The sequence below is a fragment of the Saccopteryx leptura genome, chromosome 11, assembly GCF_036850995.1.
Source record: "Saccopteryx leptura isolate mSacLep1 chromosome 11, mSacLep1_pri_phased_curated, whole genome shotgun sequence".
NCBI classification, from domain to species: domain Eukaryota; kingdom Metazoa; phylum Chordata; class Mammalia; order Chiroptera; family Emballonuridae; genus Saccopteryx; species Saccopteryx leptura.
In genome coordinates this window covers 66,588,683-66,692,427 of record NC_089513.1, presented here as the reverse complement: position 1 = coordinate 66,692,427, position 103,745 = coordinate 66,588,683, and the positions used below count along the sequence as shown (strand labels likewise).

General features: G+C 52.5%; 1 protein-coding gene across 1 annotated transcript; it reads right to left on the bottom strand.

The window, feature by feature from the left end:
* Positions 1-24,538: 24,538 nt before the first annotated feature.
* Positions 24,539-81,426, bottom strand: SYT6 (synaptotagmin 6). The gene is made up of 7 exons (XM_066352806.1): positions 81,201-81,426; positions 69,637-69,985; positions 67,646-68,204; positions 38,060-38,180; positions 33,208-33,379; positions 31,923-32,073; positions 24,539-26,085 (listed from the first exon to the last, which is right to left on the bottom strand). The coding sequence occupies exons 1-7, from the start codon at positions 81,361-81,363 to the stop codon at positions 26,014-26,016; spliced, it is 1,587 nt and encodes a 528-aa protein (XP_066208903.1). The 5' UTR covers positions 81,364-81,426; the 3' UTR covers positions 24,539-26,013.
* Between the last annotated feature and the right edge of the window lie 22,319 nt (positions 81,427-103,745).

Genomic DNA, 103,745 nt, shown 5'->3' with positions numbered 1-103,745 from the left:
ACCTCATTTTAAATGTCAATAGAAGAATATTAATTCTTTATTTCTTTTTGCATTCTTTTGTAACAATTTAATCTCTGCCCAGGTGATGGATGCCTGGCGCTAACCAAGGGGAAGGTCACGCCCTCCGCAAAGCAAAAGAGAAGAGCACATTAATAACCTTTCAAAATATTGCCTTTTTATAATAAGAAAAATGATAACAATAATAATGATATAGAAGCATAAAAATAGGAATGTAACAGGTACATGGTGCCCACGGAAGCACTGTTTTGGGAAAGAAGTTTATGACCAAGCAGATTTACCGCTAAGATGTTGACGAGGCTACTTGTCCAGAAGATGCCTGGAGAGGTCCTCAAGCACTTGGCTGAGAGCAGTAGCCCAGTGATGAGATTTTCTGGAACTGCCAGTAGAGTCACTGCTCACCGAGGAGCTTTCTGGCCATGTGGCCTCTCAAGTTTCCCACACGCAAGGAGGAGATGCCTGGTTAGGCGCACTCACGTCTCCAGCTTGTCAGTTATACATATTTTGGGTGGTAGCTAAATGGATGAGTATCTTATCCTGGGGTGCTCAGGCCACATAAGCTGCCCCGGGAAGAGATTTTCTGTTTGGTTCCCCAAAAGAAATCAAACTCCTGAACCAACAAGGCTAAGGATCAGACGTGGAGAATGATGAATTAACCAAGACCAATGCCCTCTCCTGAGACCCACCTGGGCAGCCAGGAATTCCTAGGGGGTCACCCTCTCTGTCTCTGTCTCAGTCTGGAGTCGCCAAAAAGAAGAACCCGAGACCAAGGCTTAGACCAAGAAGAACCCGAGATCAAGGTTTGAGATTTTGTTGGAGTGGGAACCAGAGCGCCTGAGGGAGAGTCAGAGGAGTGAGGCAGGGACGGAGCGAGCTCATTCGAAGATGCTTTATCTGTTGGGCTTCTTCCCGGTTGCCCGACTGTGTGGGACTGTCTGAGAAGCCATTTGATAGACATCTCAGAACCGCCTCTCTGGAGGAAAGAGGGAGAGAGCATTTATCCATCAATTCCCGTCCCTCTCTGGTCAGAGGTTTGTCCCTCTACCAACTGGCCAATGGCTAACTGCTCAGCACCTTTAAGTTCCCTTCCATGTGGTAGAGAAGTCCTGGCTCACAGTGGTCCATAGGGAATACTCAAGCATCTCTCATCCCAGCTGGCTCTGAAAGTTCAGGCTAAATCCAATACTGCACCCTCTATTCTGTTTCCCCAAGCTAACCCTTCAGTTTTCTCAGGTGAGAGTCAGCGCAAGTCCAACACCCAACCCCCCTCAGCCCCTCTAGGCAACCTGAGAGAACACAGTAAGCTCTCTAAGTGGTCCTCTAAACCCTCTCTCCCCAAGCTTCCTCTTGGGTGGGAGGAGGTGGCTTTGAGTGGCAGGAACAATGCCTTCCAGAGAAATCTTCTATAAATCCCTCCTTCTTCATTTTCTTACCTCTTTTTTTATATACTTGATCTGGCTGAGGGGATTAACAATGGTGGCAAGGTTCCTGACCATTTCCTTTATAGATTTCATATCTTTGAGATTTCACATCTATCGTGTCTTGGTGTTTTGGTGGGAACTTCTGTTTCATGCTGGTACACAGGTAAAGAAACAAATGACAGAGAAGATGATTTCAGATGGTAACAAGCTGCACAAAGAAATGAAAATGGGGTGATGATGTGACAAAGAGTGGCCTGGGAGAAGAAGAGCTAACTTAGCCCAACTGGCCCAGGAAGGCATCTCTCTCTGAGGAGGTGGCATTTTGAGCTGTGGCCTGAAGGACAAGGAGCCAGTTTTGCCAAGACCTAGGTATGTGTGTGCTGAGGGAGGATAATGCATTTCAGGCGGTGGGAACAGCAGAGCAGGATCCCAGCTGGTAACGAGTTTGATCAATTGAATTGAGCAAGTGATGAGGGACCAATGGGGAGGGGACGGGGCCTGCAACACCAGGGCCCTGGGCATGGTTAGGGCGTGGGATTTTGTTCCAACTGCAAGGGGAAGCTGTTGGAGGGTTTTGAGCAGGAAATGACCTGATCCGGTTTATAGTAAAAGCCTTAAAGGAAATAACAAAACACAATGTCTAGAACTAGTGTGTATCCTTATTCAGACTGGGAAGAGATATTTGAGGCAACTTACAAAATTTAAATGCAGGCTAGGTATCAGATAATATTAAATAATGTTAATTATGTTAAGTGTGACAATAGCATAATTCTTAGGTTGAAGGAAAGTCTGCTAGTTTGCTATACATAATGCACAGGTGTTTGTGGATAATATGCTATGATATCCAAGCTTTGCTTTGACATATTACACACATACACACACACACACATACACACGCATGCACACATGCATGCCAGGACTTCTTTATACTGTGCTCTCTATTGAGGTGTGTTTTTTAAAAGGCATAATAAAAGTTACAAAGAAAAGCATTTGGCTGTTGTGTGGGAAATGGATCACAGTGGGCAGGGTGGAGTGGAAGCAAAGAGACCAGTCAGGAGGGCTTTGCAGAAATCCGGAGAGAAGAGAGGCGGGTTTAGAGTTGAGTAGCAGGGCTGAGGTGGGGCGAGAAATAAAGACAGATTTCAGAGACAGAGCCAACAGAACTTGCAGATCAGATGTGAGGGGTATAGTGTAGGCTGGATCAGACTAATATGAAACTAACTTTGGGGACAGTGAGGGACAATTTTCCCACACAAGAGTTTACATTCTGAAATGAATCCCCATGAGATTGGGAATGGGGAAATGGAAAACTAAGGCTCTTCAAATTATTTATGTCAGGTCAAATTTCTGTTGTTAGATTTGGGGCGAGTCCAAGTTAACAGTGCAACTGTGGGGAGTGAGCAAAGAGGCAGGGGGTTCTGGATTACTGGCTAAAATAAGTGGAATCTGAAACAGCTGGAAATTCTGTAATTCCGCAAGGCGGGCAACCGGAAGGACTCTCCTCCCATCGGGAGGGATAGTTCTCAACCTTCAGGTAAAACCCTTGGTTTATACACTCCTGGAATAAATTGCTTTTTCCTCGCTAGGCCATACTCTAGTGCATTTCAGCAGTGGAGCCCAGAATGAGAGATGGCAAATTTGCTCTTGGTTAGATCAATTATGCAAATACCTGTGTAGCTGCTCCAACCTTTACTTCGGCATTTAGGGAGCTTTAATTCAGCCTTAAGAGCCCATCCCTCCATCCTGGCAGAGGGGCTCCTGAGTGCCTGTGAACTGTCCAGATGCAGTTGTTTGTTTTTGGTGTCACTCTTTCCGTTTCCACACGGAGCTGTGCACCTGTCATTGTGGATCTATCCATGGCTTGGGTTTTCCAGATAGAATCCTGTGTAATGGAACCAGGTCTTTTTTTTTTTTTTCTGCCTGAGTTCCCCGCCCCCCCCCATGCATGAAGCACTTTTTTATTGTTGCAAAAGTGCTCTGATGTCCTATTACTAAAATACAAAAAAAAAAGTGCTCTTATTGAGAATTAAGAGTGGAGGCTCTGAGACTCTGAATGGTGCTTGAAATACAATTGGGAAAAAGCAAGTCAGATGGGCCCGCCTCATCTCATAGGCAACAGCTGTTAGACTGTTCTGTATGCTACCATCCTCCCAGGTCCTTGATCCCTCCCTTTGCTTGGCCTACCTTGTCATGTTGTTCTTTAGAAAATCAGGTCACCTTGTCCCTAAGTTTCCCCTGGCCAATGATTTTAAGCTGTTTATTGAGCTGGTTGTGTAGTCGCTAATCCTTGCTCAGCCTGGCCATGTGCACTGACATTAGCACCATAAATCAGCATTTATGGGCCATAATATCTAATTCTAATGGTTAGAACACAAAGTCGCTCTCTCCCTGTGACCCAGTGGCAGTTGTCAGCTCCTGGAGTGGGTCCCCTATTGTTATCTTCACAACTTCAGTATCTCCTGAGTTAGGGTCTCACATCTCATGACTTATAGTAGATTTATTTTTTAGAACGTGCTCATTCAAGTGCTTTCTCTGCTACCAGAGACTGGCACTTGCTTCCCAGGTGTCCTGTCAATTTCTCCAGTAGGAACCAACCCTAACCACTTGCCATAAGGCAAGTCACTTAATCTATTTGAATTATATGTCCTTCTTAAGTAAATTACTTCCTTCTTCTTATCACTGTGCCAGGGCTGGAATGGGGGAGGTTTCTGGGTTGATTCAATGAAACACAACTTGTAAATATCCTTTACAGAGTATAAGATCCTGCACAAGAGCTAGCAATCATTGTAGTGACAAAGAACTGTTTTCGGGGGTGGGAGATATAGATACAGCCATAGGCAAGCGTGTCTGCTTTATTCAATAAATCTTATCAAGAACGTGCCCAGCACAATGATCAATAAGACACAGTCCCTGCCTTTTCAGTCCCTGGAAGCCAATGGGGACTGTTTGGGAAGGAGGGCAGGCTGACTGAGGAAGCTCAGTTAGAAGGCTACTAGGAGAAGCTTGTTAAAAGATGATGATAACAGGGTTTAAGATAACGGTGACGGGTTAGAGAGAAGTGGGAGGTAAAATCAATAGAGTCTGATGTCTGATTGGATAGGGGGGTTGGGTAGAAGAGACATGGAAGAGTAACACCCTCATTTCTCACTTGGAGAACTATATGGATGGTGGTGTCATTCATTCAGATCAGGGTAAGAGAGGGGGGAGAAAGATTCCTGTGTATAAAAATGATCATTTCAGTTTGGGCTGTGACTCATTTCCGGGCCTATGTATTCCATGTAGAGCTAGCTATACAGAGTCCTTAGATACTCTGATGCGTGTTTCACGATGCTTGGCTGCTCATAACTCCCGGAAGGGACAGAATTACAGCCTACCTGGTTCTGACCGCCAATGCTGACGAGGCGTGGAATAGACATCAGGCACAAAGTCAGTGCATATGTTGGCTGACCGCTGACTTCTCATGTGTGGTCTGGCTCAAGCCATTGGGGTATACTAATGAGAATTTGTTTCAGGAGAGTTTCACCCAAGCTGCCGAATGCTGCCAGTCATTAATGGACATGGGGTTAGAAGGGCTTATAGCAGGGGTCCCCAAACTTTTTACACAGGGGGCCAGTTCACTGTCCCTCAGACCATTGGAGGGCCGGACTAAAAAAAAAACTATGAACAAATCACTATGCACACTGCACATATCTTATTTTAAAGTAAAAAACAAAATGGGAACGAATACAATATTTAAAATAAAGAACAAGTAAATTTAAATCAACAAACTGACCAGTATTTCAATGGGAACTATGCTCCTCTCACTGACCACCAATGAAAGAGGTGCCCTTTCTGGAAGTGTGGTGGGGGGCCAGATAAATGGCCTCAGGGGGCCGCATGTGGCCCGTGGGCCGTAGTTTGGGGACCCTTGGCTTATAGAGTCAGGGGATGTGGTAGCAACCATTGAGCCATAGGTGAGTTCTTGAGAGTGTAGTGAATTGGTCCCCCATGGTCTTCCTGGAAGGTCTGAAAAGCGAGGAGGCTAGAACAGACCCAGACTGACGGAGAACCGGTGACCACATCACCACCCCTGAGACAGAAAGACAAAATATCTGCTTTATTCTAATTGTCAGCTCGTTTCCCTGAGCCTGGCTGCCCTTGTTTATTCTCTCTCAATAGAGATAGATGGATAGATAGATATTTAAATGTTATATATACTTACACTTAAATTTTTTTTCCTTTAGTTCGTTTAAGTGTGTAACCAGAAAAGTTGTACTGTAATTAGAATAGAATTGATACCAGGAATGGTGTTTCAAGCGATATGAGCCCTGAAACGTGAGACTGGCTTTAGTATCATCAGGATGAGCTATAATCAAAACTTTCTCATTACAGGGTAGGAAGTTTGCAGTCTGTGATTTCTGGTGAGAAAACAAATCATTAAGTCGTCACCTGCTGTCCCCTGAGACCCGGACCATATGCATATGGTGAAGTTCTGGGAGGCTTGCCGCTTGAATGGCGAATGAAGATTATAACCTGAGGGAAAGGCTGGCAGCAGAGAGACAGGTTTCTGTTCAGAACTCCCGTCGACGAGCAAAGAGGAAAAGCAGGGTGATGATGGGACCCGGGTGCAGGAAGCCGATTTTGCCTGTAGCCGGAGCTCTCTGATGACTTAGCACCGAGTCCGGAAACCAATGGGCTTTGCCAAACTGTGCTCTGGTCCTAATTTTCTGTCTCATTAAGTGTCTAGTGATGAAGTTAAAGCTCTGATTGACAAAGATGGATGTTTGGGCCGTCGGAAAAGAATTAATTGGGAAGAAAATGAACTGTGGGGAACATGACAGCCCCACAAGCTTCTGCCAGGCACTGCTTACTCTGCCTTGTCCACAGAGCAAGGAAAGCCTCCCTGCTGAGGGGCATGTGTCACAACCAGGTCAGGAATGTGGCTAAGGAAAGACATCCCGGTGCTTTGCATTTCATCTCTTTTATCTCCTGGATCAGCCATGAGGAGGACAGATAGTCAGGTTGAAGAAGCTAATCCTGGGTTAGAAACTACAGGAGGCGTATGGGCCTGGTCTTTAGGGTTCATTTGGGCTGTTGAGACAGGCAACCTTCCAAAGACATTGGCCTTCTGTGCCAGACAGGCCCCTCCCATCCCCGCGTCACGGTGGAGATGTGCTTGGACCAGGAGTCACCATGGTTCTTGTCCTAGAGATCACTTTCTCTTCCCTCTGTTTTTCTAAGTAAATAATTTTCCCCCTACTATCACCCCAGTTTCGCTCCATTGTCTGATATTGGGAGAATGGCAGAGGTTAAATTTATCATTTGTTTTATAGGTTGTCAGAAAGTGGGCAGTCATCGTATTTGGACAGGATCTCACAGAACTAGGAGAGGAATGGGCAGAACCTGAATGCTGTGAGGCGACAAGAAACCCTGAAATGGCCACCTGACGCTCACTGACTCTGCATGAGAGGCAGAGTGCGACTTCACGTTGCTTCTGGTCTGCAGATGTATGAATTGTGGCTGTTAATGAGATCAAGTCAGATAGAGCGTCTTTGGAAATGTCTGAATAGGGAAAAGGTTATGTGTGCCAGGCAGGCCAGCGGAAGAATGAAATAGACAGGCTTTCATTATTTGTCCTGTCCAGTGATGCTGGAAGGGACAGCTGTATTCTCTGCACGATCCCTCCTTTCTGTAGTGCCACGGCTCTCAGAACTGATGGACACCTAACCCCGGGCAGCCAGCCCTGTGACTTCTGCTGTCTGGGTTGAATAGACACGCTCATCCAATAGACTCTCTCCTGACACTTGAACAAAGAGACACGGAGTCTATTACCGCTTGGAGAGGGCTCTGGAGTTGGGGCTGGTGCTCTCGTGGGACAATGAGCAGGCAGAGGAAGGTGGTGGATTAAGACGGCAGGACATAGTGGGCCCTGGAGAGGAAGAGACAGAGCTTAACAGGTTGATCCTGATTTCAAGTCTGCCCCTCTCAGATGGAGCTGTGTTTTATTTTCTGTCCTTGGAGTTCATTAGATTTCTGCTTTCTCCCAATAAATCCCAAATTGTAGCAGAAATCTATAGTTCAAGAGAGAGAGATGTGAGTGGGGTTGTTTTTAGGCCTATCTACATTTTCATGGACTCAAGATGTTGGGGAGGAACAGAGGGAAACAGGACATGTTGCTGTTCTGATCACTCTAAATACTTTACATTATATGCCTTAAGGCCCTGGCCAATTGGCTCATTTGTGGAGTGTCGGCCCAATATGTGGATGTCCTGGGTTCGATTCCTAGTCAGGGCATAGAGGAGAAGCACCCATTTGCTTCTCCACCCCTCCCCCTCTTGCTTCTCTCTCTCTCTTTCTTCCCCTCCCACAGCTATGGCTTGATTCCCTTTCCCTAAGGATGGCTTCATGGACTCGGTGGCTTCCACCTCAGGTGCTAAGAAGAGCTCAGTTGCTAAGCAGCAGAGCAATGCCCCAGATGGACAGAGCATCACCCCTTAATGGGCTTGCCGATTGGATCCCAGTCAGGCGCATGTGGGAGTCTGTCTCTCTGCCTCCCCTTATCTCACTGAATAAAGAAAAAAAGAAAAGAAAAACAAATAGAAGATGCTAAGTGCTTATGTGCATTATTTTACTTACCCTTCTAAACAACTCCATGAGGTAGTTATTATTATTATTATTATTCCAATTTTACAAGTAAAGAAAGATGATACAAGGGGCTAAGTAAGTCACTTTGCTCAGATCACACAGCCTGTGGCAACAGCAGTAATGGGCCCAGTCTTGTGACTGAGCTCCCATTAGGAACCGACAGGGATTCACAAGATTGAGCTATCTGATCCAGACTGAAATCTGGGGAAATGGTTCTCCTGTTGAGGTGGGCACCACTTTGCAACGCTAAGAACCGGCATTGCCCGATATTTGCAGAGAAGGTGGCAGGAGAGTGACTGAAATGCGGGAGGCTTGTGGTGGAGCCCCTCTGTTTCCTTTGTGAGTTTCCTCCTCCCTGGCCCCCACGACCAACTGCTACCCTGGGGTGCCTCTGGGGGCCCACTGTGCTCCAAAGTTCCTGCTCCCCCAAGGTCAATTCCTAGCCCCCCAGGGCTGTGCTTATGCCCCCAAGTTTTACTAGTTGGGGTGGGTGGTGGGGACAGATGGTAAGTGGTACTTTGCTTTTAAAAAAAAAAGGGGGTTTTATGGTCAGATAGTTTGAGAAATGCTGAGTTAAATAAACACAAAGAGATTTTTTTTCTCCCATTGACTTGGTGAGGGAGGGGAGGGAAAGAGAGAGAGAGAGAGAAGCTTTAGTTCATTGTTCCACCTAGTTGTGCATTCATTGGTTGCTTCTGGTATGTGCCCTGACCGGGGAGTGAACCCATGACCTTGGCACGTCAGGATGATGCCCTAGCCCAGTGGTTCTCAACCTTTCTAATGCCGTGACCCCGCAATACAGTTCCTCATGCTGCGGTGACCCCAAACCAAAAAATAATTTTGGTGGCTACTTCATAACTGTAATTTTGCTACAGTTATGATTCGGAATGTAAATACCTGATATGCATTATGTATTTTCTGATGGCTTTAGGTGACCCCACCGGGGTCGCGACCCATAGGTTGAGAACCGCTGCTCTAGCCACTGAACAGTCCAGCCAGGGCCCACAAAAAGATTTCTTTACCGCGATTGTTCTCAGCATGTTCAGTGGTTAATGTGCATCTTCTGGAGGGCATGTTATGGGAAGGATTCCCCAAACTTGCTTGAACACAGAATGGCTTCCGAATGTGGTTGGGTTTAAAGCAGAAATGGGGAAGGGGAGAAAGGCACTGTGGATGTGGGAGGCTGGGGGCTTACAAGAACATCTCAGGTGCACCCCAGGGGGTAGCAACCACCTCCTCTATATGTGAGCAACTGGCCTTGACTGAAAATCTTGACTGGTGCATGCATGTACGCACGTGTGCACTCGCGTGCGTGCGTGCGTGCGTGTGTGTGTGTGTGTGTGTGTGTATCCATGTATCCATGATGCACATAGACACAGCTCCTGGCTATCAGCACAAAGGCAGGAACCAGATTGATTCTGATCACTTAGCCCTTAAGAACTTTCATCCCCTAATATTTGCTCAGGTGTCTGGGGGGACTTCCCGTTAAACAAGGCATAGCCCGCCTTCCGCGCTCTGGTGAGCTGGGCTGAGGCTGGGTGGGGGAGCTCATTATCATTATGAAAAACTGAGGAAGGAGAAAAGGCACGTTAGGAGGACACCTCTGCGTCTCCTACAGGCCCTGACCCCTTGGGGGCGTTCTCTCTGGCCTGCCCTACCTACTGACCACATGTTCGAGGAGCCTTTCCCTGGACTTCTTGGAAACTGACACCCTCTGTTTATTTCTGCACCCCTAATTACCCTTTCAACTTGCCTGGTTTATTTTTAGAGGTTTCCCATCCACCTCATTAACATCTGTAAAAGCTCCTGTCTCATATTTTTTTTTTACCATTTATACCCTTAATTACACACAGTGGCCTTTGTTATCTCCAAATACAGGGCCTTGTTAGAATTTAAATGGGGTGACAGCTCAGCTATTGCCTAACTGATTTTTAAGCATTCCTCTCCCTTCCCCCCGCCCCTTTGTGCCCGGGCGCTGCCTGCAGCCCTGTTTCCGCAGGACTGTTCCCTTTCGGTTATTCTTTCCATAACCAAGGGCTGAGCACGTGGAAGAGGCAGGCTTGGGACGCTGGCCGCTCTCTAACAGCTTTTTCTTCGGCACCCTTGGTCCCCTTCCTCGACCCCCCTCCCAGAGTCACGAGGGAGGAGGTTGGTTGGGATCGTGTGAAGCGTCGCTATCCAATGTGTGAACGGAACAGCGCTACTTTAATTAAATGCACGCTGAGACTCAGGCCCCTGATCCTACACCCGCTGATCCGCCCACCTCATCAGGAAAGCTTGGCCTAATTACCCTGTCCTGCTGGCCCCGTTTATTTTCAAACTTTCTTAGCAGGACTGGCCAAAATATTGAAAGCATCCATCACCACAGGCAGCGGTCCCAGCCACCACCTTGCAGAGGGAGGAAAGCTGGCGTGGGTCAGAAAAAGCACTTTCAGTCTGGAGATGGTGGCATGGGCCCAGGCTTCTAGGGCAGAAAGGAAGATGTTTTCTGGGCAGAGTTCCGGGGCCTGGGGAGGAACCTGCGCTTGAGGCAGGAGAGAGCAGTGGTCTGTCCTCTGTGGCCTGAGTCCAACCTCCTGTGTGGCGCTCACAGGCTCCCTGGCAAGAGATAAACCAATTGTCTGATGGCTCAGGAAGAGCCAGGGGGGTGCAGGCTGAGGTGGCACCCAAGCCCTCCAGGGGTCGGATAGAGTAGTTAAGGTCAGACTCACTGAGGTTGGCACCTCGATTCATCCCCTTGCCCTTAAGGGACAAGTGACTGTAGTTCTCCTGCTTGTTTCCGCATCTATATAATGAGACAATGCTAATGGTACCTGCTTCACATGACAGAGGTCAGGACTAATCAGGTGACACGTGTAAAGAAGCTAGATAGTGACTGCATATCATAATCATTGAACAGACGGTGGCTGCTGTTATTAATATTAGTATTACAGGAAGAAGGTGGCCACATCGTCCAAAGTGTCCACTCCGGACCATAGCCGCAGTGAGAGCACATAAAGAGCCTTCCCAAGATGGATTCTCTTTAGCTTGTTTCTCCCAGAAATGACCCTGTGTTCTGTGGTTGGTGTAGGATCCTTCTGGGTCATTATGATGATGTTGGTTCTGTAGGAGAAGTCATCTACTCCTTCATTCACATCCCAATTTACCTAACAAACATTTATTAAGCACCTACTATGTGTCTGCCAGGTGCTATGTCAAGTACAGTGGAAACATCAGCCCTTGAGCAACCTCTATTCTGATGAGGAAGACCCTAATTATAATGTACCTCCGAATGAAATGTGTTCCAGATGGGAGATACAAGCAGTGGGTCGGAGAGGGGTAGGTGGGTGGGGCTCTGGAAGAGGTGCCCAGGCCAGGACGGCATTTGCCATAGCCTCCTGTCTCTGCCCGTGCCCAGACTGTGGTCAGTCTGGTTAGAGCAGATGTTCTCAGTTGTAAGGGCAGAAGAAATTTTCCTCTAGCCTTTTTAGGTTGTTCCAGCTGGTATAATAATTAAATTGACAAGAGAAAATGGCCAGATTTATTTCCATACATACATACATACATATAGGAACCCCCCCCCACACACACACACACGAGAGGGTCAGAGACCCCACATGCGTGAGAGGTTCTGAAACAGAAAGGGGACATGAGGTATATATGACATTCTGAGCCAAGGAGTACAGTAAGGCACCCTGGGGCTTCAGAGGGGAGGGGGACAATTCACGGGGAAGTGAGGAAAGGTTTGTTCAATGATTAGATGTCTGCCCTCCCCTAATAATAGGCCATGAAAGGGTATCTCTGGTATTAATTCTTATTATGGTCAAGGCTCCCAAATTTAGACTCTTCTAGGGAGAGGTAAAATTTCTCTTGAGCACCCAGGGTCTTGATTGCCTTCAACTCAAGATAATCCACATGCCAAACTGGCATGTCTTGGGGAGGAACCCCATCGCAGTCATGATCGACCTCCTGCCTCTGCTTTTGCCCTGTGGTGATGGGAGCGAGGGAATAGGAATGGGACGCAGATGGCTTGTTCTGCTGTGTAGGGACTGAACCGCATTATCATTGGCTGGGTGACCTTCCAGTGGGCACCGGGCAGACCTTCCGGAGTAGGTGCCTTAGATGCTTACAACCACTTCCTGTTCAGGCTGACTGTGTGCGGCCCATGGGGCTGCCAGACCACCACCCAGGGGGGGCAATCCCACCCCGAGACCCTCCGTGAATACAGCCCTCCGTAAGCGCCTCCCAGTGGGATTCGGAACACAGTCACCCTGTGCGCTGACTCTGGGGTCAGGCTCTTCTTGATGAGAAACAGCTGTCTCACTCCAGGTGAAGCCAAATCTGTAATTCAGGGACCAGATGTTCCTCAGTGCGTGAGCCGGAACTTGACTGGCACCACAGTCATCTGCCAGCTTGATGACATACAGGTTCCTAGGCTCCAACCCAGCTCTAGTGCATCAGAACCTCTGTGGTAGCAATTTACATTTTTAACAAGCTTCCCAGGTGGTTTAAATGCACAGGATTATCTGAGAGCCACTGCTGCAGACCGCCCTTGGTTCCATGATGCTGGGCTTTCTAGACACTGTTTTCTGAGCTTGGTGTTCCGATTCTGGATACTTGACTCTGATCTCAGCTCGTGGGCCTTCCTGCTCCTGACAGTCTGAGCTTCCTCTCCTGCAGGCTCACCACGTGGGTACCTGGACATGCAGGGCAGCGGGAGGGAGCCAGACAAGGAAAAGGCTCTGATGCTGGTCGCTGGTGGAGGACAAGAGTGTGTGCAGGGAAAAAAATAATAAGACAAGGCAATTTACACTGCCATCTGATAAGGCAGTGTGGGCCAGCAACTGCTTTGGGAGCATGGGAGGGGGTCACTCTCCCTGCAGTGGTCTAGGAAGGCGTTTCCAGGAGAGGCTTGAGGTAGGCCTTCAAGAATGAATGGGTCTAGATTTCCCAGGAGAGGGGAGGGCGTAGGACGATGCTCATGAAGAGAGGAGGGGGTGCATTTGCCTCAGAGAGCGTGATGGACCCAGGAAGGGTCCTGAATGCCAATTAATCTGTTGCCAGCTTCATGTAAGCAAAATCCTTGGTAATTTTTAAAACTTTATGCAGACATTAATCATTCCTTTTCCCCTGTGGGAGTCAGTGAAGCTTTTTGAGTACAGTAACATGGAAGGCATTCTAAACATATTAGAGTGCTAAGACTACCAGGGAGGTGGAGACTGGCTCGTTAGGGGTGAAGAAAGTCACTGTCCAGGGACCAAATGTGATTAGTTTGCCTAGAGCAGTGGTAGTCAACCTGGCCCCTACCGCCCACTAGTGGGCATTCCAGCTTTCATGGTGGTTGGTAGCGGAGCAACCAAAGTATAAATAAAAAGATAGATTTAACTATAGAAAGTTGTTTTATAAAGATTTATTCTGCCAAACTTAGCAAAAATCAGACATAAAGTACTTGGTAAGTAATTATGATTATATGCTTTAACTTGCTGTAACTCTGCTTTATAAATTTTATAAAGTAAAGTTACTTCCCTACTTTATAAATCACCATTACTATGGAACTGGTGGGTGGTTAGAAAATTTTACTACTAACAGAGATACAAAAGTGGGCGGTAGATATAAAAAGGTTGACTACCCCTGGTCTAGAGGGTTTAAAATTTTTTTTCTTTTTAATTTGAATGTCTTTAGACAGAGCTTGTACTGTCTGGTTCCCACAACCTGCCGCTCACGCATTTATGTTTCCTATTTAACCTCGGAATTCTCGTCCCTGGAGGGCAATCCCGGAGGGAAACGACAAGGGTGTAGAGAAAGAGTGGAGCAGGAAGACAACACAGAAGAGGAAGAAGAAATAAATATGACTTAAGGAAGAGGAAGGAGTGGAGGATTAAACCAACGACACGGTGCTTCTGAAGTTCACAGACTGCCGAGGAAGGACCTGGGAGAGACATGCGCTTTGGGAAACAGTGGTTTTAGGCTACCTTAGGATGTCCAAGGGCCTGTCTATGGCAAGTGGCCATTTAGGCCTGGTGCTCTGGAGAGTCGAGGCAGCTGGGATGTGGATCACCGTCAGTATAGAGGCAGGAGGTGAGGTGGAGGCGGGGTTGGGTAAAATTGTCCAGGGAGAGTTGGGAGAGTTAGGGAGAGGCCAAGGACTGGGTCCAGGGGCCTTCTCACTTCTAGGAGTGAGTGTCTGAGAGTTCGGGTGGTTGCCAAACTGGATCCCATGAAGGAATCCAGGGTCCTGCAAGGAGAGAACCTCAAGGAAGGACGGCTGATCATGCGGGAGGTATGGTGGGGGTCACGAAGAGATGGACTGGGAATGCCGTAATAAGCCACTGGCTTTGCGTACTGGGGAGAAGGCAGTGGGGGTGAGTGTCCACGTGGTTTGGCTCTCCTCTAAATGACGGTGACTCAAGTGGTGGATCTCTTGTGTATTTGGTTTCAGCTGTGGGGTTGGCATGGATTCCCAGGCTATGAACTGGACAGTTGGAATGTGGCCTGTCCTGTGCACCTTGGCTTGGCCAAGGCTGGGCTGTTACCCTTCGTCCTGAGCTGGCTCACCCTGCCCTGCTCCCTGGGCAGCCTGGAACACCATGGCCCCTGGCCGCTCCTCCAGCCGGAAGCCACACTCTGCTGCGCAAGCTGGACAGGCTGGAACTCTGAACTGGGCCTTGGCCTCTTAAACTTGCAGGTTACTTGAACACTGGCCAGTTTTCCATTCGGGTTTTAGTTGCTCCTCCTCGCACCCTGGTGCCCGAGATGGTTGAAGGCTGGCCACTCAGCTCTGGCTGAAAGTGGGGACACTACTTTTAGGGGTAGGGGTGGGTTGGAGTGAAAACCATGCAGTGTCACTTGGCTATACATCTTTCTCCAAAGTGAAAACTCAGCTGGTGGCTCCCGTTTGTCTCTGGTGTGTTATCTGGTATTTATAGAGGACGGGACCAAGGGCCAACAGCTCAGAATGGAAATTCCTGAGCCCGGAGCGACTGGCTCCTGGCTTTCTCTCTCCCTGGAGTTCAGCTAAGGTTTCTTCTTGAAAACTTTCAAGTGTTGAGAAGTTTGCAGAGGCACAATTGGGGGCCATGAAGACACACAGTGGCTCTTTCTCTAGGTGTGGACACCTCGTGTGGTTTTTTTTTATAGTCGATGGTTAGGTCAAGGAGAACGGGTCAGTGGTGGGAGCTGAGACGCAGCTGCCGTGCCCGGCTCTCTGGGGGTGATGGTCATTGTCTCCGCTTCCCGCAGCCTCTAGGACTTCCTGCTCCTGAAATGAGTGCCCATGCTAGCCTACCGGGCAGAAACCCTAACCGGTGCTTGTCATTAGCACAAACCCTCCAGCTGCAAGGAGAAGGAATGGTGAGATAGTTGACATTTAAAAAGAGCTGGAATGAGCGAGATATCGACTGACACATTCATTAAATGTCACCACTTTTGTTTCTCGTCAACGCTTGGTGCTTACATTATTCTAAATTAATTACACAGCCACTCAATTTATTCGTGACACCCCCTGCCTGCTCCTTCCCACTCTCTCCGGGTTGAAGAGCAGCACAGTGGCTCATCCCCTTTGTCCTCCAGTGACCTGGCTGTGAAAGGCAAACAAGCCTTCAAGGAAAGAGGACACTGTCCAGGCAGGTGTGCTGTCATATGTACTCGGGGCTCAGATCAGGAGCTGAGCCTGGGCACTGCCATCAAAGGCCTGCACCTGTCTCACAGAGGAGAGGACTAAGACACAGAGACCTTATCTGGTCTGCCCAGGGCAGACTGGGGAAGCTTGGGGGACCAGGACTTGGCTCTAGGCTCTTGAGCTTTCCAGATGTCCAAGAGAGGAACCCATCCTCACGCAGAATGTCTGGTAGGACACAGCAGGCCAGGTCAGGGAGCCCCTGGATGAAAAGACTGGAGAATACCGTTCAACCCCCAGCTCCAACCAGGGAGACAGCGAGCTGGGGGCATCGAGGCAGCTACAGGTTCGAAACCAGAAGGCAGAGTAAGTCGAGAATATTTTGAACCATTTGAGAAACAAAGTTGCCGGTCATTTAAGGAAGATGGTGTCTGGAGCTTGTCTGGTTCTTTGATTTCACAATCCATTTTAACTGCGGCGTGTCATTGCCAGTAATTTCTCCGAGAGGAAAGATTGTGGAACAAAGGGCCAGAGCCCTTTCAACTGTGATTAGCCAGCCGTCTGTCATCACAGGGACTCACATTCCCCAAAACACTTAGAATTTCTAGCCACGGGTGTTCATTCCTGATTGCCCCAGCCCAAAGGGTCCCGCAAACCAGGCAAAGCCGCAGAGAAGAAATGCTACATACATGTCCCAGGATGCCTGGGGCACCTGCCCACGGCCGTGCTCTGTGTCTCTTTGAATAATCCCTGCTGTCTCACCAAACTTCCTCAGTCTGTGTGGGAAAAAAAGAATCACCTCGGGGAAAAGAGTCACATATCTACCCACTCCAACCGCCAGTACTGATTTATTGTGAGTTAGTTGTCCTCGGCGGAGACCTCTGCAAGAGGGAAGATGCAAGAAGGCAGGAGAACTGAGCTAACCAGGTGGATGTCTGGGTTCCCAGACACTCGGAAGTCCTCTGTCTGCCCTCTGCCATGGCGGCTTGTCATTGGATTTCCCTTTTCATCCAGTCTAACGGCCCGGCTTTGTTTGGAGCTGGGGATTGTAGAGCGATGAGCCCTCCTGCCCTGACCGAACCCAACACTGCTTTCCAGTTTACAGCCCGGCTTCGCTCTTCACTGCATTTCCCAACACGCGACATGTTTATGGGGTGACCGGCCGGGGTGGGTGTGAGGCGCAGACTCCGCAACTCTAGCTGTTTCTGCAGGAATAACTGGTGCAGGAGGTCAAATCGGTCTGCACGGCCGATGGTTCACGAAGAGGTCATTGCAGGCTCTCCAGGAAGGGACGAGGCTGCACTCTCAGAGGGTGCATGTAGGAGGTGCATACATTTAGGGGCATATGTATAAGATGGCTGGGTTAGATGAGTCTTTTCTGCAATATCTTAAACCTCTGGCATATCTCTGGCACTGCCCTTACCACAGTACAGAGAGAGTCATTGAAAGTTTTGTGCCCGTCTCCTCCTCTGAATTCTGAGCCCCTTGAAGAGCTGTTTTGTGAGAAGGCAACTTAGCTTCATACTTAAGCATGTGAGCTATGGGATTTATACATATTTATCTAGGCGCAGTTGTGTGACTTTGGGCAAGTTTCATAATCTCTTAGGGGCGGAGAATTAAATGACTTTCTGGATATATAAAGCACTTAGGACAGTGCCTGGTGTATAGGAAGTGCTTAGTGTATGTTGTTATTATATTATTAACTTGTGTGCCCTCAACCCTAGCATGTTGCCTGATATACGCAACATGCTGAAACGTGTTTGTTGCGTGGATATCTGTGTGCATGCAGAGGAAGAGAGGAGCCTGCATTCAGGGCAGCAAGTCCAGCTGAAGTTTTGTGCTCTGGGCTCAGGAGGCAGGAGGGAGAAGTTGGGCTATAGGGTGGAGTTTGGTCAGTAGGTTGGGAGTTGTGTCAGGACATTTGCTGTTGTGAGAGATGACGTCTACAGGACATTGGCAAGAGTTGAGTTCATGCCCTGGATGGTTGGCTCAGTGGTAGAGCATCGGTCTGGTGTGTGGATGTCCTGGGTTTGGTTTCTGGTCAGGGCACACAGGAGAAGCACCCATCTGCTTCTCCACCCCTCCCCCTTCTCTTTCCTCTCCTCCCCTCCTGCAACTATAGCTCCATTGGAGTGCGTTGGCCTCAGGTGTTGAGGATGGCTCCATGGTCTCCACCTCAGACACTAAAAAATGGCTCTGGTTGCAATGGAGCAAGGTCCCCAAAGGGCAGATGGAGAATGGCCCCCTAGTGGGCTTGCCGAGTAGATCTCTGTCAGGGTGCATGCAGGAGTCTGTCTCTCTGCCTTCCCTCCTCCCACTAAAAAAAAAAAAAAAAAAGAGTTGAGTTCAATGTAAAAGGTCTGGTGAACTGGTTTGGCTTCCATGACTTGTCTGCTCCTGCACCGAGGATCACAACACATTGTTCAGTAGGAACCCTGGAGGTAAGGATGGGTCTGTGGACAGAATGTCAGCAAATGGCACCTTGTGAGTGATTATCTTGTCCTCAAGAGTTGGCCCCTATCAATGTCATCCAAAGCAGGGGTCCCCAAACTCTTTACACAGGGGGCCAGTTCACTGTCCCTCAGACCATTGGAGGGCCGGACTATAAAAAAAACTATGAACAAATCCCTATGCACACTGCACATATCTTATTTTATTATTATTTTTTTCTCATTTTTCTGAAGCTGGAAACAGGGAGAGACAGTCAGACAGACTCCCACATGTGCCCGACCGGGATCCACCCGGCACGCCCACCATGGGGCGACGCTCTGCCCACCAGGGGGTGATGCTCTGCCCATCCTGGGTGTCGCCATGTTGCGACCAGAGCCACTCTAGTGCCTGAGGCAGAGGCCACAGAGCCATCCCCAGCGCCCGGGCCATCTTTGCTCCAATGGAGCCTTGGCTGCGGGAGGGGAAGAGAGAGACAGAGAGGAAAGTGCGGCGGAGGGGTGGAGAAGCAAATGGGCACTTCTCCTGTGTGCCCTGGCCGGGAATCGAACCCGGGTCCTCTGCACGCTAGGCCGACGCTCTACCGCTGAGCCAACCGGCCAGGGCTTGCACATATCTTATTTTAAAGTAAAAAACAAAACAAAACGAAAGTAGTACTGTACGTGAGCGATGCCACACTTTGCGGCATCGCCACATACAGTACTCCAGGAGCATGTGCATCCTGTGCTCCTCTCACTGACCACCAATGAAAGAGGTGCCCCTTCCGGAAGTGCAGCGGGGGCCAGATAAATAGCCTCAGGGGGCCGCATGCGGCCCGCGGGCCGTAGTTTGGGGACCCCTGATCCAAAGTAATCTATAAATTTAGTGCAATCCCTGTCAAAATTCCAATGATTTTTTTTTTTTTTCAGAAATAGACATATCCTAAAATTCATACAGAAGCTCAAGGGACCCTGAATAGCCAAAACAATTTTGAAAAGAACTAAGGTAGAGGATTCACACTTCCTCATTTCAAACCTAACTACAAAGCTGTCGTAATCAAAACAGTGTGGTACTGATATAAAGACAGACATATAGAACAATGAAACAGAATAAAGAGCCCAGAAATAAAGCTTCACACACATGGTCAAACTTTTTTCAACAGGGTGCCAAGATTGTTCAATGGGGAAAAGATAGACTTTGCAGCAAATTATGTAGGAACAACTGAATATGTATGTGCAAAAGAATGAAGTTAGACCCTTACCTTACACCATATACAAAAATTGACTCAAAAAGGATCGTAGTCCTTCCTGGCCCTGGCCAGTTGGCTCAACAGTAGAGTGTCGGCCTGGCGTGTGGAAGTCCCAGGTTTGATTCCCAGCCAGGGCACACAGGAAAAGTGCCCATCTGCTTCTCCATCCTTCCCCCCTTTCCTTTCTCTCTATCTCTCTCTTCCCCTCCCGCAGCCAACGCTCCATGGGAGCATTGCTGGGGCACTGAGGATGGCTCCATGGCCTCCGCCTCAGACACTAGAATGGCTCTGATTACAGCGGAGCAAGGGCCCAGATGGGCAGAGCATCGCTGCCTGGTGGGCATGCCCGGTGGAGCCTGATTGGGTGCATGCAGGAGTCTGTCTGCTGCCCCTAACTTCTCACTTCAGAAAAATACAAAAAAAAAAAAAAAAAAAAAAAAAAAAAAAGGATCGTAGTACTAATTGTAAGAGCTAAAACTGTAAAACTCTTAGAGGAACACAGAGAAAAGCATGTGGCTTTGGATTTGACAATCATTTCCGGGATATGACACCAAATAGACAAATTGTACATTATTAAAATGGAAAACTTTGGTGCATTAACGGACATGACCAACAGAGTAAAAAGGCCACCCACAGACTGGGAGACATTTGCAAATCATAAATCTGATAAAGGATTAATATCTAGAACATATAGAGAACTCCTGAAACTCAACAACAACAACAACCCAATTCAAAGATGAGCAAGGAACTTGAATAGACATTTTCCAAAGAAGATATACAAATGTCCAGTAAACACATAAAAACATAGTCAACATCACTAATCATTAGGAAGATGCAAACCAAACCCTCAATGAGATATTACTTCACACTCATTAGGATGCCTACCACCAAAACAAAAGCCAAAACAACAACAACAAAACCCCAGGAAATAAGTATTGGTGAAGATATGGAAAAACTGGAAACTTTGTGCATTGCTTGTAGGAATGCAAAGGGTTGCAGCCGCACAGTATGGTGGTTCTTACAATATTAAACGTAAAGTTACTAAATGAGCTGCAATTCTACTTCTGGTTATACACCGAAAATTGAAAGCAGGGACTTGAAGAGATACGTAATTGTTCATCCATGTTTGTAGCAACATTATCAATAGTCAAATGTTCAATTCAGTGTGCACTGATAGATGAATGGAAATCAAAACGTAGCACGTACACAGAGTGGAATGTAACTAAGCCTTAAAAAGGAAGAAAATGCTGACACATATTATAACACGGATGAATCTTGAGGACATTATGCTAAGTGAAATACTTCAGATACAGAAGGACAAATTTCATATGACTCTACTCATATGTGGAAGGCAGAATAGTCAAATTCATAGAGACGTTTCTGTCTCTATGGTGGGAGGATGGCGGCTGCCAGGGGCCGGAGGGAGGAGGGAACGGGAGCTGCTGTTTAATGGGTATAGTGTTCCCGTTTTGCAAGGTGAGAAACTTCTGTGGATGGGTTGTGGTACTGGTTGCACTACAACATGAATATATTTAAAGCCACTGAACTGTACTGTACCCTCAAAAATGGTTCAAGTGGTAAATTTTACGATATGTATACTTTACCACAGTTTTTTTTTTCAAAGGCAAGAATATAGCCGAGGGGGAAGAAAACGAGTCGGGCCCCTGCAAATGTGGGTGAAAATAGACTTGGGAATCAGGTTCTGTTTAAGCACTTTGGACTCGCTCCTTACGGAGCATCGTTTCACGCAGCCCTCGGTGGTTGTCCCTGTGTCGCTCGTCAGCATTTCCACCCCTCAGCTTTGCCCGGGCACACCTTCATTATTGTGCACATCGCTTGCTTTCTCCTTGACCTCTAAATGTTGACGGTTCCTGGAGAACCTCTCCTTGTCGACTAGTACCCACGTGGCGGAGTCGGCCTCCTGTCTCCCTGTCGCATTCTGGTGCGTAGGCTTTCTAAAACACGAACGTCTGGTGCCTGACCTCTCTGCTGTGCTGCCCCTGCGACCGCAGCTGTATGCGAGGCAGCCCTCCAGCACCTCAAACTCAGTTTGGGCCCGAACTGGACTCATCAGTCTTCCCCTTGTTCTGCTGAGTTTCTGGTTTCTATGGAAGTCACTATCATTTTCTTTTCTTTCTGGTGCTTCAAGTGTAAAAACGTACAATGCTGTTGAATCTCCCTTCCCTCTCCCTGTCTTCCGGATCTGCCCAGGTGCCCTCTGATCGCCAGTCTGCCCAGGTGCCCTCGTTCCCCGGGACACTGCCTGTGCCTAGCTCAGCCCTTCGTCCCTCCTGAGTCTCCAGTCCCTCCCTGTGAGCTTACTACAGCCAGCCAGGGACAGGCCAGTCCTGTTCCCCCTAAAGGGGGACATCTGGATAGGGCTCACCTCAAAGAAGAGCAGGACACAGCACAGATCACGAAGTCCCAAGTGGCTTGTGGCTGAGCAATAGCCCAAGGAAGTGAGGCTGGGGGCGTGGGGGGATGGGACGCTTGGGCAGTGCTCAGAGTCAGACAGGTGTGGCCATTGCTGGTGATCGGCTCAGTCGGGAGCAGGAGGAAGGGCAGCAGAGGGTGGGGGAGGGGCAGCAGGTCCATTTCCCGTGGTGGCAGTGGGCAAGAACTAGGCAGGGGCCATGTCTATGGCCTGGTGGGGTGGGGTTCAGGGTAAGAGAAAGGAGGGCGCCTCGGGCAGAAGTCCAGAATTCTGCTGGGCTGACCAGTGCAAGCAAGGTGGCAGTTGTGCTCATGGGGTTCATCGTTCCCTTGGATTCGGGGTACGTGGCAGCCCTGGGAATTCCACAGCTCTGGGCCTTCACCTGTATGGATCTGCCAGCCTGGACTGTGTGCCTCCCCCCAACCCAGAAGGCTTTATCAGACGCCTCTTCTTTCTCAAACCTGTCACTCGTTCTGCCCAGCCGCGATAGCCTCCTCGGACTTCCGGAGCCTTCTGTTTCACCCCTCACCTCACAGCACTTACCACTTTCTACCTTGGGCTTCAGTTTATGTTGCCAACTCACTAGACTAAAAGCTATTTGTGGGCAAGACTCCAGCCTGAGGCTCGCTCAGTAGTTCTGGGCAATGACAGTCAGAGAAAAGGGGTGTGTTGCTTCCGGGCCAGAGCACTGACTGAGGCCACTATGAGACCCTCTGAGCTGTTTTTCCTCGGGCGTGGCACCTCGTGGTGTTTGAGATGCTGGCTGCTGTGTCGTTCTGAGACCACACCGCACCCCCCAACCCCGCTGACCTGCGATGGACACCTAGCATGAATGACAAACAAGCCTTTGTTGTTTTCAGCCACTGAAAGCCGACGGCTGGCATCGCTGCATGACCCAGCCCCGCCAGACGGGCACATGTGCCCCGTTGATGGATCAGCTCTGGACACCGCTAGCACACCACTGGCCCGTGCTGGCTGATGGGGACACGAGGAGGTGGAAGCAAGGGGACGTGGCACCTTCGGGCAGCGGAGTGAGTGCTTCTCCCAGCAGTTCAGCTCCCTGGACGGCATCTTTGCTGTGGAATGTGTCACCAAGACACAAGGTGCACGACAGGTGCACCTTCCACTCTCCTCTCTGTGGGCTGCCTTCTAAATTAATTAAGAGCTGGGGCTGAGCTGGGATGATTTTCTATGAAGTTAGGATGCTCTTTTTAAATTCTCCAGTCTGCAGTCTGATCTCATCACGCGGCCATGCTGTGTTTTATGAAAATTAGCAGGGTTCCTCCGCTGGTGGGCAAAGCCTCGCCCTTTCCAGATAGGAGTATGCGACTCACGTGCCCAAGGAGGCTTCGGCTCAGGCGACAGCCCAGCCCGGGCACCATGTGTGCTGTGAGCCACAAGCCCGACAAACACAGGTGGCTCCAGCCGTATGGCATGTGCAGGTATTCCTCAGAATAAAACACAAACCAGCCCTCTTGCTGTACCTCTGATCGAAGGGATGTGGTTACCTGTGTGGAGCCAAGATTAAACAGAAAAGCCTCGCAGTGTCCTGTGTGTGTGCTGACTGATAAACCTCGGGAACGCAGTGGCGAGAAATGGGCAAGAGACAGAGATGTAATTGAATCAAAAACTCCAGGCCATGACAGGTAGGAAGATGGGAAGCAGTAATTAACAACGTAATTTTTAAAAATGACGATGCAATTAATTAACATCCCGAGTATGCGGGGGGAGGGGTGAAGGGAGGCATGCTTCAGCCCAGAAACCCTGCTCAGTAAAGCTGAAGGGAACTCTGCATTTTTAAAAGAAAACATGTTTGTGCAAAAGGCCCTGATGGCTGCAGACTCAGCAAAGCTCACAGGAGCAACCCAGGAGGTTTCCTCTGGCGGAGGAAACTAACAAATCAACCTTGTGTTTCCTTTTATTCGGAAACTTGTAATTCATTTTGTTCTCATCTGCGGGAGATACTGGACTAGATAATGAAGCTGGCAGACATTCAGTTCCATTCAGGCTTCTGCTTGAGGATCAGTCTCCCCTGAGGACCCCGAAAGCCTCCCGGGGTGGGCTCCCAGCCTGCGGAAATGTCCCGACGTATGGAGACTGCACTTGGTCAGGGTGGTGTGAGGGCTGACCGTCACCTGCTCGGGAGAGGACTTTCCAAAACGATCTGTGAGCGGGCTGCTTGGACAGAAATGTCTGAGAGCAGTCGTCCAAGTTCCGAGCCAATCACACTCCCTTCTCCAAAAGGTTAGTGTGAACATCCTCACCTGCCCACAGGTTTTAGATGACAGCTAGACATGCATGTGTTTTGAGCTTATTTCTGGAAGGACCTCTTTACTACACTAATTACTGGGCTCTCTGTGACCCAGGAAACTCAGTTGTCCCCTTCAGAGTTGCAGGACCCACAGCCTCTGCCAGTGCAATATTGAGACGGCCCCTCTTAATGGGGTCAGTCAAGAAAAGTGAAGTTTATACTTTGATGTGAATCTTGTCATCACCTTGGGTTTTTTTTCTCCTACTCTCAGGAGCACATCCAGCTATAGGGCTCCTGAGAGGAAGGCCTACTCATCACAAGACGTCTGGGCAGAAAACTTGTCTTTATTACCAATAACTCAGTTGCCCATAGCCTAAGGCTCAGTACAATGGGGAATTGGAGTTTATCTACATTTACTTTTCTAAGCTTAAAGCTTTTCCTGCCACAATATCCTGTTACCTCATGCCCACTCTGGTCATTTTTAGGACTAGAAGACAGTACCCAAAGGTATATCAGCAGAGAAATCGGAAAACTTGGCTTAAAATGAGGGTTACTTTATTGAGTCGCGGCTCCTAAAGCATGTGACATACAGAAAGAGTAGGACACAGCGTGTGTGAAGAGCTTGTATGTTCTTGACCTTCCAGTGTTGAAAGGAGGGGGTCCTTCAGCAGACCTGCCTCCTGGACATCACGCACACAGCTCTGGAAATTGGCAATGTCTAAGCACAAGTTGAAGTGGAAACTCGCCTCCACGCACTTACCGAGGCTACATAAAACTAGTTATAGGAGGCTGGTAGGAAGGCCAACTCAACGGAAATGTACTATGACAATACAGAATAGTTTAAATATTACTGAATCTGGCCTAAGGTTGAAATCTAAAGAAAAAAACAAACAAACAAAACTTTTATTACCACTGAAACAAACACAGAAGTACTTAGTAGTTTATAGAACTAAAGTTCGAGATGAATATTGTCCCAGAGTCAAGGAGGCTGAAATAGGCCAAAGCTGACTTGGCTTCAGTCAAGAAGATACTCTTCACAGAAAGATGGGCTCCAACTATTACATGGATTTCAAAACTCCGCATTCAGAAAAAGACATTTTACCTAGCCTTTCCTTAGATCTGTGGAGGCCTTTTAAACAGCTGCTTGATACTTCCTGGGATTACAAAGCCAGGTGTAGCGCAGAAATCACTCCGGAACACACGTACCTCCTTTATGCAGAAGGTTCTTATCGAGACCAAAGATCCCATTTTCAAACAAATATGGCCGTTAACTGCGGGGCGCGAGAAAACACGGGGCATGTTTTAGTTTTAGCGGGATCATTCCTAAAGAAAGTGACTAGGTTCCCATGAGGAATCAAGGCATTTTCCCGTCATGAATGGAGTCAATGGGGACGGGGAGCCAGGAGCCTTGCACAACCAGCTGAGGGTTCACAGACATCGCAGGGAGCTCGTGATTTCAAGTGGGACCGGGAGTCCGCATCTCAGCTTCTGTCACATAACAAAGAGCCTCGAAGAGTCCTGATCAGCCTTGTAAAGACTCTTGCATGGGTTTGCAGCCGCAGGCCGCTGTGAAAGCAGCCAGAGCTCCATCCCTCTTCCTTCCTCCTTCTCCAGGGTAGTAGAGCTTGCTGGAGACACAAAACGCAGAAATTCAAACCCTCTTCCCCCCCCCAAAAAAACGACTATTTTAGGCTCTGTTTTATTAAACCAACTTCTGGGCTCTCTACTCTTTGTTTTTGCCTACACTTTTCCTTTCTTGACAGCAGATCTGTAAAAAGTGAAAACCACAAGAGACATCACCTTGGGAGACAGAAAAGACTAGGACAGATCTGACCACTGGATAAGTGTCCCGGCTTCGACCTACACAGGAGCAGGTAGGACTGCCGTGAGCGGTGCCGCCCCTGCCTTGGCGACCAAACCGCACTGTGTTGAGACGGTTGAACAGGTGCGAAAAGAACAGTGCTGAGTCCCGTTTGCGTCGCTCGGCCGTGCAGCTCATGGTGTCGGAGGTGGCTTCGGAGAGGGACACGAGCTCTGGCTGTCGAAGCTGGCAGCTCGGCCCTGCCACTGTGGGGAGGAGAAGAAGCCGGTTATGGATTGCCACGGGAACTGACAGGTCACCTTCCAGAACTTGTCTGGCCCATGCACTGAGTTCACCTCTGTAAGCTTTCTTGAATGTTGCTGTCAGCCATGCAAAAATGGAAGGGAGCAGATCGAGGGCTTCTAGTTGGGAATACCTGATTTTAAAAAACGACCTGGCTCTGGCCGGTTGGCTCAGCAGTAGAGCGTCGGCCTGGCGTGCGGGGGACCCGGGTTCGATTCCCGGCCAGGGCACATAGGAGAAGCGCCCATTTGCTTCTCCACCCCCCCTTCCTTCCTCTCTGTCTCTCTCTTCCCCTCCCGCAGCCAAGGCTCCATTGGAGCAAAAGATGGCCCGGGCGCTGGGGATGGCTCCTTGGCCTCTGCCCCAGGCGCTAGAGTGGCTCTGGTCGAGGCAGAGCGATGCCCCGGAGGGGCAGAGCATCGCCTCCTGGTGGGCAGAGCATCACCCCTGGTGGGCGTGCCGGGTGGATCCTGGTCGGGCGCATGCGGGAGTCTGTCTGACTGTCTCTCCCCATTTCCAGCTTCAGAAAAATACAAAAAAAAAACCCAACAAAACCAAACAAACAAACAAAAAAACGACCTGTTACAAAGATAATGAAAGCTTTCTTCTGTGTGTGTGTGTGTGTATGTGTGTGTGTGTTAGTGAGGTGTGACTGGGCCGTTTCTGAGTGTTTCAGCCATTTCTCACACTGAAAATTGGATTATGTTAGCGAAAGAGGCCGTCTGCAGAGTGTGCCCTTGCTGCCAAGAACCCGATCATGAATTATTAGCAATTTGTCTGGGAGCTGTTAGTACAGCTAAAAAACCTGATACAGCTTTAGCTCTGGGTGTTCTTCTGCCTTAATGCTCCCTGGGGGCATCCATACCAGACCTGTGAAGAAGAGGTGGCAGGTGGAGGTGACGGCAGCCCCTTCCCCTGTCGGGCACCCACTTTGTTCTCAGTTCTCTTGTCGCACAGGTTGCCGCCTCTCAGCCCGACCCTAACCCCCCTGTGAGAGTGAGTGACGTCATGAGGCAGCATGGGGTGAAGGAGGGGGCGAGGATGGGTGGACCCGCATGTGAGCCATTCAACCCTCTTTTAGGTTGAACCAGTCCGTCACAGCTAGAGCAATGTTTTCTGGGCAGGAGCTGATCCTGTGCGTGTTCTTGACCTGTCCGGGGCTGTACGACTTCAAAGGGAGACAGTCCAGCCTTCCTGTGAGCGGAGGAGACCCCAACACTCTACTAGGTACCCACAGGACAAGGCTCCAGAGGAAGGTTAGCGAGAGGTCAAGGTGGCTTTTCTGGAACTGAAGTGCAGCCCCCTGTGCGTCTCGTGAGCTTCAGGGGTCTCCGCCGTGGAGTGACGGGGCTGAGTGGAGGCTGCCTACGCCTTTGTGCGTGTGCGGGGGTCGGATGGGGAAGGACACAATTCCCCCTCACCGCAGCCATTCCTAGGCAAAGCCGAGCCACCCAGGGAACAGACTGCCATCCAGCGTCTCCTCTGGAGAATATGGGAACCCCTTGACATGGAGGAGAAAGCCAGGCCCACGGGACGCCCTCAGGCTCCTCGTTCTAAGGAAAGCTTCTGCTACCCTTCCCCAGGCTCAGTTCTTCACGGCCCCTTACTGCCTCCTGTCCAGGCCAACCTGCAACCGCACAACCAACCCCAGGCTGGACAGTCAGGCGCTGACTACCACCACGCTGTGACCCAGACCCGAGCAATCTCAGCATGCCAGGCCTGGGAGGCCAGCCAGTCTAACTCTCTCATTCTTTTTTTTATTTTATTTTTCTGAAGCTGGAAACGGGGAGAGACAGTCAGACAGACTCCCGCATGCGCCCAACCGGGATCCACCCGGCATGCCCACCAGGGGGCGATGCTCTGCCCTCTGGGTGTTGCTCTGCCGCGACCAGAGCCACTCTAGCGCCTGGGGCAGAGGCCAAGGAGCCATCCCCAGCGCCCGGGCCATCTTTGCTCCAATGGAGCCTTGGCTGCGGGAGGGGAAGAGAGAGACAGAGAGGAAGGAAAGGGGGTGGAGAAGCAGATGGGTGCTTCTCCTATGTGCCCTGGCTGGGAATCGAACTCGGGTCCCCCGCACGCCAGGCTGACGCTCTACCGCTGAGCCAACCGGCTAGGGCCTAACTCTCTCATTCTTGAAGATAGAAAAACAAGGACACAGAGACATGGAGACATAGCTAGCTCAGGGCAGAGCAGGATCCGAAACTAGGTCTCCCAACTCCCAACTCAGCGCTCCTTCCAAGCCATCCGGCTGCCATCTTGGCCTGTGGCCACACCAGGGGAGGAAGGAGACAGGACATGTAACAGGAGACCTAACCTCTTTGGGTCCACACCAGGTACTTACTCCTAACTCCAGGTGGCAGTCTCTCTGCTCGCAGCATCCCCGTGAATGCAATCACAACCGAGGGTTTCCCTGGTGAAATATTTCAGATAAATGAATGTCTGGTTGCTGAGCCCATTGTGACTTCTGACTCAGGTGTTCTCTAACCCGAAGGGGACATAAGAGGGTCACTACCGCTTTCATTTCACAGACTTTTATTTTAGAAGCTCTACTTTTCTGTGATCACCATTAATGTTGGTCAGAGGTGCGCCGTCATTACTGGCTTCTCCCTTAGGTTCCCTTGCCACCTAAACAACCTGATTCAGAGGCCGGATCAGAGGAGAAAAAAAATAAACAGCCCAAAGAAAAGGCACACGGAGCACAGTGGTTTATCCAGGACAAACGCAGAAGGCGCAAGGCTCCCCCCGCCGACCCTGGTTTTTCCTATGACGACAAACAAAGGGAGGAGATGGGGAGACGGAACTCATGATCAATGGGCAGGGCGCATGGTTCCAGGAGGCTCACCCCCGTGGCAGTGAACTGGCAGAGACCTGGTCCCCTGCACACAGGAAGGTGATTGTTCCAGGGTGGCTGCCTTCCAGGAAGAGCATGTATTGTTCTGAAATGGGTCACGTTCCAGCAGAGATCTAAAATCTCCGGCAGATGATCTGAACTTGGCCCTTCCAAATAAAACACCTTGGAAGAGGCTGCCGACCAACGCTGGCACCGCGTGTGGTGACAGCGGTGACACACAGAGAGGGAAGGATGCTAGCTGTGGCTTAATCAATTTGTATTCATGAGAAAAATCCCAGCAGGGAAAAAAAATACCTCTCAGTTAATCCCCCCCCCCCCCCATCCTTATTTAAAGACCTGAAACAAGGGAGCAAGTGTGATGCCCTCTGTCCTCGTTAATAAGAAAAAAGAAACGATCGGGGCTCTGGAATCTCTTCTAAGGAAGCCACAATATAAATAGAGTGCTTTACAGATACATTGCCGTTTATCTTCCCGGGAGCCGGAGAGTAAGATTTCTTCATGTATTATACAAATGTGAGAAACAAGTTCCAGGAGCAAGACTCTTGCTCAGTGACCAGAAAAGAAGACAGGATGATTGAAATAAATGGTCAAGGACAATGCATCACACAAACACAAAGAATGTTTACTTAATACTAGCCCAGTGGGGGGTTTGATGCATGTTTATAAAAAGATCTTTAAACTGTGGATGCTAAAGGTGTAGATATAAATTTTACACAAATCGGTCCCGGTGAAATCCTAAGTTCATTTTTAGCTTCTTCAGACAGAGAACTCATCAGCTGAGCAGAAGATGGGAAGACAGCGTGTGGGGAAGGGGCGAGCTCAGGAGCTTGGTGTGTGAGGTCAAGGAAAATGTAAAACCCAAAGGCTATAAATCAATTTAGTCTCTTTTCATTCTCCATATACTGTTACTTTCCCTTTACTGTCTCATCAAATATTCATTTTCAAGGGTTTGATTCCACTTTATCTTTCTTTCTTTTGTAGTCTGAACAAGTGAGTTGAACTCAGTGAAGACAGGATTTGGAATCAATTATTTGGCTTAATTAGGTTGCATTCAACTCGAAGAAGGGTGATTCTGGGTCTTACAGCTCCGTGCTGCCCTGCACCCACCCCGGCCCCGGCCTGCCCAGTACTCCCTGTTGGCATGGACAGCCCAGGCCGGGAACAGTGATGGGTTATTGCAGATTCAAGGTTAGCAAGGGGGCTCATGGTGCAGGCTCCCTGCCCAATTGTCACATAAGATCGGAGCTCCCTAGGATAGCAGACCTGGAGGTGCCTACTGTCCCTTCACCAACCAGGAGCCTGAAGACCAGAGAGGGAGCAGTGGGTGGCCTGGGTCCCACAGCTCATCAGCGGCCTCTTGGCTCCCATTCCCTGCCCTGCCCCTAAACCATACTGAGCATTTTCTTATATTCTATTCTTAAATACTACTAAAGGATTTTTAAAGGGGGAGGGGCACGGCACCAGTGAGGTGGCAGATGCCATCTCCAAGTCATCTAGGGTCCTTTTCCAGAGCTGCCTTCTCTGTCGGTGGAGGCTGGTTGTGGTGGCTCACCCATACTCCCCAGAGGGAACCTTCTGGACAATAGGGAGCAGAAGCTTTCCTGGGGGCTGGGATCCAGAGAGCTGAGGGCCTGGCCTCACTCACTGAAGCTCCACCGCTGTGGTAAAACCAAGGCCACAACAAGACAGAAACGTGAGGCCTCAGATGGACAAGAACTTGGCATCCACGCCTTATTCCTCTGCCGGCCGCCAAGGCCGCAGGCGGGAGCTCCGCAAAGCACACGCCCGCCCGGGGCGGACCATCAGCAGCCTGGCTCCCCAGGCCTCTCTCCCTCGGGATTCCCTGCGTCCGCCCCTTCAGCTCTCCGTCTCTCGGGAGACAGGGGCTGCAGGCTTGTCCGCCTGGGGAGGAGGGGCAGCCGGCAGGTCCTCTGGCTTTGCTGCCCTCGCCTTTTCTGTGTCACAGTACAGGGAGGAGATGACTGTGTTTAGGTGACTCTGTTTTTAAGCTGAGGCACCATGTGGTGGTGGTGGGGGTCAAGCTGGGGAAGAGTCAAACTTTAGTTTTCCAGTAGCAAGTTTTCCAATTTTACACGGCTCTCTGGACTCACTAGGCTTGAAGCCTGTTAGGGTGAGTGGACGATTGCCTGGATTTCCAGGACGTGGATGGGGGTGGGGATATTCAAGATGAGGGTTATGTATGCCATGCCTGGCCACTCCCACGTCCCAGCCACTGGAGAAAAAGCAGGCCCACCGAGGTGATAAATTACAGGATCTTAAATTGGTGGAGTCTGGTGGAGGTGGGCCAGACTGCAAATGTCCCTGGAAGGTTCATTGTTCTTGCAGTGACTGACTCAAGGCCACACGGCAAGGCAGAAGGGGCCAAGATGGGAGCCCAAGTCTCGAGTCAGGAGCGCCCAGGCAGTGCTCTGTCCCTTGCATCTCTGTCCAGAAAGTATGACACCTTAATGCCACGCTCGTGAGAACCACCGCTCATTAGAGCAGGCTCCGCTCTCTGGCCTCTCCCTCCACGCAGTGAAAACCGCCCCGACTCCTGGCTGGGGGCTCAGGGAACGTACTGCTCCAGCAGGGGTAGCATTTCTTGCCAAGTTCTGCTCTCACCCCCTTGGGGCGTGCTCCTCCAGGACGGGCTTGGCCCAGGGGCTCGGTGGAAGCGTCTGGGGCTGCTGGGAAGGCCTCCCCCCAGAGCTGCTTTTCCCGGTAGGGCTCAGTGTGGCGTTCAGTCTGCTCCACAGCAGAGGCCCTTTGTCAGGCAGCTTCCCGCGTCTGCCTCCTGCTCCTCCCTGCCGGTTACACTGGGGAGAAGCACGTGGCCCCCCGGCCCCCGGAAGGACCCATGGAGGCGAGGCCCCCCGAGCAGCCGATGGCCATTCTCCAGCGCGCGGCCATGCAGCAGGCATGCCAAGGCCCGAGCGCGACCTCACCCACCTCTTTGAAGGATTTCTTTACCTCCACCAAGGAGTGCCAGTGTGCGATGGGCTTCCGCGGGTACGCCAGCATCTCGTTCCAGTGGTCCCGGCCCAGGCCTTCGGCGCTGATGCCCACACGACAGACTCCTATGATCTCGTTGTGGCCCACTCTGAGGGAGACACAAAGGGCTGGCATGGCGGACCAGGCACGCTCCCAGAGAGGGCGAGCCTGCAGCTGGCACTCTGTCCGGCAGCTCTAACTCAGAAACCGAGCTCTGAAAACAGATGCTTGGCCGGGCCGCAGGGAGCCAGCCGCAGCCAGGTCTTGCCTGGCCTCCTTGGGTGGACATTGGACACAGACAGATGAGCAAAAGGTTATAAACTCATTTGGTCTCAGGAAATGGTAGGCAGATGGCCTGACTCTGGGGAGTTGGAAAGTTGAAGTCTCTTCCCTTACTTGACTCGGCAGGCGCATCACACCCACGTGTGAGGCATCAGCGTTTGGAAATAAATCATCCTGCTATGAGTACCATGTCTCCACACCACCGGCGGCTGGGATGTGATTTACTCACTCAGCAAGAACATCAATCACCTCTCCAACACGTTCACCGAGCACCTACCATACCCGAGAACTTGTGCTCAAAATCCTGGACTGAGGCCTTACTGCACGGTCTCCTTGTCCCTTGGCAGAAGTGACAAGTAGAGAGAGGAGTCCTAGGAGCTACAGCAGGTGGAAAATATCCCGAGCCAGCCAGGATGGAAGAGCAGGATTTGGATAAGTGGAAGAGAAGAAACATCTCCAATAAAGGAGAAATCAAGGAGGGACGTGCTGGGTCCAGATTACGGAAGGCCTTGAAAGTCCAAGGGAAGAGCCTGGACAATGGGAGCCATTGATGGTTCTTGAGAGCAGCAGGTCCAGAAAGAGAGTGGGCTCTTAGCAGGAAGGCATGCCTTCTGTATGTTGGCTGGATGGAGCAGGGAGGGATGGAGCGGGAGGGGGAGCAGCAGCAGAAATGGAGAGGACAGAGAGGCCTTTTCAGGATAGATGACAGGCGAAAGGAATAGTCAGTACTGAATTCAGGGGAGCTGGTGGGTGGGGCTGCCTTGATGGAAATGGGGCTTGAGCATCCACTCAGGGGAATCCACACTCTTCCTCAAACTCCTGTGCTCTCTTGGGTGCAGCCAGATTTGAGGCCAGTGGGCACCTGACCTGTGAACCACAAGGCCCAAGGTCAAGGAGCCCTGTGCTGCACTGGAGTGGGGTGAGGGGCAGGGAGTCGTGTCCCTCTGGGACCCACACCTACCGATCGTAATCCATAACGGAGATGAGAAGGCTGACTTGATCCATGTTTTCCGGCGGAATGTCAAAGATGACGGCCTCGTTGTAGACGGGGTTGAGCGTGTTCTTCTTTGTGGTGGTTTTCTTCTTCTTCAGCCTCCGCCCATCACAGAGCAGGGACACTTTGACATAGGGGTCTGTGCCGAGGGGGGGTGGGAAGGGAAGGGAAGAGAAGGAAGGGAAGGGGAGGGGAGGGGAGGGAAAGGGAGGGGAGGGAAGGGGAGGGGAGGGGAGGGAAAGGGAGGGGAGGGGAGGGGTGGGAAGAGAAGGGAAGGGGTGGGAAGGGAAGGGAAGGGAAGGGAAGGAAGGGAAGGGGAGGGAAGGGGTGGGAAGGGAAGAGAAGGGAAGGGAAGGGAAGGGAAGGGAAGGGAAGGGAAGGGAAAGGGAGGGGAAGGAAGGGAAGGGGAGGGGAGGGGAGGGGTGGGAAGAGAAGGGAAGGGAAGGGAAGGGGTGGGAAGGGGAGGGGAGGGAAGGGAGTGTGTTAAACACATGTCCTCCGACACCCTTTGCAGCAGAAGGACAGAAGCCCCGCACCTACTGTTGCTCATCAGATGCTATCAGCGGGTTGTTAAACTAATGACACCACCTTGTAATTTGTGCAGCACACCTGTCTCCGAGGACATTCTGTGCTTAATAAACCTTAGCGTTCTTGGGAGAAGTTAATGGACTTGCAGTAACGAGGAGGCCGGCCCCAAGTCAGACAGGACGGATGCCCGCGGGTACACAGCTTATGCCCTAAATCTCGGCTCCACGATGGCTGGCTGGCTCCACTGGGCAGGGAAGCTGAACAAAGCACTCGACTCCTCTCACCTGTCTGGGCGAAAGTCCTTTCCCCTGGGGGTCTTGTCAGCACTGGAGTGGGGTGAGGGGCAGGGAGTCGTGTCCCTCTGGGACCCACACCTACCGATCGTAATCCATAACGGAGATGAGAAGGCTTGGGGTGAAGATAACGAGTGGGGTGAAGACAGAACTCGATGCTGTCCAAAGAGGAGCAACGTGCCAGGGTAGATGAACAGCACTGGTCACAAAGCTGTCCGTGTCCTCCCCACCCGACAAAAAGATTAGGGGTCCCATCGTCCCAAGAAGCTCATTTCCATCTGGCATCCAGAAGGGGAGTGGTAACCCCTCTTTCCCCAGAGCCATTTCCTCCCACTTCTGGGCAGTGGTAGAGGGAGCCGTGGCCGGGAGGAGTGAGTGGCAGCCTCCTGACGCTCAGGGCAGCTGGTCACATTTCATTTCTCAGTGGGATCTTGGATTCTCTCCATCCCGTGAGCCAACGTCCTGATACTGAGCGGCCACAGGCCTCTCCTCCTTGTCTCTTCTGCAGTTTTCTGAATGGGTATTTCATGGTCATTTTTCTATCCTGAAATTTTCTACTCCTTCAAGGGAAGTGACACCTATTGTGCCTCATGGCACAGGTGTCTTGGTCGCCGCTATAATTGTTATTTATGCTGCACAGCTCTAGAAGCGGGAGGGCGACTCGCAGGCAGGTAGTAACAGCCTTGGAGACGCTGATGTGCTGAGACACCTTTCTGCCCAGGAGCCGGGGCTCATGTGAATCTGTCAGGAGTGGGGGGCCAAGCAGCGCTCCCAGCGCCCTGACTCACAGGCGTGGGTGCATCTCCCTGGCACCTGGGCGCCCGGCAGGCCCTCTCGCTTCCTGGGCATCGCGCAGGTGACAGCGGAGGCACACGGCTACAGGGGAGCTGGAGAGAGCTGTGACACCTGATCAGAAACTCCGAGCCTTAAAGGCATTTCCGCAGACACCCAGACGAGCCACTGACTAACCGATGTGACAGTGGCAGCTGTGCCTTAACCAAGGGAACAGGTGGGTTCACAGAGGAGCCGGGAGACCTGGAGGTGTCTCATCAGCCTGCTCTCCTGGGTGGCCCGTTTGAAAAGGCCCTCTCTCAGGAGGATTTGCAGTAAAAGAAAGGGGGCGTTCTGAGAACCGCTGTGGGACACGGTTTGGTTTCACAGGTCCTGTCCCTGTGGATATGGCTGGGAGAAGAGCTCAGGTCCAAGCAGAGAGGCGGGAAAGCTAGCTCCCAGACCTGTCACTAACCCGCTGCCTCACCACCTGCCATGCCTGTTTCTGTAGGTTCCCACCCAACGGCAGACGGCATTTCCACGTCCCCGGGCTGGGAAAGATAGGGTATAGCCACCTGTCAACGCCGCTAAGCAAATGCCTCATTACTGACAGCTCCCTTCTCCCTCCGGCCATGCCTACGAGGCATATGCAACTTATGAAATCCAATGGTGTACTTCCTCTGCAGGAACCAACAATCTCACCAACGTCCAAGAGGCTAAGCAGAGAGACGACTGTTCCCCAGGGTTCTCTGAGGCAAAACCTAAGGCTTCTAGCGGGACGCTGGCTCCAGCGGACCTCTGAGGTGCTTTCCTCTCTAACAGTCTATGCTGTTCTGTGCCGCCGGGGGCGGGGCGCCAAGGCCAGCCGGGTAGTTCAGTCTCCTTGTCACGAAAGCCATCGTGATTCTGCATTTGGTATGTGCCAGGCACTGAGCTAACAGAGTCACACAGGCATCATGTCATTTACATGTCACGTCAGTTCTATAAAATATTGGTCGTCGTCATCGTCGCCGTTTTATAGGTAGGGAAATTGAGGGTTAAAGAGGTGTAGAAACTTGCCTGCCTAAGATTTGCAGCCTGTCTGACTCGAAAGCTCACATTTTTTTTTTATCCACTGGACTCAAAGTCGTACAGACCAGATGTGGCAGAAATGGGGGCATTTACTCACTCACCCCACCCCCCTTCCTGGCATACTGATCCTTCTTATTTTGTATCATTGTCATTGTCACGGTTCCAGTAGATAGGCTTAGAGAATTGATTCATGACTAGTTGAGATCACGGAGAACAGAAAGATCCTTGGTTTTAGAGGTCAACATCAGCTAAATCAAGAGCAGACAGTGAATAAGCTCCACTCACTCCCTTGTTTAGTCCGACATCAAAGCCGTCTGGGCTGAAGGTAACCTCGAACTTGTCCTCAGACACAGATCCAGTTTGAGAGGCCCTTTGCAGGTGTGCGCCCACTGCATCTCCCCCTGACAAGGTCCCTCAAGCTATAAAATTCATTCATTCGTTCATTCATTCATGTCATACACATTTAATCCATGCATCTTGTGATCTATGCGCTATTCCAGACACTTGATTATTTCAGTGAACAAAAGAGGCAGAAATCCCTGACAAAAAAAACCCCTGAATTTTCAGAATCAAGCTGAGATTTAACACTAGATTCCAAACCCAGGTAAACAAGAGAGGCAACTGTGAGAGGGAGGTCAGAACCGGGCGTGAGGACACGCTGGCCCCAACCCTCTGAGGCGGAACAGCCCTGACATCGGCCCCAGTGGCTCCGCCTCGAGCGCTCTCCAGCACGTCAGTGTAATCACACCCGAGAAGTCAGTGCGGGGACTCGGGCAGCACAGTCCCATCTCCCTCAGCAGCCCTGAGCGTCCTCCACGGATCTCTGTTCCGGGCACGCACTTATTTTGATATTCAAATGAAATCTCCATTGGCTGTATGTTTGGAGAAGCTGACTTGCTGCTGCCTAAGTGCCTCCCACATGTGGGAGAGGTTCTTTAAGCGCTTCCCGGAGAAGTGTGTGGGGCGCTACCTGGGGGAGCTTTGGGCCTGGAGGCCAGAGTGCTACCGGGACAACGTGGTGGCTAGGAGCAGAGGCTCCGCGCCAATCACCGCTGCCGCAGCCACCGTGAGCACTTCAGCGTGTCCCTCGTTTCTCAACGACCTCCTCTTCCTCCAGTTGCACCAGGCTGCACCTGGGCCCAGGTGTTTTCAGCTGGACCGGCCCCTCTTTGTGGTGTCTGTGATTACACCATGGAGTTTCACAGGAAATAGATGGAGAAAAGGAAAAATCTTTTATACACCCCGTCCCAGTACAGAGGCGCCTTGGAAGAGGCTTTACACCGCTGATTGGAGTCATCCTAAGAGCCCCCGGCATGGGGACCAGGGAAGTCAGCGAGTCACAGGACTTTTCCCACACTTGTCCCTGCAGCCTGGACTCCTCCTTGGGAGGCTTCGCTCATTTCACTTCCAGGGATGATCTGAGTCAAGGTGGGGGTGGGGGTGTGGAGGCTCCCGGGGCTACCTTCTCTGGTAATGACTCGCAGAACTGAGGCAAAGGAGCAGACCTTGGACCCCAGGTCCAGCCTACAGTCTCTCCTGCTGCCTCAAAATGGCATTTCTGCGGTGGCTGGAGGAGAACTTGTTTTTTTCCTCACAGTTCCCAGGTGCTGAGGCTGAGGCGGAGGTCCAAGGCCCACGGAAAGACTCAAATACAAATCCACTTTGCTTTACCGGGGCTTCGCTCCTTTGACTGGCTCTGCAGGGCTGCCGCAGGCGTTGGGGACCCACAAACATTCCCACATTCAGACTCGACATAACCCTGGGAAGTCCTGGGGTCTCATATAAACTGGAAAGATTTTCCTTTATTGTTTCTCCTATATATTTACCTCCTATTCTCACTCTCCTCTAAGGGAAAGAATGATGCTAACAGCACATATCTGCTGAGTGCTTATTATGTGTCTGGCACAATTCTAAGCATTTCTGTGTATTAACTCGTTTATCCTTAAAGCACCCTTGGAAGTTACTTTTTCAGATTAGGGAACCAAAGCATCACAAGGCAAGGAGGAGGCAGAATGGGACTGTAAACCCTGGTCCTTTTCCTCCAGAGCTATTGCTCCTTTTCTAATAAGACTGACACTTCTTCCCTCTTCTCTTTCCACACCCTAATATCTGGGCTGCTGGGAGGCCACGTGCCGGCCACTGGGTGGGAGCGGTACCTGAATAGCCTGTGATGTCCATCGCCTTGAGGTTCCGACATTTGATCACTGTGAGGGTGAGCCTGCCGGCCGTGGGCAGGTAGCAGAGGGAGAACATGATCTCTCCCAAATCCACGCTTTCCTGCAAGAAGCAGACGAGAGGTCAGACGAAAGGCACAGCCTTCTGCACAGCTGCTGGGGCCCCTCGGGCCCAGGAGAAGGCTCTTGGAGGCGGACTGGCCTGTCTGTAAGACCTGAGGGTCTGGCCTCCATGCTGGGACTAACTGGGTATAAAAGGCAATGATAGCAATACTGCCCCTTTGGTAAAATTTGTCCTCTTCAATGGCCCCCTCAGACTCTGGGCCTGGCTGTCTCCCTTCCGCTTTGGCCTGGCCTCCCTACCCTCTGTGAGCTCCTCCGCTGCAGCCTCAGGGCCACAGCCCCTCTGTGGCCCAGCCCTGCTCTCCTGCCCACCCTTCTCAGTCACTGGTCCCCTCAAACCCCCCTCCCCGGCCTGGCCTGTGGACATGACATTGGCCTGTACGAGAAACAATCAGGCCATCAGGAGTCCCCTCTCCCAGCAGGTCTACCTCTGGACCTCAGCACATCATTCTTTGTCAGTCCTTCCGTCTTGGCCGTTTCCCTGACCCCGCAGACTCACAGCTAGGCCTCCGCCAGGGAGCGCAAGGAATGGCGACCCGCTCAAGACATACTGCCGACCAAGGAGACAAACTGGCCATCCCACACCTGTGCCAGGTCTTGGATGCACTTTCTCCTTTTTCCTAAATGCAATCATCCTTCAAAAACGACCCCAGCACAGAGCACACCCTCTGCTGCCTCTCCTGTCCCCGGAAGCATCCATGATCCCGAGCCCAGGGAGTTTCCGAGCAACCGGGATAGGAAAACTTCAAAGATGACAAGCACATCTGTTTGTGGAGGTGAAGGGCGCCTTGCCAGACCGCTCCTTCTTCCTGCTCCCCACTTGCTGAAGGAGGGTGCCGCCGCTGTGACACCTGCCCCTCGGGCTCGGAGACTGGCCTGGGCTCGAGACTGGCCTGGGCTCCTGGATCCAGAGTGGAGGAGGGGGAGGTCCGAGTTTGGGTGGTTCTGATCTCAGTGGGGATGTCCATTCATTCACTCAACCGACATTAACTGAGCACCTGCTGTGTGCAGGTGCTGCTCCGGGTTCTGGAGACGTGGGAGAGAACAAATCCCTGCCCTCGTGGAGCTGACGTCTTATGAGAGCAAAGGCCACGAGGTAAATCAGTTAGTAAAAAAGTACCACGGAGAAAAAAGTAAGGCAGGGAAAGTGGACAGAAGTGCTCATGGGGAAGGCCATAGGTGTTGAAATTTTAGACAGGCCAGCAGGGAAGGCTTCCCTGAGGAGGTGACTTCTGAGAAACAGGGGACTCAGGAGTCACACCTGGTTTTTGTACTTCTCCTCACAAAGAACCACCCTCACCTGGGAACTCCCAGAGATACTGATACTCGACCCCACCTGGAGAGAAATCCAAGCCTCCCCACCTGCCCGCAGCATGGGGTCCCTATGCACTCCCCTAGGTGGCACTGATACACCCACCCTTTACCTGGCCCAAGATCTGCCTTATTGTTTACCCCTTTCCCCTTAATCGTATCCCAGCAGCAGCAGGTGAGTCCTCCCAACTCCCCACAAGGGGTCTGGCTGGCACGGAGCTGGTCCCCTTTGCAAAGGAGACACCCACTGAGCCAGCCAACCGAGACCAGCACCCAAGGACTCCTGTGTTCCAAGAAGCTCCTCCTCAGACAGATTTCCCTCCACGAGGCTCACAGTCACTCTGTGAGGCAGGGATTACTGATGTTACTCCTGCCACTTCTCAGACAAAGAGCTCAGCCCAGGTCTAATGGCTCTGCCCAGGCCGAGACAGCTCACGGGGCACAGCCGGACCCCAACTCTCAGGGGAGTGCGCCTTGCACCCGTCTTTGAGCACCTTCCGGCTCAACCAGGGGCATCCCAGACCTTAGACCACAACTTCATCCACTTGGTCATTTGTCCGTCTATAAAGATTTACTGAGAACCTGCAAGACGCACCGTGCTTTGTGGGGAGTACCCAGTCCCCCCTCGACACACACACAGTCTATGGGGTGTAACCAATTAAAAGGCAATGCCAGGATCCCCTTCGCCCCAGTGCCTCTCCTGTCTCCTGAGAACCCTAGTCCCGGGGGAGACATGCAGAAATGGCCCTGCAACAAGGCATCGTGGGATCAGCGGCGTCCCCTCCCGCGGCAGGGGTCAGGTCGGCGTGGCACCTGGCTGAACGTTCCATCTCTGACGGAGGCACCGAGGTGTAAGGAGGCCCCTGGCTCCTTCATCTCCTTTCTAACCCTCCAGGGTTCCATCCTGCCCAAAGTTAGAGGAACCCTTTCTGACTCAGCAACAGCCATGAGAACGAACACGACGCTGCATGCCACGTCTTCTGCCCGCGATCTCAGGGAGTCTTACCACGGTCCTGTGAGGCAGGTGCTCTTATTGTCCCCAGGGAAAACAGGAGAAAATGACTGTTTCACAGTTAAGTCTGTTGCCCAAGGTCACGTGACTGTGAGTGCCAGGTGCCGACTTTCCCACGTGCTGCTCAGACACCCTGAGGGACTCCCCGTTCAGCCTCCGGAATCAAGGTCTAGCCTCATACTTTGCCTTCAAGGCTGGGTCCTGTCCTACCTCCTCACCTGATCATTTCTTTACATTCTGCTATGCGACCCTTTGCTCCACGTGTCTCGTACATCGTTGGTTCCTTGTGCCCAAATGCTTTCTCCTCTTATCTTTGCTTGGACCTATGCACCTTGTAGGACCCGGGGCCACGTCCCCTGCAGGGGTCCTCACCCAGGGTCCAGCTCCCAGATAGCATCTCTTCCCCATTTTCTGCAGCACTTTCTGCCTCTGAGCTGCTCGCAGGCGTCACCAAGCCCCCACCCCCTGCCTTTTGCTGCAGCTGTGCCTGCCACTAGTGTCTGGTGACTGGAGGTCCCTTTGGGGCAGGGGCTCTGCTAACATCTGCTTGTACTTCAGAGGTGCCCAGCAGCGTGAGAGGAGAGACACAAATGCCCCGGAAACGATGGTTACCTTTTAGCCAGAAGAACTCTCGAGGGAGTGGTTCTCAGTATCAAGGCTGTGATCAGGTTCGGAACCCCGGCAAGGAACCTGGATGCTCCCACGGCCCCTCTGAGAGGCAGTGACAAAAGGCTGCTGTCACCATTCCCCGCCTCACAGTTACCCTCCGGACACAGTGAGGAGCCTTCACAGGCTGTCTTGTTCGGGGGAGTCTGAGCTGATCTGTTTATAGACTTGGGGGACCTGCCTTGGGAGATGGGGGTACCTCAGGGTAAATGGCATCAACTGGGCTCTAGGAACTGCTCTCAAGGGGGGCTCCCTCCACAGGGCGCAGACCTGTGAGTCCCCTCTTTCTGCAGGGCGCCCTTTCTTGATAGGACTGTGGAAGGTGGGAGCATTCGGGTGCTGAGTCCGCATTGTGTATTTGAACACCCCCACCCCACCTCATTCTCTGCACCCAACAGTGAACTCCACCCTCCATCGGTGACCTGGAGGCAGAGAGGAATCAGGGTCCGGGGACCCACGGCCCGTCTGGAACCCTCTGCTGTCTGTGATTGGGACTCACTCGGCCCAGTGACCAGTTGGCTGCTCTTGGCTCAGTGGAAGGGCAGCAGATAACTGGGTTCTCTGATAAAGGAAGATAACAGGTTGACTGTGAGCAAATAGAGAGATGGGGGCTCAGGAAACAGTCGCGTCTCCTGGCTGCCACGTCCCCCGTGGGAAAGCCCAGCCCCATGGCGGCCTCACCAGGTCCTCCCTGCCCTGTCCCGTTTCCCAGCAGGTTCCAGCCCCAGATCCATGTGCCTCCCTAGCTTTTCTCCTCACCAGGGATGCTTGAGACTTCGGCTTTAATAAAACCGGGAGTGACCAGGGGCTGCGGACCAGCCAGCACGTTATTGCTTTCATCTCTGCCCGCTGTCACGGGAGGCCGCCTCAGGGCCCCCGATTGGTAACGAGCTCCTCGGTGCCGGAGAGGTCACTGCTGTCCAGAAAGCGGCAGAAACTCATTTGGCCCTCCCGACTCCTAGCCCAGGGGCTGACAGGGTAGACCTGAGCCCTGCAGCGACTGGCTAAAAGTCTTGGCTAGAGCTTGGAGGGGGTGGGCCTGCTGCCAGGGCACGAAGAGCCAGGATGTTGGCTCCTAGAGAAGGCAGTGCTTACAGTGCAACCCGTCCACCTGAGGGCGCTGCCCATGATCTTGGCGCTTTCCCCTGGCGGCAGTGCCCTGGCCGCTGGGCAGTCAGATTCTTTTTTTTTTTTTTTTTCATTTTTCTGAAGCTGGAAACAGGGAGAGACAGTCAGACAGACTCCCGCATGCGCCCGACCGGGATCCACCCGGCACACCCACCAGGGGCGGTGCTCTGCCCCCCTGGGGGCGATGCTCTGCCCATCCTGGGCGTCGCCATATTGCGACCAGAGCCACTCTAGTGCCTGAGGCAGAGGCCACAGAGCCATGCCCAGCGCCCGGGCCATCTTTGCTCCAATGGAGCCTTGGCTGCGGGAGGGGAAGAGAGAGACAGAGAGGAAAGTGCGGCGGAGGGGTGAAGAAGCAAATGGGCGCTTCTCCTATGTGCCCTGGCCGGGAATCGAACCCGGGTCCTCCGCACGCTAGGCCGACGCTCTACCGCTGAGCCAACCGGCCAGGGCTGGCAGTCAGATTCTTAAAGGCACAGCCTTGCTCTCTCACTGGCTCCCCGGCAGCCCATCTGCAAGAGCTCATTGAAGTGCCTTTCTCTCTCTGAGCCCTAGGCCTAGAAAACCAATTCCTGTTGGTGGGCAGCCCAAGAAAGAGCAGGGAACCACAGAGGCCTTTGTCCCTCTGCCACTAGCTGGCTTGAAGACCTTGGGCACGGCATTTCACACCTCTGCACGTCTGGCTGTGATATGAGGCGGCTGGACTAGATGGCTTATCCTTCAGGTGCCGCCAAGTCATAAAACCCAAGATTCCAGGTGGGAAGTCTCCCAGCAGCCGCCACTCACCGAGATGGCCCACAGACGCCTGGCTGGTGCCTACTGCCCACCCCAAGGAGTCTAGCAACTTGGGTTTTGAAATTGAAATGCGCTGGTTTCTCTCGTCCCAGGGCCCCCAGGTGTTTTGTTCTTCCCGGGGACCTGCTTTCTTTCTCCTAAATGGGCGATGAGTGGCTCCGGTGCCTGCAGGCTCGCCTTGGGAATCCGGGCCGCGGGAGCAGGAGGACGCTTCCCCATCTCAGAGAACACTTCTGGTCTCTTCATCAGCAAGTGGCTTGTCTGAATCTCTCATCAGCAGCAGAGCAGCATCCGCTCTACTTTCAGGAAAGCCACAGGAGACCTGAGAGGCTCTCTGAGGCACTGGGCAGGAAGTGCTGTTTTTACCCCCGGGGGCCCGGGCCTAGGGGAGAGGTGGGGTGGGCGCCAATTTGGCTCCATTGGGTAAAGCAAGATCCAGTCAGCAACGCTCCATGTAGGCCTGGGGCTTGGAGCTGGGGGTAGAGATGTGTCAGATGTATAGGCTGGACCCTAGGGGTGGACTGACTCCTCTGGGATCTGCCCACGGAGCACCACGACCGCCTCCCCACAGCCGATACCGTGACCACACCTGTTATGTCGGTCGCAGGGATTACATGATGAATGCTGTGTTCTCACTAGACTGTGGGTTCTTTGAGCACAGGGATGGGGGCTGGCTTTACTCGTCATTATACCTTTCACCTCTAGCCCACTGCCTGATGCCCAGTAAGCGCATCAGCCAAGTAAACATGGCTGATGAATGGTTATGAATGTGGATTCAGGGTCAGGCAGCTCCGATGTTTATGAGTGGTACAATTTACTTAACCTTTCAGTCTTGGCTTCCTAACCTGTAGAATGGGGCTACTAACAATACCTACCTCACAGGGTTGTTGCAAAGATTAAACAAAGTACTTTGTGCCAAGTGCTAAACACATACGTGCTCAGGAAGGATGAGCTGTGATCATAATTGTTACTACTATACTTAATACTATTATAGAGAGCTCCTGCTCTCGGGGCTGGGGAGGTGCAGGGGAGACAGGGGCGCAGAAGTACTGCTGGTTGGTTTGATCAGTGCTATAGAGAGATGCGGGGGAGAGAGGACAGAACAACACACTCTGCCAGGGGTTACAGGGAAGGCTTCCCCGAGGGGGTGATATTTGATAGGATCTAGCAAGGCGAGCAGAAGGAATTTTCTAGCAGAGAAGAACAGGCAAGGGCTCAGTGGGTGCATAAAGACAAGGGGAGGATGAGAGAGCTGTCCCGCCCCGTCTCCCCGCACCCCTACGCCATGGCAGACCAGGTGAGGCTGGGACCAGGGCAGGGTTCAGCCTCATATGCCTCCTGGCCCACACTTAGGAGCGTGTCATTCATTCGTTACCCACCTCCTACATGCTCACAAGTGTGAGAAAGAGTAGTAATAAGACAGAGTCCCAGCCCTCCAGGAGCTTGTCTTCTAGGGGAGGGAGACAGAAACAAACAGAGCGAGCGAGAGAGTGTCTGAGGGCAACAAGGGAGCAGGGACGTGGCGGGGACACCATGGGTCTGGCGCATGCCCAGGGAAGGGCATGGGGAAGGAGATAGGGGTCCAGGGAGTCAGGGCCAGATCTCTGTGGAAAGCAGTGAGGGCTGGAGACCTCAGCAGGCCTGTAGAGAGCGGATGGCAGGGGGAGAGTGGATGGAAGTCGGAAGGATCTGATGGCTCTCCCTCCTGTAGCCTCCACCCCTAGTCACCCAGCCGCACTGTTCTGCCTTCCAGGTGGAGGTCCCCGCTGTGGTTTCCCGCCCGGACCTCCCAGCTTGCTAACTCCCCTTTGCCTCCCCCTCCACCCGCTCTCCTGGCTGTCACCAGAGGGCTGTTCTGCCCAGAAGCCTTCAGTGGCTCCCCATTCTGTACTTGTTTTGTGCTTGGAGAACCTCTTCTTCAAACGCAGTACTACCCAGAAGCCCAGATCTACACAACCCGATGGAAAGTGGCTCAGATACAGGACGCCCAGAGCAGCTGTGCCTCCCACCCTCCAGAGAACAGAGTGGATTCAGGGGTCTTTGGATTTGGCCGCGGCCTCTCCGGCCAACCCTTCTGCTCCAGGCGCCCTGCTCACCAGCCATGATAACCACTAATGTTTATGGAGTCTTTACTGTGAGCCGTTCAGTCCTAAGTGCTTATACAACATTTTAAGCCGTGTAATCTTCACAAAAGCCTAATGAGATGGGTACTATCATTATCCCCATTTTCTACACGGGGGCACTGAAGACAGAGGTTCTGCAACTGGCGCAGGATCACACAGCTGCAAAATGGCAGAGCTGGGACGCGAGGCCAGGCCACCGGCCGGCATGGCTGCACAGCCCAGTCCCGGCCACTCAGCACCCCGCCTCTCCGACTCTGCCCACCCCAAGCCCTCCAGGCTCTTTTGCACGGCCACGCCCCTCTCCTGTTCTCTCCACCACCTGAAAGAACTTCTCCCTACCTCTGACTGCCCTGAACAACTCTGGTCTTTTCAGGCCAGCTGTCCTGTCCCCTCCTCTTGGGTCGCCTCCCCCTCCAATCCCCTGGTCTGATCTAGGGTGTGTTCCCACTGTCCCTGGGTCCAAAGGCCTAGGGACAAGGGTTCCAAATGCCCTGGAGCAAAGGCAAGATGCATCTGGGACAAAGTCTGGGGACACCGGATGAGGGACCGCAGTGGAGGAGAGTGGAGACTGTCACTGGACCCGTCCCCCCAACCCCCACGCTGGCTCAGGACTCGGCTGGGACGCAGAGCTGGAGGGTGGGCGTTCCTTCCGGGGTGCTGAGAGGACTCCTGCTGTGAGCACTGGGTCTGGCTGACGTGGTGAGTGGGTTCCTCGCTCCTCCTCCGGGGGGGACAAGGCTGGGGGTGGCCGAGGTGGCAGGGCGGGATGTGGGCTGTGCCGCTCCAGCTCCCTGCTGGGTTCTGTTTGTTCTGCGTTCCATGCCTGCGCACTCGCGTGCTCTCTCTCTCTCTCTCTCTCTCAAGTGCTTTCCGCCCCAAGGGCTTTTGCAGTGTTATGAATAAATAATAGAACAGAACTGAGGCGCCTTAAACGGACACCATATACTCGGGCCGCAGCCTGCTGTGTGGATACTGAGAGCTGGGGACCCTCCAGCTCACGTGGAGCCAGAAGGTGGGGAGGAAGTGGTGAGACCCTGGAGGCTGGGTCTGGTCCCTGGGGGACCGCTGAGACACTAAAGCACACCAGCGGGAGGCAAATGTTACTGTGTCTGAGCATCTTCAGGGAAACAGATGGTTTTATTTAGGAAACTTTCTCAGCCTCTCATTAGTGAACCTGCCCTTGAAAAGAGGTTTAGTGTTTCACATGCGCCATTACTTTTGGGCAAATATCCGTGACTCAGAATCACACTGGGAGGTGCAGATCTCTCCCTAACGACGTTGGAAAGGTGGGCGCAGGGGGAGGGGGCTGCGCGGGGGTGGGAGGAGCTGGAGGAGAGCAGAGTTGGAGACGATGGCCGGTCAAGCCGGACAGTTGCCACCGTGGGTGCCTCTCCACGAGAGGCCAGGGCAAAGGGCCTCAGCTCCACTCCAGTCTGTGCACTGACATCTTCATTAACGACGGAGAGGAGTCAAAGGCACATTAATGAAGTTAACGATGAGAATCTGTCTTCATTTCCTGGCTCAGCCGTCCTGCCGTGTGCCTGCCTAACAGCTGTCCGTTTCCCCAGAAAGAGGGTGGGTATCTCAGTGGTGACCATCCCATCTCTGTCCTGAGCAGGGTTGTGGCTCTCAGCAGAAGAGAAGACGTCCTGGTCCCACTGGGGTGGTCTCCTGGGGCAGCTCAGTGGTTCTGCTAACAGGTGCCAGGGGGTGCCAAACAGGCAGGGCTTTGGGCTCAGCCAAGTACAAGCTCAGACCCTTGTACTGCCACTGACAGTGGCTTTAGTTTCCTTCTTTCTCTCAGATGCTCAGAGGTGAACTCTGATCTTTCACATACAGTCTCCTCTTTTCCCCAACTCGTGAAATGGCCCCCTCCATCTTCCTAGTTGCTCAAGTCAGAAACGAGACACTCCCACTGATCCCTGCCTTCCTCTCTTCTTTGTATTTAGTTCATCACCAAGCCCTGCTCAGTTCTATCTCCAAATTCCATCTCCAGTCTACCCACTTCTCTCCATCTTCAGTGCCACCCACAGGTCAGGGCCAAACCCCCCTCACCTGGGCACAGCTGACTCCCTGCTTCCTTGTCCTCTCTGCCTCATCGTCCACACAGCAGACAGGGTGCCCTTTCAAAACCGGAAGACGGACCACACCAATCCTGTTTCAAACCCTCCAATGCCCCCCACACACACTAGGCACAAAAACTCAAACCCTTACCAAGACATACGGGGCCCTACCCCTCGGGCCCAGCTCCTGCCCTTCACCCCTGCCACGACCCTCCTTCCCAGCCTCCAGGGCTCTCCTTTGGCTCCTCAGGGTCCCGGCTGCTTCCTGCCCCAGGATTGCACACCTGCTCCCTCTGATCATTCTTTCTCCAGCTCTTCCTGGGGCAGGCTCAGCTCATCCCTGGGGCCACGCCCTCCAAGGCCACACCCCCGCTCTAGATTGTGTGTTCCCAAAGGACGGCACTGGGTCTGTTTTTCCAGGACTGGTGTGAAGCACACCAGGGGCCCAGGGGTCCAGGGCGAAGGAGGCCCTCTCTCTCACGCTCGTGCCTACCTCCAGGCGTGGGCACCCCTTCCGTTTTGCCCCCCAGGCCTTGCCTTCCTTACCCTAGTTCCGGCCCTATATTCACTCACCACTGTATTTCCAGGCTCCGAGCACAGTGCCTGGTATACAACACGTGTTCAAGAGTTGTTGAATTAATGAGCAACTCAGCTTTGTGGGGCTTACGAATTAAGAAGGCGGCAGAAAAGATTGGTGACAGGAGCATCCCTGTGGGGAACAAGGTGGCTTCAGGGCAGAGTGCTCCTCGGGGTGTGGTTTGAAGATCTCCTGCATTGGACTCACGTGGGGGGCCAGGGACTTGATTCCTGAACTGACCCAAGATCTGCTGAGTCAGAACCTTCGAAGGTGGAGCCTGGGTGTGTGGATGATTGACAAGCTTCCCGGGTGAGCCGTAGGCACCCTCAGTGAGGAGGTTCTGAGGCTGCCGGGGAGCAGGAGCTATTAGCACCTCTGTGACATGGAACATGTCCTCACGGAGCGTAACCAAGCCATTCAGTGCCAGGGCTGCTGAGCAAAGCTTAGGGTCATGACAGGGTCACTATTCCTTTGTCAGGTGACAGGGGTTCTGATGGAGCAAAGCCGTGTAGGACCCTCATGGAGCGGCTAGCTCACTACTGCCCTCCACCTTCTCTCTACACACCACAGGTGCCCTGGAGAGCGACACTTTTGTGAGAAGGCATCTCACCCACATTCAGAGGGTTTAACAAACCTGGGTGGTGCTGGCCCCATTCTGTAAGCAGTCATTATGGCATTTCTCCAGGTAGGGCATCAGCCTCACTTGGAACTTGCCAGAAAGGCAAATTATTGGGCCCTACCTTCACCAGAGGGGTGGGATCCAACAGTCCGTTTTAACAACTGTATTCCGGGGCCTCCCTTCTCACTCTGCTCACCCAGGAGCACCATAATGAAAGACCAGGTTAGCTCCGCTATTGTATCTCCTCCAAAGATTACGGGGCCCATGTTCTGCCAGCCAGCTAATGTCTCCCATTGGTGAGCAGGTGGCATTCATGGTTACTTCCTCTCTTCCAGGCACCAAATGCAGAGTGGTAGAAACAGAACGAGGCCTCAGGTTGGGGTGGAGAGGGACCCTAGAGCCCAGGCTCCTGCCTGTCCCTGTACCACTGGGTGTCTGAGCTCCATAGCAGATGTTCTTGTTGAATTAATGAACAACCCTTTTGGAAGGACTGCCTTTCCACACTGAATGAGCTGAGAAGAATCCCTGGGGAGCACCCCCACCTGGGGCATCAAGGCTAGGGAGTGCCCCATGACCCCTCCCCTCCTCACATCTCTGGGAATTGGGGGACACTGGTAATAGGTAAGCAGCGGCCTGGTCTATGGAGAGAAGGCAGGCCTGGGGCCCACCAGACCCCGTGAGCCTGTCTTCGCTACCCCCTCCTGAGCCTTGGTCCTGCATGCCTGTCCATTTCCTTTCTTCTGTTCTCCACAAACGTCTTTCCCTTCTGGAAACTTCATCCCAGAAACTTTTCAGGCCTAACATCGCCAATGTGTCAACCTTTCCATCTCCAGTGCCTTCCTGCATGCACATGACTTTTGTTTAAACAATGGGAGGACTCTGGATTTCATCAAAACATTAATAGTTGTAATCTCAGGATAATTGGCTGACAGTGAACAGTGTTTCATTTTTTGTGGCTTTCTGTATTTTCCAAAACGTCTAAAACAGGAATGTAACACTTTGCCTTGAAGGCAGGAAAGGGTAAAATATGTTTTAATCATATAGCTTTAAAAGGAAATGATCTCAGTTTTGGTTCGCTGTTCTATTGCTTTAAAGCTGTGTGACTCCAGGGAAGTTCTCACTTTGCCTCATCTATAAAATCTAAATCCTGATTTCTTACTGTGTTGAGAGGGTTAAATGAGATAATGCATTTGGAAAGTGCTTTATAAACATACTATGTATTATTGTTATTAGAGTCAGGATCAATAAACTGTGGCAAGAACCTCAGAAGGTCCTTTCTCATGGATATTTTATTATATCCTCACTGAACCTTGTGCAATACAGGTTATTTCTCACATTTTACTCACGAGGAAACAGAGAGGTGACGTGATTTGTCTGAGGCCACACAGCAGAAGCAGGATTCTAGCCCTGGTCTCTTGACTCCAAGTCCTGCTGACCTGCAGGTTTTGAAAGCTGGCACCCTGTCGACCAAATGCCCTGCGGAGGCCTCGTGGGTCTGACTAACAGACTGGAGCTGACCCTGTGGCCTTGAACGGTCTGACTTCCTGATCAGTGCCTCAGCTTTCCCGTGAGCAAAATGCAGCGATACCTTCCTCCTCTCTTCTTAGCACACAGGAGACCCCGCCTGATGCGGAAGCAGTTGTGGGCTTATTCTAACCCCTCATCTGGGTACTGGAGGAATAGCCTAACCTTCAGGACACAAGTCTCCTCGAAATTCTTGTTTCAAAATGCAGTTTTTTAGGGCAACCAGAAAGTGTCCCACGCTGGACAGCTGGAGTCCTCTGGGGAAGGGGAAATGACAAAAAGCCAATCACACAAACCCACGTCAGGGACCCAGCGTGGTGGTGGTGGGGGGGGCTGTGTGTATGTGTGGGGCTGCCTGGGTCTGGCCACACTAGGGCAGGCGGCCAGGGGACTCTGTGAGACTGTCCCCTGCTGTGTCCTGTAAGCGGAAACAATCGCTTAGCCAGAGTTTTTCTGGTAGAAAAACAAAAAACATCACCCAAATAGAGTTAGGGAAAATAATTTCCTTAAAGAACACTCACTCCCTAAAGAGAGCTGGGTGCCTGCCCAGGCTCAGATAGGATTTACTAACACCAGAAAGAAATAAAAAATAAAAACAAAGCTCGTCAGCAAGAATCGAAATGACAGACACTCGCTGTTGGCAGTCCCCCGGACTCACAAAGACCAGGAAGCAAGGAGAAAGTTTGGTCCCCATGTTTCCTATGTCCCCTCTTTAAAAGCCACCGGGATCCTTAACCCCCGCCCACCACCACCACCATGCTGTCTCTCCAGGTCTGCCTTCTAGCCAGCTCGCCAGCTCCAGAGCTGTCCCAAACTGCAGGCCCTCGCCACACTGTTCTCCAGACACGTAAAGCCACGCCGTTCCGTGCACCCCCTCCCAGACGGCGCTTGGTGAACGGGATGAATTTACTGGTTTCAGGGAGACAGTAAGGAGGGCTCCTCCGAGTGTCTGACACTCTGGCGGGGCCCTCAGGGAGTGACTCAGCTGGAGAAGGTTTCTGACAATGTGGGGGAGGCATTTTCCAGCCAGTGCCTCAAGTCACCAAGCCAGCCTGTCCCCAAGTTCTCGGGGAGGGAAATGCTGATCATGGGTACGTGACACACCACCAAAGCTGTTTTTCTCTCTGGAAATTGGACTGCTCCTAGGATATGGCCCAATGTGTCACTACAGAGACATGAGTCAACCAAAGTTCCCAAGGACGTGGACTCACTCAGCCGCCCAGGGGAGGAGCCCCGTGCCAGGCTGATGAAGACCGGCCTCTCCCCTCCCTCCCCACATGGCCACGGCCCCCTTATGCAGCAGGGAAGCGCCTAGAGAGGGCTGGCCAGGGGCGAGGGGCAGAAGTAGTAGCTCCCTTCCTTGCCCTGAGTCGCCCTTTGAAACCCGAGTCCAGGTTTCCTCTCTGGTTCTAGCTGCCCGTCATTTCCACCCCTGTGAGTTCCCTTTACAGCTCTGGCCCAGGTGTAGACCCAGCTGGCTCCCACAGCTTCCCTGAAACAGCCTGGCAAGGGGAAAAGGACCTTCTCTAAATGCTCCGGTGATGGAAAATGAGCAAAGACAATGCAAATGACACGCAGAGAGGGCCAGGAGGTCCGATCACTGGGCTCCGAGGGGCTGGGACAGCTCCACAGGCCTTGCCTTGGGACCTTCCCGGGCAGCTCCCTGCTCATTTCAGGGGAGCGGCATCCTCCCTTTTCTTGATGTTCATCTGTAGGGTCCTGAGAGCCTGTGTCCTTCCTACCTGGGACCCCACCTAGTCCTTCCAGGGGTCGGGGGCCTCCCTCTGCGGCCTCATTGTGCTGGGAAGGGCTGTTTCCTCCTCAGCCCACTGGAGGAACTGGGAGGGAGGAAAGGGAACGCGCTTCCCCCTTTCTGTCTTGGGTGGCTACTCCATCTGTCCCCTAAGGCAGGCTTCTACGGCACACAGAGGGATGGCCCGGCATACAGAGGGATGGCCCGGCATACAGAGGGATGGCCCGGCATACAGAGGGATGGCCCGGCACACACAGGGATGGCCCGGCATACACAGGGATGGCCCGGCACACAGAGGGATGGCCCGGCACACAGAGGGATGGCCCGGCATACAGAGGGATGGCCCGGCACACACAGGGATGGCCCGGCACACACAGGGATGGCCCGGCACACAGAGGGATGGCCCGGCATACAGAGGGATGGCCCGGCACACAGAGGGATGGCCCGGCATACACAGGGATGGCCCGGCACACAGAGGGATGGCCCGGCACACAGAGGGATGGCCCGGCATACAGAGGGATGGCCCGGCACACAGAGGGATGGCCCGGCACACACAGGGATGGCCCGGCACACAGAGGGGTGGCCCGGCACACAGAGGGGTGGCCCGGCACACACAGGGGTGGCCCGGCACACAGAGGGGTGGCCCGGCACACACAGGGGTGGCCCGGCACACACAGGGATGGCCCGGCACACAGAGGGATGGCCCGGCACACAGAGGGATGGCCCGGCACACAGAGGGGTGGCCCGGCACACACAGGGGTGGCCCGGCATACACAGGGATGGCCCGGCACACAGAGGGATGGCCCGGCACACACAGGGGTGGCCCGGCACACAGAGGGATGGCCCGGCACACAGAGGGATGGCCCGGCACACACAGGGATGGCCCGGCATACACAGGGGTGACCCGGCATACACAGGGATGGCCTGGCATGCCCCTTCACCGGTCCACGGGACAGTGGCTAGAGCAGTTCTCAGGTAACAAGAGAAAACAGATGCCATGTAAAACCACAACTGCCTTTTCTGGAAGGTGGCACCCATCAAAGGCAATACGGCAGCCTCAGAGCTCTGCTGCTCTTGAAGAAGGCGGCCCGTGACTCAGCTGAGCACCTTGTCGGGTTCTGACTGTTCAAAAAGATGGGCTGGAACCGAGCCTGGGCACAGGGGCTGGAGAGACTAAACCGCCCAGGGCAATTTAAAGAGCGGTCTTATTTGTTGATTTGGGACAGGGGCTTGGAAGCTGGGGGACCGTGGGGAGAAGCCAGCAGAAGAGGGGACCGGGCACTCTGTGGGGGGCCTGGCAGGGGAAGGTCAGCACCCGATTCCCAGGACACAGACCCACTGAAGCACTGTGACTCACCCCGTGTTGCTTGGGTGTGGTGGGGCTGGGCTTGGGTCCCATGACGGTCCATGAAGGACGGTCCATGAAGGACGGTCCATGAAGGATGAGCCACCCGAGGCTCAGAAGAGAACCTTTCAGAAAAGGCAGGAAAAAAAGAGCCAGGGGCACCAGAAGGACAACCCCATTCCCCATCCCAGGAGAGGCAGGCCCCGGGGGAGAGCCTCCCTTTGCCAGCGCCTGGGAGGCAGTGGGGAGGGGCGCGAGGAGCCCACAGGGCGAAGCCAACTCACCCGGCTTTGACTCCTGGCTCTGCGCTCCCTGGCTCTGTGACCTAGAGCATGTCGGCTGAGTCTCCTGTCTGGAAACTGGGCATAGTCGCGTTCCCACCCTGCAGGGTGCTGGTGAGGAGTCAATGCAAGCTAGGGCGCAGGGGACAGGGGAGCCCAGGGACACCCGCTTACACCCGCACTCGGAATTCTGCGTGGAGACAATAATCTGAGTCTTGTTTTCTCATCCATTCCCCACCTCACCTCGATTCCCTCACCCCGTGCACACTCAGATCCGTGAGTTCTGATCCCAGCACAAGACAACTCCTGGCGAAATCGGTTTCATAGTCAAGGATGTTGGTGCCCTCCCAGAAATCCAAGCCAGCTGCGCCAAGGCCAGACCCTCAGCAGGGTGGAGCTCCAGCACAACCATCTTCTGAAAGGATCCCTGGCATTACTCAGGCCACCAACACTGAGGGCAGTGCCAGCTGCGCTGGCCAGAGAGGAGTGCAGTGTAAACATCCTGTCCAGCCCCCTCCATGATCTAATTCCCTGATAAAGGCCAAGGGGAAAGTGGACTCCGCGTGGCTGCAGCCCTAGGGGGACCCCCAGGTCTTTCTTCGTCCGAAAGGAAGGCAGTACCTATGCATGAGAAGGACTCAGTGTCCGTTCAGACACAAGAGGAAAATGTGGCTACAGTGATGAGGATGAACGCGGCCAGACGGGCTCAGGGTTGGCGGGGGAGTGGGGTGGACGAGGCTCCCTCCAGAGAGGCCCATCTCTCTGCATTGTTGCTGACACTGAAACGCCATAAAAATATGCTAACAACTGGCCGAGGGTGATCTAGACTCTCCAGTCAGCCCTGTCTCCTTCCTCCTCCAAGGTATAAATATTTATGTGTGTAACGGAAGGCTGTGAGGTTGGGGGTTAGTTGGCTTAGGGTCTGAGGCACTTTGGCAAAGCCTCTCCTTCCTCCTTGGCTTTCTCGCTGATGCTTCTTGTCATTTTGCCCATTTCTAGCCTCAGTAGAGACGGGGAAGTCTCTTTCATGGAAGGGGCTGACGGGTGGCAGAGAAAATGTCATCTTTGCTCTGTGCCTTTGAGGACACTTCGTGCCTTGAATTCCAGGTCTCCCTTGGCCCGTTTCCCCATGAGACGAAGAGGCGCACAGGCCCAGAACGACAGTGAGTGCAGGTGGGGAGGAGTGAGCGGAAAACCCAGAGCAAAAGAGTTCCTTATAAAAACCTAAGACAAGCCCTGGCCGGTTGGCTCAGTGGTAGAGCGTCAGCCTGGCGTGCAGGAGTCCTGGGTTTGATTCCCAGCCAAGGCACACAGGAGAAGCGCCTGTCTGCTTCTCCACCCCTCCCCCTCCCCTTCCTCTCTGTCTCTCTCTTCCCCTCCCACAGCCGAGGCTCCATTGAAGCAAAGATGGCCCGGGCGCTGAAGATGGCTCTATGGTCTCTGCCTCAGGCGCTAGAATGGCTCTGGTTGCAACAGAGCAACGCCCCAGATGGGCAGAGCATTGCCCCGTGGTGGGCATGCCGGGTGGATCCCGGTCAGGCACATGCGGGAGTCTGACTGCCTCCCTATTTCCAGCTTCAGAAAAATACAAAAACAAAAAATAAAAACCAAAAAAACCTAAGACAAGGAAGGCATGGGCAGAGCATGGACTGTGTCTCATGAGACCTGGGTTTGGGGCTCAGATTTGCACAGACTCACTAAGGTACCCCAAAACAGGTGTTACTTCTCTGGTCTTAACTTGCTCATCTGTGGCAAGAGGACGTTGGGCCAAATCATCCCCAAGGCCCTTTCCAGCTCTGACCTTCCCCGCGTCCATGAGAGCATGGACACAGAACACTGAGGTCCTCAGGAACTTAGAATCCCCTCAGGGACTGCCCTGATTCTCCCGAAGCCATTGCTGTGCTGGTCACAGTGACGACCGTGAGCCCAGTCTCTCTGAACCACTGCGTCCGGGGGACGCGATGTGTCCCTTCCTTCCTCCTGAATGAATCCTGGAGTTCGAACATCCTTGACTGTCCACAGGGATGCCTGACGATTGCTTCCCTCATGACCAAATACTCTCTCCCCGGAAGAAAATGTCCCGTGGGCTCTCCGGTGATGGAAGCTGTGAGGTGAGCACGTGTGCTCTGAGCAGCAGGGCGGGACGCACACACGGGCCCCAGTGTTGGAGGAAGAGATTGCTGCTAATGGATGAGCTTGTTGACTAATGAGTTCCCATGCATTCTCATGTAAGGGGAAGAAGAGGTATTTACACCATTGAGACGCACTGGATACTAACAAGGGTCACGTGGGACAGGGCAGGGCAGGGCAGGGCAGGGTCGAGCTGTCACAAGCTGCTGGCAGAGAGGGAGGCAGAACTGGGCCGCCATCTGGTTGTGACTGGGAGCTGGGTTCTGCAGGAGCCAGTGAAGGGAGCACTGGGGCTGCCTGGGTGCTAGGAATTTGGCACCGGTGAGAAGGGAACTGTCTCCACTGTCTGAGCCTCTGGCAGCCTCCGAAGGCCACTTCCTCTGAAGCTGCAGGGGAGGACCTATGGTGAAAGGTCAAGTTCAGAAATGATTGCAAGGAGAACACCAAGGCCAGCAGAGCGGTTATCCAGCAACTCAGCTCACCGCCGGTCAGAGCCCTGTTCTGCTCAGTTGGCTTTGTTTTCCGGCACCACACAGGAAACCTTTAACCCCGTGTACCCAACAATGGCTTCTGGTGCAGGTCGGCCCACGTGAAAGGGTTTGAGGGGTCAGGGCACATCTGTCACCTCTGCTAAGGGGTGCAGACTTGGCGCGCTCTCCTGTGCCGCAGGGGTCCTGTCGCCACTCCCCGGCCAGCGCCCATCTCCTGAACCAACAGCCGCCTGTGGGGTGGGGCCAGGACCCCAACAGCCCGCCCTTCCACCTTCTAGGCTCTTGGATTTTCAGCTGTTGTCTTCTAGAGGATTCTTGGCCTTGTGGGGAGTCCCAGAGAAGTCAGGTTCCCCCTGCCTTCAGGACCTGGCACCGGGCAGGGTGAGCCACACTCTCAGGACCTGAGCTTCGTGCACGAGCCCCCCTCCTGACGTGACAGGGTATGCGCTCTGAGGGCAGGGCTGCGGATCTTATTTGGAAGCAGCAGAAGCTGCTCCCGGTTTCGATGTTCCCATCTCTTCCAGGAGGAGACGAAGGAAAGAGCCCACCCAGCTGGCCCCTGCATGGCCAGGGGCTGGGGGATAGGCTGGGTGGGGGCTGGGACCGGACACTCCCCCTTGGCCTGGGTGGGGGGTGTAGGCAGAAGGCTGGCACTGCGGAGATGAGATGGTGGGCCCGGCCAGGGAGTGCGGCGGTAAAGAAACATCAGCAGAGACAAGCAGGCCAGAAGGGAGTGCGGTGGTAAAGAAACATCAGCAGAGACAAGCAGGCCAGAGGCAGCAGCTGCTGGGCAGCCTCAGCTGGCTTCTGGCTCAGGCGCAGGCCAGGCGGCCGGAGGGCACGGCCAGGGCTCGTGAGGCCAGGCCGCTCACGGCAGGCTGGCCAGTTCCATGCATTATTCAGAGCCACCGCTCTGGCTGACCACCTTGGGGAGTAGTCTTCATGGGTCCGGGCGGGCAGCCCAGGCCAGCTGCGCCCTTCACACCTCCTGGGGCTTCTGTGTGACCCTGATCTGCCCTGCAGGCCTCTTCTGGAAAGCTTCCATCCCAGCTTAGTCTTGACTGCAAGGGTCCAAACACTCAGGAATTTCAGGCAGAATTCGAGGGATACTGAGGCCTGGCTGCAAATTCCAGACAGAATGTGCTGTCTTGGCCTGAGCTGCTCGGCGCGGGTTGGGGCTGCCACCCACTCCTCCACCCCCACGCCACCTCTTCCCCAAGGCTGGCCCGTACCTGGACCCCGCCCACGACACACTGCAGAACCAGCCTTCCACATCCTTTAAATCTCATTTCAAGGACTGCCCACTCAAGGTTTCCCCAAAATGATAAACCCCTGTCCCAACCTTCCACAAATGATCTCGTTCCCAATCAGACTCTACCAAAATGGCTCTTGTCACGGCTGATGCTGGACAACAGTCAAGCCTTGGTCTGCCTCTTGCTGGAGCCATCACGGCCTCCGATGCAGGTGACTCCCCCACTCGTCCCGGAAGCCCTGTCGGCGCTGCGCTTCCCTGGCTTCCCCTCTGTTTCACTGGCTGCTGGCCGCCAAGCCTGCATGATCCCCACAGCTAAACGGTAGTTTCCCGAGGCTCAGCCTGGGGTCCTCTTCTCTTCTTGAAACATGGGGTCTTTACTAGTCTCATGGTTGTTGACACCATTTATGTGCTGACATCTCCTGAACTAACTTCTTTAGCCAAGTTCATCTCCTGAACTCTAGGCTCTATATCCAAGTTCTTAGTCAACATCCCTGCTTGGATGTCCCAAAGGCATCTCTGGTAGAACACGTCCAAATCCGAGCCCCTGATCTTCCCCCTCACGTGGGTCCTTCCTCCAGAATTCCTCAGCTCAATGAATGGGGATTCCTTCCTGAGTTGCTCGGGCTGAAAATCTCAATTCTTCGCTTTCTCTACACCCTAGACCTGGGATCCCCAAACTTTTTACACAGGGGGCCAGTTCACTGTCCCTCAGACCACTGGAGGGCCGCCATATACAGTGCTCCTCTCACTGACCACCAATGAAAGAAGTGCCCCTTCCGGAAGTGCGGCGGGGCCGGATAAATGGCCTCAGGGGGCCGCATGCGGCCCGCGAGCCGTAGTTTGGGGATGCCTGCCCTAGACCTTATACCCAACCTGTCAGCAAATGCTGCTTGTTCTGCTTCCAAAATATTTATACATGTACCCAATCATACCACATCTCCACCTCTATCCTTGTTAAGCCACGATTGTCTCCTTTTCATGGTAGTAACCTCCCACCTAATTTCCATGGCTTTGCCCTGGTTATGGTCTATCCCTGCCTGACAGCTACAGTGATCCTTTTAAACTGTTGATTGTGGAGCCCTATAAACCTTCCCTGCCCCTTTACCTTTCCCATTTCATTTTTTTACTTTCTCCCCTCCCCAGCTCATTTCTGCTTCAGCCACACTGGCCCTCCTTAGTATTCTTTGAACAAGTCAGGCACCCTCTCACCTCAGGGCCTTTGCACATGCTTTTTTCTCTGCCTGGCTGTCTCTTCTTACAGATGTCTGCACAGCTCTCTCCATCTCATTTTTCAGGTCTACTCAAATGATGCCCTTTTGGGAACACTTCCCTGACCCCCTAGTTTTACCTTGCCACCCTCTCAAGCCCCACTCTGACCCCTCCAACACTTCCACACTTCATGTTCCGCATGCCACTTATCACTCTCTGTCCGACATACCGTTTATCCTCCATGCCCAGGGCTGCATGTGGAACCTCCCAGATGCTCAAACAGATCACCGTGGAAAGCACAGTTCTCAAGATATCCCCCAGCACCCTGAGCTCCTTTTTTTCTTAGTTTGCTTTTACCTCTTGACTGAGGGTGCTCCCCAAAGCTCAGCTCTTGTTCCTGGATTCTCCTTCCACCACCTCTCTCCCTGCCAGCTTTAGTGATCACCTCTGTCTCTCTCTCTTTTCCTTTTTTTTTTTAATTAAAAAAAATTTTTTTTTTGTATTTTTTTTTTCTGAAGCTAGAAACGGGGAGAGACAGTCAGACAGACTCCCGCATGCGCCTGACCGGGATCCACCCTGCACGCCCACGGGGGGGGGGGGGCAGTTCTCTGCCCACCAGGGGGCGATGCTCTGCCCCTCCGGGGCATTGCTCTGTTGCAACCAGAGCCACTCTAGCACCTGGGGCAGAGGCCAAGGAGCCATCCCCAGCGCCCGGGCCATCTTTGCTCCAATGGAGTCTCGGCTGCGGGAGGGGAAGAGAGAGACAGAGAGGAAGAAGAGGGGGAGGGATGGAGAAGCAGATGGGTGCTTCTCTGTGTGCCCTGGCCGGGAATTGAACCCGGGACTTCTGCACGCCAGGCCGACGCTCTACCACTGAGCAAACCAGCCAGGGCCTCTCTCTTTTCCTTTTAATGTAGCTTAAGTCACTGTGTTCCACTGGTTACATTTTTAATTTCTCTACAACCTCCATTCAACTGTAAGCACCCTGAAAGCAGGAACTGGATTTGTCCCTTCAATAGCCAGTTGTTCCAGGACCCAGAGAAGCTCTCTGAAGGATCGCTGAATGGATGGTTCATGGATGAAGATTCATTATGCTTCTCTCTGGCTTTGGCCTGTCTCCCGGCCAGGACGGAGCTGGGAGGCTGAGGTCCAGGGTGGGCACTTGGAAGGCATGCGCTGAGCTTCTGGTCAAGGAGCCTTCAGGAAGCTCCCGTTCAGGGCGCCTTAATGAGTCACAGTGGGTTCATTTAACCGAGTCTTTGAAAAAGCCTTTTGCTTGGATCTCATTTGACTGGAGTATGTAGACGTAAGCAGAGGCAACAAAACTCTTTTCTGGCATTAAAGACAATGTCATTCCAGGAGGCCAGCCTCCTCCACGGGCGGGGCCATGAGGACCTGCGTGTCCCCAAGAGAGCAGAGCTGCTTTGCAGCCTCCCCCGTCGGACTGCGAGGCCTGGGGGGCGGGACTGGAGGGGAAGTCCTGGTATTCCCAGCGCCAGCCTGGCAGCTGGTACAGAGTAACTACACCACAAATACACAGTTACTACATAAAGGAAAGAAACCCTATCTCTTTCAAGGGAAGTTCCTTCTAGATCCTTCCCCCAATCCAAAGAAAGCAGACATCTACTCTCGCTCTGAGTCCCCTCCTTCAGCCCTCTCTACTGCCTTCACAGCCAGGCATAAAACCTTTCTTTCTTTTCTTTTTTTTTTTTTTTTGTATTTTTGTATTTTTCTGAAGCTGGAAACAGGGAGAAATAGTCAGACAGACTCCCGCATGCGCCCGACCGGGATCCACCCGGCACGCCCACCAGGGGCGACGCTCTGCCCACCAGGGGGCGATGCTCTGCCCCTCCGGGGCGTCGCTCTGCCACAACCAGAGCCACTCTAGCGCCTGGGGCAGAGGCCAAGGAGCCATCCCCAGCGCCTGGGCCATCTTTGCTCCAATGGAGCCTTGGCTGCGGGAGGGGAAGAGAGAGACAGAGAGGAAGGAGGGGAGGGGGTGGAGAAGCAAATGGGCGCTTCTCCTATGTGCCCTGGCCAGGAATCGAACCCGGGTCCCCCACACGCCAGGCCGATGCTCTACCGCTGAGCCAACCGGCCAGGGCATAAAACCTTTCTTTTCTAGAAACTTTCACAGACCAATCTCATCTGACCCCGTTTTCTTATCTTCATCCCTCCTCCATAATTCTGCACATGGCTCGTAGTACAGCAGCTGGCACAATTTCGTAGCAAGCTTCCTGAGCAGGTCTGTCCCCAACTGTGCGTCCTGTGTGTAAGGGGGTGGGGAGTTGGGGGCCACCAGCATGCTCTGCAGACCCATTGGCCCGGGCACTCGGCGGTGCAGGGTTCACTCTTGGCCATCTTTTTTACAACGCAGCTCACGGTCTATACCCAACGAGTGTTCAGTGAAGCAAGCGAGCAGCACATAGCTGACAGTCTGTGTTTGCTGAATGAAAGAGGGTTGAATGTCAAGGTCAATGCCCACGGGAAGAATACTGAGAAATGGCAGAGGAATCCGAGTGTCAGCACAGGGTGGCCCCTGACCTGAGGGGACTGAGAGAGTCTAACCAGACCACACAGGAAAAGCCAAACCAAACAGCTTCCGGCTCTCTTGGCACCTGCACAATTTCAGGAGCAATGTCATCATGCCCCCTCCAGCCATGTGAGGGTCACGGGCTGTGTTGAAGACCTGGATATGAATCTCGGGGCTCTACCACTTTCTTCTCGGTGACTCTGGGTAAGTCACACAACCTGGAACCTTCGTTTCTTTATTTACATATGGGGGACAAAAATAAGGAGACTGAAATGTGATAAAGTTGGTCGTGCCCTTGACTCCTAGTAGGAGCTCAAGTAATAACCCACATATCCCCAGGAAACAGGGGACTGGAAGGCATCAGGTTGGGAGGGAACTCAGCCTGGCATAAGACTGCCTCGTGGGACCAGGAGGGAGACAGCTTGGTGCGGCCTCCCCATGGCAGGAACCTCCCAGAGAACATTTCCCAGGAGCTTAAAGAGAGGACTGATCTCTACTAGCATGAAAGGCAGTGGGGATGTCTGGCAATTCTTCCCAGTGGCCTATTATCTTGGGGGTTAGGCCTCTTCTTTGGAGACCACACCCCAGGGTCAGGGCACCTCTGCTCTGTGAAAGCAGAACTGAGAAATCTGGGGTCTCAGAATGTCAGGACTTTGCAGCTAATTTCATACTGAGAAAATGTGAGAGAGAGGAAGTCACTTTTCTAAGGTCACACAGGAACACGTGGCATAGCTAAGGCAAGAAATAAAATAGAAATAATAATAACCAGTGATCAGCCAGAACAGGTGGTCTGGCCCATGGTAGAGGGTCAGGCCTGGGAGTGAGTGGCCCACATGCTGAGCTAGAAGGAAAGGCCCAGTGAGAATGGGGCTCAGGAGGCGGCTGCTCTGTGACAATACTGTCCTCGGCATCTTGTTTGTGTATTTTATTTAACTTACTACATTTATCATCGCTATGAGCTGTACACCATTATTATCATCTCCATTTTGCTGATGTGGAAACTGAGGTACGGTTTAGATAATGTCCTAAGGTCTGAAAGCTAGAAAGTGCAGAAGCTGGAATGCCACCCAGGTTTGTCTGGCACGGAAGCCTGGGCTCTCTGCACATTCTGCTCATTCCCAGCTAGGGACTCACTAGGGAGATACTCAGTTAGTGTCACGTAAGGCCTCCCTTCTGCCCTGCCGACTCTGAGCCCAGGCTCCTTGGATGTATATCGAGCACTCCATCATCCCCAAAACAACACACACATGCACACATATGTGTACACACACAGGCAGGCACACATGTACTCACTCTGGCCTGGCGGTCACCTATTAAGGCAGGAAGATGGCTGAGTCCATCAACACCAAGCACAACACATATTTATGGCCCCAATTAGAGCCTTCACCTCCCGCCACCGCGAAGGAGCTAGAATCGCGACAGGAATAGCGTATGCAGTTAGGTCTGAGGCCTCGATAGCAATAACTACAAGATTACAGAGATGTTAGCAAACCCCGGTGACGGCGTCTCTATTATAATGATAAATCTACAGCTTTATGTAGAAATAATGAGATTTGGGGCAGAAGAGGAGGGGAGGGAGGAGCAGGGTGATTTCAGCCAATCAAAGTTCTGGGTGGGGAGAAAATGGCAAGCGGCTGGGAAAGCCCAGGAGACTGTCAGGGGAGCTCAGCCAAGCCAGGCAGGATGGGGGTATCAGGGTAGCCGTGCCCAGGGATGGGGTTGATTTAATGAACTCCTGCGATTCCTTCCCACATGTGGTCTTCTTGGTGGGATGGGACAGTACCAGCCTCCACCCGCCCTAGCGCGCCTGTCTGCCTGCTCCTCACCCTGCAGCCTGGACGGGGTACAGTGGCCTAGGCTTCCCTTCAGAACAACCTGGAGGTGGGGGGTGGCAACTGTCTGGTGCTTAAGATTTGCAATTAACAAAGAGCAGGGCTCCTCGGATGCACAATCCCTTTCACTAGCCGGTGAAACTCAGTGTTTAGTGGTTGTGGAAACAACAAATAAATACTCCAGGCTTTGCCATGTCAAACCACCCTGGGTCAGGGGCCAAAACAAGGGTACGCCTGGCTCCACCTGCCAGGGTCAGATTGGAGTCTCTGATACAAACATGAGGGGCAACAAGGGGACAGCATTCATGGACTTGTGTGTCCTCAGAGAGTCCTCCTCAGCCCCCCTCCTGCAACCCAGCCTGGGGGTCAGTGGCCCTCCCCTTCAATCCTGACTTCCTGGTCCTACTGGTTAATCTCTTTGCCACTTCAGACACAAACCATCTACCTGAACCATACCTCTGAAGGAATGCACAGGCTAGTCTCTCCCTACCCATTTTCAAAATGGCTGCCTTCTCCAGGAAGCCTTCCCAGGTTGATGGAACCCAACTTTACTACTTCTTTAATAACCCTTCCCTTGTACACCAATACAGATGGCCCTCGACTTATGATGGTTCCACTTAGGATTTTTTGACTTTACGATGGTGTATAAGCTATTTGCATTCAGTAGAAACCATACTTTGAATGTTGGATTTTGACCTTTGGGCTAGCGATAGTCCTCTCCTGTGATACTGGGAAGTGGCAGGGAGCCAGAGCTCCTAGTCAGCCATGTGATCACAGGGTAAACCACCAACACCCTAAAGTGTGTTAAGTGTGTTAGGTGATTGTGCCTAAGCATGTATAAGGTGGGCTTAGCTAAGATGTGATGGTTAGTAGGTTAAGTGCATGTTGACTTAACGATATTTCCAACTTACGATGGATTTATTGTAACAAATAACCCCATGATCAGTTCAGGAGCATCTGTACATAGTGTAATTAAATTAACTAAGCCATTGGTCCTTCAACAAGAATGTGCTCAGTTCTTACATGTGTATAAAGTGACATACTCAGCCCTGAGGGACAGTACAAGGGAAAGCCAAATGTGGGACACAAGCCATTCCCGAGTCACTGGGAACACTTGGCAAGACAGAATGTGATTTGGGATATAACTGAGGGACAAGGGACACAGAGTAAGTTTGGAGGAGCCATGGCTGACTTCAGAAATGTTATACAAGGGGGGTTGGTTTGGGCCACCAGGCAGAGAGGAGGGGGAAAGGCCTGCCAGACAGGGGAAGCCTTGAGAGCAAAGGCGAGAGGCAAGAATGTCAGGCGCGTTCAGGGACCAGCCTGTGGGGCAGAGGAGCTGCAGGAGTTCTGAGCTTGGGGCCAAAATGCAGCTCTAGGGAGGGAATTGGCAGGCCAGAGAGACAGGAGCCGGCTGTGCTGATCAGTGCCAACCCCACCGTGCTGGCTGCAGGGTTTCACAGACAGCTGCAGAAGGGGAATGAGACGAGAGCAGGGCCAGCCACGGAGTTCTAGGATCTAGGACCTTAGCATCTAGGGGAGGGGTGAGCTTGGGCACTACGCCTCCTTCAGGACCGGGGCTTCCACTCATGCCCAGAGCTGCAGTCCCAGGAAAGGGAGCGCTCTGGTAAGAAGGGGAGCTCCTTAGAACAGTGGTCCCCAACCCCCGGGCCGCAGACCGGTACCGGTCCGTGGGCCATTTGGTACCGGTCCACAGAGAACGAATAAATAACTTACATTATTTCCGTTTTATTTATATTTAAGTCTAAACGATGTTTTATTTTTAAAAAAAATGACCAGATTCCCTCTATTACATTCATCTAAGACTCACTCTTGACCAAGGGTCCCCAAACTTTTTACACAGGGGGCCAGTTCACTGTCCCTCAGACGGTTGGAGGGCCGGACTATAAAAAAACTATGAACAAATCCCTATGCACACTGCACATATCTTATTTTAAAGTAAAAAAACCGAAACGGGAACAAATACAATATTTAAAATAAAGAACAATTAATTTAAATCAACAAACTGACCAGTATTTCAATGGGAACTATGCTCCTCTCACTGACCACCAATGAAAAAGGTGCCCCTTCCGGAAGTGTGGCGGGGCCGGATAAATGACCTTAGGGGGCCGCATGTGGCCCAAGGGCCGTAGTTTGGGGACCCCTGCTCTTGACGCTTGTCTCGGTCACGTGAGACATTTATCCGTCCCACCCTAAAGGCCGGTCCGTGAAAATATTTTCTGACATTAAACTGGTCCGTGACTCAGAAAAGATTGGGGACCACTGCCTTAGAGGACTGAGGCGAGCTCTGCTTCCCGCAGCCCTTCGCCCTCGGGTCTCCCTCTCTCTGAGCCCCGGGGTCTCAGCCACAGTGTGGGGAGGACTGAGCTGCTTTTCTCTACCTGTACAGCCACCGTCATGAAGCTGTGCCTTAGGAGACCACCAGGGAAGCTGCGCCAGACGTACCCTCCAGAGTGATTTACAGAACAGAGCTGCTGGGGCATCCTGCTCTGTCTGCCCGCCCTGCTGGTGATGCTGTTCTTGGGGGTGACATTTCAGAAAAGTAAGGGGGGGGGTACCAGGACACAAAACTGGTCAAAGTCAGCCCCAGCTATGAAAATGGGGGTGTCCTGAGACCCTCCCAGGGGGATAAACAGAGCCCACTAAGCTTTTTCTTTCTCTATCTCTATCTCTATCTCTATCTCTCTATCTCGTTCTTTTTCTCTTTGAACATATCAAGATTCCTGCCGTTTTCTTACCAGAGTAGGGCTGATTTTCCCAACTTCTCTTACAAATTCGACACAGACCCGTGTGCACTGCCTCACTGTGCAGACCGAGTGCTGTCCCTCTTCCCCCAGGGAAACAGTCTCTGCCCAGAGAAACACCTAGAGACAGTCAAGCAGTTAGCAGTCAAGATAGCAGAGGCAAGGCTGTAGGTGCTGTGTGGAGACACCCCTGCCGGGCTCTCGGCCACCTGGGTGGGCTTCGAGAGAGACCCTGCAAGATGCAAGTGTACAGCTTCCTTAACACCCACCCAGTGCCCTGGAGCACTCCGTCTGTACCAGACGAAGTGCCCTGGTATGGCCTCTGCAGTTCCCTGTGCCAGAGCTCTCTTAAAGTGCCACTTCTCTTAAAAGTGAACCGAGTCTCAGCTCCTTGAAACCTTCTGGGTTAATTCCGGTTGAGTGCGAACAGCCCAGCCCCTCTCTGCCACGTGGGGCTTAGCCAGGCGTCCTTGCGGGCTGGCCTCCCACCCCTCCCAGACTGGCCTGGGCAGGCAGTGCCCGAGACAAGGCACTCTTCTGTGTGGTAGTCACTTGCGCTGGTCACTAAGTACTCCCAGGATCCTGGGCACATGGTAGGATTGCCTGGCTATGCCTCCTTGATATTAGGAGCCGCCCTGTGTCTTGCTTTCGCTAATAAAATGTGAGTGGAAGTGACATGTGTCACTTCTCCATGGAAGTTTTAAGAGACAGCGCACAATTGGCCACAGCCCCTTTCATGATATAACAGAGCACACGTCGAGCTGGAGCCTCCATGGGCCTGGGTCCCTGGGCGAGGAGGTAGAGGAGAGCCCCAGCCAGGCTGCTGAACACGTGAAACGTGCATGAGAAGTGAAGTTTGGTTGCTTTTAAGCCAACAATTTTCAACCTTTTTCAGCCAATGACATACATAAACCAGTTACTAAAATTCTGTGGCACACCAAAAAAAAAAAAAAAATTTAACGATCCAAAAATAAAACAAGGTATACTTTTGACTCATTCATACCACATAGCTATTGTGTTGGCAGTTGTCATCTTCTAATTTGACAATCTATGGGAAAAGGGCTCGGTGGCCCTGACTAAATAGGTATTACACGTTTTACAGATTCTTGCGGTGCACCAGGGCGCCTGCCGCGGCACACGGACTGACAATTGCTTTAAGCCATCAGAGCCTAAGATTGTTGTTGCTGTAGCATAACCTGCTCACCCTGCTTCGTGTCGCCTGTTCTAGACTGCCTTTTCCAGGATGCCGCTGTCTGATCCAGCCTATGGGCCTGGCCCAGTCCTTACCCCATGATCAAAGAGACAGATAACATTATTCTACAGCTGGGAAACCTGAGGCCTAGCAGGCAGATAGAATGAACATGCAATCAGAAGCAGTAGGTAGGCATTCCCCTCCCTTCTCACCTACGTGGAGGCTCTGCTGCCCCCCACTCCAACCTGGGGCAGAGAGCAGGACTTCCCCTGAGTGACTGGGCCACTGGCCAGTCTCCAGGTCAGCCTTCACATCCTGAAGGGTAAAGGCCCATCTGTCTCCAAGGGTGAGGGGGCTGGGACACGTCCCACTCACCCAGGAACTGGGAACCCTCAAGAAGCCCAGAGAGGCCCTGGCTGGTTGGCTTAGTGGTAGAGCATCGCCCTGGCCTGTGGGGCACCCAGGTTCGATTCTCGGCCAGGGCACATAGGAGAAGCGCCCATTTGCTTCTCTGCCCCCACCCCCTCCTTCCTCTCTGTCTCTCTCTTCCCCTCCCGCAGCCAAGGCTCCATTGGAGCGGGGATGGCCCAGGCGCTGGGGATGGCTCCTTGGCCTTTGCCCCAGGCGCTGGAGTGGCTCTGGTCGCAGCAGAGCTGCGCCCCGCCCTGGAGGGGCGGAGCATCGCCCCCTGGTGGGCGGGGTGTTGCCCCATGGTGGGCGTGCCGGGTGGATCCCGGTCTGGCGCATGCGGGAGTCTGTCTGACTGTCTCTCCCCGTTTCCAGCTTCAGAAAAATACAAAAGAAAAAAAAAAAGAAGCCCAGAGAGCGGGGCTGTACTCACACTCGTGGCGTACTGGATGTCCTTCCAGATGGAGGTTTCCCGGGACAGGTCTGAGGCCTCGAAGAGGTTGTCCAGGATGACCTCCCCGATCATGTCATGGCGGGAGAAGCGGTCGAAGTCAAAGACACTCAGGTGCAGCTTGCGGTCGGCCAGCTCCTCGTAGGGCACGGGGAAGTGGAAGTTCTCGTCGAAGGTGGGGTTCAGGGTCTTGCGGTGCACCCGCGTCTGCTGCTTGCACTTGCGGTCGGGCAGGAGGTAGATCTTGACGTAAGGGTCAGAGCTGCCGCAAAAGTCCTTGGCGGGGAGGTCGAAGGCCTTGAGGATGCGCACGATCAGGGTCTCGGTCTCGTAGTCGTACCGGAGGCTGAAATTGATCTTCCCGCAGCTCTTGGCGGCCTCGGACTTAGCATCCTCGCCATCCACCGACTTCTGCTTATAGAGCTCAGGCTTGATGCGGCCGATGCTGGTGGGCTGCTCGGCCGCCAGCGGCAGCTCGTTGCCGTAGTCGACGCTGGAGACGTGCATCTGCCGGGGCAGGTGGCGCTTGAAGGACGTGTGCCTGGCGGAGGGCGGGCGGGGGCAGAGGGCGTGATGAGGCTCAGGGGCAAGGGATGCAGGCAGACACAACCCCGTGGCCCTGGCTCATACTACCCACTGGGGGCCCCCCTTCCCTCTGCACATAGTTTGTGCTCAGTTTGTTGTGCTCATTACCCGTCTTAATATATGTAAAGTAGTTGCAATAGGGCCAGGTATATAGTAAGCTCAATAAATATTAGGCATTGCTAGCATTATCATTTACCTTGCTTTTCTGCCACCTGCTTGCTTTCTAGGTTTCTTTCCTAGTAGATGTGATCCTGGTTTCCACATTAAAACATCCTTTCCTCTCCTGGCTGTCCCTCCCCCCTCCCCCCACCCCCACCCCCATTGGCAACATTACTGCGCTTTGCAGCCAGACTGTATAGGTTAATTTGGGCTCTGCCACTGTTTAGCTATGTGACCTTGGGCAAGTTATTTAACTTCTCTTTGCTATAAAATGAGGATAATAAAAGCAGCAATTGCATAGGGTTGCTGTGGGGATGAAATGAATTCATACATATAAAGTACTTATTAGAACAGGGCCGATGTATAATAAGTGATATGTTGTTAGCTCTCATTATCATATGGATTCTTTCATGGGTGCCTGGCAGCAACTGCATGAGTCATTAGCTCTATTTTACAGCTGGGAAAAGTGAGGCCGAGGAGAGGTGAGCAGCTTGCCCGAGGTCAGGCAATAATCTGTAAATGTGTCCCAGCACTTTCATTCCTGGCCTCCAATCTGAGGACCACCTGGTCCCCTGGGAGTGGGGTGGGGAGAGGGGAGACACTGTGGGGACCCAGGAATCCACAAGAGCCCTAAGATTTGGATAAGCACAATGCCTCATGCCTGCATACATCATTTCTTTTAAAAGTGTTTCTGGATTTAGAGTAGGTTTTTGTCACTATGTGGCAGTTGTTGGCTTTGTTTTTTTCAGTGAAAGGATGTTATGTATATACAGCTATTATCACACAGGGAACTCTGCCAAAGGTTATAAAGGAATCTTCCTTTTCAAAAAGGTAAGACTCTCTTGCCCCATCTCCCCTGTGCACCTCAGATGCCATCTCCGAGGCTCTGTCACATATCTCTAGATGCCCTAAGAACTTCTCTGCCTCTGGGCCTTTGCATAGTCTCTTCCCTCTGCCTGATGTCTTTCCTTCCCTCTAAACATCTAACACCTCCACCCGGGTGCATGCCACATACATAGCCCCCCCCCAAAGGCTCCCCTTTCCTGAGGTCTTTGCTGGTGCCCACCTCCTAGTTGATCGCCCACCATGACTACATCATCTGAAGTGTTCTCCAGTCATAGCTCACTTGTTATTATTTCAGGGCTCTGCCCCTTGCAGGCTGGACTCTCTTTATTGAATAAGGAAATGTGGAAGTGGGGGGCTGGGGTAGGGAGGGCTGCACCCCTCACCTGGTGGATGAGGCTGGCTCTGTGGTCTGTCGCTGCAGCCGCGTGTGACGCACGATGTGCTCCCTGACTGACATCTGCACCTCAGCCGGGATATCTGGGGATGTGTGGCTGATCTTCACGGCCGCCTCCAGGAAGCCCAGGGTGTTGGGGTCCTTCAGCTTGTCTGCCATGTTGCCTCTGGAGCTGAGGCACTGGAGGATTCCCGGGGGGACGTCAGCAGAAGAAGGACTGGAAGCCTCCTTGTTCCTCCAGGGCGTCCTGCGCAGCTTCCAAAAGAGAAAGAGAGAAACTGCCACCAGGGCCACGCCACACACAATAACTACCCCTGCGAGGAGGCTGACAGAGGTGCCTGCCCTCGGCGTGAGCCAGGCGGGGGGGGGGGGGGGGGGGGGGGGGGGGGGGGCAGAGACAGACAAAGGCGGGGAGAAGCAGCCGAGGGTGTTGGAAGAGGGAGCACACACAAGGGACAAAGACGGAAGAAGAGAGAAGAATGGTCATGAGAAAGCTGCCCAGGTGGAGGAGAGACGGCTTCAGGGTTGACGCTCCACAGTCCGCTCACCTTCACCCGGGTCTGACTTCACAGCATCGCCCCTCCCCCACCAGCAGCTTGGGGAGCGCCCTGCTGCTTGTTGGCTTGTGCACAGAAATGGGAAAGTAATTTCAGTTACAGCCTAAGCAAATGTGTAGATTTGGGAAGCACTCACATTTGGATGTTATCTGAATTTCTATTAGAGCTGTTTCGATGGCCAGACTTAAAGCAGAGTCATTTTTTGTGCACAGCTCTCTTCCTCAACGGGCTGAGCGGCCTTGGGGACGAGAGGCCAGGACCTCATCCTCTTCCCTTCCTCTACCCTCACCGAGCCCAGAGCAGGAGCTCAATACACGGTTACAGAATTGATTGGAAGTGAATGAGATAGTAGTGCATTATCGCTTTGAAGGCCAAGATTAGGTCTAAAGCTTCTTCTGTACTCAGAACCCTACGTGTAGTGGGCTCTATCAATGCTTGTATTAAGTTGGAGTCCGATCCACACAGTTTATTCTGAAGCTAAATACAACTGACCCCATTCTTCCCGTTCCTGTGGCTACGTGAGAACTTTCCTATAAAACTGGTATTTCTGAATATTATGGTTCTTTCAGAGGTGGGCACTCAGTATCCCATCCCCAGCCCGCCCCCGCCCCAGTGTCCCCAGAGAGCAGGGAGGATGCTCTCCTTTGGGAGAAATGATTGAGCAGACCACTCATCCCACCTCTAGGAAAGACATTTTGAGCCCAAGGCCTCTTCTTACTCTGAGTAGAGAGGTCAGAAGGCTCTGAGCCAACGGTACACCTGGCAGGTGTGCACAGAGGTCACTGTGGGCAAGCCAGCAGAGAAGTCATGCATATAGCTTGCATGATGATTGGAAAATTGAGGAATTCTTCCACCATACCACCACCACACTAGATTTTTTTTTCTTTTTTTTATTAATTTTTAGAGAGGAGAGAGAGAGAGAGAGAGAGAGAGAGAGAGAGAGAAGGGGGAGGGAGGAGCAGGAAGCATCAACTCCCATATGTGCCTTGACCAGGCAAGCCCAGGGTTTTGAACTGGTGACCTCAGCGTTCTAGGTCGACGCTTTATCCACTGCGCCACCTCAGGTCAGGCACCACACTAGATTTTTTTACTACTCTGGCAAAAGACAGATGACTTAGTACCTAGACTTGTCCTCATGCATGGTGAGAACTGGTGACTCTCTTTGGAGGGGTGTGTCCTCAACAATTCTACTCCCTGTTCCCTGCTCGACCCCTGCAGTCCTGTGAGTTTGCAGCCCCTGGATGATCCTGTCCCAATGCCTTAAGAATCTTATTAAGGTGTGAAAAGACCCAACAAGTACCGAGGCCAGGCTGTGCTTGTGCAGACGGGAGGAGTGCTCTAGAGAAGGGACTTGCCTGGGATCACAGGTCAGACACAGAGCCTGGACCAGGCCCCAGATGTCCACCGCCCAGCCGGGAGCTGCTCCCACCACCCCAGCCTGTTTGTCCCTGATGAAGCTGTCAGCTACTGGAACCCTGTGTTTTTTACATTTGTCTGACTCAGGGCCTAACATAGAAACTGGCCCATGAGAAGGAATGAGTGAATGAATGAACAAATGAATGGCACATAAAGGAGCTGTAATTATCTCTCAGTCAACATTTCCTGAATATTTCCCTTGTGCTAGGTGCTAAGCTCTGCTTGGAGCACAGAGGTGCTGTGTCCCACCCAGGGGACCCAGAGTACTCTCAAAGCACACAGGCCCCAGGGAAAGCTGTCCCCCATCCAGAAGGATGGGATGAGGAGGCAAGAACATCAGCCGCCCTCTTTGGGGGGAGCCAGCACTGCCTTCCAACTCCCTGGCTGATGAGAACTATCCTTGATCGGTTACCACCTTCATGAATAGGGAGGGCCAGCAGAGAATCCTCAAGTCCTTAGCCACCTGCACCGACCCCCAGGCCCTGCGGAGACACACTGGAGCCTTTCCCCAGCCAAAGGAGTTGCATTTAGTCCTTCCCCCAGACTGCACTGCCAGAGACCAGGAAAGCTGATTCTACGTTCACTTCTAGACTAAAGGTCTCCAGTGCGGTCTGCAGGTGTCCCAGGGCCACAAGAGAAAAAGAAATGATCAGACTGTTTTAACATTTACTTTTTATCTTAAAAATAAAGCATGAAGATTTTAATATACCTACAAGTTGATAGTCATAGAAACTGGCGTTTTATGATTGGATTTTGCCAAGTTATTGAAAATTACCTTGAGGTACAAAGTGCTTTTTTAGGTCAACTCATCATACTCTCCAGGGAAATAGGTATGGGCATTATCTTCATTTTGCAGATGAGGCAACTGAGGCACAGAGGCTTAAATCGATTGCTCAGGGTCACACAGCTCATAAGTGGCAGGACCCAGGCTGCTCAGCTCAGCAGGGCCTCCTCTACTGACGTGTGATCTATATGATGGGAATAAATAAGCATATATTGGAGGCCTTCAAACAAATTTTGCTATTATGCGCTGATGCTCTAAATGGTTTGGAGACTGCTTTGTTAAAGGCTTAGGCCCCTGGGGTTCATGAGAGCAACCTCAGATAGACACATAGTTCTAAGTCTCCGGCCACCTCTAGACCCTCGACCTCCGCAGTCCGTTACAGCTGTTCTGGAGGCTTTCTCTGCAGTGAGTCATCTTAAAACAAAAGGTATTTCTAGGGCTTTGCTTTCCTTTGATCATACATCTTACTTTTTCTGGTAATAATTAGAATTTTAATGAGGAAGGGGTGGGGGGAATGGGAGAATCCAGAGAGCATAGAGTGCATTTAAATGTTCAGCCTGACACACACAAAAAAACCCTGAATTCATAAATGAACAGAGAGGTGAGGGAAGGGGGTGGGCCGAGGGAATCAATTTTTCCTCGGTGTGGTTGCTATTTTGAATGCTTCTCCACGTGACCCGGCTGTTGTTCCCTCGAAGCTGTGATTAAGAGAGGCAGGGGTATGGATTATTGGGAAAGAGCAACCAGCGCTCAATACTGGTTATGTAAGACTAAGAGGCCCTTCCTCCCTTTGCTCACAGAACCGTTTTCCCGGACACCTCCCAGGCTACGTGGGAGGGGCATCGGGTCCTGGTGCCGAGCGGGCACTCCCTCGGAGGGCATGCAAGCTGCGAAGAGTGGAATTAGGCCAGGGCAAGGGATAATTGTACAGGAATTAGCCCCCTTCAAATCACTCCATATGGCCTTGAACTCAGCCAGCATGTAGCCTAGTTAAAGGTGCGTTTTGAGGCTGGGAAGGGTAGGCTCTAAGAAGCCTAAAGACTGTGCAAAGGTCCAGATCAGCTAAGATGTGTGCCTTCCTACCTCAGGCCTGCTGGGGCCAACCCACCAAGACGTGTTCCCCTTTAGCAAATCCCAGGTGCACAAGTAGCCTTCAAAGCCTTTCCCCACACACGTCTTGTCTGAAGCACCGCCCTGTGAGGCAGATGGTCAGCTCACCCACCATCTGAGTCCGGATCCAGTGTATCTCACATATGTACCAGGCACTAGCTTCGTGACAAGAGAGAGTGGCCCTCTGTCTGCCTTCTTTATGTCCCGTTCAGCCTGGAGTGAAAGAAGCATGGCCCAGAGTCAGACTGGACTCATTCAATGTCTAACCCCACTGGCTTTAAACTGTGTGACTTGGGCAAAGTACTTAATCCCTGTCGGCCTCAGTTTTCTCATCTGCAAAATGGGTATAACGATAGTGTCTACTTCCTAAGGGCACTGTGAGGTTTCATTGAGATCAAAAGTGTACCAGAAGTGCTGCGGACAGTGCCTGGAAGGTAGTAAGCAAAATAATAATTACTAGCTTTTTTTTTTTTTTTTTTTATTTTTCTGAAGCTGAAAATGGGGAGAGACAGTCAGACAGACTCCCGCATGCGCCCGACCGGGATCCACCCGGCACGCCCACCAGGGGCGATGCTCTGCCCACCAGGGGGTGATGCTCTGCCCCTCCGAGGCGTCGCTCTGCTGCGACCAGAGCCACTCTAGCGCCTGGGGCAGAGGCCAAGGAGCCATCCCCAGCGCCCGGGCCATCTTTGCTCCAATGGAGCCTTGGCTGCGGGAGGGGAAGAGAGAGACAGAGAGGAAGGAGAGGGGGAGGGGTGGAGAAGCAAATGGGCACTTCTCCTATGTGCCCTGGCCGGGAATCGAACCCAGGTCCCCCGCACGCCAGGCCGACACTCTACCACTGAGCCAACCGGCCAGGGTCCTTACTAGCTATTTTTATTAGAAGTACTGACCTTTGCCCAGCCTAGTTTTAGATATCCCCTAGTCCTGAATTTCATTTTGTTGGCAGAACACCTGCAAGTCGTGAATGCTAATAAATAGAGATAGCTTTAACTTTACCATTACAAACCAGGAACAAACTCACTAGCAGAAATAATGCATCTCATATATAGTTAGGTCTCTCTGTAGCTCAAGATGTAATTCGTACTATCTGAAAGCTTCCCGTCTCCAAGTCTGTCTGTCAATCCTCATTTGTTTGCTACTTGTCCAGCTGTTTTGTTGTTACCATCATCAACCAGCTGGTGAACAGCCATGAGCTCCAAAGGAAAACCATGGAAGAAAAGTCCACAATTGTGAATGTGCTATGCTTTTGCAAAGTTCTCTCGGAAACTGGGGGAAAGAAGCCCATTACTCAGTATTAGGAGTGAAACGCTTTCATTCGGGTGTCAGAGGAGACAAGTATTCCAAGGGCACTCGCTTGTGGAACCACACTGGCCAGTACCCAGCAGCCTCCGGGAGAGCAAAGAGCTATGAATTTAGGCTTCAGAAACCGGCTCTGTGCAGGGGCGCATGGCTTGTAGCCCCGGCTGGGGAGTGGCTCACTGGGGCTCAGACACAGCCCAACATTGCAGGTGAGCACCAGCACCAGCAGGACCACAGGCACGTCCAGCCTCGTTTCTAACTGTGTCACCTTGAGCAAGTTACTTAACTTCTCCAAATCCTGGTTTCTTCTTTGCTTTATTGAGGATTCTCATTATCCCTACTGCAGAGAATCACTATGAGTATTAAATAAACTTGGACTTTGAGCAGTTCCCAGGACATGGGGAACGGTCCCTAAATGTACACTGCCCTTGCTCCTCACGCTTGGCTTTTTTGGTGGCGGATAATCATTTACTGTGTACTGGAGGGACCCAAAGCTGGGCCTTCCGGGGCAGGGGAGGGGGACACCAGACCAGAGGTGAAGACCTCCAGGGCAGGACCTGCTTGTCACCTTTAAGTGAGACTGTCTGGCAAGGGTGATGGCTCATGGCTTCTGTCTCTCCCCGGAAAATGCTAGGTTATTAATTAGCCACCCAGGGCTTTCTTATCTCCCCAACTGACACTTCTTTCTCCAAAGGCAGAGCTGATGCCCCCCGCCCCTTCTCTCCACCCATAGTGTTAGGATTCATCAACATTTCTTATCGCTCGCTATTGTCCCCGTTTTTCTAATGGGCTTCCATGTCAGGAAAATCCATTTTGTAAGAGTAACAGGCATTTTCGTTAACAGATTGTAATTGAAAAGATAAACTGGGGACAGGAAGTGAGAAGAAAGGACCGCTTTCCCTGCTCCCTGAACCTGGAGCGGGCCGGCTACGGCTACAAGGCCCGGGTTTGCTGGGGGAGCCTCAGAAGAGTCAGTGCTGGTCCTGCCGAGCAGGAGCTGCTGGGTCGAGGGGCTCTCGTTCAAACACCGACAGAGGCAGACAAAGCAAGACTCAGAGACGGGAAGCAGGACACGGAGGCTCCGGAGCCTAGGAGGAGCAGGGCCTGGCCTGGGAATGGAAAAGACCCTGGGCGTTATTATGACAAAATATTTTTGTTAAATTTATTGGGATGACATTGGTTAGTAGAATCATATAGGGTTCAAGTGTACATTTCTGTGATACACAATCTGTATATTGCACCATGTGCCCACTACACAAAGTAAAACTACCTTCTGTCACCATATATTTGGCCCCCTTTACTCTCTATTACCCCCAATAATAATATTATTTTTACTTACTTCTACATGGTCAGCATTGCATGCCCTTATATTATCTCAATCTTTAAAGCATCCCTAATAAATTAGTATTCACCTCTCAAAGATAAATTTACTAAGTTTATAGATCTTAACTAAGTAACTTGTTCAAGAGAACATCGCAATAAGCAGAAAAGATGGATTTGAACCTGGGACTGTTTGATGCCACAGTGTAGGCTCTTGAGACGCGCCTCGGAGGGGACTGGAGGCTGAACTGAAGAAGTGTGGAGGCAAAGGCTGGCCAGAGGAACTGGGGAGGCATTTCTTTGTTATAACCAGGAGAGGGTAGGGCACATCCTCTACCCTTGGACCTGACCCTGCGAACCTGAGCAGGACCCTTAGACTAGGATTATGTCCAATCTCATCCTCCATCCTTCTTCTTCCCTGGAAAGTGCAGGTGCCGTCAGTTGCCCAGAAGTCACCAGGCAAATAACCAATGGCCCCTGGAAAGTCTCATGCAGAAATGTACCTGAGAAATGTGTGTGTGTGTGTGTGTATGATTGTGTGTGTGCGCGCGCGCATGCACGCATGTGTCAGGGGACGGGGGCTCTTCTGTTCTGAGGCTCACAGATGTGATCCATTAATAATGAGCTCTGCTGTGGCTTGTAAATTTATTAGGAGAACCTGGTGTAATTAAAATTCCAGGGTAAGGGGGGTGGTGGGGAGCAGAGAGAGTTTGCTTTCCTTCCGTCTTTCAGAGATCCAGGCCAAAGTACCGATGGGGATAATTAGCAGAGTCCAAACAGAAAAGAAATTAATGCTCCTGAAAAAAGCAGTGATGGGGAGAGACAATGCTTGGCTAATTACGGCTGCACCACGCTTCATGACTGGGTGCCGCTTCCACCTTCATTAAGGGATTCAGGGCTAAGATGGAGACTAATGTGGGGTGTTAGAGCTAGCAGAGTGTTGGCATTCATTTAGCAATTATTAGTATTACTATTCTGGCAGATGGTGACTGGACCTTTCTGCCTGATTGGCCAGGGCATGTGGTCCCTCTGAATGTGGAGATCAAGGCTGCGGTGGGCAGACAGTGGGGCCCAGTCCATCAGTCCTGAGAGACTTCTTTTTCCAAGTGAGACCAGCAGGGGTGCCCCCAAGCTCGGTCAGGTCTTCCTTTTACCCCACTCCAGACATACCGACACGGACCCTCCAGAAACCTAGCCTGCTCCAGATGCCCCAATGTTAGTCCTAATTATCTGCAGCCATATGTTATACCCTCAAGTCTGTGGACAGGGAGGACAGAGTCACATTAGAACAGTTAGAACAGAACACATCTTCTGTGCACAGCTTGGAGGGATGGCGCATTCTGGATCAACCTTCCCCACTCTTGAAGTTCCCACAGTCAGGAGAAGAGGACTTGTAGAGAACGGTAAATCCAAGGGCTCCACAACTTCAACATGCTGGACCTTGGCTCTAGAATCCTGAAGCTCAAGACACACCATAGAATCAGAGTATCACTATGCAAGGTTCTAATGCCAGGCAGACCCTCAAAAGCAGGCAAAATCTACAGAATTCCTTCCCTGCAGCAAGAAGGGAGGGAGTGACTGATTATTCAGTTATAGAAACAGGACCTTTGTGTGTTGATGAAATACTGTGTGTGCATTTAATGTACCATCACAAGCCGTTATCTGTGCTGCAGGCAGCCAACTTCAAAGCTGGGTGGCTGAATCACAGAACATCTCCAGAGTCATTAGAGAAGTAAGCAAACATCACATACATCACATGGCCATAGTGGAGCCAGAGAGTAACCATTCCCGCTGCCAGCCTGGAAGGGGCAGGGCAGCTCAGGATCTCCCATCAGGTTCCTGCATTTTCCAGAACGCCTCTGAACCTCTACTTACTGCCTCAAATCCAGAACCCACTCTACCCACACCCAACACTCTGCAACTTAACCTACGGGGAAAAGTTCACAGAAAGAACTGCCCATCAGTGTCGCCTTGTGGGGGTGGGGAGAGTGTATTAAGGAGGAAAGCAAACCCTTGCCTTTCGTTTTTAAGTAAAAAAGGAACTTACTTTTAATTAGGACAGTTTGTGTCGTGGTATTTCCAAGTCGGGGTCTGGTTGACTGAGATTTCTTGGGCAGTTCCTAGCACGGACACTGGCATAAAGGAGTGTCCCAGTAAATGACAGTAGAGTCTCAGCTGTTGAATCTCAGGGTGTTACCAGAAATCCCACGAGCTAGAGACACAGAGCAGGAGGAAATCAGGGGAGAGTACCATGGTAAAGGGCACTAACTGGGCATGCACTAGCCACTTGCATTTTTCACGCAACTGCAAATGAAAAAATGCCAGCATTCTGACTGGAGAGTCTAGACCCAGTGGCTCTGGGATGCAGGGAGTAGGTCGGGAGGGGGGATACCTAGGGGTCTGGTCCTGAAAGCCACAGCACCTCTCCAGACCTGTGCTCAATTAGACCCCAAGATCCCAAAGCAACTCTCCACCTCTTTTTTTTCTTGGGCTGTGATCAAGGACTTCCTCTGCCTTCCCCATCCCTTTCAGCACCCCAGCTTGGCCCCCGGGCTTCCCGAGGCTTGTGACTCAGCAGCAAAAGTGCAAGTTCCCCAGGGCTGCAATTCAAACTCCCCTTCTGGAGCACTGAAGGAAAGGCTCACTGATTCATCTGGGCTGCTGGCTCAGTCCTCAGCCCTCTCCCCCTCGGCTGGGCACCGGGGGCCTGTCATTCCAGACCACAGGGCAGCCTTCTAGTGTCAAAACACCGGTGCCTCCAGGTATCAGGATGTGCTACCCACATACCCCTGCCCAATTACCCCACCCCCGGGCATTTCTGGCCTGGGCAGAGAGGAGGGGTAGCCTCTAGCCCAACTGGAACTCGACAGGTGTGTTCGCACCTTAAAATATCCCATTTAGAGCTTGAGAGCTCAGGACCAGCATTAAGGACCCCACTGGGGTGTATCATGAAGGAAGGGTGGAAGGGAGCTGGGGAGGCAGGCCGGAAGGGACTCCCTTACCTGGGGGAAAACTGTGTCTGGTGGGTAAAGGGAGTTGGGTGGTGCAGGAAATGAAGGCACCAGAGAACCAACGTCTAATAATACTTGATGAGTCTAATCTAGTCTGAGATTCCTCAAGAGGGAGAATCAGATGCTCCAAACTCTATCACTATACTACCCTCTTGAAGTTCTTTATGTCTATCCTGAGTCCCTTAATCAACAACCCACTGATTAGACATTGCCAAGACCAGAGAGAAAGAGAGCAGCGCCCCCTACAACAGCACCCAGGGCTGAGGTGCGACCCACCTCAGGCTGGACACAGACCCCTCACACACAAGGCTGCCCCTGGGTCCACTACCCACTTCCCTCTCCTCGACCCCCAGCGGCCTAGCTCCTAACCCAGGACCTACCTATACCTCTAACCTTTAACCTCAAGTGAAGACGGGCCCTGGAATCCGCGGCCTCTGGGGAGCTTACCCCGCTTGTACCCGCTCCCGGAACCGCCGCTCCAGTCTCGGCTTTCTGGTCCCAGGAGAAGCTCGTGGAGACGAAATTCCCGCCTCCCCCAGCCCCTTCCTCCCTTCCCGCGCGGGTGGTGCGGAGCCCGGCGACCTCCGCGTCCCCGTAGGCCCAGCGCCTCTGGGGTCAGGGTCGGGGGACAAGAAGGACTGGAGTCTGCGGAACGACAGGACCCCCAGCGTCGTGGTCCCTGCGGGAGCTCCCCACCCCCACTCCGCATTCTCCCGAGGCCTCAAGCTGCCCCCCTCCGGAGGGAACGCGACCCGGCGCTCCCTCCCGCCCAGGACCCTCCAGGCGCCGGGACCCGGACAAAGGAGCTCGGCTGCAGCGGGCGAGCGTGGCCTCACCGCGCCGGTGGCAGATAAACACCCGGGGCCAGGAGGCCCCCACGCTGCCCGTCTCCCGCGGCTCCGGCCGCCGGGGCGCGACACGCCATCCCAGCTGTCGCGACTCCGGGGAGACGCCGCCGCTGCGCGCCGGGCCCCGGCCCCGCGGGGCTCGGGCTCCGGACTCACCGACTCCGGCGAGCTCGACTCGGTTCGGGCTCTCGCCCGGGCTCGGCGGCCGCCTGGGGCTGCGTCCGGCGCAGGAGCCGCGCCGTTCGGGCGGGAGGCGCCCGCTTGGCAAAGTCGGCGAGAGGCACCGACTCCGTCGCGCCCCGGCCCCGAGTCCGAGTGAGTCAGAGGGAGGCCGAGGCAGCGAGTTATAGGGGGGGGGGGCGGCGACACCCCCTCCCCCCCGCCCCCGCCCCCGCGGAGGCGCGGAGAGCCGCTCGCAGCCGGAGACGCCGGGACACAAAGACCTCGTGCCAGCCGCAGACCCAAGTTTCTACCCGGGCGGCCCAGGGGGCTCGGGCCGCGCTACCCGGGAAAACAGACAAGCGGACGGACAGACCGACAGAAGGCCTTGGGACCTCGACATCCCCGAAAAGACGAGTTACTTCCTCCGCGGGGATGTCCCCAGTCTCTCGCTCGCTGCTCGGACTCCCCCGCGGCAGGTCGCCCGCAGGGCGAGCGGGGAGGCGCGAGGGAGCCCGAGGCCCCGAGGGGCGCGCATCCCGGGAGCCGGCTCTCCGCGGGGTCCCCGTGGGGTCAGCCGGGACGGGCAGGGCGGTGCTCCGCTCCCGTGCCCCCGTGGGGTCCGCTGGGACGGGCAGGGCGGTGCTCCGCGCCCGGGGTCCCCGTGGGGTCAGCTGGGACGGGCAGGGCGGTGCTCCGCGCCCGGGGTCCCCGTGGGGTCCGCTGGGACGGGCAGGGCGGTGCTCCGCGCCCGGGGTCCCCGCGGGGTCAGCTGGGACGGGCAGAGCGGTGCTCCGCGCCCGGGGTCCCCGTGGGGTCAGCTGGGACGGGCAGGGCGGTGCTCCGCGCCCGGGGCCCCTGAGCGCCGCGCCGCTTGCCCTGCGGGCCATGGGCCAGGGCACCGGCCGAGGCTGGTTGCGGATCCAGAACCCTGAGCCAGAGTTCTCGCTCTAGGATCCGGAGCTCCCGGGGCCGGAGTGTGCGTGTCGCGGGGGGACAGCCGGGGTGACGACCCAGGAATGGGGGGGCCTCGGGTCTCGTGTTACCTGCGGGGGCCGCGCTCGGACTCCGCGCTGGGGGCTGAAGCTCGAAGCTCCGACAAGTCTCCGCGTCCAGCCCGAGAGGGGGCGGCCGGGCCCGGCACAGCGAGGCCAGGACCGCGAGCGCCTCCTGGCACCGAGGCCCCCCGGGCCGCCACCCCTCGCTCATGCCCGGACCCCCCGACCCTCGGAGCGGCGGCCGGAACCAGCGCAGCGGCCGGCCGGGGGCGGGGCGAGGCGGCCGCACGAAGACCCTCCCCGCAGCGGCCCCCTGCGGCTCGGCTCGGCTTTTAACCACGTCCCCACGGGGTCTCCGCCCCTCACGTGGCATCCCGCGGCAGCTGGCGAGTCTGGCGCTTCCCTGCCGCCCCCTCCACACTCGGAGACCCGTCTGAGCCCCGGCGGGCTCGAGGAGACTGAGCCCGGGGTCCCGCGTCCTGCCGGGTGCCGGGACCAGGAAAGAGCTTGCGATCTGGCTCCGCATTCACTGCCTGGGGTGACCTTGGGCCTCCCTGGGCCTCAGTTTCCCTCTCTGTCAGGGAGTATAATGATTGCAAGTGCTTTGCAGACTGCCTGGGGAATAGAAAGATAGTGTTTGTGACAACACTGGGTAAATTGCCACATGCCACACAAGTGGCAACGAAATAGATAAACCCATTACAACCGAGAACGGCCCTGGGGTGGGGGGCCTTGGCCGAATTCCCAGCCGGGAGAAGTTAGACAGACTTGCCCAAGCCCCAGTTTAGGAGGCAGAAGACCCCCCAGATTGCGGGGCAATGAGAACTGCAAAAAGTCTCTCCGAGCCCCGCAATCCTGCGGTCCGCGGTACCCGCACGTTGCTATGGCGACAGGAGGCAGCGGCCGTCTCTCTCCATGGCAACCGGAGGGGAAAGTTTCTGGCGAATAAGGATGGGGGGCATTTCAAGAGGGCTCTCGGTTCCCATCAGACCTACCTCCCTGCATCCGTGCAACACCCCGGAGATAATGTATGTTGCAATTAAGTCTAGCCAGGGCCAGAAAGACCAAAACTAAACGGGAGGATGGAGGCTAGACTTAAGACAGAACTCCGCACCAGGAACTGGGACGTGAGGTCCAGGCGCAGGTTCACTGAGGGGCTACGACTGCCACCCGGTGCGGCGCTGCGGGACCTTGTCACAGAAGCCTTGCCTCTGCCTCTTGTCCGCGGGTGGGCCTGGTCCTGTGTGGGGCTCACCCGAAGCTCCGGGCTCAGGTCTTTCTGCCTTCCCGGAGCTGCGGAGGAAACTTTAGCTGGAGCCTCCGAAAGCCGCGGGGCTGGTGTGTACCCGGGTGGCCAAGGGGGGAGGAAGGTCTTTCCTCCTAATTAACACGCTAATTGGAATGGCTAGGGTGGTGACTCACGTCCCGGCGGGAGGAGATCCAGAGCCCCAGTTCCTGTCGGTCTCCACCGTGCACCATCTGCGCCAGCCGCGCGGGCCCCGCCCTTGGGCTTGAGACCGGTGGGCCCCTAGTGCCCGGAGGCAAAGGGCCAACGGAGGCCTGAGAGAATCCTGACCCAGCCAGGCGGGGTTTCCTGCCCGGACTCACTCCCTGACTCTGTCCACGGTGCTGAAGGACCAGTCCACGCAATCGTCGCGTAGGAATAGGGTTGGAGAAGGGGTGGGGTGGGCAATTGCTGCGAGTTCGCAGCTTCCGCCTGACCTCTGCAGCAGAAGAGGGCTGGGAACGCAGGTAGGAGGAAAAGAGAGGGCGTGATCCTGGAGACACTATACAATCCAGGCTGCCTTCCTGCGGGAGGTGTTAAGTCGCTGTTCCAAGAACAGGTGAAACTGTAGAGTCCCCATTCGCCCCACAGTGCTTCTAAAACCTACCTGAGGATCCCAGAGGTCCCGTCAACCTCCTCTTCACCATAGCTCAGCCCCTGTGAGAGACAGGAGCTCAGAGCCCCGTGTTACCGGCTCATTAGCAGTTTCCGAGATGGCAGGTTTGTGTTTATGTAAAATACAAATGGAGAAGAATTGCTCTCTGCCCATGTTTGTAGCAACTCTGTCACTCCGTGGTGAGCTCTCCCTCCCCCTTTCGAGTTCCCGGGGAAATTCGCAGAACAAAGCGCCTTGTTTTGTCTTTGCAGAGAATGGAAGAAAAAAAAAAAAGAAAGAAGGAAAAAAAACCACCCAAACCCAGGACCATTCCAAGGGCCCAGACCTGTGATACAGGGAAATCAATATTTTGCTTAACAATGACGGGTGGGAGGGTGGAATTTACATCTAAACTGAGGGCAAAGGAGCCCGTTCAGAGCGGAGCAGGTGGCAGGAGTGGAGAATTAACAGATAATTCCTCCTTGTTCCCGGCTTCGGCCTCCACACTCGGCAGGCGGTTCTGCGGCATCTCTGGCACCCTGGGAGCAGCTCTGGACCTGGCATTTCTCAACCGAACAGGGAGAGGAAGGTTCTGCTCTGTCAGGGTTGCGGGAAGGGGCGAGGGCTCTCGGGCCAGCCAAGAACTACTGAATTTGGAGTGCCTGCGAGGGAGTATATGTGAGAGAGACAGAAAGACAAGACCCAGAGACAAAGCTAGAGACAGAGAGGCAGAGGATGAGACAGAGACACAGAGAGACAAGGAACAGAGAGAGACAGAGAGACCAACACACATAGAAAGGGACACTCATTGAGAGAGATGGAAAAGAGCTTTTTTTTTTCTTTCATTAAATAAAAGCTTAACCTTAGCTGACCTGTCCATGCCCTCTCCTCTAGGTCAGTCGCTGATATCTGTAGGCACATCACCAGCCACAATGCAAAAATAAAAAATAAAATAAATAAAATGAATCCTTATGTAAAGATGGGACCTTTGCCCTCTAGAGCCCCTTTCTCCCACAAGCCCACTCTTAAAACACATCCACGTTCCTTCCTATAGGACGCAATCAAATTCAGACTCGCGGGGCTCCGGGGGCCAGGGAGGTGAGGAGAGGACAGAGGAGGAGCTGCTGCTCCACAATGCTGTCTCTCAGAGAAAAACCGTCTGAGTTTCGGCTCAGGGGTGGGGAGAGGAGGAGCAGAGACTGTCAGCATGTCCTAGTGGCAAACAAAGGCACTGGGCCGGGCACCCGCAGGCTGGCTTCCAGGACTAGCGCACCAAACCAACCATGGGGCGGTCACAGCCCGTGTCACAGCGCCACTTTCTTTATCTGCAACACGGTGAGTTTGAATCAGGAGCTCTTTAGGGCTGATTCCAGCGGCAACACTCTAGAATTTTACATGAAGGGAAAGGAGGAGGCTGAGGAGGCAAAGGCAGGAGGTACACAAACGAAGAGCAGGTTTTCCTGGCTTGGAAGAAGAGGGCAGTGTTACAGATGTCCAGCTTTACTTTGGGCTTCCCCTCCCCCATTGCTCTTACCCACAGCCATGAATGAAGCCTCCTGAGTCTGAGACCTACCCTTTCCCACCCCCACCCCTCCACTGGCAAGACTGCTCAGAAGCAGAGAGGTGACTTGGAGGTGGGGTGCAAGGCAGTGAGAGGAGGTTTGAGGCAGAAATCAATGGCTTCCCACTCCCTTTCCCTCTTCTCAGAAACAGCTAAAATTCATGCTCTCTGCCCCCCCCCCAAGTCCCTTAGGCAATGGCCTGATTGCCCTTGGATGGGTCCCCATCCTGCTCTGAGCAGCGATGTCCTGTTGAGTTATGCTACAGATAAAGACAAACTAATAATTTCTTTAAAAAAAAATTGTAAACCTCGGTAGGAAATTGCTAATGCTGTAGGCGGGAGGAATGAGTTCCTTTGACATGAGCGGATGTGTCATATCGTCTTTCCATCTCAACGCAATTTCTAAATAAGGAGCCCTTTACCCATTCCCTCCTCCCCCCAGCCCCCCAGCAGAGAAGTAAAGGGAGCAGTCTGACGTTCAGAGCTGGATTGTCTGACATGCAGGGACAGACAGAGTAACAGACACACGCAGATCCTTTGCTTTGCCACACAAGAGGGCTCTAACCCAACCTCAAGGGTCTCTGATCAGACTTTCCCCACCTCTCGCATCTCCTGCTTACTGAGGCATGTGGCCACTTTCTGCAGAGGTTTAAAATTTACTTTAAGGAAACAGACATCAGTTGAACCTTTCCTACTGCTGGTGGAGAATCAAGCTGACGGGCATTGGGAATAAATTTACACCATTATTTGGAACAAACTCTGCTATGGAATCTCAATGGAGTTTCTGCCAGAATAGCGTTATCAGTATATCCAGTAGATGTCACCCTCTGTCCCCCAACCCCCCACCAACATAGCAACTCTAGCCAAAGCTGGGTGACTAATGCAAACTATGCCATTCCAAGCCATCATCAGTTTCCAGGAATTCCTCCTTGCCTGAAAAGATGCAGAAGACGTTGCAGAGCCCTGAGTCAATGACCAGTCTTGTTTTTGTTCTAGGAAAGATGCTCAGTGAGTCACACCTCCTGGGCCAGGGCTGTTTTTACCTTTTTCTCATTCCTTCCCCAACTCCAAGCTTTCATCTCTGTTCTGCACCCTCTGCTCAGTCATATAGTGCTCCAAACCAGACCTGGGAAGACTGGACAGGGCTGGAGCTTCCAGCAGTCTGGGGGCTCAGGAAGCAGACACAGGTTCAAGGTCAGAAGGCAACATCATCCCTGAAACAGTTTTAGAGCTGGGCCTGACCATGATGGACCCAGGGCTCTTCTGTTATTTAAGAAGTAAGAATGATATCAGAGGGAAAGGGCTAGGAAGGAAGTCAAGTGCACTCCTCTTCACACTGACCTTGTGTAGAAGAAAGAGCACAGGTTTTGGAGTCAGACAGACCCGTGTTCAAATCCTGGCTCTATCGCTTACCGACTGCATCACTGCAGGCACTGTACGTGAGCTTTCTGGAGCGCAACTTCCTCACATGTAAAATGGGACATATAGGGTCTGATTTATAATAGACAAGGATTATGTGGGTTAGGTTAACTGCCTAATATACTGTGACTGAGTCATGGCAGGTGTTAAAACAAATGACAGTTCCTGTTCTCTTTCTTCCGTCTCTCAGACCATAGAGGGACTTCCGGCAGACATAGAGGGACTGTCCAGAGGTTAACCCTCACTCTTCAACCGGGCAAGCCCCTGAAGACTGCCAAGAGGGAATTTATCTCATTTAACCCCATAACAAACCCAAGAAGCAGAATAAGTGGATGTTATAGTCCATTTGGAAAATGAGGAAGTTAAGTGACTGGTCCCTGGTCACACAAGCCAGGAGAGGGCAGAGAACTGGAATCCAGGACTTCTGAGCCCTGGTTAGTGCCCTTGCCATCGACTGGGGAGGATGGTGAGGGTGCAAATAATTTTACTTCTTTTGGCCCTGGCCAGTTGGCTCAGTGGTAGAGCATTGGCCTGGCGTACAGGAGTCCCAGGTTCGATTCCCAGCCAGGGCACACAGGAGAAGCGCCCATCTGCTTCTCCACCCCTCCCCTCCTTCCTCTCTGTCTCTCTCTTCCCCTCCCACAGCCGAGGCTCCATTGGAGCAGGGTTGGCCTGGGTGCTGAGGATGGCTCTGTGGCCTCTGCCTCAGGTGCTGGAATGGCTCTGGTTGCAGCAGAGCGACACCCTGGATGGGCAGAGCATCGCCCCCTGGTGGGTGTGCCGGGTGGATCCCGGTCAGGCACATGCAGGAGCCTGTCTGACTGCCTCCCTGTTTCCAACTTCAGAAAAATACAAAAAATAAAAATAAATAATAATTTTACTTCTTTTACCAAAAAGGTTATAATAGTTTTAAATTGACTTTTTAATAAATAAAAATATTTGGAAATAAATTACAAAAGCCGTGCAAGATTTACTCCTGGGTCTTTGCCAAGCTCTTGGCCCTCTGATCCGAACCATTCCAATTGCCTCCTGGACCCAACCGCTGGTCCAGAGAAAAGATCGTGTCCCTGAGGAAACTCAGGACTAGGCGGACAGCTGCACGGCTCGGGGCCGTCGGGCTGCTTCCCTCCTGACGGAGACAGGGCTCCTCCCGGGGCAGCTTGGGGAGCCCCCAGGTGGCGTGTCCTGAGGTCAGAACCCAGCTTCCAGGAAAGGGCCAAGGCCAAGATTCCTGTAAGACCAGAACCCCAAACACAGCAATCCTCCCAAGGAGCCTGGAGAGGTTGCGATCTCAGGACTCAGGCTGTTCCACTAATGAAAAGAAACCAGATAAAATGCCAAAACTAATCAAAGTGACAAATCCGAAAAGGCCCTTGTCAAAACTAGGAAGTCTTCATCCTTGATTTCAGCAGACCCGATGGAGAAAGACTCAACAGAGCCTGTTTGGGGTCAGGGGCCTGCAACCCTCTATGGAATCGAGGGGCTGGACCTCCTGAAGACAACAAATCTGTTCCCCCAAATTTGGCCTCCATCCATTTGGTGGAATACAAATCCTTTCCCAGCCCAGCCCCAAGCCTTAGCGCTACCCCTGCTGTTTGTCAGAGATACAGTAAATGGTCTCAGCGAGTTGGCCCAAGCTTTATTAATACATCCTGTACATTTGTAAAGCATGGTACAGTTTACACAACAGTCTCCCAGACTTAGCTCAGTTCACACAACAACCCTGAGAAGTGAATATGATTATCTTTATTCCACTGGTGAGGCCTCAGAGAAGCTAAAAAATAACCGATTTGGGATTACAGCTGGCAGGCGGCAGAACCAGAACTTGCTCTTGTCTTTTCATGTCATTCATTCATTCATTCATTCATTCAGCATTTACTGAGGTCCTACTAAGGCCCAGTTCTGCACCAGGCATGTGAGACATGGTCCTGTGTTGTTTTCCATACATGCTGGCCTTCGATCCACCTAACTGGCCTCCTCTCTAGACACCCCTGATGTCCCTGGAGGCTGCCTGTGTTGTGGTCACAGAGTGACAACTCCTGTCTCGTCCTCACAAACCACCCAATCTTCTGCGCTTTTGCCATTTGTTCCCGTGGCTCCTCTCCTCCCCCTGTGCCCTCTCTCGATCCCGGCACTTTGCCATTGCTTGTTTCTCTGTCCTGAACACCTTTCCTCTTTTCCTTGTCACCCAGCTGGTTCTGACAGGAGATAGTAGGGCACAGAGGTGGAGAGGTGCACTTTGGAGCCAGACTGCTTGAGTTCACATCATAGATCTGTCACGTAGTAGCTGTGTGACCTTGGGCGAGTTGCTTAACCTCTCTGTGCTTCAGCTTTCTTAACCCTAACACCAAGAAGATAATAGTAGTACTTCTTTCATCGGTTTACTGAGAGTTTGAAATGAGTTGTTATACACAAAGCACTCAGAACAGCCCCTTCCCTGACTTCCAAAGCTGTCTCTGATTTCCCCTTTCTTGTCAACCCATTGTACCCAATGCTTAACTTTGTCAAAGAGTTTAGCGACAGCACACTGTTAACTTCTTAGAATACAAGCCCCTCGAGCTGGGGTCTGTAGCTAATTCGTCTTTATATGCTCTCAGTGCCTCACACCTAATCCACATTCAGTGAGTTGAGTGTCAGTTGCTTTGAAGAGAGATGGGTGTGTGAATGTGATATGGCACCATGTGAGTGTGTGAGTAGAATTAAACAGGCCAAATCAAGGAAGGCTTCCTGGAGGAGTAGAATTTTTAAGGCAGGTGAGACTGAAAGGAGTGGCAGACCTATGACAAGGCCTTCAGACACAAACAGGGACCTATGGGAAGGGGGAGTGAGCAGAGTTTCTGGGCTGGAGCCCAGATGACGGACAAGGTGAGAGAGAGGACCAGCAGCCCCAAAGCACCCCCACATTCACGGCCCCCACACTCAGTCTCACTCCCTGGCTTTTCATGGAGAGCCCAGGGCATTCCAGCCAGTCAGAGGACAAGTGGAGGGAGACCCAGTCGCTCCGTCAGAGCCTGGGTCACGCAAAGTTTCCTTAGGAGAAGAAATAGCTCATTTCTCACAAGTGCCAAGCCATCGCTGTGGAGCAAGCGTGTGTCTGCTGGGACAGCTGACTGTTTTCCAGGATAAATTTCTGGTAATAACACACAGCCATTACTGTGCAATTAGCGCTGCTAATGGGGAATGTTCCGTTCCCCTCCCTTCCCCTCCCCTCTCTTTTTTACCTCTCTCTGCTCCTTCTCACGCCTGCACCACATTCTTCTCTGCCCTCTCCTCCCAGCGGAGCTGCTGTGGGCGGGCGAGGGGAGGGCCCAGACTGGGGCTGTCAGAATTGCGACTTTGACTGGCAGCCTTCCCAAATTAACGAAATACCCGCGGAGCTGGGAGGAAGCTGGGAACAAAGGGTGGGCAAAGGGCAGGGAGAGGCCAGACATCAGCAGATTGGAAAGGGAGGTGCCCAGGAGCCTGTGAGAGCAACTTGCTCTTCAGGGTGTGGAGTGATGACCTGCTACCCTAGGGACCCTGTCTCGGCCATTCCATGCTGAGGGCAGGTAATGGGGCTGTGCATGGGCGACACTGTGCTTGTTGAAGCTGCTGGGAGGAACAGCAGCCAAGCTTGATGGGAAAATATTTTGCTTCATTCTGAGTAATTATTTCCCTTGCACACATGCACTCGCACGCGCTCAGCCACACAGACTACATGCAGAGGCCACATTCAGACACACATTCCTGGGAGATTTTCAGCCATGCTCCTGAAAGCACCTGACAGATGATCTGACATGCTTTCCCTCCAGGAGGCCAGCGAATTTTTAGGAAATCGCAGCAATCTTTGTAGGATGGAGAACGGCAAGTTTTGAAACGGCCAAGGAAATCATGGAGGGGAGGTCCCAAGTCCCCTGAGGCCTCTGTTTCTAGGGGGCTTCCTCACAAGGGGCTGGAGACTTGCCCACTAACTTGGCTCATGGAGCCCAATCCCATCGCCCAGGAGAAGAGGGTGGGCAGAGGGGAAAGGAGAAGAAGGAGGAAGGAGGAGGGCAATGGTTAAGCCTCCTCCTTAAGGAGGAGGAATCAGGGCAGCAGATTGCCGAAGTGGGGCCCGGATGCAGCGAGAACGTCCAGACAGAGCAGGTGTGGGCGTGGCAGCCTGGCCACCGAGCCCCAGTGGAAGGCGGAGTGGGGCCCGGATGCAGCGGGAACGTCCAGACAGAGCAGGTGTGGGCGTGGCAGCCTGGCCACCGAGCCCCAGTGGAAGGCGGAGTGGATGGCCTGGCTTGTTTCTCTCCAATTCTTTACAATTCTTGCTCATGAAAATTGCCAAAAAACCTCACAGTTGTGCTCACCTGGGGAAGGGGGGTGGTGGCGGGGGCTTTTCATTATTCATTGGATTAACTTATTAGAGCCAAACAGCCCGACAGAGGGGAGCCAGTTCTTGCTCTGAGAAGGTGCTGTCAGCGGAGCTCGCATGTGGGATGTCCTGGAGGCTCGCAGGTTTGTAAGCAGAGCTTAGGAGACGGTTTTCCCAGTCCCTTCTGGCTACCCTCGAACCCTGCTCGGAGGGTTCCTTGACCAAGAAAGCATCTCCCCGCGCCTCCCGCAGCTCTGGCTGCCCCCTCGCTCGTTCCCCCGCAAGGCCCAGAGATGTAAACCCTCAGCCTTTTCTCCTGTGCGTATCTTCTATGAGAGAAGAGTCCCATCTTGCTCATCAGGGTAGAACCCCTGAGCCCTCTAGTTCTGCTGTCCTAACCGCCCTCACACTTGATGGTGAGTGCTCATTCAGTGATCAGCTCCCCAGACCTGGCAGAGACGAGATCACGCACAGTAAGACAACGAGTTGTGGGTCTGCTTTGCTCATCTTGGCAGCCCAGCCCTTGTGTACTGTTCGTTACCGGATAGGGGTGCTCAGTCAGTTTTCACTGAATGAATTAACTGAGGCCTTTCAAAATCAGCGGTGGTGGGTAGTTGTTGACCATTTGATCACTTCCTCTTTGCCAGGGAGGGAAGGAACAATCAGGAAATGTCGAAGGGCACAGGGGAAGCTTACAGACCACGGAATGGGAGAGGTCAAGTCCTCTACCTGAAGTTCCTAAAATTGACCGCATGGTGAGAAAAGCCACTTTGAAGAATTACCAGGTAAAGCTGAGATCTTCCAAAGGCTCAGCTGCTTAGACCGGGGCCACGAAGTGACCTCCAGGGAAGCCTCAGTTTCCCCTCTAGGAGCTCCCTGGCGCTGATGCTAGCTGCCTCCCGAGGAAGAGAAGCTCAGGGCAGGTGCTGCCAAGATTGGCTCCGCCCTGGAATCGCCTCCCTGAACCAGGCGTCTCGCATCTTCCCCTCCGTTTCACCGGAAACTGTTGCTGATTCCAGGTGCCGCCTCCATGTTCTTCCAAGGGAAGACGGGTTCTCCTTTGTGCGCACTGACAGGCTGGCAGTTTGAAAAAGGACCTCCAGAACCATGAAGGAAGGAATATAGATCACGCAAAAGAGGTCTGGGATAGTTAGATTCCCAAAGCACCGCCTCTCACCAGAGGGTCGCCACACTCAAGCCAGAAAGAACAGGTGCATGTCACAGGTGCCTTGCTGAGGTCCTAGAAGGGTAAGTTGAGCCAATGGCATGGGGCTGGAACCGGGCTCTCAGGGGTCACAAATGGCAGGAATGAGGGGTCCTGACATGCACCATAAACTCTGCAGCTGCAGCCAAGTTGTCACTTGTGCAAGACCAGAGAGACCATAGTTAAAGGCCACCAGGCCTGGTAGTGGGGCCTGAGGTCTCAGCTGCAGACCTGGAATGGCAGAGGCCATCAGAGATGGGGTCAACACGCAGGAGGCCAGGTCCCAGAGCAAGTGCAGCAGACACTTGTGAACACTCACAGATTGCCTGATGGGTTGTCGCAGTGTGCTAAGTGGCTGACTGCCTTGAGCAAGATTAAATCATTTGAGGCAGAGCAGAAAGCTTCCTCTCCTTCCAGCCAGTCTGCAGGTGAGCGGGAGAGGTCAAGCCATGCCAACTTCTCTGATAAAAACATGAAACTGTCACCCAGAGAGTTGGGTGACTCTCATTTTCATCCCAGGACAATTGTCAATGGGCAAGACCCAGGAGAAGGGAAGAGCGTGGGCTTTGGAGTTAGGGAGTGATGGGTATGAATCCTGGGGATCTGATGAGTTCAATGTGTATGTCACCCCCAAACTCCACTCTTTGTCTATAAAAGGTGGATATTGTGACCACCTGCTAGAGTTGTCAGATTAAGTAGGCAATACTTGCAAAAGACCTAGCCTATAGCAAGTGCTTAATAAATGGTAGCTCCGTGACTGTTGTGTGGACTTGGTAACTGATTACCGAGTCACTGCAAGGACACGGTTAAGGCCTCCAGTGGAACACCTTACCCACATGAGAAGAGTCAGTCCCCCACAACACTGTCCGCAGCTCCAGCAGCAGTGATCTGCCCCCGGGGTAAGGCAGGAAGCTGTCTTTGCTGGAGCAGAAGGATCCAGAAGACCCCTTTCCCTCAATGCTGAGGTGGGCATGATGGAGGAGGGGCCGCTGTGCGATCGAACCCTTTAGGCATGAATTATGAATCAGTGACCTTTTCTTAGTTAATTACTCCCACTGCTGGGTGGTCTGGGCTCTGGTGGGAGGCCCCGGAGGGGGGCAAATCCTGCTCACAACTAGCAAAGCCCAGGGCCTGGAGCTCCTGCTTTTATCTGCCTGGTTTGTGTGGCTATTTCCGTGGCAGAGAATCCCCTCACTGTGATAAAGGGCACGCCCTAGGCCAGGGCTGGCCCCCACTGGGCTCTCCTAATCCCTGTGACCTTTGCAGAGTCACCTTAGCCTTCTTTTAAGCTTGATGTCATTGCCAGCTCGTTTAAAAAAAAAAAATTGAACCCGAGGGTCATTAATAAAGCTGTCAGACTAATCTGTGGGCTCTTGAACTTGATACATAGAAATGAATGCGTTCAGACAAAGCAGCGCGCAGAGCCTCCACAAAGGGCTGACGCTCTGGAGTGCGAGGAGGATTCTTGTGGGTTGCAGCTTCCAGAAGGGATGAACCAAGAGGCTGACTTATTTATTAATAAGATTTTTCTAACATATATAAAAGTAGAGAAGGGAAAAATAAAACCCCACGTCCCTACCAGCTAGCTTCAAATATCAACATCCTCCTGCTCTTGTTTCGACTCTTTCCCCCGTTATTTTCCTGAAGTCGTTTAAAGCAAACCCCAGATATTGTATCATTTCACCTGTCAGTTCTTCTGCATGCACTTCTCACTGGTAAAAACTTTAAAAACAGATGTGACCTTGTGTAAGTATTTATTACCCCCTTCATAAAAGTAACAAAATAGTCATTCTCTAATATTACCCAGTCCATATTCAAATTAACCCAGTTGTCTGAAAAAAATGTCTTTTTATAGTTGGTTTGTTTCAGTGAGGATCCAAAGTGGTTGGTTTTTAATAGTAGCTTCTGGCTTTCTCTATCCAAAGTTGGTGTCTCAGTGGAACGACAGAGGGAGCAGTCATTAGTGTAGGGGACATGGGGAAAAACTGCATTTCCCAGTGACAGGGCTTGAGCCCCAGAAAATCATTTGAAGCTTGGGCGCTTGGGGACTGTGCCTTGGAGCCTCGAGGATAGAGCTATCCCTTTTGCGTAGTCTGATGCCTCTGGGATAGGTCTCGCACGATCACTGCGAAGCTGGGATTGGGGCTTTGCCAGAGTCTTTGTGCTGCCTGCCTCAGACATTGTGGCTGTCTCTTCCATTCATGGTTCAGGAATGGTTATTGGGCATCTGTGCTGAGCTGAGAGCTGGGGGAACAGACAAGGAGCAGACACAGGTCGATGCTACAGGAGTTGGCTCCAAAACAGTATCGTCCCTTGTCAAGTGTGTGCAGATAGCAGCAGAAGCCAGAGGAGGGAGCCACTGAGTCTGCTGGGAGTCAAGGAAGGCTTCCAGCAGAAGGCACGATTTGAGATGATTCTAGAAATGACGGGGCCAGTGAATCAAAAGTACAGATTTTAAACCAGAAACAGACACAGAATTCAGAGAGAGAGAGAGAGAGAGAGAGAGAGAGATCAAACACCTGCTTAATTACAGGTGAAGCTTAATTGGAGGAAATCACTTGACCCAAGGCTGGAAAGGTCTCCTGCTCTTTATACTGAGTGATTTTAAATCAAACGCAATAGGGAAGCATGGAGGATGCAGACAACAAAATGCAACATTAAAAAAAAACAACAAACACCAGATCGTTTGCAAAATATTATTGTGAACAGGTCAGAGCTGCATTAGACTGGATCCTGGAAGGTGGAATGTGGGGCAGCTGTGTTAGGCTTGCTTGCGGGTTTACCATCTGCAAGCACTCTGCTTGATTAGTGCGTGAGCACATGGCAGAGGCCCGTGTGCACAGTCTATATAAGGCTATGGGTGCTTCCCCTGGGGGGCAACTCTCCCAGATCGCTCTCCTGCCACTGTGAGGTTCGGTGTTCCTTGCTCCCTTGCCCTTACTGCGAATAGCAGATTTTCCTTTGTTTATTAGCTCGCCTGTCTTTGCAGCCCCCCAATAAACGGGACTGACCCGACGCTTTCTGGCTCTGCAGTTTCTCTATCTACCATCTGCCCGAGTCCAGTGTGAACCTGCCTGGCCTCGGCCACCGGCATTACATGGAATTAGAAGTTTGAGCGTGGGCCAGCAGCATGGTAGGGGTCATGGGACAGGTCAAGGAGGCTTCACACATGAAGAGAGGGGAAGGCTTCCTGTCCAGTCTGTGGCCTCCACGTCCTTGCTCAAGGTGTCCTTCTGGCCTAGGGACCCTGCCAAGTCCTCTCAGCCATACTGTGTCCCTTACACGCTCTTCTCCAGAAAATTTCCTCCATCACCTTTTGCTGTCCATGTGCCAGTCTCCGCAGCCCACCCACACCGCACTCAAAGACCGCAGGGGGCCCCAGCCCTCACGAGGTCCATCCACACTGTACAAATCCTTGTACCAATGCTGAGTCATCGCCTGTGCATTTCTGCAGGTAGACCCCCACCTTGGGTTTCTTTTACATCCCCACATAGGTGCTCATTCTTGGCCAGAGTCTGTTTCATTAATTCATTCATTTAACTAATGATCAAATCACCAACTAAGCACGGGAGTTCCAACAGTAAGCAAAAACAAACTTTCCGCCCTATGAAGCTTATAACCTAACAGAGGAGATGGAGAAAGAACAAATAAACAAGAGTGTAATAGTGTGTCAGGCAGCAAATGTGCCAAAAAGGAAAAATCAGGAAGAGAAAGAAGATGGAAAGAAATAAGTGATGCTTTTGTTGATGGGGTGTTTAGAAAGATTTTCCTGAGGAGGCGATATTTGACCAGAAAAAAAGTGAGGAAGTAAGACTTTTGAATATCCCCGGGAAGTAAATTCCAGAGAGAGAAAAGAGTAAGTGCAAAGGCCCTGAGGTGAGAGGATAGTTAAATGTCCAAGGAGCATCAGGAAGCCCAGTGTGGCTGGAGTTGAATAAGAGGAGGGAAGTCGAAGGGGTTGTATGGACTATGCTGTCCAATATAGTAGGCATTTGTCACATGTGGCTATTTAAGTTTAAATTAATGACAATGGAGTAAACTTTAAACTTTAACATTCAGTTTCTCAGTTGCGACAGCCCCATGTCTAGTACACAGCAGCCACATGTGGCTTGTGTCCACCAGATTGGACAGCACACATATTGGACCAAATGTTTCCATCATTGCAGAAAGTTCCATCAGAGCTGATGTAGAGCCAGGTAGATCTCAGGATTTAGGGCTTTCATCTAAGAGTGATGGAAGCTCTGGGAGGTTTGGGACAAAAGTGTTCATGATCTGATTTACATTTTAGAGGGTCATTCTGATTGTGTGGAAAAGGTGATATAAGAGCAGAAGTGTAAGCAGTGGGACCAGTGAGGAGACTACTGCCGTAATCCCGGAGAGTTGATGGCGGTGTGGACCAGGGGTGGTGGTGGTGGAGGCGGTGAGACTTAGTTAAATTTTGGATACATTTTAACGGTAGAATCAAAGGAACTTGCTGCTGGATTAGATGTGTGGTGTATGTGTGAGAGGGGAGTCAACAAGGACACCTGAGGCTGTTGCTGGAGACGCTTGAGGTATTAAGGGATATGTTTATTTTTAAGATGAGAGATATCACAGAATGTTCGTATGCTGATAAGGACGACCCAGCAGGGAGGAAATGTGATAACGCAGAAGAAAAGGAGCGAGTACAGGACGATGACCTTGAGTCCGGGAGGGGAAGCAACCCAGCGCTGAGGTAGAGGGTTTGCCCTTTGATGGCCAGATGGGCACCGCATTTCTTATAACGAGAGGGAGGTGGGATCTATGGATTCAGTGTGCAGGCAGGCGGATGTCAGTGGGAATGTCTATTTCTCAGGGGAATAACACAGCTGAGGAGGGGATTCTGGGTACAGAGGGGCTGGAGGAGAGAGGAGAAAGTGAGACATAGACCTTTCAGAGACTAGGAGCGAGAATGAACCAGGTGAACACAGGAACAATGTCCAGCAGCACTGAGGGCTCACCTGAGGTTTGTGGTCATGAATTTAAAATGAGACTAGTAAGTTTCTTTTTTTTTTTTTTTCAGCCGTGATTGCCCATGAGTTGGGTTTGATCAGGATTGGAACTTTGCCAGGCCAAGACCAAGAATGAGACAAGAGCAAGATAATTTATTCCAGTATAATGATTCGAGGCAGCGAGTCTGTGGACGGATGTGGGAACCTAAACTGAGTAAGGAGGGAGGTAGGGCACGAGCAGGGAGCGGAGAGTGAGGGGTGACCGCGTCAGTGGTTTGCGGGTCCTGATAGGTGTAAAATGACAGGTAGGTAGAGACTAATGGACGGGTGCAGGTGGCTGAGGAGGAGGACGGGATCAGGGCAGAGAGCAAGTCAAGGAACTGAACAGCCGGGGACATTTATATGGCTATGGAAGGCACCAAGAATTATTACAGGTAGGAAAACAGTAAAGCTGGTGATGAAGTAGTCAGCGAATGGAGAGTCTTTAGGAAGAAAGGAGACAGTTGCATGAAAGGAGGATGCTGGGTAGTATATTCTGACAGCCTGTGCTTCAAAGCAGCTGGAGAATTCTAGGCAGGAAGGAGAGAAAATCGTCTTAAAATGACAAAGAGGAGTGTGGATACCGACCCTAGGTCCAGGTCCAGGTCCAGGTCCAAGGAAGGGGACGTGGTGTGGGACTTCTGGTGCCGAGATGAGCTGTGGACCGGACAGACAAGGTCTCTGATTTTATGGGATTGTAGTTCATCTGAGGACACCAGGTAATATATACAGGAAAATAAATAAATATACAAGGTAATCTCAGATCTTAAGAAGTGTTAGGAGGAACACGGAAAGGGTGATGTTATTGATGGTGGCTGTCTGTTAGGGGAGGAGTTCAGGTGGTTTCAAGGAGTCAGCCATGGGGATGAGTATCCCAGGCAGAGGGGAAAGTAAGTGCAAAAAGAAGTCCAAATGTCTGAGATGCCTGAAGCATGACCAGGAAAGATGGGGATTCCTCCAGACTTAGGGGACTGGGCTCCATATCGGAGAGAGGAAGGAACTGAGCTGAGCAAAGCCCCCAAGAAACAAGGATCTGAACTGAAATTGTTGTCCACAGCACCTAAGACTATATTAGAATGGAAAATAACATTCTAGATGAACCTCTCTGTGGCTCAGAAAAGTTACATTACTCCCAACACTGGTTTGTTTGTTTCTTGGGGTTTTTTTTTTTTTTGTATTTTTCTGAAGTTGGAAATGGGGAGGCAGTCAGACAGACTCCCGCATGCGCCCAACTGGGATCCACCCAGCATGCCCACCAGGGGGCGATGCTCTGCCCATCTAGGGCATTGGTCTGTTGCAACCAGAGGCATTCTAGTGCCTGAGGCAGAGGCCATGGAGCCATCCTCAGCACTTGGGCCAACTTTACTCCAATGGAGCCTCGGCTGCGGGAGGGAAAGAGAGAGACAGAGAGGAAGGAGAGGGGGAGGGGTGGAGAAGCAGATGGACGCTTCTCCTGTGTGCCCTGTCCGGAATCGAACCCGGGACTCCTGCACGCCGGGCCGATGCTCTACCACTGAGCCAACCGGCCAGGGCCAAACACCGGTTTTTATAAGGTGCCACAGTTTTGTTGATTTTTCCTTTTCACTTTTTCTTTTCTTTTTTTGCCCTTGGCCAAATTCCTCTCCTTTGTCTAAAATCAAAGAACATTTTTTATGCTGTTTGCAGTTGGTGCTCTGTCCTTGTTCTCATTTTTTAATTTTATTGTTACTCAGTGCAAAACAAAAAGCTGTAATCAGAAAAAGACAATAGGAGATGCTAAAGGAAGCTTGTCAAAACAGCCTCCTGGTCGGTAGTTTTGCTTCTGCCCATCCAAGAGACTTTCGTACGCATTTAAAAGTCCAGAAATTTATCACACGTGTCAGAAAATTGCATTCCATTAATTTCAGAGCCTTTGGCTCTGACAGCTCAATCTTCAAGAACAGTTGCCTCTAAGAAGTTCAAGAAATCAGAGCACATCGGGATAAAAGCTATGTTGCTTATCTGTTTTGTATTTGAGAAGAATATATTTCAGTACATTATCCACAGTACATTTTGTTCAGAATCTCGTTGGTTTGTCTAAAGTTCCCATGTCTGCACAAGCCCTTGACTTCAGCTTGAAGACAAAAGCTTAGAAACTGTGGATGAGGTTGGTGATAGAAAAACTCTTACAGAATCCATATTCAGAAAAGTAAAATCTCTTTCAAAATGGATGAAATTACTTGATAAGTAGACTGAAAAGTAAATGTGGAACTCCAGAATTATCACCCCCATCCCATATCCCTGATATTTGCTTGAATTTCTCTAGTGACAGGAACTCGCTACCCCTGAAGACAAGATTATTCTATTTCTGAGCAGTTTGAGCTGAGAGAGTTTGTTCTCTACAAGAGCAGAAGTCGACTCTGAGCCATTCACCTGTTGTCCCAGCTGAACATGCCGGAGCCTCCTGCGCATGGCGGGCCTTCTTGGGTCACCAGGCAACCTTCCTGTCTCCTGGGAACTGACATCCATCTCTGATTCCTTCCCTTGGATGACTACTTTCCAATGTCTCTTCTGCTGCCTGTTGCCTTCTGAACTCCGCAAGGGTGAAACGCCAAGACTGCAACTCAAATTCAGACGTGCGTTTATCTCGCTGTTTAGGAAACACTGGCAGAGTGACACAGGATGGGTAGAGGCTAAGGGCCAGGAAGCGACCATCCACTGCTTGGTATCTCCAGCAGATGGCTGGTGCTGCCCTGTAAAACCAGCACTTCCCCCATCCTTTCTCCCCCATGAGGGCTAAGACCAAATGTTACACAAGCACACAGATTTCTTATGCTCTCGGGGAGTCATGAATCATTCTGAAAAGCTGGTCACCCTCTCCAGGAAAAGGAACATGCACATAAAATATTGCATTCAGTTCCATCAGACGCACCCACCCGCCCCCTTAATCCCATTCAGGGACTGCAGCCCGCCCACTGGGTGCAGAGACTCAGGGCACGGACCCTGCTAGAAACAAGACCTACATAGCCCAGCCCCGGGCTCTCCACAGACTTCAAAAGGGTTTTCAACTGAGGGCTGGGGATGAATCACTCCATCCACCCAGCCTCTCAATCAGATATACCAAGTATATGGGATGTGTCACACCCCAGCGGATGCCACTGAACACGACACAGTCCCCATTTTCAGGGAGCTAGTGTCCAGTGGGCAGAAAGCAAGGAGGCAATCGCGCCCCCACAAGTCTGCTGTTACAGCGACACCCTCCCTAGGGACAAGGATATGGTATGCACAGAGGGGAGGCAGCTAAACCAGGGGTTCCAGGAAGATTATTTTTTATATTTTATTTAGAGAGAGGAGAGAGAGAGAGAATGAAAGAGAGCAAGAAAGGGAAAGAGGTGGGGGAGATACAAGAAGCATCAACTCATAGTATATATATATTTGCTTCCTGTATATGCCTTGACTGGGCAAGCCCCGGGTTTCGAACCAGCGACCTCAGCATTCCAGGTCAAAGCTTTATCCACCGTGCCAGCACAGGTCAGGCAATTCCAGGAAGAGTTCTCAAAGGAGAAGCCTGAGTCCTAAAGAAGTTTTATGTTTGGATAATTTGTTTTTTTTTTAATCTCCGCTTTGGCACTAATTCAATAGGCCGAACTGTCAGCACAAACCCCTTTATTCATCTGCTCCGAGGCTGCCCCAACTCACCCCCTTCCCTTCACAACAAATACTCCAAGAACGACTTCTCCCTGCCTGCCTCGCTCTCTCCTCCCGGCACACACGCTGGTGGCTTCCCACAGCTGCTCTTCCTTCCGAACCTCACTGACCCCCCGGGGCAGGGACAACAGGGACGCGACCCCAACTGCTCATGAAGAGAAGATGCTCCTCCTAATGAAAACAGGACATGGTGCTAGCAGCCCACTCTTAATTAAACACGGCCTTTTGTTTCCCACTCATTTATTCAGCAGTAAACGTGAATGAAGTTCGCTTCATGCACGACTCAGCTTTGACACATTCCTACGGCATCACCGAGAAGCTATTTCTCCCCTGGCGCTTATTATACTGCTGGTGTTCTTTTTAAAAATCATGATGTATATATAACCTTTGCAGGCAGCAAATTTCCTTGTAACTCAGACAGTTGATGTGCACGGGAACTTTTTTTCTGAACGAGCCTTTCTCCCAAGTTCTCCTTGGCACGCTCGCCTCCACTGGCTAAATCCATCCCTCAACGCGATAATGACCAACGTTGCTGACTCTTCTTGTCGCTGCAGTCAGAGAGGGGCAGGTGAGAAGAGACCTCCTCAGCCCAGTCCTGAGTAAAGAGCTACGAGGTAATGTGGCCATTCCCTGGCACAGGGTGGGGCTGACTTAGGAGAGTTAAATACACTGTCAAGACCTTGTATGTTATTTCTTCACAGTTCGACTTTATCATCTATTCAGAAGCTTTGTAGTTTCTCCAAATATTAGACATCTTCATCTTTAACTGCATTTCAAAGCTCAGACAGGATTTTTCTGAGCTAAACAGGCTTATCTGGGCAGCTTCCTCTGACGGAGAGCATCAAGAGCTGTCTGTGTTTTGCAGCGATCATGACCCCAAATGGGTAGGAGACAGTGAGGCCGGAGGACAGAGAGGAATTAGGAGTCGTGCAGCCATTAGCTGTGTTTGTCAGGTGCCACTTCTGGGTCTCCTTGTGTTTGGGCCCAGATGATTGGTTTGGGTCAATGACTTGTAAACAAAAGAACCACGTGGTACTTTCAGACTGGAGAATTTAATTGCTGGTCTGAGAACCTGCAGAGCGTTTGAGCTGGTGGAAACTGCGTCACCAAGGGTCCCTGGGCACCTGCACTGAGCAGACCGTCCCCTGCTACCTGGGTTGTTATACAGGCCCTGCCGCAATGAACTCATAGCTCAAGGTCCCAAGGGAGATGTACTTCCCTAATGAAATGAATGTAAACCCAATTCCCAAAAGTGTGTCTGATCATTTCTTCTCTTGCTTCCTTTTCCTTTTTGCCGATGTCTTGTCAGATCACATTAGACCCTCGATGCTCTGCTGCATAAATGCGGCAGATGCAGAACTCTTAACGGGCGCGGGAATGTCGGGTCTGCCTCTTCCTCATGCTCACTCAGGCTTATATTAGTGCCGTTAACTTCAGACCGCAGCATTCCTTTTAAACCATTTGTCTATTTCATGAGGGCTATTTTAGTTCAAACTAGATAACAGACTCTCTAAGTCAATAAAAACTAAAGATTTGGGGAAAACAAAAGAAGCTCATTGACAACTGTCGCTTTTGAGTGGTAGCTGTACAGATTAAGAGCAGTTTGAGTTCACTGGAGTCCGAGGTGTCGGGCCTAACAGACCAGACGGGCCCAGTGCAAAGTAAAAGGAGGGGACAGAGGGGGTGGCCGGGCAGGGGGAGGGAGTCCGGGGCAAAGCGAGAGGGAACAGGCAGTCTGCGCGCCTCCACCCACTGGTGCTTCCGCTCGCTCGTGGGCCTCTCTACTCCAAATTCAGAGTCTGGGAGACAGAGTCTGACCGGCCTACCTTGGGGCCCATGCCCTCCTTGTCTGGGCATAGACAGGTCACCTCCATTTACAATCTTGTCAAAACTGTCCCCAGCATGTAGTTTTTGTGTTTTCCCTAAAGGAAATCCAGTGCCAATAGGAAGGAATAGTCAAAACCAGCACGTGTCTACTGTGGGCAGGTAGTGTCATCTGCATTTCTCAGATGAGAAATTGAGGTTTGGGTTGGTTAGAAAACACTCTCCACCTGACCTGTGGTGGTACAGTGGATAAAGCCTCAACCTGGAAACGCTGAGGTCGCCAGTTCGAAACCCTGGGCTTGCCTGGTCAAGGCCCATATGGGAGTTGACGCTTCCTGTTCCTCCCCCCTTCTCTCTCTCTCTCTCTCATTCTCTCTCTTCCTTCTCTAAAAAATGAATAAATAAAATCTTTAAAAAAACAACAACAAAACACTCTCCATGTCTGCAGAGATAGTGAGTGCTGGGCTGCCGTGGTCTCAGCGGGAGTGCACGCGGTCTCTCTGCCGGAAAGCGTGTGGTCTGGGAGGAGTCTCGTGTCTGGAACTGGGGCATGTGGACAGAACAAGGCCCACAGCAGGGCCAAGGCTGGGGATGGGTCAGGAGTCCCTCTGTCCCCTCTTCCAGGACAGGATCCAGGCTGAGGCTGCATGTGGGAGCTGGAGGGAGGGGGAGGGAAGCAGCAGGGAGGGGCCCGCACAAGACAGAGGACAGTCCTCACTGCCACGTGCTCCGGCTGATCCTAGGAGCCGCTGCCCTCTGCCCCTGGTTAAGCCCCGGTACCAGTGCATGTCCAGGGCTCCATCGCAGAGCACCACAGGCTGGGTGGCTGAAACGACAGAAACTTACTGTCTCGTAGCTTTGGAGGCCAGTGTCCAAAATGAAGGTGTGGCTAGGAGCGGTTCTCTCTACGGGCTGTGAGGGACGGATCTGTCCCAGGCCTCTCCTCTTGGCCAGGCTAGCTTCTTCCTTTGTCCCTCACTCTGTCTTCCCTTTACGAGTATGTCTGTGTCCAGATCTCCCCTTTTTATAGGGACAGCCGTCCTATTGCATTAAGGCCAGAGGCAGAGTAAGGTCAGTTGAGGCCCCAGGTGCAGAAGAAAATATTGGGCCCCTTAAAAAGAGAGAGAGAGAGAAAATAAAGATACATGTTACCATATTTTTAAATAAATAAAAAATATTTTGTACTATTAATATTAAAATTGCACGTATGAAACCAAACTTGGTGTCATTAGAAAAAGTATCAAGTTGGGGTTTTGCGGTGCCTTTCAGAGGTCGGGGCCCAGGGCGTGCACCTGGTGCGCCGTTAAATCCGCCTCTGATTAGGGCCCACACTACTGACCTCATTTTAATTTAATTACCTCTGTAAAGACCTTATTTTCAAATAAGGTCACATTCTGAGGTACTGGGGGTTAAGATCTCAACATATGAATTTGGGGGGACACAATTCAACCCATAACAGTCCCCTTTCTTGGCGCCAGAAGAAAATTACTAGCTGGCGTATGCGCTTCCTTGACTCGGGGCCAGATGCACATAAGTACATTATTCCCAGAAGCTCTGGAACATCGGCTGTGTGCCTGGTGGTAAAACCCAGCCCTCACAGGCTGGTGAGAGAGAGAGACTTGCAAACAGACTTTTTTTCCAAGGTCTCTGGTGGCATGGTAGGTACAGTTTATCAGAGTGGCTAAGAG

Coding starts and splice junctions, on each gene's coding strand:
- SYT6 (XM_066352806.1), bottom strand. CDS start 81,363: ATGAGCGAGGGGTGGCGGCCCGGGGGGCCTCGGTGCCAGGAGGCGCTC. Junction 69,986..81,200: donor TCCGAGCGCGGCCCCCGCAG/GTAACACGAGAC, acceptor CGCCGAGGGCAG/GCACCTCTGTCAGCCTCCTC. Junction 33,380..38,059: donor GGACATCACAGGCTATTCAG/GTACCGCTCCCA, acceptor CCCTCGGCACAG/ACCCCTATGTCAAAGTGTCC.